Genomic DNA, 121,896 nt, shown 5'->3' on the forward strand with positions numbered 1-121,896 from the left:
AATATGCTTTGCTACCCTTCTTATTTCACACTCTTTCCAATTATTAGAAGGATCTAGTCTTCCTTTTCGTGATCTGTTAAAAAGTAATGGACTGTTTTTACATGAATTCTAATTTTTTATTGTGACCTCATTTTAAGTGACACTAGTTTTTCTCCACAGTGTCAGGTTTGTTGAAATGTACCTCTGGAGAAGTTTTAATTTTATTTCCACCACTTGTCACAGTAGAATATCTGTTCTGAATCTATTTTTTATGTTAATGTTTTATCCTGAGATTTTTCTCAACACTAAGGTATTTAAAATTCAGACTCAGAGCCTATAAGAACCAGGTTTTACTTCTCGAGGGAAACATTTTCCTCCACACTCATCTAGGCCTGAGATAAGTTTCCTTATTTCCTTTTCTTTTTCAGAGTTACTTTTTCCTTGGAATTGTGGCAGCATTATTCAGGGTCTGCAGTTTCAACGCCCAACTTTCACAGCCCGTGCCATGACCAGGTCCAGTAATGCCCATCAGGTGGCTCTGATTCTGTGACTATGAGCATTTTCTACGATTCTAGTTCATAGACATTTTCTTTTCTTTTTTCCCTTGTGAAATTAGCCATAGCAGTGCTTAGTTTTGTGTCAACTTGTCCCAGATATTTGGACAAATGCCAATGTAGCTGTTGCTGTGAATATATTTTTTAGATGAGATTAGAATTTCAATCAGTAGACATTGAATAAAGCAGATTAGCCTCCATTTGTGGTTGGGCCTCATCTGATCAGTTGAAGGTTTATTGAAAACCCGTTGACCTTCTTATGGCAAAGGGAAATCCACCAGCAGATATCTTCTGGTTCACATCAACTCTTCCCTGGTTCTCCAACATGCCTGGTCCACTTTGTACTTTTCAGGCTCTTTTTCTTTGTACTTTTCAGGCTACTTTTTCTTCTGGGTGAACTTCTTTGTTATATAAACTCACACAAGACATTTTATATAAAAAACACATTCTGTTGGTTCTACTTTTATGAGCAACTTTGACATAGAAAAATGGTTGAGAAAAAGTGTCTTTTTCTTGTTTATCTAAACACTTGAGATGTTTGCAGAAGTGTTTCTCTATTAATCTAGTGATTTGCTTAAATCAAGAGCCACCTGTTACCATTATTAATAGTTTAAAGAGAATTTGTTTTATTTACAAAAGTGTTGTGGTTTATTCTCCTTTTCTATTAAAAACTATTTTATGAAAGTTAAAATTTGTAAGCAATAATAATTTGCATTAAAGAGAATTTTCCTGAAGTCTTATCTATGACAAAATAAACAAATCAAGTTCAATCAACTGAGATTATTACATGTCACATTTGAATTATCAGAGGACCAAGTCTGGATGGAGAATTCCCAGCTTTACTTGTGAGATGACATGCTGCTTTAATTTCTAATTAATCCAAAAATTGTCACTTCAAAAGACCAACCAACCATTTAGCCATGTCAGAGTGGGATTTTTCAGATTTAATTGTCAATAGGCAGCAATTCAGAGCTAATACAAAGTGAAATAAGAAGGACATTCTATGGAGAATGCCTAGAATTTAAATAATTATGGCTGTTAGGAGATTGCTGTTTGATTAACTTCCATAGCTTCCTGCCTCTGGATATTAGTAGAAGGTTGACTTCCAAGCACCCCAGGTACTGACAACCTGCTGGCCAAGTATCTAATTAAGCTGACAGACCTGACTCTTTGGGCTATGCCACAGTTTATTTGCTTGTCCCCGCAGGCCAGTGTATAATATTCTGAGTGTCTTTTCCGGTCTGCACTGCTGTAACAAAGCACCACAGGATGGGTAGTTTATAAGCCATAGAAATTTATTTCTCACAGCTATGAAGGATGGGGTCCTAGATCCAGATGCCAGGATAGGCAGCCTCTAGTGAGGATCCTTTTCCTGTCAGACTGCCGACTCATTCTGTCTTCACCTGGTGGAAAGAGGACAAGAGAGCTCTCCTGGGGTCCCTTTATAAAAGCCTGATTTCTCTGTATGAAGGCACCATCCTCATGACCTAATCACCTCCAGAGGATCCACCTCCAACTTCCATCCCATATGGAATCAGATTTCATCTCTGAATTTTGGAGGGACATAAGCATTTGACTGAATCTAATCTTCCCATTCCCCCCCCGCCAGCATATTATGGATCAGCATCCTTAAATTAGAGTTGCTGTGGGGGGATTGGCTAATTTCACTTAGCATTATATTCTCCAGCTTCATTCATTTACCTGCAAAGCCATGATTTTATTCTCTTTTAGTGCTGAATAATATTCCATTGTGTATCTATACCACATTTTCTTTCTCCATTCATCTACTGATAAGGCTCACAGCACTGAGGTCTCTGGACAAGTACATGCATTCACATATATAAAATGTCATATTTTTATGATAGTGATAATTATATCAATAATAACCACAGACACATTGTGTTTCTTAGATGGCTGCCACTGTGCTAAGCATTTTATAGGTATGGCTTCATTCAACACTTATCTACATCTCTTCTGGTGATTACATTTGTTATCTCATGTCTGAGATTCAAAGGCTCCCCAAAGCCCAGAAACTTATCCAATGCTTCACAGTTAAAAAACATGGAATGGGATAACAAATCTTAGCCAAAGAACTCACTCACTAAGCCTGGATTTTCCAATGTAGAAAAGAAGCGGTGACAATGATGGTGATAATGTTGTCACTGGTGATGATGATTATGGTGGTGATGATGGTGGTGATGATGGTGATGGTGGTGATGATGGTGATGGTGGTGATGATGATGGTGGTGATGGTAATGGTGGTGATAATGGTGGTAATGGTGATGGTGATGGTGGTGATGATAAAGATGATGCTGATAGGTATTGCTGATAAAGTATTTACATTTTTATAGACTCTGTTTTATGTTTTTGTATATTTTAATAGATTTAATCTTTATTATTATAACCTCCACTTTACAGATAAATTGGCAAAAATGCAAAATGATTTTCCCAAGGTCACACACAGCAGGTAAATGGTGAAACTGGAACCCAAATACCCAGCTTGCTATCAGCCCTCTCACCCACTGCAGTAATTCATTAGAGAAATATAGGAGCCTTTTTGAAGTTCTGGAAGGTCAAAAGTACTTTAAACACAGTATTAAGATCTTATTTTTCCTTCCTCTCATTCTTTCACAAGTGCTACATTGGGAGGTTTCCAGATGTTACATGTTAGGAGATACCATCACAGATAAAATGTATCATAAGATATTGAGACTCCTGCAGTCATCAGTTAAGCAGGTCACTGCAAAAATGAAAAAAAAAAAAAAGCAACTCTTTGGGGAAAATATAGATAATTTATGGAAGGAAACAGAAGAGCAAAACCATAGGAAAAAGAACAAGGATTCAAAGTTAGATTTCCAAACCTATTCTAAATTACGGTAATCAAGACACTGGGGACCTGGCCTGAGAATAGACATCAGTGGATAGAATTAAGGGTCCAGAAATAAATACTTGCATTTATTTTCATTTGGTTTTGGCAAGAATGCCAACACAACTCAGTAGGAAAATAAGTGCCTTTTCAACAAATGATAGGGGGATAATTGGATCTACATTTTAAAAAGAATGAATTTGGACCCGTACCTCATACCATATAAAAACCTAATTTTAGATGGACCAGAGATTAAATGTTTGAGCTGTAAAACTCTTGGAAGGAAAGAGCACAATCTTTGTGAACTTGAGTTAAAAATGGTTTCTGAGATATGACACCTAATGCACACATGAAAAAGAAAATCATAGAAAAGCTTAATTTTGATTTTAACACAAATTAAAAGCTTTGTGCTTCAAAAATCACTATGAGGAAAGTGAAATGACAACCAAAATATTCTAAGAAAATATTTATAAATTATTTATCTGAGAAGAGTCTAGTATTCAAAGAATAAAAAGAAATCTTAAGAACTCAGCAGTGTGAAAACAAAGAGCTTACTTAAAAAAGGGCAAAGGACTTGAATACACATTTTTCCAGATAAGATATACACATGGTCAATACGCACATTAAAAATGTTGAACATCATTTGCCATTAGGGAAATGCAAATCAAAACCACGACGAAATTCTGCTTACACCCAGGATAGCTAAAATTAAAACAGACAGATAATAATGGGTTGCCAAGAAAACAGACAAAAAAAAAAAATGGAACTTCTACCGATGCTGGTGGAATTGTAAACCAGTGCAGTCACTTTGAAAAACAGTATGACGATTCTCAGAATGTTAAACAGTCACCACAGGACCCAGCAGATCCACCCCTAGACATACATCTAAGAGAAGGGAAAACATGCTCAAACAAAAACCCATATAAAAATATTCCCAGCAGTATCCCTCACAATAGACATGAAGTGAAAGCAACCCACACATCCATCATCAGATGAATGCATACATATGGTACATCCAGGCAATTAAACATTATTTGACAATAAAAAGGAATGAAGTTCCCATCCATGCTATAACAAAAACGAACCCTGAAGAGATTATGCTAAGTGAATGTAGCCAGACACGAGGGTCACAGATTATATGCCTCCCTTGAGATGAAAAGCTCAGAAATGACAAATTAATAAAGACAGAAAGTAGACTAGAGATTCCAGGGCTTGATGGAAGGAAAAAGGGGCAGTGACTGCTAAGCAGGAGAATTTCATTTTGGAGTGATGAAAGTATGCTAAAATTAGATGGTGGTAATGGTTGCACAACTCTGTGAATATATTAAAAACCACTGACGTGGTATGCAAATTATATCTCTGTAGAGTTGTTACAAAAATGTGCTGAAGTTTTTCAATGGAAAAACAACTTCAGAATGATAAAAGTCAACATTTAAAAAGTAAAATATGGGGCTGGGGATGTGGCTCAAGCGGTAGCGCGCTCGCCTGGCATGCGTGCGGCCCGGGTTTGATCCTCAGCACCACATACCAACAAAGATGTTGTGTCCGCCGAGAACTAAAAAATAAATATTAAAAAAATTCTCTCTCTCTCTCTCTCTCTCTCTCTCTCTCTCTCTCTCTCCTCTCTCTTAAAAAAAAAAAAAGTAAAATATAATTTGAATGGCAAAAAAAAACAAGTCGGGCAATTAAATGAAATAGTTTTAATATCTTTAATATATAAAATACATGAATAAGCCAATAAGAAAATCTGAAGAGGAAATGGGAAAAACATATGAAAATATAGCCTTTTAATCAACTCTTTAAAAGCCCCCCTGCTATGCCTCATGTACAACTAGAAGAATGAGCAGTTATATTCCATATATGTATAATATGTCAAAATACATTCTACTGTCATGGAAAACTAATAAGAACAAGTTAAAAAAAAAAAAAAAAGCTCCCTGCTCCTGCTGATGAGCAGAATCACAATCACTACCCCTAGGACAGGAGTCCCCTGTGTTTCTCCTTTGCTAGCAAAGCAATAAAACTTATTTTTTCTTTTTCTAAAAGGAAAATGAATATAAAGTTCGTAAAAGAAAAAACATAAATGATAAGCACTTTTAAGTGCTCATCTTGTGTTGAAAGTGCAAATTAAAGTGGTGTATTTTTTTGCTTACCCGATAGTCCAAGACTACAAAGTAGTGCCCCTATACACATGGCATGTGGGAATACGGGTCTTTTCATCCAATGCTATTGGGAGATTACATCACTATAGTTGTCTGCAAGCTAATTTAACAATATGTATGAAAATCATTTAAAATACTCACAAAGGCTGAGTGTTGGGGTACACACTTTTAATTCCAGTTAGTCGGGATGCTGATGCTGGAGAATCAAGTTCAAGGCCAGACTGAACAACTCACTGAGACTTTTATCACAAATTAAAAAAAAAAAAAAAGTGAAGTGTAGGGGTGGGGAGGTAGGTTCAGTGGTATCAGTAGTAGAGTACCCCTGGGTTCTACCTTATACCATATTTAACCTTAGAATTCCAATTCTATTTCCAATTCTATAATCTTTTAAAAAGGAAATAATTGGGTTTAGTAGTAAAGGTAAATATGTAAATGTATGTTGAAGTAATTTTATGATAGAAAAAAATACCAAAAGAACTTATATGTCAAATAATTGCAAGAGGGATAAGTAAGTTGTTTTACATCTACATTGCATTTCTTAGCATTCACTTAGCATACAGGTATACCTTACTGTACTTACTGATATGGAGACGTTATCACCAAGAAAAGTGGGAACAGAATTACGTAGAGAATCGGACACCAACCTTGTAATTCTCTCAGGTATTTTCTTAGGTATTTTGCCACAGCCATGAAAATCTGACTAACACAGTGCCTACGTATAATAAGAACTTGGTAGATGGTTTTTTTTTTAAGTAATATATCGTTTTACATAAATTAGAAATATAATTATAGCATAATCACATATTTATAAATATCTTTGTAAATTATTTTTATTATTATAGCTTTGTCATATTTTATATTATTTATGCTCTCATATTATTATTTATATTGTTCATTTTTATGTTTGTATATGTGGAGAAAGCTCTGAAAAGATATAAATGAAAATATTAACAGCAGTTTTCTTTAAATGGTAAAATTTTGAGTGTTATTTAATATTCTGATTTCACTTAGCATTTTTATACAAAATAAGTTACATGTCCTTACCCTCCCCAAGGCTCAGTTTCCTCAGTTTCCACAACCCCACTTCCTGGAGTTGTGATTAGTGACCCAAAGTCTGTTAAGGTCTTAACACAGTGCTGATACGTTTTGGAGCTGGAATGTCCCCCAAAGGCTTGTGAGTTGAGGGCTTGGTCCCCAGAGCAGCAATGCTTACAGAGGGGACTTTGGGAAGGCTCTAACTTCATCAACGGATTAAGTCCTTGATGCATTCATGACTTGATGGCATTTTGTTGGGAGGTGGTAGGAACAGTAGCAGGTGGAGTCTAGTTGGAGGAAGTAGGTCACTGGGGCATGCTCTGGAAGGCTGTATCTCATCTCTGGCCACTTTCTCTCTCTCCCTTTCTTTGCTTCCCAGCTGCCATGAAATGAATATTTCTGCTCCACAATGTGCTTCCTCCATGATGCTCTGCCTCACCTCAGGACACAGCAATGGAGCCAGCTGACCATGGACTGAAACCTCTGAAACCATGAACCAAAATACATTTTTCCTCCTTTCAGTGAATTTTCTCAGGTATTTTGTCACAGCCTTGAAAATCTGACTAACATAGTGCCTATGTATAATAAGAACTTGGTAGCTAGTTTTTTTTTAAATAATTATTTTGATAACTATTAAGACAGATTCTCCCTTGTTTATAAATATAAGAATTTTAAATACCCACACATACACATGTACTATGCCAGATGAGGGGGTCTCCCACAATCCAAAAAGTCAGACATCTGCCCATTCTCCTCTAGAGGGAGGTGTACCCACACCTAACATTGACTTGTCATTATAGGATTTTTTTTTCATTATAACCTCAAATGACTGTTAGTTAGTTGTTATCTTAGTGAAACTATCAAAGCATATGTAACTTGCAGCTTAAAACTGTGCTGCCATGTGGTAGAAATGAAAAATAACAGAAAAAGGTTGCCAAGTATAAACTATTTCAGAAACATAAAAGAAAAACCAAAACCCATAGCTATGTGAGCTAACCAAGGAGTTTACTACCATTCATAATATCGGGAAACAATAGTATAACAATGTGCTATAATTATATCATTATGTATGTGATAGATAATGTCACATATATTGTAATATAAGTTAATTTACATATTATATACAAGTATGCTATAATACAATTATAATATTGTCCTTATGAAGTATTTTTTTTAAAATGTCTATAGTGGTTTTTCAAATCCTCCCATGCTCCCACTTCCAACCCCACTATTAATCAGCCTCCTTATATCAGAGAAAACATTCAGCATTTCATTTTTTGGAATTGGCTAATTTCACTTAGCATTATATTCTACAACTCCATCCATTTACCTGCAAATGCCATGATTTTATTCTTTTTTATTGCTGAATTATATTCTATTGTGTATGTATACCATTTTCTTTATCTCTTCATCTATTGAAGGGCATCTAGGTTGGTTCCACAGTTTAGCTATTGTGAATTGTGCTGCTATAAACATTGATGTGGTTGTCTCCCTGTAGCATGCTGTTTTTAAGTCCTTTGGGTATAGATCAAGGAGTGGAATAGTTGGGTCATATAGTGTTTCCATTTCCAGTTTTCCAAGGATTCTCCATACTGCTTTCCATAGTGGCTGCATCAATATGAAATCCCACCAGCAATGTATGAGTGTGCCTTTTTCTCCACATCCTTGCGGACACTTTTTATCATTTGTGTTCTTAATAGCTGCCATTCTGACTGGAGTGAGATGAAATCTTAGAGTAGTTTTGATCTGCATTTCCCTAATTGCTAGAAATGTGGGACATTTTTGCATATATTTGTTGAGTGATTGTATATCACCTTCTGAGAGGTGTCTGTTCAGTTCCTTGGCTCATTTATTGATTGGGCTATTTGTTTTTTGTTTGTTTTTTTTTTTTTTTTTTTTTTTTTTTTTGGTGTTTAGCTTTTTGAGTTCTTTATATATCCTGGAGATTGGTGCTCTATCTGATGTCCAAGTGGTAAAAATTTGCTCCCAAGATGTAGGCTCTCTATTCACCTCACTGATTATTTCTTTTGCTGAGAAGAATCTTTTTAGTTTGAATCCATCCCATTTATTGATACTTGATTTTAATTCTTGAGCTATAGGAGTCTTATTAAGAAAGTTGGGGCCTAATCCAGCATGATGGAGATTTGGGCCTACTTTTTCTTCCAATGGGCACAGTGTCTCTGATTTAATTCCTAGGTCTTTGATACACTTTGATTGAGTTTTGTGTATGGTGAGAGATAGGGGTTTAATTTCATTTTGTTGCATATGAATTTCCAGTTTTCCCAGCACCATTTGTTGAAGAGGCTATCTTTTCTCCAATGTATGTTTTTGGTGCCTTTGTCCAATATACAATAACTGTAATTACATGGGTTTGTCTCTGTGTCCTCCCTTCTGTACCATTGGTCTACCAGTCTATTTTGGTGCCAGTATCATACTGTTTATGTTACTAGTGCTCTGTAGTATAGTTTAAGGTCTGGTATAGTCATGCCACCTGCTTCACTCTTATTGCTAAGGATTGCTTTAGCTATTCTGGGTCTCTTATTTTTCCAGATGAATTGCATGACTGCTTTTTCTATTTCTATGAGGAATGTCACTGGGATTGGATTGGAATTGCATTAAATCTGTATAGTGCTTTTGGTAGTAAGGTCATTTTGACAATATTAATTCTGCCTATCCAAAAACAAAGGAGATTTTTTTCTTCTTCTAAGGGCTTCTTTAACTTCTTTCTTTAGCATTCTTTAGTTTTCATTGTAGAGGTCTTTCACTTCTTTCATTAGATTGATTTCCAATTATTTTTTGAGCCTATTGAAAACAGGGTAGTTTTCCTTGTTTCCCTTTCAGGGATTTGTCATTGATATACAGAATGCCTTTGATTTATGGGTGTTGATTTTGTATCCTGATACTTTGCTGAATTCATTTACTAGTTCTAGAAGTTTTCTGGTGCAATTTTTTTAGTCTTCTGGGTATAGGATCATATCTTTGGCAAATAGTGCTAATTCAAGTTCTTCTTTTCCTAAACATATCCCTTAATTTCTTTTGACTGCCTAATTGCTCTGGCCAGTGTCTCAAGAACTATGTTAAATAGAAGTGGTGAAAGAGGGCATCTGTGTCTTATTCCAGTTTTTAGAGGGAGTGCTTTCAATTTTTCTTCATTTAGAATGATGTTAGCCTGGAGCTTAGCATAGATAGTTACTATGTTGAGATATATATATATATATATATATATACACACAAACACACACATATAATAAAATATATAATATTTTCCTTATAAAGTATTATTTCTATAAAATAAATTAATATAGTATTATCATTAAAAAGGCATTTTTCCAAGTTTCAAGTAACTGGCTTCCAAATAAGCCTGTAAACTAAAAGTTTCAATTTGAGGACAAGATAATACCATATAGCAAATCATGTTACTTTATGTGTTTATTACATACTAATATTTTGTATTTCATTATATACCATATTTGCAATATTATATATAAAATTTGGAGGTTTTACAATCACTGAATAATTTTGATGATGTAGACTTTCAAAGAATTTTAAAACATGCACATTAAGCCATGTCTTCAGAAAAGTGACTTACTGTCCTTATGGACTATTCCAGTTTTTGAGGAATCTCCCCTGATTTCAGGAGGGATTATGCATATCTCATCTCTCTAACATGGAAAAATATGAAAAAGCCAGAAACCAGATATTTTGCTAAGGAGTCTCAGATAAAAGGGCAAAGCTACATTGCTGGGCAGGCTGGTTCCACTTGTCTGAAGTCTTCCTCCGTTCATCATAGCCACCAAGTGAGGTTTGTGACTTTGGAATGAAAATCTCATCTCCCAAAGTTTCCCTTCATTAATCTATTTGGTCTGCTGTGCACAGAAATGTTATTATCTTTTTCAAATTCAAAGAACAGCTGTTAGGTCACCATGGGTTACGGCTGCTGGAAAAGCAAAATTAGGGATTGGGGGAATATGAATAAATAATCAAACAAACAAACATGCAAACAAACCATAACATTTGCTTTGATTAAAGAGAGTCTAGTTAGGAAGATGCAGAATTTAGCCCAAAACTTACAGGAAAACATCCCAAGACCCTAGAAGGGTATTATCTGCAACTATTTGGAAATCATTATGTTAGAAGGAAGTGTAAGCTGGACATGAAGGCTAACTTGGTGGCATAAAAAGAGACCCAGGGGGTAGATTAAAGTGAAGTTTCCCATGGTGGACCAGAGAATCTTCATGCTTTAAAAGTGTCTCATGGGTTTGATCTCCAGCACTGTCAAAAGGATAAATATTAAAAATATATGCATAAGTGCCCCAGGTCTTAAAAACCAATGAAAATACAATTTGGAAATGCTGATTCAGGAAATAAAAATGAAATTGAATTCATTTTTAGTTAACTAATCCACAACCATCTCGTGACATTTCTGCCAAAAATCAAAAGTATATGATCTTTAATTTTAAACAACCTCACCAAAGTGCTGAAACAGCCATCCTGAAATAAGACAGATTTAAATAATCCATCAGAGAGTTTTGCCTTCCAACCACTAGTTTAATGGGTTTTTTCAATCTCTACTCTACCTAATTGAGCAGTGGTTTTGAGTTATAAAGACACTACTTCAGTCTCAATCCCAGATGACAAATTAAATTGGGGGACAGAAGCAAACTGGCATTGTGGATCTTGTAATGATGTTTTAAAGGTTAACATTTATTCATTCCTACGGTAATTAAGCTAACTGCCTTTCCAGAAACGTAGATTTGAATGTGCTATAGATGGTGACAGTTCTCTCCCACATAGTTAATGCTACAGTTGGAGATTAATCAGCAGTTTCATGATGCTTTCAAATTCAGCCTTCAAGTTCAGGCACTCTCTCTGGGCAAGAGCATTAGTGGAGTTGCAGATTCAACCCTGCCCTCCCCAAGCGGTTTTCAACTGACAGCATGTCCTGTGACAACAGTCCCAGAAAGGAGTTCAAAACCTAGCTCAGTGATTCCCAAAGGGCCCTTATATTACAGCAGAACGAGAGAGACCCAGCCCCTTGGGAGGAGCTTTACAGTCTGCATTTCCACAAAGTGCCACTGAGAACCATCTCAAGATCCTATTTTCAACCTGGTCACCAAATGTGCTGGCAGGATATAGAGCTCGTCCTCTTTCATGCCTTGATGCCTTGGTTTGTCAGTCTCTGTGGTGGAGTAATGAAACGTATGTCTTCCTTTCCCCTGGGAATACATCATTAGTGAACATATACTTAAAAATGGAAATCTGAGAGCTTAAGAGAGCAGCATAACATGATAGTAAATTAACTGGTTTAGCATTGGAAAGACCTGGATCCAAAACCCTGTCATTCTACCACTTACTCACAGAAGTGAGTCTCTGTTCCCATGTCTGCAGAAGAGATAATAATATCTACCTCATAGAGTAAGACAAAGGTGTTATTACACACAGAGTTACTAGTTTTATGATCGCCCAACTATGCATGCTTAATAAAAAATAGATATCACTGAAGAGGAGAGGAGCTACAGATTTACTCTATTTGTGTGCCAAATGAGATAAGAAATGAAACCAGGTTGTAAGAGCTACTAATGTAGGGGAATGTTTGTTGCTACTGTATAAGCTGGCTTTTTGAGCTGATAGAAATTTCAACTGATGACAGAGGGCTTTGTTTTTAAATAAAGGGACTACTAGGCACAGCTTTCTCTGTGAACTTTGGTCACAAAGGACATCACACTCTTCAAACAATCAAGCCTCTGCAAGGATGCCAAGCATAGATTCTCCCACCATAAATATCACTCGCAGAGGCAAACATGAAGAGCCCCTGGCAGGAATGCACCCCTTGCCAGATGTCAGGCTTCACATTGAGCCAGATGCTCTGTTGTTTTTATTTTCTAACCATAATTTGTTACTACTGCTCATAAGGAGAATCTTGAAGAGCCATGAGGAAAGCCTCTGGTGGCAACTTTGAAAGACACTACAGTGAGTTTGGGATCCCAGCCTCTCTAGAGGACAGACGGTCTGTTCAGCTCAGATCCATCAATGCTGTGATTGTGTGAGGCACTGCAGCTCCCCCAGGCCAGCCCCACCTGTTGACCACAACAGCAGCTCTCAACTGGTCCTCTGGAGGATCCTCTTGAGTCTTGTCACCGTCTGTCATGGATGAGAAGTTTGCATGGGAAGACATTACAGTAAGATGTGTCAGGAGAGAAGAGCAATGATAAAAAACATCTAGAAGTGAAGCACAAAGTCTGTGATTGTTGCAGATCAGCACCACTTATGGAGACAGAATGGAGGTGAGAAAGAACATAAAACCAGGTGTGCTGGTGCACTCCTGTAATCTCAGGGGCTCCAGAGGCTGAGGCAGGAGGATCAAAAGTTCAAAGCCAGCCTCTACAATTTAGGGAGGGCCTAACCAAATTAGTGAGACCCTGACTCAAAATAAAAAATAAATAAAACAGGCTGGGGATGTGGCTCAGTGGTTAAGTGACCCTGAATTCAATTCCTTGCACCAAAAGAAGAAGAAGAAGAAGAAGAAGGAGAAGAAGAAGAAGAAGAAGAAGAAGAAGAAAGAACGAACAAACGAACGAACATGGAATTTGGATGAAAGAAAAGAGGGATTTGACTTGAATCTCAGCCCCATCAGCATTGCCAGTACTAATAATATCTAATATTTCCTGAGCACTCTCTACGCATGTGACCTGCATCATCTCATTTAATCTTCACAACCAACATGAAAAAGTGTGATGGTTAACTCCATGCATAAACTTGACCACGCCAAGGAGTGCCAAACTACACAATGCTGGGTTTGTCCATGAGGTTGCTTCCTGGTGAGATGAACATTTGAATCAGTGGACCAGTAGATCCATTAACCTCTGGGATGGGGGTTGGCATTATGCAATCTGTTGAGGGTCTGAACAGAGCAAAAAGACACAGGAAGAAGGAATTTGCTTCTAGCCCTGACCACTTGAGCTGGACATTGGTCTTCCTCTGCACTTGTCTTCTTGACTCTCAGGCTTTGGGATTTGGCCTGGAACTACCTCTGGGTCTCCTGGGTCTCCAGCTCACAGATGGCAGATCAGAGGACTTCTCAGCCTCCATCATCCCGGGAGCCAGTTCCTCAGAATAAATCTCTTGGCTCTGATTCTCTGGAGGACACTGACTAACACATCCACATCCTACTATATCATTACCCTGGTTTTATAAATCGGGGGAACTGACTACTGATGAGATATGCTAAATGTTCTTTTTGATCTTCCAAATGATTAATTCCTTTTAAACTCCTACAATGGCCAATTATGTACAATTACCAACTGTATTCAGGAAGTAGGGCATCTGAAGAGCTGCATGATTAGTTTCTGGTACAATCAAGGAACAGCAGGTCTGTTTGAGAATCCCTGTGGAGCAGCATGGTGACTTAAAAAAAGGTGGGATTGAGGACAACAGTGTCCCACAGGAAGGCACAGAGGTAAGGCACCCTCAGTTACAGGCAAAAGTGAGCTCATCAGTTCTTCACTCTGGGCTACAGGAACATTTCCTCAGGTATTTTCCTCCAAGAATATTTTTTTACACATAGAAATAATTATTATAGGTCTAAATATCTCACTCTCCATTGAAATCTGCCCATCCAAAAAAGGACCATAACTCTTCACAAAGAATCAAATGCTCCTCATAATTGTCCCCAAACATACCTTCTTAGCCACTCTACCTTCCCCTCACACACAAACATGGACCCTAAGCATAGCAATCTCATACCAGTTGCCAGAAAGGTACTCCTGTGTTCTTCCTGTGTCTGGGTCCCCAACCTCCCCCCTGCATAGAACACTGGTAAAACTGGATTCGGGGACCACTCTATTCCTCTTAACCAATTACATCGCCACCACCGCATTTCCAAAGAGGTCCACACTCTAAGGTACTGAGGGTTTGGCCTTCAACTTGAGTTGGGCCGGGGGGGGGGGGGGCGGGGGGGGCCACAATTCAACCCATAACCCCATGCTTCTGCTCTCGCATCCAAATCTGCTACTTTAGTTAAAATCAGCCCCAAATTCCAAGGCAAAATGGCCAATTCCTCTCCTCTGAATTTCCAAGAGCCCTTTGCACTGAACAACTTCCAAATGTCCTATGATTTATAAACCACCTTCATGTTTTCTAGTTATCTGCCCTGTGTGTTTGTCTCCTAAAGGTAGAATTGATTTCTTTTTCGTCTTCATGTTCTGTTCATGAGCATTGCCTTGCACCTAGTGGGTGTTTTGTTCATGTTTAATCTCTTCTTTTAGTTTCTCCCTGTGTCATCACTGTTTCATTCTTTGCTTTCCTGTGAGGAAACTGTAACTGACAACACCTAGTGAGTGTTCATGTCCTGGCAATGAGCATCACCCCAGAGCTGGCCCAGTAGCATGCAGGAGAAAACACTTTGCATGAGCAACATGCCTTTCACACTTTGGCCGACACTTTGGAAGCTTCAGTGTATGAGCATGGACATGACTTGTCATAAAGACATCTGTTCCAGGGTATCAGCCTGGTGTATTAAACATATTCTTAAAATTCTCTATCACCCAGCAGAATGCCACCAGAGTTACTGTTAAGAATTTGAGCTAGAGCTAGACATGGTGGCGCACTCTGTCACCCCAGCAACTTAAGAGGCTAAGACAAGAGGATTGTAAGTTCGAGACCAGCCTGGACAATTTAGTGAGACCCTGTCTCAAACTGAAAAATAGAAAGGGCTAAGGATGTAGCTTGATGATACAGGACCCTTGGGTTCAATCTCTAATACCACAAAAAAAAATTTGAAATGGTCATATTTAATCTGCTAAGCCTGCTATGAAGGCAAGGAGCTCTTCAGATCCCCAAGAGCCAGTGGCCAAAACAATATTTGTTTTGTGCAGAAAAATCCAGTCTAAACTAAGTGACAGTGCCATCTTTTAGGAAGTTTATCTCTGCAGATATGGACTGTGGAGGATTCCAAAGACTGACAGTTTTATTGACATTTCAATACTCCTGGGAAAAATAAGCAATTAATTACAACATATTCACAAATATTAACAAATGTGTGCTCTATGATAGAATACCTTGAGATCAGTGCTTCAATGGCATCTAAAATTAGTATTTAACCAGTATTTAAAGACATGAAAGGCTAAGCTACTCTGAGATGGTTTCCCTTTTCACTTGTTGTTCCCTACACACCATTTGCTATTTACTTTATTTCACTTTCCTCTCTTTGCTCTCTCTTCTCTATCCATTCCTCTCAAAGAGTTCTAAGACCCATCATCGAAAGTTTGGTACCTTATTTTTTGCCACCCCAGCTGTCCCTAGATATACTCTGAAGAATCTTTTAGTCAATGATTCTCATCCCTGACTGCACTTTAGAATTCCCTTTAGAAATTTCAAAGGATGCTGATCTCTCCATCCTAGGTTTTCTGAGTTAATTCTTGGGAAAATGGCCCATGCTTAATATTTGATATTTCTGAAAGCTCCCTGGTGATTCTAACATTCATCCAGTTTGAAAACCACTGAAATAACTTTCACTTTTTTCACAAAACCAGTATTTCTTAATATGTGAGCCATAGAACTTGTTTTAGTCAGCTTTCTGTTGCTGTGACAAAATACCAGAGAAAATCAACTGAAAGGAGGAAAGACTTATTTTGGTTCATGGTGTCAGAAGTTAAAGTTCATGGTCTGCTGTCGCTATTGCTATGGACCTGTGATGGGACAGAGCATCATGGTGGAGAAGGTGTAGTGGGATAAAGCTACTTGTCTCTTAACTCCTAGAAAACATACAGGGAGAGAGAAACTAAAGGACCAGGGTTCAAATATCTCCTTCAATGGCATACTCCAGTACCTATTACCACCAACTGGGTCTCATCTTCTAAATTTTCTACTACCCCCTAAATAGTGTGACCATCCAGAGACTAAGCCTTTGACCATAAGCCTTTAGGGACATTATAGATCCAAACTAGAACAGACCTCCTGCATCAGAGTCAGCTGAGAAGAGTATTAAAAGGGTCAATCTCCAGGTCTAACCCAGGCCTAGTGAGAGTGGAGACCACATCACCTCCGTGAACCTGAGGCCCAGACAACTGCTTTCAATAGGTTCTCAATGATCCTGGAAAGTTGGGAAGTTCTGTTCTAAAACAGGAGTTTGCCAATTTCCTGTCCCAAAGCTCACTTCTTGTCACTCAAGAGCAAGGCCCAGGAAGCTGCCACATACCACCTATCCCCTGGTAGCACATGCTCGTGTTTTGTTCACCCAGTGGCCAATTCTAGCCCCTTCTTCCTTTCCTACCTTCCACTATAGAAGACAGAAAAGCCCAGCACTCACTGCTGCAGGCCCCTCCATGCTAGTGATGGCGATATGATCCAGTTGGACCCGTGACTCACAAGGGAAAGCCTGCTAGTGGGACCTAGAAGTTCTTGCTTCTGATAGAAAAGACTGATGCAAGGCCTTAGACCCCCTCCTGCCCTGAAACTGGCAGTGCCACCCTCTTGTGACCATGAGAGGCAAACCTGAAGATAAGGGCCAACTTGCAAAGGCTGAGGGAGTAGAAACATGGAAAGACCCTGGGTCTTCCATGTCATAAGAAGCCCACAAACACTGTCAGCATTCCTGACTGACAAAGTGGCCCACCTCCCATCATTCACTCCTGGGAAGAATCACATTGAAAGAAATACAGGTCAATTAGAAGTCTCATTTTACCCCCTTTTCAGATATTTAATATTGTCCAAGAATTATTCTACAAAGCCTAACACATGCATGTTTGAATTTATCTCTACATCCTCATCCACTTCTACACTTTCCAGTTGGAAGTCTTTCTTGCTCTTCTCTCCAGTCTCACAACCCCCAAAAGAATCATCCTGCCTTACCCTTGAGGTCCCCTGAGTCCTTCTTTCCTGCCTACAGTGTCCTCTCTTCTCTCCAGACAGAATTCACAGTGAGAAACAAGAAGCTAAGCCATCAACAGGGGAGTGGGAAAGCTGTGTACCCCTTCAAATTTTAACCATTGCACAAGGAAACCCAATACGTGAAAACACACACTTAGGTGTCCTGGAACAGAAAGCAAATGGGAGCCACACACCTCTGCCTGCCTTTCTCTTCCCAGCAGCCTTCTGAGCAACCACAGGAGCTCACAGATTACAGAGGCCAGGCTCTTCCCTGAATTCAGATTCAGAAGATCTGGGTGGGGCTCAGACACCTGTGTCTAAAAGCTTCACAGATGTCCAATGAACAGCCAAGGCTGATAAATCCAAATAACCTCAAAACAACCCTCCACTAGGAACCTCAAAACAACCCTCCAGTGAATCAAAGAAATTTCAATCCCTCTAGATTTCAGTCATTCAAACAAGTAGTACCCAGTCCTCTGTTCACTGAGATTTAACTTCACCTAATCAATAAGAAAGATTTTTGAAAAAACAAATGTAGGTTCCTTCCTGAATTTCCCCAGAATCTTTCTATCTAGCATCAATGGCTTCTATCTAAAGTTCACACTGTAGCACAAGGCAAGAAGAGCCTCAACTTCCCCTGTTTCTATATCAAGACATTCGAGTTGATTCACAAATGGTTTCTGATAGGTGACTCTGGCTGACAGTCAGACAAAATGAATTTCTACCATGAACAAATACTTTCTAAAGGAAAATTTTTCAACACATTCAAATGTTTTCAGAGCCACTCAACATACAGACACCATAATTATGCAGAGGTGAATATTTTGGACCCAATTTTACTTGACATTGCTAAGTTTATCTGTTCTTCCTTTAAAAAGAGAAACAGATATCTTAGTCTTATAAATGGAATTCCTTTGCCTTTTGGAACTATCCTTAGAATCTCCAAATGCAAAATGAAATTATTGGTGAAGACAAACATGGGGCAATGGCAAGATGTCTAATAGAAGGAAAGTATTTTTTTTTTAAAGACTCTGAGAGGAAGGCTGGGGATGTGGCTCAGTGGTAAAAAGCACTTGCCTAGCTTGTGTAAGGCCATGAGTTCAATCCCCAGCACTGCCAAAAAAAAAGAAAAAAAGAAAAAATCATTAAAGGCTCTGAGAGGTTCAGTGAATTTTAATTAAAAATTCACAGGAGTGACATTATGCTGCCATTCATCTCAGATATCTCACCCCTTGATGACATTTTATAGCATTTCTTTCTCTCTTTCTCCCAGACTCTCAAATAAGGATGATCATCATCAGTCTGGCTGCCAACCGCACCAGTACTTTGAGACACTAAATACTTTTGAGAATGTAGCATGTTTCAAAAAAAAAATTACTAAATGAAAAGTCTAATCCCCACAGCTGCAAGATGCTTGTCATTAGACCAGTTATTATCTCATCTATTTAAGTGAAATTATTCTCCATAGAAACTGATCTCCTTTCATTGAATGTGCTAGCCCAAATGAGATTGAGGCCTAGTCATTACCGGAAGGAAAGATCAATTGAATTGATACTATTCCGCAGACTGTCCTTTTCATTTATTTCTCATGAATCCTATGAGCTACAGGGAGATCTTATACCCATCTTTTCATTAAGGAACAGGTAATGCATTTAACTTTTATTTTATGATCCAGTCTAGAGAACACCGTGATCTGACCTCTGGGGTTTAGAAATAAACAAACTATTTTCTCATCAATATCAGGATCACTTACGAGGAGCTGGGAGATTGGTTTTATTCATTTTAGGGCAGGAAAAAAACCTCGTCTTACAAAGGCAAAGAAAATATCCACAGCAAGCTCCTAGATTTGTCTTCCAAGATGTGTAGCACACCATGCACCTGGGACTAAAGACCAAGAAAAAAACAAAACTCCTTGACATAGAAGCTTCTAGAAGCAATTGAGAAAGGGAAGTTGAAGAATGTTTAACTGCCTACACTTGCAGCACAGAGTTCCACTGTTCTGATACTGACCACAGATGCCCTATGACTTTGGTACCTACATTGTCTTTAAAGCACAATCAGATTCACACTTCAGGAAAAGAGATACTTGGGACTGGGCTGGGGAAGGGAGTAGGGAACTGTGTCCTTGTTTGGGACATTTCCTTCAACTCATGACCACCTTCTATTTTAAGGTCCTGCTTTTTCTAGCATGCTCACAGCATGGTCTTGCCTCCTAACAATGACTCTGTATAAAAATGTTGCAAAGGAGCCACATTAGCAGAACATGCTCAAGGACAGCTCTTTATCCAGCTCCCCTGGAGATGCTTCTGATTGTCATTCAAGGATTTTAAAGGTTCTCTAAATGATGTCATCACTGTTCTAAAGAAGGAGAAACTATAGGATGTGCTCTTCAAAATTATCTTGTAGAGACTCTTGGAACAATCGAGGGTGGAAACAATCTTGAACCCAGTCTTAACTTTTCCCAGAGGTTATTTCTTACCTCCAGGTGACATTTGTTCTGATTAAAGAGACAGTTTTCTATTCCTTACAAACAAGGGCAAACACTGTTTTAGAAGATCTATCCCAATTTATTCTCTTCAGTTTCTGTTAAGCTCCCCCCATTCCATAAAATTCAGCACACATTGCTTCTCCTCTTTCCTGAGCATTCAACCAAATTTCCTCCACAATTACTTTCTCTCCCACAGAGGAAGTGGGCATTGACTCAGAGTGATAAAATATGTCTACTCATCAAGATGAGGCCTTGAAGGAAGTACAGAAGGGCTTAGGCAGCCCAGGAAGGATGGCAAGTGAGGTCAGGGCCAGGCCAGAATGAAGGAGCATGGGGAGGGTCTTCTGATGAGGTCAGCTTCCTGGTTGACAAAAATGCTCATAGACACAAGCCAGGGACCCAATCAGACAGACACTTCTATATTGTGCTCTTAAAGGGGGGATAGAAAAACTAAATCAGACATGTGGACACAGGGGCCACCAATCAATAATAGTGAGGTGCGAGTGGACAGGGGAGGAGATAAGGAAAGGAGGAAATTCCAGAGAACATAAAAACCTCAGGTCAAAATTCCCCCATTGGATTCCCAGCTCTGGGGCCCCTTCTCTTTGAAGATGTCTATCACTACATCTCTGTTGCTTTTACAATAAGCCTTACTTCTTGCTTGCTGTCTCGGGGGTCCTATCCTTCAATTCCTTACTGAATGGAGACAACAGACCCAGCACCCCAGACGGTAACAACCTCTGTGTCACCTGGTTATAGGGGTGAGTTAAAGTTGTCCACCTGGCAGACTTCTGCCTCTATGTTTTCTACTAATCCAGACACCATGTCCTCTTGGGAGGGATCCATAGTCCATCTCAACAACTTTCCCTCCTGGCTGGAAGAGGGGTGTTAGGGTATGACAAGGGAGAAAATTATTTTTTTCCGGCTCAGAAACTGAATCCAGGAAGTGACTGAGGTAACTGGAAGTTAACAAGAGGAAGGGAGCCTTTGAAAGGGAGTGGATTTTTGACTGAGTTTTGAAACCTGGTCTCAGGCATGGGAGAACTTCAATTGGTTCCAAGCAACAAAGTGAGTTTACTTAAGTCGTGTTGGAGGCAAAAAGGCTGATGTGAAGACCTAGAGAGAATTTGAAGGAAAAATGTGTATAAGAAAGGAAATGAGGAGACAGAGAAGTTGTATCACCCCAACCACCTGATGAGTATTCCAAGGTCTCACATTGCTGCCCACGGAACTCAATGTACATTTGAAAGACAATAGGAATGTGACCAGACACATCCCCACCTAGTTAACAAGACATAAGTTACTGCAGTGTTTATCTTAAGACCTTTTGCGTAGATCTGAATGAACAAGGATGCGTTATGACTCAGACTGAAGGAAATGAATCACAAGATGGTGCATTTAGCTATCCGAGATTCAGCATCACATCTAACCAATCTGACACACTTTGAAGTTGAAAGATGAAGTTAGTGAACTTATTTCTATTATGAAGATCTTTATTTTCCTACATAAAATATATTTCTCAATGCCACAACTGTGAATCCCATCTCAGAGTGAGATATACTCTCAAAATTCATAAGGTTTAGATGTTCTTCTTTATTTTCAAAAAAAAATCTGTATTGACTAAAAAACTTATTAAAATTACAGGAAACACATAAATACAATGAGATAATCTATGCTCTCTCTCTCTCCCTGAGGGGCATATAAATACATATGTATTAAAAAGAAACTAAGTTAACAATTTTAAAAAGCAATCATGGCAACTGTGCAGCAGCCAACATCATAAGATACAACCTCAGGGTCTAGAAAATTCTTAATAATTTTATCCAAAAAAATAGAAAGTATAAAGTTTTCATCTTAGAGGGGAGATGGTCCGTTACATTTGGTTCTCTTGCATTCATTTAAACAGTGAGATTCATATTTGTGATGAGTAAACATCTCTTTTGAAAGCAGGGTGTGACCATTCTTTCAGTCCATTTTCTGTGGCTGTAACAGAATACCAGAGACTGGCGATTATAAAGGAGAGGAATTTATTTCTTTCAGTTCTGGAGTCTGGGAAGTGCCAGGCTGATGATCTGCACCTGTAAGGGACTTCTTGCTAGTGGACATTCTCTGCAGAATCCCTAGACAGCAAGAGCATCAGGTGGTGAGAGACACATATGAGAGAAGACTTAAATTGGCCTTTAAGAAAGACCCACCTCAAAATAACCCAGGAGGACCTTGGTCTCAGACACAATGAGAATTTAACTGCAATATGAGTTTTGATAAGAGCATTAAAACCCTAATAACCATGAAGACAATGAGAACATATTTTCTCATCCTACTATTACATCCTTTTGTTTTGTTTGGTTCTCTTCATCTGTTTGTCCACATGACAAGCAAGTAAAATAAAAGCCAGTCAAATTTCTGAGTTCCTCTGGGATCCATTTAAAGTGAGATATTTCCTACTAATCTTGGTAGCTGGTCAAGCAGTGTTACCGCTGTTGACCCGTGAGGAGTCCTTGCTTCCCCAATGTTGAAGAATGACACCAGAGAAGCACGCAGAGGCAAGGTCAGAGTGGCAAGTAGAGGCTTTATTAAAGGACAGCAGAAAAGACTTCTCCTGGAGGAAGAAGGGGACCCAAGAGGTGGAATCCGTGGAAGTGCGGTTGTCTCCCAATTTTATAGTTCCTTCTGTGATGGAATATAGGTGGGAAGGCCCGAAGGGTGGGACACAGGTGGGCCAAAGAAGTCATCTGGTGAGGAAGGACTTCTGAGTCAGCATCTTCAAGTTTGCTGGGAGCTGTTCATTAACACTTCTTTGGGATGGGCTCTGGGCCTTGGGCTTTTCCCGGACTTCATTAACATTCCAAGAGTTGTTCAGCTTTTCCCAGAATTCATTCTCAACATGACCTCCATTTTGGATCTTACTCAATATTAGACCCAATTTACCTAACTACACTGACTACCTAACTTTAAATCTGGCTTCAGCAGTTTGTGGGACAACTTGTTTAGCCATCTCTGTTCATATCCTTCTTGTCACCATCAGAATGTGTTCAGTCTCTTCTTTTCTACTGGGTTTAACTTGGTTTTCATCCCACGTTTGTCCAACTGTTAGGTTGCCTGGATAAGACTGACAAACTTGTTCCTGGAGCCAGGCACACCTGCTGAGAATCTCAGCTGACCCAGAATCAGGCCCATAGGAATGTTCCCCCAAGGCTAGTATAGAGCTTAGTCGGCAAAATTTCCTGTTGAGATTTTCCAGAGTGGAGTGACTAAGAGTCCATGTGGAAGTGCTCAACTCCACGACATGGAAGCAACCCCCAGGAAGAAGAAGTATTGAATAAATGTGTCCACTTTTAGTAGCTGGTGCTTACAGAGCATTTGTTATGTGCCAGACATTACACTGAGTGCTCTGCATATATTGACTCATTTAATCTTCATTACAACCTCATAATGAAAGTATTGTTATTATCCTCTCATCAGGGAGGATGACATTAAGACACAGATTAAGTAGATTGCCAATATCACACAACTAGTAAGTGGCACTGCCAATATTAAAGTCGAGCTCAGAGTCTGTGCTCTTAGCCATGTGGAATACTGCCATTTATACATTACAAAAGAAAGTCTTATTTATTTATTTTGGCCACTGAAATTTAATCCAGGGATGCTTTACTAGTGAGCTACACCCCCAGCCACTTTTTTTTTTTTTAATTTAAGATTCAGTCTCACTAAGTTGCTTGGGGCCATGCTAAATTGCTGAGGCTGCCTTTGAACTTGTGATCCTCCTGCCTCAGCCTCCTGAGTCACTGCATTTATAAGTATACACTACTTTGCCCAGCAGAAAGTTTTGCTTATTGATGTAGTGTATTTCTAGAAACAGGGCCAGAAAGCTTTGTGGTTAATAGTACTTCATTATTGTATAATCTCTCCATTGTGGGAATTTACTCCAGGTGGTGATCTTAATTGAAAAGGAACAATACAGACTGAAATTCAAGCCAGAAGAAACAGAAAAATCAACTAACTATTTGAGCAGATGAATCTACAGCTACAGCCGCAGAATGCAACCCAATGGGCAATATTAGCCATATCAACTGGAGAAATTCAGGGCAGCAAGATTGGAGACTGCCCGTCACAGACTGGAAGACGTACTAGGGTTTCTTCTCTGGATTGCTATAGCAACAGTTATCTACACCAGATGATTTAGCAATCGGTATAAAATGTCTTACATCTGTTCCAAATATTTCCTCATCTCTCCCTCATGAGATGGTAACTTATCTAAAGCTTGAATCTGTTTTTTTCCTTGAGTATGTCTCACTATATCCATTGTTGGAATCAAAGCAGACATAGAGTACGTTTGTTGTTTATGAATTGAATTTTCCATAATATGTTTTGTGTAAAAATTAAAGCACACAATCACAAAACACTATATGTTCATAATAGCAATTTAACAAATAAAGAACACGCCAGAAAAATTACCTGTCATTTAGTCACCTTGCTTGTACTTTGATTTATGTAAGTTGTCCTTTCTCCCTTTCAGTACCTCTCTGGGTTGTCATGGGATTAGTAGATGACTTGATAATGCAAAGTGTGTGGGAGAGAGCCTGGTATAAAGTGTTTAATAAACAGAAGCTACTATAAAAAATAGTGATTACTATTTTCTTTTTTTAAATTTTTTTAATGTTATTTTAACGTGTTTATAGACCTTTATTTATTTATTTATTTATACGTGGTGCTGAGAATCGAACCCAGTGCCTCACACATGCCAGGCAAGTGTGCTACCACTGAGCCCCAGACCCAGCCCCAGCCCACTATTTTCATTTTATGTGTGTGTGTGTGTGTGTGTGTGTGTGTGTTTGTACCAAGGATTGAACCCAGTTGGGTTTAACCACCAAGCCATATCCCCAGCCCCCCCCACCTTTTTTTTTTTTTTTTTTTTTTAGAAACAGGGTCTCACTGAGTTGTTTAGGGCCTCACCAAGTTGCTAAGGCTGGTTTTGAACTCCTAATCCTTTTGCCTCAGACTCCCAAACCACTAAGATTATAGGAGTGCCCCACTACGCCCAGCTCATTTTGTGTATTTTTAAAGGGAAGCTTTTTAGAAGTAAAATTTCTCTTTAAAGAGTATGCACATTTTAAATTTTACCAGTAACTACCAAATTTCCTCCAAAAAAACTTCAAAATTATTTATATTCCCACACATTAAAAGAAATTCTTTCCCCACTCCCAGATACTTTCAACCCTTCAATTTTCACAAGTCTGGATGAAGTGGGATAATTCAGTTTATTCTGCATTTTTTATTTGTGAGCTAAGCATTTTTATGCTAAGCATATTTATGAGAATTATTGGACACTCAATTCAACAAATTCTCTGTTCATATCCTCTCCTCTTTTTTTGTATCAGGTTATTTTTTCTTTCCTCATTGGTTCATAATATCCCTTTATATTTCCTATATTAATTTTTCCTCCAGTTGCAAATATTTTCTCACAGTCTTTTAATTTTGATTATGGAACTTGTTATGGCTCTAACGTTTTAAAATTTTAAGTGGTCAAATCTGTCTGCCTTTCCCTTTATCGGTCCTGGATTTGGAGACTTTGCCAAGGAAGGATTTCCCCATTTCAATATTTATCAAAGCACTTCCCTCTTTTATGATTTTTGCAGAGAGTTATTTTAATACCTCTGTAGCTTATATGTATACATGGTATAAGACTAAGTTATGGGTTTAACCACCAAGCCATATCCCCAGCCCCCCCCCACCTTTTATTTTTAGAAACAGGGTCTCACTAAGTTGTTTAGGGCCTCACCAAGTTGCCAAGGCTGGTTTTGAACTCCTAATCCTTTTGCCTCAGCCTCTCAAGCCACTAAGATTATAAGATTCATTTTGTGGCTATCCACTTGTACCTATACAATGTGGTTAAATGTTAGACTTCTTCCTAATGTTACCATATGTTATGTTTTATTGTGATTCCAGAAATAATATTAGTAACCCAAATCTGTGTAACATTCTACAAGCGCATCATCTGGCATAGAGCCTCTTCGTAAGTACTGTGATTGGATGGTTTTTGTCTCAGTTTAAGTGATGAAGAAATTGAGGATCCACGAGTTTAAGCACCTTGGTCATTTGAACTTGGTGTGTTGCTCTCTTAACTCTTCTCTTGAACACTTTCTACCAGCAGCCATTGTTGCCTGAGGTCCAAAGTAGGACCAGAAAAGGAGAGAAGAATTAGTACAATACAAATGATCCAGAATTGAATATACTCATGTGTACCTCAATATTTGATCAACCATCATCTGGAGTTGTTAACAAGATGTACAAGACTCCTCCTTTTGAAGACTGAAAACAAATCAGTGCTCAAAATCTCCCCTTCCTGATCAGCATTCCCTGACATCCCTTGAGAAATGTAATCGCACTGGGTATAGAAAATACAAAGGGTGATAATGACCCCAGGGACTCACTACTTGTTTTTACACTAAAGGCTCACATCTTTAAAGCTTTACAGCATGTATTTAAATCATGAAGTGACAAATTGGCATTTTATGTGGAAGGCCAGATGGTAAATAATTTAGGCTTGGTGGGCCTCTGTCGCCATGAATCAACAATGCCCTGGTAACACAAAAGCCACCACAGACTGTCGGTAAAAGAATAGGCTTGTCTGTAGTGTTCCAGTAAGACATTACTTATAGCTGGGGTGTAGCTCAGTGGCTGCTTGCCCTGAATAAGGCCCTGGGTTTGATACCTCGTGCCTCTTTCGAAAACGTGTTCGTTCTCTTTCTCTCTCTCTCTCTCTCTCTCTCTCTCTCTCTCTCTCTCTCATACACAAATACATACAAAAAAAAAAGAATTAAAACTTTATTTGCTATTCTCGTGTTTTCTGACCTTGATCTACATTATCTAGCAGGGACTTTCCTCTGTCCTCTTCAGGAATGCAGGTAATAATGAGGAAGCAAAAAAAATAAATAAATAAAACAAGAAGTTTGAAGGTATAAGAGGAAGCCACAGATGTCAGTTTCTCAGAGAATAACATGACAAACATATTTTCTTTATATTTATAGCTTATATTGCTAAATTAGATGATTAGATGGGCCTGACATATAGCTAGGGGTAGAACCACAGCCCCGAGGCTCACTAACAGACGGGTGGTGTGGGGAGTCAGTGATGACCCCACTCCCAGCACGAGCAAGTGGGATGCCCTTTATTGAGATGAGAAGACAAGAGGGGAATTCATTAGAGGTGATGGGTAGAATGAACAGTTCTGGACTGAAATACTGCTTTTTAAAGTCTATAGAATGTAAAATGAGAACTTCAGGTAGGCTTAGAGATGAGGTTAAGGCTGAAATGATCCAAAAGGGAGGCAACAGCTCAAAGATACTATTTAAAGTCATGGAAATGGATGACGTTAACAAGAGCACAGAGAAAGAGAAAGCAGGACAAACAAGGACCTCAATGCCCTTTCTGAATCATTTGAGACGGAAAGCATGTGCAGAGTGCCAAGAAAATGTCACGGTGCGCATGACGTTGGTAAACCTACGATTTGTGTGAAGGAGTGCACAAGGCAGGGTCTCCAGGGAAACAGGGCAGATAGAATGTATAGATAATTAGCCGTGGACATTTGCTGGACTAGATGATGTGATCACAGGCCGGATAGCCAGTCCCACAATGGCCATCTGCAAGCTGGAGAGCCATGGAAACCAGTAGCTGTTCAGTCCAAGAAGCTGGAGTCCTGGAACCGAAGAGACCGATTTTGCAGCCCCAGTTTGAGCCTCATGGCCTGGAAGCCCTATGGAAAGCTGCTGGGCCGAGTCCAGTTCAAAGGCTGAAGAAGCTGAAGTCTAATATTCTCACTAACTCAAAAAGAATCAGGGCCTGGGGTGGAGCTTAGTGGTAGAGCTCTTGCCTAGCATGCGAGGCCCTGAGTTTGTTTCCCAGCATCAAAAAAAAAAAAAAAAAAAAAAAAGCTTTTGATTTTGTATGTGACATTAAGTTTCCTCCTTCCTTGACTTGTGTTCACCTGCCCTCACCTTCACATTCAGGGCGCTTTCGCCCCTCAGACTGCTGTCCACTGCTCACATGCCAATCATCTCTGGGAGCACCCTCCCAGAGACACCTACAAGTGAGCTTTAACAATCTTCTAGGCAGCTCTCAATCCAGTCAGGTTGACCACCACTATTAACCATCACAGATAATAACCTATATTCCTCTTCTCAAATAAGTTTTTTTTAATTTTATTGAGCCTTACAGTAAATACCTTGGGTATGTTTACCTAAACACAATCTGGGAAATGCTGTAAAAGAAAATAATTATTTGAATACTAAATTTAATTTTTTATAATCAATTTTCTTTTAAAAAATATTTTTAGTTGTAGATGGACACAATATCTTTCTTTCTTTCTTTCTTTCTTTCTTTCTTTCTTTCTTTCTTTCTTTCTTTCTTTTTATTTATTTTTATATGGTGCTGAGGATTGAACCCAGTGCCTCACACATGCCAGACGAGGGCGCTACCGCGGAGCCACAACCCCAGCAATAATGACTTTTCTTAGACTCATTGGCTTTGGTTGTCCAATAAAAGAGTTAATGTCCATCTTCCTGGCATGAAGGGCAGCAGCAGGTTTCAAACAACCTTTGCATTTCCCTTTTACCTGCCTGATAACCTCAGCGTGCTTCCTTCGATATGTCACCTCTCCAGGGACGCAGGAACACTCTCTACAGTTCAATAATGTGGACAGAACAAGGGCGAAAAGAGTGGAGACTTTCTTGTCATCTGTGGAAACATTTTCATCCTAAACTTACACAAAACCACTCTATTGCCCAGAAGGCAATGAAGAAAGGAAAAAGGAACCACAGGTGAGAGAAGATTGAGAGCACTCAAGAAGGTAGGTTTAGCGCAGAGTCATTCTAGGTTCTGGGTAGTGGGGAGAAGAGAGGTCATTCAACTGCCAGCAGGGTTGAGGACCTCCTATCAAACTAACCTTCCAGTCATTCACACTATAAACCCTGGACAAGGTTTAAACAGGAACCCACTGACACTGGACAGCAAACAGAAGCAGCCAGACATGAAGTGGAGTGGGCAATTGTTAGAGAACAGAGTGAAATTTTCACTGAGTAAAATTCCAGTTTATGTAACTTTCAGGTAAAAGGTAGTCTCTGGATAAAAGACTAAAATGTGGACCAAAATCTGAACTGCCCTATCTACTGCATGGGAGACAAAAATTTTCTATTTGAATTCAGCCACATTGATAACCTGTTTTCTTTTAAAAACATCTTTCCGTTGTTAATGGACCTTTATTTTATTTTTATTTATTTATATGCAGTGCTGAGAATCGAACCCAGTGCCTCACACATGCTCAGCAAGTGCTCTGCCACTGAGCCACCACCCCAGACCATGACAACCTGTTTTCTTTTAAAAATAAAACCAATAGTCTCTGAAAGAGCAAAATAGAATCAGGAGATTCTACAACATATCATTCACAATGCCTGGGATATAATACAAAATTACTGAACATTAAGATAGACAGGAAAAGATGACCCATTCTTAAGAGAAAAAACAATGTAGACCAATCCTGAGGTGACCCAGTTGTTGAAGTTGTCAGAGTAGGATTTAAAGAAGGTATGATAATTATACCCAAATATGTGAGGAAATATCTCCTTATAGTATGTGAAATCTTACCAGAGAAAAATAGGAACTATAAAAAATAAAGCAAATGTAAATTCTACAACCAGAAAATGCTGTATCTGAAATATATACTTTTTCAATGCTGAGAATTGAAGCCAGCCCCTCTGCATGCTAAGGCATGCTGTACCACTGAGCTAAATTGCCAGCCTTCTGTATCTGAAGTAAAAATGTTTCTAAGTAAGCTTAGCATCAGAGTGGAGATGATAGAAAAGATCAGCCAACTTGAAAATAGATCAATGGAAATTATTCAATCTGAAGAAAGGTAGAAAAGAAGATTGGAAAAAATATAATAATACAGCCCTGGAGACCTGTGGGACAATATCAAAGGTCTACCAAATTATACCTGGAGTCCAAGAATGAGAGGAAAAAGTGTGGGGTAGAAAAAAAAATTGAAGGAATAATGGCTGAAATGCTTCTAAATTTGGTGAATGACATAAATTTGTAGTGAACAGCAAGTAGAATGAATACAGTAAGAGCTATAGCTAGGTACATCATAGTCAATGGGGTGGAAACCAAAAAGAAAGATAAAATCTTAAGAGCAAAGAAAAGGAACAATTGCACACAAAGGCACAAGAATCAAAAGATCACTGACTTTTCAGTAACCAGAAAGGCCAGAGGATAGTGTGTGTTTAAAGTGTTGAAATAATTTTTTAAAGTCAATGCAAAATTTTTACCTCCAGCAAAAATAACCTTCAAAACTCAAGGTTAAATAAAGATATTTTCAGATAAAACTGAAAGATTTCATCTTCTGCTGACCTATGCTACAAAAATGTTAAAAGAAGTCCTTTGGGTTGAAGAAAAACGAAAACTAATTCTTCAAGAAATAATACATCAGAATAGGTAAAGATATATAAGAGTATAAGATTATTTTTCCTCTTAATTTTAAATAACATATATGATGACTATTTAAAGAATCACATTGAGGGGCTGGGATTGTGGCTCAGCTGTAGAGGGATCGCCTCGCACAGGTAGGACCCAGGTTCGATCCTCAGCACCACATAAAAATAAAGGCATTGTTTGTGTCCATCTACACCTAACATATAATAAATACTTAAATAAAATAAAATAAAATTTTAAAAATGAATCACATTGATTCCAATATTTGAGGGTAGACTGGAATTTTCATTTGTCATGTAAATGTTATCAGGCTTGGATCTTAAAAGGTCATCAAATTTTTCCTGGCATGAAACTAATAGTTGAATGTAATGTGATTATTACTCTCCAAAGTTAAATATACATTTTTCTATCAGTGTTAACTTGTCATTCATTCTATCTTTATTTTTTCCCCTTTGTAGAAAAATGTGTCTAGAGTTGATAAGCCTGTTTAGCAGGCTTCTAGCCTAATAGGATTATTCTCGGTGTATCTTTTCAAAGAGAGATTTTCCTAATGGGCATTCCATTTTGAGAGATTTCTGAATTGCTAATCGATGAAGTAATAAATAATAAGCATACACTGCATAGTTTCAGGAAATGTAGTTTGTTTATTAACTTTGCCAAAATTTAAGTTAAAATAAAGACCAGCACATGTTCAGATTAATGGTAAAATTCTTAGGGGAAAACAACAGCATTGACGACCCTCCCAAAGTTTTAATGTAAATATCTTCCAAGAAGAAATATATAAATTTAAAAGTTTTAAAAGCCTTCAAGTGTTGGTGGACAAAAATAATGATATTGTATACTATCAACAATCAAAAGAAACATCCAATCTAAAAACATCAAAGTTAAATTATATATGGATTGCTTTTATAATTTCTAGAAGTAAATAAGGAATTATTTTCCCAATACCTGCTTTTGCCTACTGGAATCTAACAAGCCATCCCATGGATGCCCCGTTGTGTACACATGAGCAATTATGCTTCTGTCTTTTTTCCTCAAAATGTTTTCTTCTCCTGACTACAAGTTGCCTAGCAATACCATCTTCTTTGTCTCTGAGCTTCCAAACCTAAATAAAAATTATCTGATTTCATTCTCACCTGTCTTAAAAGGAGTTACCTCGTCCTGACTTTTCTTCTCTGTTTCTGTAAGCTAAGCCTTTTCTTTCTCTTCTTTCCCTCCTTCTAATCTAATTCAGGCGATAAAACATTTAACTTGGAGCCAAGAAGCCCAGATTCCAGGATAAGGAGCGCAGAGGTATTTAGAGGATATTGTCCGTAACTTCATGGCTGGTATGTATCGAATATTTGAATTACTTCAGCTATCCCTCACTACAGCTCTATGAGATAGGTACTACTATTACCCTTGTTTTAGAGAAGAGAAGGCATGGAGCAGTTATGCACCTCTCCCAGATAACACACAGAAGTAGGGCCTAAGTGGAAGCCAAGTGTGATTGAGTCTAAAGCTTGCCTCTTAACCAGTTGGAGTACTGCCTCCCCAGGCCAGGCACTGAGGCCAGTTCTGACTTCATAACATTAGGCCTCACCTCCAGGGCAAGACAGTTTCAAATCAATTAAATTCAGTGTTCAAAAACATGGCAGCCACAGAAATGTGTTCCATGGATCAATACCTGGTCTGTTCTGGGGTGTTCTCCTTCACCCGCAACTTCAGAGAAAAGATAAAAATGGAATCTACCTAGCTAACTAGCTAACAATACTTTGTGATAGAAAGGGGGAAATCTATTTGGAGTTCCAGTGGGTTTCACTTCTGGGTTAGCCCTAATTATTTGTAGCCTCCCTGCCCTCAGTCCCCAAAGCCATCCCTTTCCAGAGGAAGAAGTATAAAACACAACCTTGGTAAAGTTGCTGGAATTTGAAAAGAAATGGCCCTGTAGGCACTGGAGAAAGATGAAGGAGCACTTTCTGTTGAGAAAGCTGGAGTCATCCACAGAGAGCTTTTGCCCTTGAGCCTAAAGTTGCAGAAAGGGGAGGGTCAGAAAGGGACAGGGGAAATCACAGGGCTGCCAAGCTGCAGTTGCAGCCACAGCCACGCTAGAAAGCTTTTGCTTTGTCTCTTTGAATTAGCCTTAATCTAAAATTCATCATCTGTAAGTTCTGGAGTAGCCCTTGCCCCACATCTGATTGCCTTTTACTACAGATTGGGAAAAGGGTCCCAGAGTCAGGTCTGTACCAGTCTGGGATGCAAAAGGATCTGAGCCATCTGGGAACCCGAGAATATCTGATTGAACCATCTACTTTTCATCTCAGCAACCAGTGTCCGTGAGCAACTTTTCAAAGCCACAGCTTTCCTGAGTGAAATTGGCAGGACCTGAGCTTTTCTGCCTGTCAAAATTCATGCCAGTTGGCACAAGCACAGAAATTCCTTTTAAAATTGAACGTGTCAGCCAAATTAATCCCATTAAACTCTATGTGACCTTCCACTGAGGAAAGCTCATTAAAAAGGATATTGCAGTATTACTGTTCCTACTCTAACACAGAAATCTCCTTAGGAAAAGAGAAATTTTTAAAATGTCATAGAATATCAAAGGTAGAGGTAATCTTGAAGATTACAGTTGACTTTGGAAATTATTCAATCCAATGCCTTATTTTACAAATGCTTGGCATAAGAAAGAAACAAAACTCATTGGCATCTGTGGGTGACCTAAGGTTTCCGCCCCCACCCCTGCCCTTAATTGAAACATAAAATGCATACACTATGCAATATCTGTAATTTGGCTTAGAAAGTAAAATAAAATCATCAATAAAACTTGATTTTTTGGTTTCTTAAAATAAATTTCAATATATTCTAATTCAATGGTTCTTGTAAGGATAGCTTGAAAGAGATTTTTTACATGAAGTTCTAATCTATACTATTCCTGACTGGACTTATGGTCTCTCCACCATTAGACTAAGTTTTATTCTTATTCTTCACTTTCTTTATAAGCTCAACCCATTCTTGGCATTTTTTCACAGGTGTGTCTTCCTCCACATCACTATTCATACCTTGAATTCCCATGTACTGATCTTTAGGTTAAAGTTTAACATGGTAATAAGTTATTAAACTTCAGTTTGGAGGCTTCCAACATCAATTACAGTTTAGGTGGGAAAAAGCAAAGTCCTATATGAGACACTGATATGGTTTAGGTATGAGGTGTCTACCCAAAGCCCATGTGTGAGACAATGCAAGAAAGTTTAGAGGTGAATTGATTAGTCTATGAGATCTTTAACCTAATCAGTCCATTAATCCACTTGAATGGATTAACTGGGTGGTTAGTGTAGACAGGTAGGGTGTGACTACAGGAGGTACATCATGGGGGCATGTTTGGGGGGTTTGTATTTTGTCCCTGGTGAACAAGAGCTGTCTCCTGGGGACCATGTCCTGAGCTGCTTTCCTCCACCACCCTTTTCTGCCATGATGTTCTACTTCACCTTGGGCCCAGAGCAATGGAATCAGTCATCTATGGACTAAAACCTCTGAGACCTTGAGCCAAATAAGCTTTTTCTCCTCTAAAATTGTTCTTGTCAGGTCCTTTGGTCCCAGAGATGAAAACATTGACAATGATGCCTACTATGTGGACAGTGCCTACTAAGTGTAGGACAATTTGCTAAGTGGATTACATTATGTCATCATGGCACTTGATTTTATGAAATGGTTGATGACATCTGAGTCATCAACTCTTTTCTGAGGAAAGAGGTGCAGAGTTAGGTAATTAATTCCCCACAGTCACACAATTAGAAATAGCAGAACCAGGATTTTGGTCTCTGCAATCTGATATCAAGTTCTCTTTCTTAACTATAAAGCCATTTTACCTATAAACTTGTGGTGGAATGTAGTGAAAAATTAGGCTAGAAAACAATCTGTGACCAGATTTCTTGGAAAGATGTGAATGTCATGTCAAAAGATGGTTCAGGTTCCTTCATAAAGGTTGACTAGTCCCACGTATCTCCTGATGTCCCAGATGGTGGATCAGTAGCAATACTTCCATGATGCTCACTTCATGCCAGCTACTCAGAGGTTGCAATTATCCCTATTTGACAAATGGGGAAATTGAAATTAGGTGGTTTGCCAAATGTAAAGCAGCTAATAAATGAGGGAGCCAGGATTTGAACCCAGGCAGTCTGGCACCAGAGTCTGTGATCTCTGCTATGACACTAAACAGCTCTCACTGCAGAATGAATGTAGGTTTGGGTCCTTTCTGATCTAGAATTTATATCCCAGCATGGTCACTTTTCAGGTGTGTGAATTTGACACATAACATTCCTGAGCTTTAATTTATTCATCATAAAATACATTGAATAACACACAGGAAGAGGGTTATGTGAATGACTATGAAAATAAAGCACCTGTCCAATAAAAGGAAGAGATCTAGTATTTAACAAGTATCTAGGGCCAGTTTAACTGAAGTCAAATATTCATCTAGACTTTCTTGCCTTCTTGGAGGGCATGTATATGGAATAAAAATGGTTCTTACCAGCACCCTTTATCTCTAGTTGACAGCTACTTAGGCACCCAAACATGTGTACCACTTTCAGAGAAAGTGTGCATGAGAGATTTTACATTCAGCCATGCTGTCTTTCATGTATCAAGACTCTGAAAAACATTTCCAGTGTGGAAGAACTCAGGGTCTACTACATGCATGTGCTCTTCCTAAGGATCTGTTGAAGGATGAACTTATGGAAGAATGATATTTAGATGTTTCATGTTCTGACAAAATAGAATTAATGCACTCAAAACATGAAAGGACAAGGAAGTGGTATGAAGGAAAGACAAATCAGTTCACTGATTATTGAATAAGCAGTAGGTATTACTCTATGGGTATTAAACAATATGATTTAAAATTCACAAACCAGAGAGTAAGAGATTAATTAACAAATGACAGGACTGGAAACATTTTTTAAAGGGAACAGTACAGAGTAACTACTAGAAAAAATTATAAATGTTCCTAAATATCAAAAGAAAAAGAATTAAGAGCAAAGCAAACATACAAAGAAACACAGAAAATATGACATAATATACATAGCTCTTACGCAATAAATTAAAAATGTTAAGATCAAACACTGAAGTTTTATCAGTGAATGTGAATGGGCTTAGCTCACTTATTAAAAGAAAAGCATTTCAATTAATCTCAAAAAGTAAGGCTTAACTTTATGCTATATACAAACACACCAAAATTGAAGTGATGCAAAGAGGTTTAAAATAATGGGCAAATGTGTAGCAGAAAAATGGCAAGTATAAAAAGCCAAGATCTGAGATTCCATTGTCAGACTAAGAAAGAATTCAAAGTCATTAAATGTGTCAAAAGACATTTTTAAATGTTAAGTGCTAACAATTCAAAGTGAAGATCATATGGTCTTGAATATCAATGCACCAAAGCAAGTAGAAACTATCTTTATATAACAGAAGCCAGGGAGATGCACAGAGAACTATAGAGAAGAATACTCACATTAGAAAACTTTTCCACACCACTCTCCACAAGATAGATCAAGTGGAGGATGAAGACACAGAAACCCAAATAACAGGACCAATAGGAGAGATCTTGTGAATTTGTACTGAGCTTCACTCCCTGATTGCCGCAGTCTTGGCTGGGCACAGAATCACGAGCCAATCAAGCAGGAACAAAACTTTATTTTGAAAAAGCCGCTAACACTCTCAGCGCCAGCAAGTCAAAAACCGGTCCTCCCACGAGGGTGTCCGACCGGAACCGCGCGTCCCGGAACCCCCCGTCTCCTCCGACCTCCTCCGGAATTCCCTCCTACTATCCTTCCCCAACCAATGGGAACTCTCCAGCAGTCCCGTAAAGTCCCGTAACTTGAGTCCGGTAGCAGGCCAAGGTGAACAGCGGGAGTCCAGTTTGCATATGAATGTAAATTTTAACATAATCATCTCAGTGGCTAGCTGGCGTCACTTTACAACCAAAGGTGCCATACATCGTATATATGCTTGTGGCTCCTAGCACCTGATAATAGACAACACATTTTCTTCTCAAGCACACATAGACTATTTACAAAAGTGATCCTGTATTGGGTCACAAAGAAGTTGTGCATAAAATAACACCCTCTGATGACAATAAAACCAATAATTATCAATAAAAATGTTGATAAAACTAAAAGGCTCTTCCTCTGGAAATTAAAACACATTTACTTAGTTGTCTGTCACAGACCAAAGGAGACTAAGGAGACCTGACAGTTAAATGCAACGACCCTGGGTTGGAGTCTAGAACAGAAAGAGGACAATATGGGAAGATTGAAGAGATCTAAATACAACCTGAAGTGTAGTTCACAGTAACATGCTCACATTGGTTCTTTTTTGCTTTTTGACAGACACACCACAATAACATATTAACAACACAGGAAACTGGTTGAAAGGTCTGTTGGAATTATCTGTACTATCTTGTAACTTTTCTATAAATATGAAATTATTCCAAAGTAAATGGGGACATGCTGGCCAAAAGGTACAAACTTTTGGTTATAAGATAAAGTTATAGAGACCTACTATACAGCAAGGTAACTTCATAGTAAAGTACTTTATACTTGAAATTTACTAAGAGAGATGTTAAGTGTTCTTATCAAACACACATAAAAAATGTTTACTACATCAGGTGGTGGTGTCAATAACCTGATTGTGTAAACCATTATACATAAAGTGTACTCATCAAAACACATGTTGTAAACCTTAACTATATATAATTTTTATTTTAAAATTATAACTTTACAAAATCATAAATATTAAAATAATTTTAAACTGAAAAACTCTTCTATCAAAAACAACTATTAAGAAAGAAATATGCACCTTGAAATAGTAGAACTTCTATACATTAATGATAATGAAAACTACATTTCAGAACATATGGAATATACTTAAAGTTGCTATTAGAGGAGAATTCATAGCCTTATGTTCTTTATCAACACAAAGGAAAAAAATGAAGAAAATAAGCTAAATTTCCAAATCATAAAAGCTAAATAACAACCAAATAAACCAAAATATAACCCAAGGTAAGAAATAGTAAACATGAAAGCAGAAAACAATGAGGAATACAAGAGAAAAACAGTAGATCTAACAAGTAAAACAAAATATTGATTTTTTTTAAACATCAACAAAATGGACAAAACACTAGCTAACTTAATTGCAGTGAGTGAGGAAGTACCAATATAAAAATAATAATCTGGGATAAATAATCATTCAAATAGAAGATTTTTTAAGTGAGATCACTTTGCAGGTCTTTATAAAAAAAATACATATTAAAAATTAGATGAAGTGAAAATTTTTCTAGAAAAATATATTTTGATAAAACCAACCTCAATAGACATGGAGTTCAAAGAGATCAATTTCTGTGGTAGAAATGAAATTTCTGAACTATTTGTATAAGTAAAAAATTTTAAAAAATAAAAAGAAGAAGAAACTTTATAACAATAAAAAAAAAGAAGCAGGTGGTGAATGTCAGACTCCCTATTCAAAAGTTTTCCATTTTTATATTCATTTTTTTAATTGGTTGTTCACAACATTACAAAGCTCTTGACATATCATATTTCATACATTAGAATCCTTATATTCATTTTTATTCTCATTGTTTTCTTCTTCTATTCCTGCTTTTCATATAAGCCATTTTTGGGACTGGACACTGGTTCAGAAGTGATTTCTTATGTAAACTTTCTTTTGGACTTCAATTCATATTAAGAGATCTTCTAGTAACTTCATTAATAATGTAATTTCAGTTTATTGTGCTGACATCTAATCCTAAATGGTAAGCATACATTTCGCATGCCCTTCTGAAAAACCTTATCCCTGATTGAAGTATTAATTTTTCAAAGACTACAAAAAAAGTCAAATTCCAGACAAGAGATTTAGCATTATAGTATGCTTGAACTAGGCTTGACAAATGTCTTCTGATTTGTGTTCAAATTCAAATCTGTCATGTTTTCTTTTCTGAACTTCTGGAGCTACAATTACAGGGCTCTTATCACTACCCTTGATGCACGTCTGCATTTCACAAGCTATCAACGGACCAAACTAGAGCTTCTTTTGATCATTTCTCAACTTTTGCCATCTCTGCAGATGTTATCATCAGCATGGACTGGTTTTTATTTATTTTTGCTCTGAATTCCGTCAGGCTTCCAGCTGGTTTCCTAATGAGCCCCAGTGGAAAACATGGGCATAAATAATCAAAAGTTGTCAATCATTAGTGTGGCTCACAATGAATTAAAGTCTTATAATAATGAGAAAAATAAAGTGTGGCATGAACTTTCTCATCAAGTGATCGTTAAAATACTAACACTTAATGTGTCTTCTATTTTAAATTTCCCTGTTTTAGTTGTTGATGTTGTTGAGCCAGATTCTTCAGAAATAATGCTCCTATCAGACAGGCCCTATTTTGTTCATCTGTAGGTTTGGTAGCATCCACTGAATTTCTCTGTACATTTTTGAAAAACAGTTCCAGTTTTTCTTCTAGCAGGGCTCATGAGCCTACAGGTAACTGCACAGGAGCTCATGAGAATATGTCTGCTTAGTGTCATAGAAGAAAAGATTACTTATGTGTTTTTTGTTGTTGTTGTTACATGTTCTTGATACAATAAAGTTCAAACCTTCTAGAGTGTCTTGGTTTTATCTCTCGCTTACCAGGGCTGCCTTCTTCCATTTCCTTTTGTGTGTTAACTTCTCCTTCTGTTTAGAGCTTATGGAGACTTTTGTGTAGCCTCATTACCTGGGGTTAAATTCAGCTGGGAAGGAAGTGAAGCGCCTGGGTGGTGGTAAGCACAGACTTTCAATTCAAATAAAACTTGCCTTTTCATTTTTCCATTTCCAAAGAGCTACAGTTAGGCTTGGGGGAGTTGTATTCTGCTGAGTACTGACGCCCACCTACTCAACAAGTATTTCCTGCTTGCCGATCACTGGCCAGGGGTGTGCTGGACTCGGGGGGCCACAATAGGATGAGAAAATCAAAGTCCTGGCTCCACCCACTATCCCTCTAATTAGGAAGACAGATTAATGGAACCATCCTATAAATTAATGTGTGATGCCTGCTAGAAAGAAGGATCAGTGGCACAGCAGGCACATAAGCCAGGGAGGTCTGGAACATTCTGTCAGGGCCAGATGAGGCTCCTGTAAGGAAATGGCATCTCTATTGGGAGCTGAAGATGGGTGGATACCAAGGAGACCTGGGAACAGAAGGTAAGGAGTATGCAGGATGACCTCCCAGGCTTCTGTGGTCTGAGGAAGGGTGGTGGAAGGAGTGACCGTGGAACACGTTCCTAGATGTAACTTCACATGAAATGTCTCAATCATTTTGAGAGGAAAAATGGGTTGTAGTACTTAGGACCAAGTAAGCACAAAATAAACCCTGGCTTCTACTAGTATTGCTTTCTGTGTCAATGGACCTTTCCTCTCTCTCCAGCCAGCCTCCACACAGGGACCCCCTAGGCAGGAGCCCCTTTCCATGTGTCCTCGAAAAGTGCTCCCCAGAAGACACCTCCCTTAAGTAAATAGGATTAATGTGTTGGTCAGTTGGACAAAGGTGTGCTAAGCAGGGGCTAAGTGGTTAGGACAGAGGGAGCTAGGGGTTAAGGAGGTCTGCCTTAGGGCCAGAGATGTCCCACAGGGAGTGATGGTTACACAAAGCATAAAGAGGCAGGAACTCTTACTGCCATCAGCTTACCAAAGAGAATATAGACAATGGAGAGGTTAAAGGATTTCCCCCAGGATCACACACCTAGAAAGTGGCAGAGCTGGGCTTTGTATACAGGAAATCTCTCTCTAGAGTGAAGAGCTTAACCACTCTGCCATACTTTAAGACAGACAAGGCCCTGGGTCACGTAAAGCTCACAACTTACTAGGAAAGGGGCCGGGAGATGGAAATAGTATACACAAGTAAATAAATGAGCTGGATAATTTCAGTGTGTGATTGATTTTACGAAGGAATCCGTGATGTGATACACAGGTATGGCGGCAGTGGGGTGCAGGAGGGAGTCCAGGAGTGACCTTCCAGCTGGGGCTGAGGAGAAAAAGAAACACTCTGTGAAGAGGTAGGGGAAGGACTTCCAGGAGAGGAAAACAGCAAGGCAGAGCCGGGTGAGGGGGGGTGAGATGGGCATTTTGGAGGGACTGAGAAAGAAGGGGAAAGAGGAATTGGATAGCCACACCACGTAAGCTCCTGCTGTCAAGATGGCCATTCCAAATGCCATCCCAAGGACAGTGGGAATCCAGGGGACATTTTAAAGCAAGAAACAAAGTTAACATGTCTGATTGAATTTTTTTAGAATTTCACCCGAACTTGTGTGTGGTGATGAGCATCACAGCAGTTAAGAGTGAAGGAGAGAGAGGTCATGCGCTGCTTCTGGGAGACCCAAGAGAAATAACCACGGTTTCTACTGGGGTGTTGGCAGTGGATGTGCAGAGAAGGGAAATGATAGAGAATTTTAAATCTTCATAATGAATTTGAAGGAGTGAGAAGAACAGAGGAATCAAAAATGGAAGGATGGCTCCTAGACTCTTTGGCTTAGGTAACTACAAATAGGGGCTCCTTTTGAGGGACACCAGAGGAGTGTGTAGGCAAAGTCAGGACTTTCAGTTTGCATATGAAATGTGAAAAACCTACCTGGCTTTCTTTTTGGGGGAGGGGAGTACTAGGGATTGAACTCAAGAGTGCTTAACCACTGGGCCCCACCTCCAGCTCTTTTTATTTTTTTTTATTTTGAAACGGGCTCTCACTAAGTTTATTAGGGTCTCATTAAGTGGCTGAGGCTGTCTTTGAACTTGTAATCCTCCTGCCTCAGCCTCTCAAGTGTCTGGGATTATAGGGGTGCATCTGCTCAACCCTACTTGGTTTTCAAGCAAGGGTTTAAGGTACAGACCATATATATGTATGTGGTTGAAGTTAAGGACGAAGAAATACAAGAGTTATCCCCTTATAGATGGGATGTAAATACGTGGAGATCTGCTAAGGGGAACAACGAGAAGAAAGCTTGGACCACAGCCCCCAGATTCCATGGTCTTAATTAATTCACGGGTCTCTCTGGGGCTCAGATCACTTATCTATCCATCAATTGAGGGCAAAAAATAATGACATATCCTATCTCAGGTTTGAGCTTCTAGAACTAATGCTCTTTCTTCCCCTTTGCTCTTGATTGGTCCCCTACATTTCTGACAGGCGAGGAGATATGTTTATTCTTTTCCCCAACAGGTTTTCAAAAGAAATTGAATGATTGCTGAGGACTTCCTTGAGCAAAACAGAGAATCACAGCTAGATCACAGCTCGACTTCCCCTCCCTCGATTCCCCCATGGGTCCCTGCAGATGAAACTCCAAAAAAGCCTCCTTCATTTCCTTTCAGAATGTTCCTGAGAGTGGGGACAGCAAAGTCACTAACCTCTTTATGTAAATCGGATCAATCCGAGTTGACATTCCACAGTGCAGAGGGCTAAATAGGCACAAAGCCATACATACCAGCCACGTAATCACATCTGAAAATTCAGTTTCGACCCTGAGATTGACAAGGACCCAGCAGATCCTTTTATCAATCAGTCCCCAGTATTTACCTGGGTGCCCTGAGGGGGCCTGGTGATGAATGAGGTGCGTCTGTGAGCAAGCCCGCAGATTCTCAGGCGTGAAAATAGAAATTTAATCACTTGTTCATCCAAGCATTTCCCTTCAGCTTTTCCAATATGTTTTTTGTGAATGACTAACAGAATAGCTGCTGCAAAGAGCCTGCAGATCCCAGCCAGCCCTGGGAGCAAGGATGACTCACCCTCGGCTGACGTCAGAGCTGGAGGAAGAGAATGGCAACGGCCTGGGAAGAGTGACCCAGATGCCCTCCGGAGCCCCATGCGGGTCATAACTGCTTCCTCTTCCCCCGCCTGGCAGTGATGATTAAAGACCAAGAAAGTTTAAACTGTGAAAACTCCAATTTCGCTGTCAAATTAACCAGAAAACTAAGAACAGAAGTCTTTCTTCCTGTCAAGTAGTACCACATCCTTGTTGTGAGTTCTTCTGGAAAACGCTGAGGATATTCAGTCCTTTGCATAGGAGTGTTGTACTGATGTGGGTGAGTCTTAGTCCATTCAAGCTGCTGTAACAAATACCACAGACGGGGTGACTGGAGCAACACACACTGATTTCTCACAGTTCTGGAGGGTGGTGCTGGCAGATTCAATGACTGATGATGACCCTGTTTCTGGTTGGCAGATGTTTGTCTTCATGCCATGTCCTCACTTGGGGCAGAGAGAGAAAGAGAGAGAGAGAGAGAGAGAGAGAGAGAGAGAGAGAGAGAAAGGATAGTAGTCTCTCGATCTCTTTCTCTTCTCATAAGGACAAAGATCTCATCATTGAGACTCCAACCTCATGACCTCATCTACACTTCATCCCCTCCCAGAGGCCCTATTTCCAAATATCAACCTGTTGGGGGTTAGAGTTTCAGTATATGCATTTTGCGGGGACACAACATGTATTTCATAACTACTTGCTTACAACCTTTCAATCATGACCTTTTCCAATATGTCTGTCATATCAGGATTGCCAAGGACTTTACCAGACTTTGCACTCTAAGGATTCATTAGAGGTTCAAGGGTCTCAAGGAACCTGCCAGACAGTTCAACCCAGCTCTGACATCCTGTGCAAAAAGTTTAACAAATTTGTCTGTGGAAAATGTTTGGCTCTATCACAGTTCAGCACCTTAGTTATTTGTCCCAGGGCCTCTTGTCTAGGTAACACCCTGTTTAGTTCCCTGAGCAGTGCCAACAGATCCATCCTAAAACTTTCTCTTCTTTCCAAGGAGACTGGTTATCTAATGAAGAGATCAAATCTAGCTTGCTGAGGGCTATAATGGATCCGTTACCTGGTCTACCTCTCTCTGATGTTTAAGTTATGTGTCTGGTGGTCTTAGCACCCACTTATCACTTAGCTCTTTGAATTTTTATTGGATAAGGGTCTTTACCCCTCCTTTGGCATATTTTGACATATTATTTTTCATTGCAATTCACAATTTGTTTTGTGGTTCTTGACAGCAGTAAACTTTACCATCATTAGTTTTTGCTTTCATTCTGTTACTCAGGGGACCATCCCAGTGCCTTGCACTAAAGGTCCCTCAACAAGGGTCTGTTGGGTTGAGTTGCATTTTCATTATGGTAACTTCATAAGTCAAAATCACCTTTGGTACACCTTGTTTTGTAACATCATAGCCTAGTGGCACAATTGGTTATTTACCCTCTTGGCCACTTGGTCCACTGGGAGCTGCTGCTTGCTTCCTCTGCCCAGCATCACAAGTGAGTATCATACATCACATGTCACTAGTCTGGGAAGAGATCCAAATCTGAAGTATGGTTTCCACTGAATGTATGTTGCTTTTGCATCATCATAAAGCCAAAAAAATCCCACAAATTAAACCTCAAAGTCAAGGACTGCCTGCACAGTCTATGTGCATAAATCTAATGGCAGAACTTCAGGCACTGCGATGGGAGAGAAAGACAATAGGTTTGAAGGACTTTCGGAACAATGTAAGGTATGCACATATATACTATTGATGTGAAAAGCTCCTTCTAATTAGTTTGATGCTGATCCTGACCCAGTTCAGGCCTCAGTGTAACACTGTCAGCCAAACGCACAGGACTGATGAGTAACAGGAAATAAATTACAATTTTCCAAATTATAATGAGAGAGAGACCTGCCCTGTGAACTATCACACTAGCAGAGGGCACTTTCCTAGCACACAGGTCTGCCAAGGAGAGCAAATTGATGAGAAGATTCCTGACAAATACTAAATAAGAGTTGAGCTGATATTTTCAATGAACTCTGAGAAGCTAGTGAGTAGCCTTTTTCTTCTCTAAACAGATAAAACTTTGGTCACTGAGAATGAGAATCCCAGTTCTTTGGGAAATACCTAGTTATCATAGATAAACTGTAATTCTCTGACTTTCTTTTGTGAAGTTGATGTAAATTTACATCTTCTGAATTCCTTATCTTTATTTGACTCCAAAATTTCTTGCTCTGCCCCCTTTTCCTTAGGGGGCATCCCTATACTGGATGTTTTATCAGTCTGCCTGAGATTCTGCCTGCTTTAATCCTGGAGAGAATTTTAATCAAACATCTGCCCGATAGTTCTCCAAGCTATTCTAATATTTAGTCTGGAATCTCCCAAAGTTGGATGTACATCAAGAAAGTAAGACTGTTTCTGGGGCTCACACTAAGTCAATCCAAGCTCCTAGCATCTGTTGGACATGCACAAACACATACAAAGTAGAAGGGGGCTCATAAGTCAATTTTCCAGATAAGAAATAGGCAGGCACTTCCTCATTATTAAAATATAGACTTACAGTTTTGGAGGTGGAGTCTCCAAATGAAGCGAAGGTTAAGTGTTGGGCATATTTTGATTTTCACTCTGTAGAAAACTGCGTGTGTTGATAGTAACAATAACCCCAATTACAAAGAATTGAAGTACAAAGAGGTTAAATGACTGCGGTACTGTCACCGCTCGTGATAAAGCTGAGATCTGAACCAAATTCTGTTTCAGAAGGTTCTCTGCACTCCTTACTGTGTGTCAGGGTTCAAATGCTGCTGCCTCTTGGCTCTAGGAATCAGCAACTATATTGCTACTGACTTGCTCTGACTTCCTTTTCTAAAGTTTATGTAAACCATAGGTTTGCATCTTTGTCAAGAAAAGTGAGAATTAGTTGCATGAAGGACAACCTACCCGTTCCTTAATATCACATTCTCTTGTACATTTATTTCCTTTTATGATTCCAAAAATAAGTCAAATGAATTTCCCAACATGCCAGATATAACTGAATGCTCCTACAGCCCTCAATGAACCTTCATTTTCTAGCCCCACCATCTACTTTCTCCTAGGCTTTCTCTCTTCTTCTCAGAGATCTGAATCTCCTCAGAGCCCCAGGCCCAGCTCTGAACTATCCCTACTCCAAGCTTCTAGATTCCAACGATCCCAAACGTTTTCCTTAGTTCCCTAATTCCTATAGTTTTCATCTCTGTAATAAGATGCTTCTGGATTCCTTTGCACCCTAATAAACCATTTTTTTAACATTAAATTCTCTGCTAAAATAACTGATACCTGTGTGTTCATGACCATATCTTGATGGATTCAGTAGCCTTTACCAGGAATTGGAATTCTCTCCAACCTCACACATACTGTGTTAAGACAACTGAAGTACTTGGTATTTTCTGCTCATGGAAGTCCAACCGACACAATGGCATTACATTTGTGGACCAGTGTGTCATTGTTTGGAATGTCAAAATCATCAAGTATCTCTGAAGATACATTGTGGGGTATAATAAGAAAGATGAAAAAGCCCTGACCCTATACTAAGAAGATATACACTCTTGGCCCTGTCAGGTCAACACAAATTACAAACTGGTATAGAGAAAATTAGGTCAATCACTGAAAAACAAGTGTCAAGGGCTGCAAGATTTGCATCAGTAAAAAGATACCTCTGGACAGATGCTACCATCAGAGTCCTCAGCCGATTCAGTTTCTGATAATCCACAGGTTTTCCTGGCATCTGCTTTCCTTCTGCACAAGTGGAAAAGGCAATAACATAATTGTGAATGTGACAAATTTAACCACCCCTACGTCTTACGTCTACGTCTCTGAGGTCCTTTGGGGAGATGACGTAGAGGAAGATATACTTGTGACTTCCTGGTATGCGTGGGTTTAGAAGTGTGTGAATGCTTAAATCAACCAGTAATTATATTTTCTGGGAACTTATCATCTATTGGGCATTGAGTGAAAGATGCAAAGATGATGACACAAAGGGTCTGCCTTCAAGGAGTGATTTTTTTTTTTCTGAAAGAGGACAACAAGTAGAAGTAAATATACACAGATAAATTGTAATGTGATCAGTAACTACCATAATGGAGACATTAGATGACACAGGAGTACTCATTCAGGAAGAAATCTATCATTTTTGAAAAGGCCCCTGGTAAGACACTAACAGTCTTCCTTCAGATTGGCTGGAAGCCAACATTAGCATTACAATCCAAGTCTTGTTACAGTGGGATGGTGGGTGGGTTCTTTCTCTCTTCTATGCTTTCTTGCATTTTCCGGACTCTCTGTAATATGCTTACACATATGATTTGAACAAATCTTATTTTAAAATCCTTTAAAATAAAATCCCATTCCATTTGCTAGCTACTCAATAATCCTCCTTCTCCTCTATTTCCCAAAGTCTGATCCAAGTGAGGATGGTGATGGTGATGGTGATGGATGGTGACCTAGCTCTAGCACTGACCAGCTATGTGATCTGAGCTCTCTCTCTGCATTAGCTTCTTCAAAAGTAAAGTGAAAATGATAAGAATATTTCCTGGGTGAGGCTGAAATGAAATGCGTGAAGAGATTCAAAGCCTCTAGACTGTTAGAATTCAACAAATAGTAGCAATAATAAAAACTAACAAATAAAAATCAAGCTCAACTGGTATTTATTGAGGCCTCACTGTGCCAGGCGCTACGCTAAGCATTACAGTGGTTTTTGTCGTCTACCCTCCACAACCGGACGCATGTTACAAGGATATGATTTTAATTTCAACAACTTCAGCTACACACAGTCATGCCTCAGAAAAATGGCAAGTATAGAGGTTTGAGTAGTTCACACCTTCATCAGCTGCTCATTCTACAGTTCCTTGGGATCCTTCCACCTAGAAAACAATGGCACAGATTATATCTTAACACCGCAAGCTTGGGCCTTTCCTCAGCATGAGGCAGAAGCTTTGAACTCCTCCAAGACAACCCAGTCTTGCTTCCACTATTTCACCCATTGGAGTAGAAGCTGACTCCAGTTTTGACTCAATGGCAACTCGCTGTCACATGATCTAAGTACTGCCACAGCTCTGTGACTAACTTTCAATGAGGCTTTGTTCTTTAATTAAAAAGAAGGAGAAGAAAGAAAAGGGGAAGTGGGAGGGCTAGAGAAGAAGAAAGTAAAAGGTGCAAAAATAACTACTTTGAATATGCTCCTCTCTGGAAGTAACAGGTAGGGGTGCTTTTAACTGTAAGTATAGATGTTTCTAATAAAATATTCCTTGCTTCTGGTTCATCCAGATAAAACTAGATCAAAAAATAAAAAGCCAATACAAGAAGGACAGGCTGAAATGGGAGCTTGAGAGAAAGCATGAGACAAACTTTTGGTCATGGTTTATACAAATTGCCTGGAGCTCTTGACCCTGTATTTAGCCTTCTGAATTGAAGCCCACACACAATCACAGTCACGGAGGAGCTGGGCATAACTAATGGGCGGGCTGCTGAGTGTCTTTGAAGGCATAAGTCACACATCAACATCAGTCTTGTTCATTTCTTTGAGTCATTCCCTCTCCAGGGACCATTTCAAGTCATCTGTGAATAGACAGTTTAGCTAACTAAAAATTTTATTGTCTTAAAATTGATCCTGTAAAAATAAAGCAACTGAGCCTAGGGAAATTGTATTCTCTTTTTTAGGTGTTTTTCTTTCTTGTTGCCTTGTCCATCAGCACCATAGCAAGTCCTTCACTTCAGGATGGGCTGACTATCGTGAACATATACTTGTACCTTCAGAAAGGACACCAAGCACACCACTGCTGTGCACCAAGCCTTGTCATCAAGCTCTGGAGATAAAATGGTGATCCACACAGAGCCTCTGGTTTCAGGGAATGCATGGTCTGGAGGGGAACAGACAGATTCACACTCTGGCCACAGAGGATGCTGAGACAGGAAGCACCAGATGGTGGGAAGCACCCAGTCTGACGGTATACTCAGGAAGTGTGGAGGCCATGATCAGAAAAGGCCCCCTGGGGGACACATGGGCTGAGATAAAAAGAATTTAACATCAGCCCTTTCTCCAACAGTTGTTTACTGAGCATCAACTCTGCACATTATAGACCCTGTGGGACAGGACCGAATAAGAAAAAAACCCTGCCCTCAGGTAGCTTATACAGAGAGATGAAAAAGGAATGACAAATATATACTACAGCATTAGGTAGTGAGGATGGCTCAAGGAAATGAAAGCAAAGCAAGTAAAGAAATAGCAATAAAGCAATTAAACAATGATATAGTTTCAATAATAAATCAATAGAAAACAATGGAAGAATCTGGAACTGCCACTTTGAGTAGTAGCATCGAAGCACACACTCCAATATGGTAGGGAAGCCAGCCACCAGTCTTTACTGACAAATGGCAGCTGTAACAAACCACAGGGGAACCTCTGTGGTATACAACCCTGAGCTTGTCCTCCGGCACAGCCAGGGGATTTAGCCAGTGGCTCTGCTGATCATAGGGTGACTTACAGATCAGGGGTGAAACCAACATGAGCAGAGAAAAAGGGCAAGCAACTTGAGTCTAGAGGAGATAGCAGGAGCTACATTCCTATAGGTAACAATTTAAAAAAATGGGAATTTGAATTAAGGTGTAATGGGAAGCTTTTGGAGGCTTTTGAGAAAGGAAGTGCCATGGTTGAGATTATTGTTTGAAAAAGATCCCAGAATAGACCATAGTGAGTCAAGCAGGGCAGTGACCAGCTGGGGGGCCATTATGATATCCTGGCCACAAGTTGGGGTAGTTTGAAGTAAAGTAGAAAAGGCAAAGGAGATGAAAAGAGTCAGAGTTTCAAAAATATCTTAAAGATGCATCTGGCAAGCCTTAGAGGTGAGTCAGTGGAGGTGGAGGTGGAGGTGGGTCAGTGAGGGACAGAAGTAATTAAGTCCTAAAAGTGGATCCTCCAGGAAGCCTGTGTTAGTCAGCTTCTCATCACAGTCCCACAGCACCATGTGATCAAAACACCTGATAAGAGCAACACAGAGGAGGAAGCTTTGTTCTGTTACAGAGGTTCAGTGCATGGTTGGCCTGCTCTAAGGCAGAAATATCATGGCAGAAGAGCATGGTGGAGGAAGGCTGCTCTGCTCATGGCAGTAGGGAAGGAGAGAGAGAGGAGAGAGAGAGAGGGGGGGGGGAAGGGGCCAGGAGATATAGTCCAGGCCACACCCCCAGTGACCTACTTTCTCATCAATTCCCACCTACCTACAGTTACCATCCAGTAGACCATTCAAATTATTAATCCACCAAGTGGATTAATCCACTAATGAGGTTATAGCTTTCCATATTGTAATCATTTCACCTCTGAACATTCCTGCAATGCTTAACTCCCCAGCTTTGCAGGGGACACTATGGTTCTAAACCACAACACAGCCCCACAGCAACACACATGCATTCTCTTGGCTATCCTAGACACTTGCTTAGAGAAATGACATTGCCCCTGTCTTGCCACTCTGACAGGTGCCACCAGCAGATTCAATATAAAATGGCCCAGTCATAAAGTTCGGCTGTGAGTGAGATCACTAAGGGCATAACCAAAGGGATGAGAACAAGATTGGGGACAGCTGTCTCTGGCTTGAACCCAGGCTCTCCTGGCTGCTGGTGAGGAAGACATGTTTCATCATGGCTCAAGGTAACTCACAACTGTTGTGGGTTTGTGTCCTCCTCTGTCACTGGTGTGCTCTGTCAGTGCTAGGGAAAGGGCCTGAGAGGTCATAACTGATTGAAAGATTTGGGCTGTTTATGTGGACTTGCTACCTAGAAGTGAGCTGCTTTGCACCAAGGCAGGAGAACCCCCAGAGGTCACCAGGAGAGCCTGGGGTGGGGCTCCATAGGAGCCTTCAGAGAGGGGCCACTGAACGACCCTAAAGGTAAGTGGCTTGTTTCTCAGTGTTGCACAGATTAGCTCTGCTGGACTGGAAGCTCTAACCCACCACAATTTCTCTTCTAGGTCACAAATTCAGAGTGGCCCTGTGCAGAACCCTCTGAATCAACAAGAACATCAGGACTTTGAAGTTTCTGAAAGACACAGCCACATTCCTCTATTGCCCTCCTCCTCGTGTTTCAACTCCCATGCCTCCATTTTGAACCCATTCTTAACCAGTATGGGAACATGCAAAAGTTCATCTTTAAAAATTTGGCCTCTTGTTGAGCTATTTCATTGGCAAAATTTCTCAACACATGCATCATCCATCCACTCATCAATGTCTTGGACTATTTTTTTCTGATAAGGTGTGTATTTCAGAAGAATATTGGTTGTCAATGAGGCAACCCAGTTCCATTCACTTACATATCCATAACTGGGTTTAGCTGTCATTGATTGACTACTTCCTAAATGTCAGACATGAACCTCTTTTTCACATACTTTTCTTCATTGAATTCCTATGACAAACTTAAAAGAAAAGGGAATTTCCTTTTTTTCAGTTTTACTGATGAGTAAACACAAGAAATTGGACAAAACCCAAAGTCCCACAGAAAATAACTGCAGAGCTAGGATTCCAACTTAGAGCCAACTCCACAACTTTACATATGACATTATGCAAATAATCCTACTGTATTTCTAGCACTGAACTGGGCGTCTGGATGTGTGTCACAGGTCCATGTGTATAATTTTATGTTCAACGGTAAACTCACACCCTAGTCTCTTTTTACCCTTTAAAATAAATACATTGAATCATAACTTGATCTTATTTTAAGCCCTTTCATCTAAAACTATCAGTATTTTTTGTGCTTATTTTTCAAAACTCAATATACATAGGAAGGGGCATGCATTCCTTTTTTTTTCCCCCAGAAACACTTGTAAGCAAAGTTTGGGGTCCCCTCACCCCATTCAGACCTTTGAGGTAGCAGTGTTGGGCATTTCTCTGGATTCTTTTTGCTCTTTTTTTATGCCCAGAATCCTTCTTCTCCAAACACTCTAATTTCCATGTGGGCAATTTCCACACTGCCACATTGGATACAGGCATAATCTTGGCAATGGTATGATTCTGACAACCTAACTATCTCTGTAGACACTGAAAGGTGCTTTTGTCTACCCTCTCCCTGGCATAGCCAGGGGTGGTTATGTGATCACACTGGAACCATTTATACTGAAACTCGGGGGCCTGCAGGACACAAGACACCAGAATGATCTCAGATCAAATCTGGTGGTGCTTTGGGCAACATGGCGGCAAGAGTTCTGGGGCACCAGTAGCTGCATAGCATGGTGTCTGTGCAGGCAGCAGCTCCTCAGCTGTTTTTGCAGAGCAGTGTCCACTGTGGTCCTGCTGCTGAGCTCTCTGGAGCTACCCTGGGTCTTGCCCTTTCCCCAGCCTAGCTTTCTTGACTTTGGCTTCTTGACTGTCATCAAAGTGATATGATTTCTGACATCCTTGCAATGATTTTTTTTTCTTTTCCTCCTCTTTCCTTCCCTTTCTTTTCAACTCTTCTCTCCTCCCCTCTTCTTCTGTCCCCTCCCCTCCCCTCTTGTCTTCTCTCACTCCTTCTTTCTTATATTAAAGCCATTGCTTGCAATCAAGAAGTCCATGCTTATATGCCAAGTATTCCTAGTGTCTGAAATATTTTTTCCATTTGTTCGTCTAAAACTAATCTTTAAAAATCACCTTCAAATGTTGTCTGCAAATCCCACAAGAAGGCTGGTCTTATTAAATCATCATCATTCTTACCTGAAAGATTTTTACCTAAGTCAGTCATCTACCACATTCACCAAGCTTGACTTCAAAAAATTTCCAAGTATGGAGGTGCCAAAAAATGATTTGGGGAGAATGGTGGGTTGTCTATTAACATCTACATGAACTTGGTTGAATCAACACTTCCTATGCCTCCATTCCCTTATCTGTAAAATGACACTTTTTAGAGTCGTGAGGTCCCCTCACACAGTAGCTGTACCATAAGTCATGGCTAACAGGCATCATCCCTGAGGTGAGTTCCAAAAGAGGAATTCTGACTTGTGTGTGAGCAAGACCAGCAACAAGACCAGACTCAGCAGAGATCCTTCCAAAGTGAAACCAGCATTCAACTGCATATTTGCTCTGGCACTTTGGTTTTAGAATCAGTTATAAATAAACCAAAGCTGCATAAAATGGCTACTGAGTCCATCTCTGTTTGGCTTCACCCAAGACTGGTGTTGTCCTTCTCCTACCCCTGAACCACCAACCAGTGAACAAGGAAGGAGATACACAAAGCACTTGTGGATGTTCCTGGAGGCCCAGGTTTGGCCTGACACTGTGCCCCAATGGGTCTCTCCATCTCAAGCTGATTGTTCTATTCCAAGCTCATTCATTGATTCTTGTCCTAGTGTAATTCACCCCAAGTCCTCTTTTCTCATTCATTGATTCTTGTCCTAGTGTAATTCACCCCAAGTCCTCTTTTCTCATTCATTGATTCTTGTCCTAGTATAATTCACCCCAAGTCCTCTTTTTACTTAAGTGGGGTATTCCTAAAGAATGGGTGTCTGAACAGACGCATGGGTGAAGAAGGAATGAGCGAACAAATCTCCCTTTTCCCTGGATCTTATCCTCTGACCATCTGAACAAATCTGCCACCTGACTCTTGGCTTGTGTCAACCACCATCCAGCTATGATTCTAATCACCTCTGGTGAGCGGCATCTGGTCTTAGAAGTGCACTCTCTGAAGCTGTTCAGAACTCATTTTCTGTGGCACTGTGTTACTCCCCATGGTAGGAAAGACATAGACACAGCACTGTCACAGCCACAGCCTTGCTCCATGTGATTCCTAGAGCTTTTGTTTTTCTCTCAAGAGAGAAGAAGGAGGAGGAGGAAGAGGGGGAGACTAAACCACATAAACAAAGCTCGCCTGCTCCATACACGCATGTATTGTAACTTGAGGAAAAATAATACACTTTGTGGAGACATCTTTATTTCCAAAGAAATGTAGACTCAAATCAGTTCAACATATTGACAAATATTAATTGGGAATCACTACAGATTCATTCATTTACTCATTTGCACATTAAAAATCTGCTTATGGGGATGGAGATGTGGCTTAGTGGTATGAAGCTTGCCTTGTGCAAGGCCCCAGGTTCAATCCCCAGAACCTCAAAAAAAATCTACACAAAGAAATAAAAATCTGCTTTCAGAGAGGAAAAGGGCCAGGGATTAGGAAGAGGGGAAGGAGGGGAGAAGTACTGGGGAGTTATATTGGCTAAACTGTATCATAGTGTGTGCATGTATGAATATATAACACCAAATCCCTCCTTTATGTACAACTATAATGCACCAATAAAAAAAAAGTAGAAAGAAAAAAGTCTGCATTCACAACATGCCAGTTATGAGTTATGGATACCAAGAGGCCACTCCTTGCCTTCTGAGGCCCCTCACAGTGCTGTGTGGTATGCAATACACCTACCAAGAGCAAAAGGCAATTAACAAAAGGAGGGGTGCCTTATCTACCTGGGGAGGTCCAAGAGGGTGACCCTTAGGTCCTGAAGACGAGAAGGTGTCCTCCTACAGATAATGGAAAAAGGACAACTCAGGAAGCTACTGCAGGCCAGGCTCTCTGCTAAGCAGTGTTCTAGGACCTGTCCTCAAAGAATGTATTCTGGTGAAGGAGAAGAGGCAGACAGGATAGAAAATCAGTGCATAAATAACACACACATAGGTAGATAAATAGGTAAACAAACAAACCAGTAGGGTAATTGCAGATAATGTGTTATAGAGAAAAAGAAACAAGGTTGTGGAAAAGAAAGTAACTGTGGGGAGATCCCGCTGCTACTCAACTTCTGGGATCCAGTAAGGGCTCTCTGAGGAGGTGACATGCAAGCTTGAGGTTCCCCCAAATGCATAAGAAAGCATATCACATATTGGTGCACAGGGGAATGTGAGGAACCAAGAACAGTGAGGCTGGATAGATCATGAGAAGACCTGACTCCACACCAAGGAGCAGAGACATTTTCCATCTTATAGGAATAGGGAACCACTGCAGGGTTCAGAGCCCCAGAGAGCTAGATCTGATCTGGATTGTAACTCTCCTGGGAAGTCACTGGCCTTAGGCCTGGGTTCAGAAATCCTTCTCAAATTCTCCCTCATCAGAAAGACTGAAACATTATTGAGTTAACAATGTAAATTATATCTGATGCTTTTCAACAAAACGTATTATGTCCCTGATTATATTTCTGGCCACGGCTCTGAGGCCAAACTTACAGAAACAACCAATGATACCATGGATCTCCATAGATGCAGGAACTCTGTGGAGAACACCTGGTGGTGTCCAGATTCAGAGAGACCCATGATGCAATTACAGTAACGAATTCCACACATCCACAACGTTCTCTGCAGAATGTGGTAGTCGGGCTCCTATGGGAGGCCAGGAATGGAGATGCTTCCTTAGACAGGAAACAGAGTGTCCTGGGATAGAACAAGCCCCCAGGTAGACTGGTATGCAATACACCTACCAAGAGCAATAGGCAATTAACAAAAGGAGGGGTGCCTTATCTACCTGGGGAGGTCCAAGAGGGTGACCCTTAGGTCCTGAAGATGAGAAGGTGGCCCTGAGTGTCACCTCCCTACTACAATTGTCTTAAAATTCAGAGAGCACAGGTACCAGGAGGTGTCTGGGTCCATCCTTTTAAGTAAAGTTCATCTTCTTCAAAGCAGGATTTCATCATGTTTTAAATGTGTAGCTTCATCAGCAGCTGCATCAGGCACAGGAGTTTTAAAATGTTGGTATCTGGGAAGCCCATAATGGCTTCTGAGCACAAGCAAAATACAGAAGAGCAGGCCCAGGAGCCTTTCTCCACTTCAGCCCCACTTTATTGGGGGAGAAATATCCTCTCACATGAATTAATAGCACATAGCGATTTGTTTATTCTGGGCATTTAGATGGCTTTCAGTCTTTTAATCTACCATATAACTAGTGCAAAGCTCATCCAGATTTTCTGCCTTATGGGTTTTTCTCTAAGGTAAGACCAGGAGTAAGCAAGTTTGTTGTAGAAGGAGCCAGAGAGTAGAAACTTTAGGTTTTGTGGACCTCAAAGTCTGTCTACTCCTCCTCCTTTCCAACTCCTTCTCCTTTTTTATTCTTCTAACAACCCTTTAAAAATATAAAGACCATTCTTATCTTTGTGGCTAGTCAACAGTCCACAGATTGGATTTGGTCTGTAGAAAATTGTTTGCTAATGGTGTTGGCAGTAATGTGGAGAGACAGGCTTGCTGGCCTCCAGGTCACATGAGATCTTAGCCTGCTGGGGCTATTAGGTTCCAGGGATCACAAATGGCCTGTGGCCTGTTGAATCTGGATAATCCTATCATTTTAGGATTATCCTTATTATATCAAGGGAAGAAACTATTTTGAACCTAAAATTTGTCTAAGTTTCTATTTTGTTAGGTTTGTCCTTTTGGTGCCCAGGGTATTATTAGCTCCATGCTTACTCTGTCTGGCAAAGCAAGAAAGTTGTCCTGGCCAACTGCATGCCTGTGGCTCCCAGGGAAGGCTTTGAGAGAGATGTCAAGGGAGAAGCTATGTGAACACAGGGACAAAGATGTCCACCCCAGGAACCCATGGAAATCCATAAGGAAATTCTCTTCTTTCAATATAATGTGTAAGAAATGGTATTAAAGTGCAACTTCTGTCATCTGCTCACAAAATGTTGCCCAGTTGCAGGCTATTTTCTTTGTTTTAGCTCCATGAAGCTATTTTGAGTCATGAGTCCTCTTCCCTACTAAAAGCCAGGCCAGCACTCCTGATGCTCATGAGACGGATCCAGAAGAGAAATCCAGAGCCGCAGCCAGCATTTGTGCAGAATTCACCAGGCTCCAGTTCCTCCCTCGAGTCCAGAGGAGGAAAACAAGGCAGGGAAAAGCAGTTTCCGAAGCTGGCAAGTGGCAGAGTCTAGTTATAGACCTTGATATTCCAGGTCCAAATCCCAAGTCTTCAATCAGTTAAGAAACTCTACATGCTAATTCCTGGCCTTGGTGGAGTGAAATGGTGAAACATTTCCCCAGGCCTTGGAGGACTCAGATAACTTCCTCACCTTCCCCCCAGAAGGGACGGATGGATCTAGCAAGACTTTCAGACTTGCTGCCTTGGCAGAGTTAGAAACCCCCAAATCTAAACAATTCCCAGTGATATATAGTGGCATAAACAATCATATATGTGTGTGTGTGTGTGTGTGTGTGTGTGTGTGTGTGTCCCCTTCCCTTGGGAACATGAAGATACCTTTTAAATCAGAAAAAAACAAAGCCTTACTTACACTGATTCCAATGTTGGAGGAGAGTCTGTCTTTGCCTCAGCCATGTCAATTCTGATTCTCCCTGCATAATCCCAGTAGAGCATGAGGAAGGTCTGGCCTTCTCTCAGAACCCTCAAACATCTTCTCAAATGCTCCCTCCAGTTGTCTCTGCCTGGTCTCCCTAGATCTCTGTAGAAACATACCATGCTACCAAAAACAGCATTTGAATCGGGTGGGGTATGGGTGTTTCTATTCACTCTAAATTCAGGCTCAATAATTCACTAGCAGGACTCACAGAAACCCAAAGTTACTCTAGTTGCAATTATAGAAAAAGTAGAGATTAGAATCTCCAAAAGGAAAAGGAACAGGAGGCAAGAAGCCAGGTGCAATGTTATAGATGTCCCCTCTCAGTGATGTCCCATGAAATGTATTTAATCTACCAACAACAGTGTTTGACAATGTGTGGCCAACCACTGAGCCTGGTGTCCAGGGGTTTTACCGAGAGTCCCTTGCAACAGATTCCAGGCCATAACTCAGAGCAAATGTGGGGTTCACAATAAATCTCACCATTAGGACAAACATAACTGGTCACACTGGTGGCACAAGTCATGGTCCAAGGCCTGCAGCATGTAAAAAAAAAAAAAATACTCTTATCAGAACATCCAAGCGCCCAGAGGTTACCTCCCCAAAGCCAGCCAATTCTGAAAGCAGGTTTTCATTTGGAATGTGCAGGATTTGAGCAACACACACCCAAGTTAACACTTTCATGAACGGGTATCTTCAGAGAAAAATTATGTCACCTCAAGTGGCTCCATTCAAGGACTAAAAAGAGACAGTGAGACCCTGATCCATAGTGAATGTGTCCAGGGTGATGTGGTGGGTGGGAACTTCACAACCACTGTCTAAACACACTTCCTTGAAGCATTTTTATTTACGTAAGTAATGAACAAGTAATGCCTCTGCATAGCAGTAGGAAGCTCACCGCCTCGGCCTTGTAGAGGTTCATGGCTCTGAGGAGGTACCCATTGCTACTGCCTGGTCATGTTTTTTGACCCATGGTGCTCTTTATTCCTGTGGCACCCCATAACATCCACCTGTGCTGGGGAAGAAAGTGGTTTCGCAGGAGTCGAGGTTGAGCTGAGCCCTGAGTAGTGATCCAGTTCCAGGCCAGCAGTGAAGGGAGCAATCCCAAGGCAGTCAGCATGTGGTAGGGCCACGAGAGCTCGGTGCACTGGGCTTGGAGACTGCCAGACTAAGGAGGCTGCTTTCCCGTGTCCTCTCTACTGCCCCACGTTTGTCAGGCTGGCTGTTACAAGGTCGCTGTGGTAAGGCAGATCCCTCCTCCAACCTTTTTATATCAGCAGAGAAAACAATCCTATTTGTGGCACATTTCCTTGGAAGGAGGCTCCCCTGGGGACAAAGGACCCCTGAGGACACCTGTAGTCAATGTACATCACCTCCACCTGCCACAACACACTGGCTGGGAAGCCCAGGTGGAAGGCAGGCTGTCTATGGGGAGGCAATGGTGAAGGAGTCCTGGTATGAATGATCTGCTTTCCCTAAGGACAATTAAGCAAGAAAGAGCCTAATATGCTTTCCCAATCAATTTATTTCCCATTTAGTTTTATTTCTCTAAATATTAATATTTGCATTATGATTTCTAATGAAGCCATTGAGAGTAAAGAAGTCAGTCCCATTGGATATGTTTTAAAAAGAAATTCTCCGTTGTCACATGAACACTTTATCATGAAGTCTGATTTTCTACTGCCTATAATTAATTTGCCTTTCTCACTCAAATGTAACTATCAAGAAGGACGGGAAGAAGTCAGAATCAAGGTTTGACTTTGGCTCTCAGGCCTCCTTCGCAATTGCTGTTCACTCTAAATTCTTGTTTCCATTATATTTCCCACTATATAAATAACAAAAAAAAAAGAGACAATCAAATAAATGGGAATCTTTACATTTATCCAACATGAAATGCCACATTCTTTCTTTCACTATTGCCTGCCTTTCCTTATCTACTCATCTGTTTAAAAATTTTTTTTAAAGAAAGAAACTGCTTTCCTGTCCCTTATGAGTAATATCTTAGCAAGGTCTGGTATACCAGGTAATTGGCAGTCGATCATTCCCATGGCAACTACCACTTTCGGCTGCAGTCCAGCTTCCTTTAAAGGTATTTTTCCTTTCTGTTTACAAGTGTGCCTTCGAGGCTTTGTTTTCATATCACTTGCATTTGCACCGATTTCATATGGTGCCTATGAGAGAAAGTCAACGTGTTTTTGTAGCAGAAGATAAAAGGAAGACTGCTCCTACCCTGTGCATGAGGAAAAAACTAAGAATTGAAAAGGACGCTTGTGTTCTTAAAAAGCTGTCCTTTGAAATAACCAAGTGCTACAGTCATAATCTATGTGACATAATTAAAAATACAGAAAGAGCTCATCATTGGGTAGTCACATTAAAAAAAAACCAAAACACTGTTCTTCTCTGTACAACCCCATCAACAAAACATGGCTTCTCTTCCATCATGTTGGTGAGAGAGGGCTGTGCCACCCAGATGAATGGCTTCTCATAGATGGTATGGAATGAAGGCGGCCCTGGAAAGGTGGTAGATTAGCTTTTGGTCCCACCCACTTGTTTCTTTCACAAGGACACAAAACTCATCCTTAAGATCACCAATGAGTCCTCAGTTTTAATTTTGATCACTTTACCACAAGGACAACTGTCGCCAAGGAATCATTATGTGGAACTTAGTCTTTTGGATTCATTTTTCCCCATTTTTTATTGATGCATTATAATTATACATAATGGTGAGATTCATTGTTACATACTGCATATCAGCATTCAACTTTCATTATAACTCTTATTGGTGTCTTACTGTGTGAAAGGCACTGATATGAATGGTTGGGACCCAGCTATAGACAAAATAGAAAAAAATCTTGAACAATAGAGTATCATCTGTCACCTGAACTTTTGAAATTTTATCATGCTTCAGAAGTGCAATGCTTTAATGTTCTTTATGAACTCAAGACAATATAAGAGATAATACAGTCCTTCTTGGCCCAAAATAAACTTTCTGGTGATGTTCCCTGGAAACGAACAGACTGCTTGCTGGCTTCGTGAACTTCTTGTGGTTCTAGCCCAGGAGTATTAAGAAAACCACATGGTTTAAAGGAGAGGTTTTCAATCTGATACCTATTAGGAATGGTGTGTGTTTAGGACATCAATAGGCCACTTAGGAAATCTGAAAAGACTCCCTCTCTGTCTCACACACACCCCGAATTTTTTATGTCAGCAAGAGGTAAGACACATATTTAAATATCTATCATTTCATATCTGGAGCCACAGTTACCCTGGGAGACACCAATATTATGCAAAGAGAGTAGAAAGAAAGGATGAGACAAGAGGGGATTCCTGAAGAAAGTGACACTTGAGTATTTAAGAAACTGGCTCTACAAGATGGAGCTAATGGCATTTGAGGTAAAAGGAATAAATTGAACAAGAAAGAGCCAAGGAGAAAGTAACATATCAAACTGGAAGAAGTGTGAAGGAGGGTGGATTAGGTGACTTACAAGTTCAGAAGTAGTCAGATCAAAGTATTCCCCAAAGCAGACACAGCCAAGCATGGTAGCACAGGCCTGTAAACTCAGCGACCTGGGAGGCTGAGGCAGGAGGAGCTCTAATCAAGTCAGCCTGGGCAACTTGGCAAGATTCTGTAATCTCCCCACCCCCACCCCCACCCCCCAAAAATTAAGGGATAGGGATGTGGCTTAGTGGTAAGACATCCCTGGGTTTCATCCCCAGTGAGATAGATAGATAGATGATAGATAGATAGATTGATTGATTTTTTTTAAAAGGCAGAGTAAAGGGCTGCAAAAGCAGCTACAGAAGCAGGATATCAAATGCAAATGTTCCAGGGTTAGGCTAGAGTGATGGGTAGGTAGGTAGAGTAATAGGAGCAGACTCTGCAACTCCATGCAGAAAAGCAGGCCCAACGCTGCCAGCTCTTACAAGTTTCAGAAGAAACTAGATCTAATTTTTATAAGATCACATAATTTTTTACACAGTGAGAAAGTAAAATTGTATGCAATATTAGGGTGGCCTGTGGGACCCACGTTCTATTTATGAAAACTTATGTGACATATGAATGACAACATCATACTTCCGCTTCTCTGTTTGGGTGTGTCTTCTTAGTAGCCGTCTCTGTTTATTATCCACTTGCTTCATGCATTAGGTGGGGGTGGGCTCAAGACTGTGGCCAACACCCAGGAGTTCAGTGGCTTCACACAACACAAGTCCGTTTCTACCACACACATCATGCCACCTGGCTGGCCTAGATGGCTGCCTTTCCTGACAGCTTCGATTTGGGTTTCCTCCATCTCACGGCTCTGCCTTTCTGGATCCTGGAGTCTTTTCCTTGAGCTGTGTACAGGGAAAGTCAGAGAATGGAGGGCCACATTCATGAGCCAGACCTGCAATGGGGCTCATATTACTTTGACCCACATTCCACGGGTCATAATTCTGTCATTTATAAACTCAACTTCAAAAGAGGCTGAGAAATAAAGCATAGGTCTATGCCCAGGGGGAAACAGAAAGTGACTTGGTAAATAACCCTCCAGTCTCTGCCTATTTTTCAGTGTTATTTTCATCCAGTGCTTGCTGTTTCTTCCTCAGCCCATAGCCAAACGTGAAGCTCTTTTCTCATGGTTAGATACAACCAAGGGTGACATGATAAGCTTTAGCTAAATGTTGGAAGTAGTCACAGAGCTCAGTAGTTTTTCCAGACTATTATTCAACACTAGCAGAATATGTATTCTTTCTCTGATTTCTCCTCCCTCTAAAAGGTGACACAAATCCCACCTGCACAAGTCAGCAACACAAACTTGGTCATTCACCTTTTGCCTGTATTCCAGGAGCAACTCTTTTCTTTACCCCTATAATATAATCAATCATCTCAAGTGTTCCCAACACACTTCACCTGCATCATTTAAAAGGGCGAAAAACATGCCTCAAATATTATTAGCTTGTACTTTATACCAAGAAAACAGACTCATCAAATACTTTCATGGGTAATACCTTTGAACAGTCAAAGTTTTATTAAACAAATGTTTAGCACTGGGACCTGATCAAAGAATAAATGTTAAAGTCCTGATTTCCTTTCCTCTTCTGTACAATGAGAGGTGTGAACTAGCTTACCTCACAATCCCACCTGACTCTGATGTTCCACCCATTCTAAAGAGCAAGCCCATGAGGTTTATCAGGGGCAGCCAGGACCAGCATGCAGACCCCAGGTCCTAGTGATCCCCATTGTGATGCTCTAGCTGAATACAAATAGGATGCTTAGCATTATGGCTCAAAGCATCCTTGCAAGTATACTAAGGTCCACCTGTTTCCCTTGAGAAACAGCAGAAAAGCATATAGAGAGAGATTAAGAAAAGTTAGGCTCTAAATTTAAACAATGACTGCACCATTAAATGTAGGTTTAAAAAATCAGATTATCGAAATGCACAGGAATAGTGACCAAGAAGTCAGTAGGAACAAGTTGCTGTCCCTACTTGGGAAGTTTCTTCTTCATGGAAAGTAGCAAGAAAATGATAGGGACTTGGGGCCAAAAATTAGGGGTGGCAATTTCAAGCATTAAAAATCTGGTCAAAAAATATATTCATAACAACACATTCAAGTTTCTCATTAAAATTTTTTAAAATATTTTATTTGGAAGCATTATACAAGCTGAATATTTATTGTCATTCCTTGCACTTGGTACCCTTGTTATAATTATACAATATAAAGAAAACGTAATGGCTATTTTCACCAAAACCCATAAAAGATGCCCCCCAAATTCCTCAAACTTACCCCAGTGTGCCACCAAGACATAATCATTTTCTGTATGTGACAGGAAGTCTGAGAATATCTATGCATAGCTAGACAGTCTCTAATATGGAATTATCCAGAACATATTTAGTACATTTAATGAGGTTCAAAAAATACCTTCATCCAAAAATAATGGAAAGGAACCAGAAAAACTGTGATATATTTACATGAAAGTACAAAATCTTTTATAAAATTGTCTTGAAAAACAGAGTTTTACCATATTTACCAAAAAAAAGAAAGTTAAAGAACTAAAGAAACAGTAAACACGGTGATAAAAAATGATAAACTTCAGTCTGGTGCCATAATTGCAATCATATTATTAATTTGAGGAAATAGTTAAAAACCCAGTGATTATTCCATATACTCATCTGAATTATTTCCTTTAAATAATGGTTATATTGGGGAATTGGTCAAGTTAGCCCTCTGTTCTTGTACTCCCATCTTGCCTTTTTCCCTGAAGCACTCTCCTGAGATGACCCACAGAGGACGTATTTCCATCATGTTCTATGAGGGGGTACCATATGGAATCTGCTGGCTTGCCTTAAGAAAAGCACTAGGAGGCACTGACAGCTCCACTATGAGCGATACCAGCCCTCAAGACTCCCATTGAAAATGTACAGGTAAGATTTCAAAGAAAGGCGCCAAGACAGAACAGTGCAAGCTATTTCCCCATATGTGTCGGATCACATTTTTGTGTTTTGTTTTGTTTTGTTTGGAAACGAGGACTAAACCCAGGGGCACTTAACCACTGAGCCATATCCCCAGCCCTTTTTTATGTTTTATTTAGAGATAGGGTCTCGATGCATTACTTAGGTCCTTTCTAAATTGCTGAGGCTGGCTTTGAACTCACAATCCTCCTGCCTCAACTTAATTGAGCCACTGGGATTAAGGCATGTGCCACCAGGCCCAGCTCAGATCATATTTAGTACCTAGTCATGTAGAATTTTCATTCCAGGAAGCATTAAGGTAACATATTTACAGTAATGACAAGCAGAAAATTTGGGGAGGGGAGGAGGAAAATCATCCACCATTTAGACTGCAATGATAGCTAATAAATGCCCTTAGTAAGCTTAGTAAGCAATGACTTAAAATATATTAAATTTACATTAAAAATATTTGAAATAAAACCTCTCAAGCAACTAAGAGTGCTTTTAACATAAGAGATTTTTAAGATAGTAGTAGCAATAATTATTGCATTGTTATTAATCCCTAATATACTATTTTTATAATAAAGAATGTCATAGACACTAGATCTCTGGATCTCTACAAATCTTAATAAATATATAGAGTTTGTAGAAAACATAACCTTACTGGAATGTCCCTTATATTCAATTAAAAGGTAAAATTAAAACCTCAGCCTAGGTAGCAGCTCCTAAAGCCTCAAAAACACTTGTTAAGTTCTATACTTTCTTTGGTTATCGTCTCTAATTCCAATGCTCAAAAAATAAATGAATTCAGAACATTAAAATAAGATACATTGTATCTGGTCTGAAATTACAGTATTATTAAGTATTTGAAAAATATCCAGCATTAGGTATGAACTCAACTATTAACATAAGTTTGAATTAATATATACTTTTAAAAATTAAATATTTAGGAAAGACATTAATAATATATACTTTACTTTCAGAATCACAGGTTATCAACAATACAGTTTTCAACCTGTCAGTAGGAGGTCAAATGCAATGCAAATATATTGCAATCATTTCTTTCAAAATTAGCTTTAAAATATCACATGGATTTAAAACATTGCAAACAACTATTCATCCGTTGGGTTATTCAACAGTCGTTTCAAGAAACCAGGCACACAAAAAGTACTCATGTATAGTATAATACAGATGTGTAGCAATTATAAATATATCATGTTAAATGACTTCAATTCGTGCTAGTTAACAAAGAATCCCTTTAAGTTATTTTTGGCATGGTGCCAGAGGCTTTGTCAAGACTGACTGTAAGGCATTACTTGTTTGTAAATTTATAATTCATAGCACTCGGAGTCTTCAAGTAGATGTACAGTTAAAATGTAGGTTTGTTCATGTATTCTTCCATTGTCTGAAAGAGAACAATGAATTAGAACAATTTTCCCTTTAAGCTGCATTCTGTAGCAAACAATAAAATCTTTTTCATTCTTTTGGATATTTTTTGCCATTATTGAACAAAGTTTTCAAAAGCATTTATGGACATAAATCTTTGCATTCTGATAGAGAAAGGTGGTTTGAAGTTTAAGCATCACTTGTACACATGACCATATGGCTGGAAAAGCTAAGCTTGATCATCCGATGAGTGTCTGCTAAGAGAAAAGCAGAAACCACACCTGCCAAGAAGCACTGTTGACTCAAGGTGAATGTGTCTGCTAAAGAATCATGAGGACCGCATCCAGGAATGTGTCTAGGGAGGCCTGAAGGGCACTTGCAGAGCACATGTCCTGCTCCCTACACTGTGCAGAACATCCTTGGCACACTTACTGCCAAGACATAAATGATACATACATCATGATTCTGCAGAACGGTGGCCATGGGTTTTGAAAGACTTTCCTCCTAAGTATACATATCATGGTTTTTCATCCTACTCATCAGTTACCAAGTTTGCCAATAAGAGACAGCTCCATATTTCTTTTCCAGCATTTTTTTTATAAAAAAGTGTTTAAAGAGATTCACAATCATAGGTACAGTAATGTTGCAAGTACTATACTGTACAAGATGGGTTGACTTTCCATCGCCCTCCCTCCTACCACAAATACCATATGTTGTTTGAGAAACACCATAGCCCCTGGTTGAATCAATAAGAGAGCTCAGAAGGACAGCAAGTCTTTCCTGGGCAATACCCTGCCTCTTCTGTGCTGAGTTGCCAGCAGTTCTATGAGCAACCCCTTCCTCACTTGTTCTTAAGTTCAGACCTCAGCGTCTGTGACTCATTCGAACCTGCCAGGAGAGACACTGACAGCATGAGCCAAATAGACCAAGGTCATAGCCAACCAAGATCACCAGGGGGAGACCGTAGTTAGAAATCAGCTTTTCTAACTGCTTCTATCTGCCTTCTAGAATTCAGTGCTCTTCTGCTGAAAATACTGCTACTAAATCACCCACACTTTCTTCAAAAGCTCTTAGGCCTCCTAAAAAGCATTGGCCAATAGAGGCCCATATCCTTAAGGCTTCTGTCCTGTATCTCCTCCTAAAGATGTCACCCATGTCTTTTAACTTAGCTGGGGTATCATGCCAGCTAACAGACCATGACAGTTTTATGAAACATGGAATTCATACCCTTTGAAAGGAACACAAAATTACAAATATAAAATTAAGTATAAAGTTTACTTGAAATGATGAGAGGTTATTAATATTTAAAAGATGGCAAATATAACAAAATCCAGAATAGCATGCTATTCTCATTGATTAATGGCCAATGCTCTTCTAACATATCTTAGATTCACTGTAGGGCTATATAAAATACCTTCCTTTTGCAAATTTGACTAAAATGCATGACAATATGAGTACATAGTTCCTTTCTGCAGTCTTGAAGAAGCCTGAGTCAGTCAAAGGCCCTGAAGTAGACACCTCACTGGCTTCGGGGCTCACTGGCCTCTAGCTATCAGCACTGCTCACACTACCAGATGACACAGGCTGCTGACTGCTGTGCTGACTGCCTTGCCTGAGCCCAGCTGTCACTCAATCTACATGAACCAGTAACCTCAGAGGTGGTATTTTCTTGAGTTTGCCACTTGAAAGGTTTGGAACAGACTTTTAAGACAGACACATCCCTAAAGAGGTGTGCCCTTACCTTTGCAAGAAGAGGGCTGGAGTGTTACCTTGGGACATCTTCTGGCTCTGTCTAGCACTGTGGTGTGCATCTTGTGCATTCTGTACTGTACATGCTATGCCTACTGCACTCTGGTTTGGCTTAGCTGTTAATGTGCTAAGAATGGTGACAGTGTAGGGGCACAGGGCACACTGAGCAGGTTGCTCCTACATCCACACATGCACATGAGGCATCCTGTGGCTTGAGCTTTCAGGTACCATTTGACTTTCCCTTCTTTATGTTATCTCTTTGTGTAAGACATCTGCTGATGACTGCCCCTACTGGTAATCCTAGGAATTGCAATCCCTGTGGGTAGTTATCTCTTAGTTGGAATTTCCTTTGTTTCTAACAACTTTATGTCATCCCCTATCCACCTTGTTACTCCCTCCCAAATAAATCATCCTCAACCAATTGAATTTTGACTTTCCTTATTGTCAACATCTAGCCCTGGTACACTCAGAATAAGCCTGGAGCATCCAGAGTTTTGAGACTCTGAGACCATGAGGTCTTATTAAATGAGTAAAGACAGCTTTTATTTATTTATTTTTATCCTAAAAAACTTTTATTAAGTAGATTGGGGAAAAGACTCCAGACCTACTTGGAGAAGGTACTGTGTTCTTAAAGTAAAATCAATGTCATGAAGACCTTTCCTAGCCTACAGTAACAACAAACATTTGCTTAGGTCCAAAGGACAGGGAATCAAGAAAGCACTTTTTTTTTTTCTTTTTTGCCTTTATGCAATTATTTTCTCCTACTCATTCTAAACTTTGTGAATCAGGAAAGATAGATAAAGTTAATTTTCAGCAAGCTCACCAAAGTGCCCATGAACTTCACTGAAGGGAGTACCAGAGCCCAAAAAGACACTAGTGACACTTTCTCTATTGGTGGGTGCTATTTATTCAATCAGAGCTATTTAAGGGCAGCATGACATTGCTACTTGCTGGGGAACATAGGGTTAAATGCAGGTCCCTGAGACCCACCCATCAAGTTTGTCCACTCAATCACCAGGGACTTGAACTATCATGTCCCTTAAAGTGAAAGAATTTACTCGTAAAATACCTGCTTTTCATATTTAGATGAAACTAGAAACACCACATTCACTACAATCTCTAATACTCTCTTTCCTACAGAAAGGGGAAATTTCAAAATAATCCAGGTATGTCTTGGCCCCAATTCAGGAAGCTTTAATTACTGAAGCACCAAAGACCCTGTGAGGAGTCTTTTCCTCCTGTATAGAGATTCCACGTTAGGTACCCTAAGGACAGCATTTTAAATAACCTCTCCCTCTCACCCTCTCTACTCCTCCTCCAGCATATTTTACAAAATATGGGATTCCATGGGATTTCCAAACCACAGATTTCTCTAGTACCTTGTAAAAATCCCCTTCCAGTGGAATTTTGGAGAGAGCCAAGTAAACCTCAGAGAATTGAAATGCATTTTTAAGGTGAGAACACCTCTAGTAATAAACGCATGGCCTCACATGGAGGCACACGGAGCTGCTTTTGGGTGCTCACTCAAATAGGTCTCCTTTTTCAGGTCCACTCCCCTAGAGACCGATGCTCTCCATGAGCAGGAGCAAGAAATCAACTCAAAGGAGTACCAAACATGCAGGGAAATCATTCCTAATGTTGTTAACTTAATCAGCCTCTTATTTCCAAAGAGCAGAAAGAATGGCTTTAATGCCAATTTTAAGAAGGTACTTAAGGATGCTCTGGATCCTCTTGACCGGCTGTTATGAAAACAAAGATGCAAAGACCCGACTGACACTCTGGGAGAAGGACCTAGCCTTGGCCAAGCTGGGATGGAACCCAACCCCCCCAGGCACATGCCTGAGCCGGGCTGATCAAATCATCTGGTTTTGGAGAGCAGAGGTCAGTGGATCTAACTGCTCTTTATCACAGTGTCCATGGGAGGACTGAAGGAGGTAGCATAGGCTAAGTTCCCCATTAGATATGATGCAAATCTGGGCTGCTACTAAAAGAAAAATCCCACAATATAAGAATCACAGAGAGTCAGGAGCAGTACCAAATGGATTCTTCAGAGCCCATTTATATCTCAGCAAGCATCCACAGTGCTTCCAATTTATTTATGCAAACAGGAGCACACGTTTGGCCTTTCCAGGAGGTGTAAGAAATTTTAATTAAAATGATAAATGCCATGTTCAATAACAAAGCCCTAATATTCCTGGCAAATGAAATAACTATGTACTGCTATTCTCCTTTCTCAGGCAGCACAGATATTTCAGTGAAAGTCTTTTTATGCATCTCATAACATTATTTTTTCAAAGGATAACACCAAGAACTTGATACCTTTTTGATAGTGAGATATCCTAACACTAAAATGTTCATCCAAACAGGACCCATCTGCTTGGGTTCAAATCTGTATTGCCCATTTATTAACTGTGTAAACCTGAGCAGGTCATTAATCTTCTGATGCCTCTATTTACTCATCTGTAAAATGGAGTAACAATAATAGCTACTTCTTAGAGTTACTGAAAGAAATAAGCTAGTACATGTGAATTGCTTAGAAACTATCCTCAGCACAAAGTACCAACAGAATGGTGGTTAATATAATATTTTTTTGAACCTGGGGTCATGTTTGACCACATTCCCATTTTATTTTTTGAGATGGGGTGTCACTAAATTGCCCAGGCTGGCCTTGAACTTGCAATTCTCTTGTTTTAGTCTCCTGAGTAGCTGGGATTACAGGGCTACCCTGTGATCTTATTAACGGTATCGTCACCACCACCATCATCATCATCTTTTCCTATGGCACGGAAAATTGTACTGACCTCTTGTAACATATCAGAGTCTTCAATAGCTTTTACAGCAGTTTTCTTGGATGTTTCCTGAATTTCTCCACCTATTATAAATTCATCAAGGATAAAATATGCCTTTTCAAAATTAAAGATAATATCCAGCTCGCAGACCTGGTAGGACAAAAACAAATGTTTTGATAAAGTGGCGGCAGCAGCAGTGGAGACCCTCCCCAGCATCCCCAGCTTTCCCACAGCTGCACCCATGCACACCCCAAAGACAGAAGGATCAGATGGTATTTTAAGCAGAAAAATAGAACTAAGGAATCCCAGGCCCTTAATAAAAGTAAAACCACATTCTATTAAAGCAGACCTTGTCCTTAGAAAATAATATTTTATGCTGCAACAAGAAATTTGAGACTCAGTGGAAGAAGGAGGCTACTCAGCTCCTCTACCCACCTGCAGCAAATAATTGAACCCTGGCTGCGTTTCAGGCACAAGGGCAGAATTTCATTTCTCCTACCCTTTGGTCTGAAAATCTTGGCTTTAGGACTTTCTCCTAGCTTTAAAAGCTCACTCTGCAAATTAGCTCAAAAATGCTAATTTTTCTCAAAATTAGCCCACAAAACAATGTTTTTTTAAAATTTAGAGTGTATCAACCTCTCCCAGAAGCCCCATCCCCAGGGTTTCTGGGTCAGGGCCAGAGTGCCACCCTAACAGATTCCTAGAGAATGCTTCTGGCCAGCCGGACTTCACATTAAGAACCACTGTCACAGACTAATGCAGAGTCTGATAGATCTCAGGGTGTAAGTATAGAAAGTGTCAAGGCTACTGTCATAATCCAAATAGGGCTCATTTCCTAGGCTTCCACCAGACAGCAGCTCAAGCACTATCCTTGTGGGTTTTCCGCCTTATTCCAAAGACTTTGACACCTGACCTTCTCTTTGTACCCATAGTACACCCACCCACCTGGAGCTGCCCTCTTTTGTTGGCTCATTCAAAGTCTCCAGTCCTCCACCACACTGACCTCACTCAGGAGCATCTGATATATTTCACCAATCTGCCTCCTGAACCTCCTCTCCTTTGCTCCCCTGACCTTGGCACGCTCATTAATGCCTGTCCACCTCTATCTCTGATGATTCTTTCTCAGGTTCCTCAGATGATTTGTCTCCTCCTCCCCAATTAAGAAATATTTATGAGTACTTGGGACCTATCAATCATCAGAACAGATGACATCTCTGCCACACACTGCCTAGATTCTGGCCATCTATCTTCTCCTTAAATATTCTGTTCCTCAACACAGCTCTTCTCTTTGCAATATTCACATTCGCCCAAACGATCTCATGGGCTCTCAGAGCTCTGTCCAGCATCCAGGTGGCTCAACACACTCTGATGTCCAGCCTGATCTCCATCTGGGGCATCAGGGTAGACATTTCTACCTGGATATTCCTCCATCCAGATCGCCATGCCACACATCGATCTGAACTCTTCCTAATTGCTCAATCTAACCCCTTCTAGAGTTCAGTTCATTTTACCCTCCCCTCATTCCTTTCCATCCCTTGGGCTTGCCCTCCCCTTTAGTAACCAATTCCTATTGACTCTACCATCTAAATAATCCCTATCCTTCCCTCTCTCCTCCCACAATCCCCCCCACACCCTGCTCCACTTCACAGCTGCTCAGACCTACAACACCCCTCACTGGGCCCATTGCGATGAGCTTCCAGGTGGTGTCTGTGCCTGCTCAGAACCATCCATCACTCACACTGCTAAAACACTGATCTTGTACCTCTCTGGCATGAGGTCATGTTCAGGACCAAGTTCAGTTCCTTACGAGCACACAGGGATCTGACTATCCATCCAGGCCCTGCTCTCTGCTCTCCTGTGCCGATGCTTCTCCTGAGCTACAGCCACAGGTACCACAAACTTGCCATGTTCTTTCATGCCTTCGCCCTGGCACATTCCAGCAATTCCTAGAATGTTCCACCAAATGCCCTTTCTTTTTTTTTAAATATTTATTTTTTGGTTGTAGGTGAACACAACATCTTTATTTTATTTTTATGTGGGTGCTGAGGATCGAACCCGGTACCTCAAGCATGGTAGGTGAGCTCTCTGCCTCTGAGCCACAACCCCAGCCCCCAAATGCCCTTTCTTTTATCTTGCTGCTGGCAAAACCAAGCTCATATTTCAAAGCCAAACTGAAAAGTCTCAGATGCAATGATTTCCCCATATCCTCTTCCCATTCAGATTCCACATGGCTTCCCCTCCGTTCTCACATCTGGGCACTGGTGTGTTCTAACCTACTGTCCGTAAGGCAGAGACCCTGTTTCAGTCACCTTTATGTCCCTAGAATCTGGCACATAGTGGAGCACAATAATTTTGGAATGCAATGAATCTAGAGTAAGTGAATGAGTTGGCTATCATACAGCCTTGTTTTTATCACACCAGGGATTAATGACTCCCCAGATAAACAATTCTCTGATTCCACCAAATGCTATAACTTTATATAAAATGGGTGTCAATATTTTAGCAAATTGCTCCATATATTTAGAATTCAGGTCAATAAACTTACAACACAGAACTGGTTTATGTTGACAGAATTGAATCTAGAAGCATATGAACAAATGGATAGAATGCCACTGTAATGGATGGCCAGCTCAGAAAAACTCATCTAACTCATCAGCAAAGGTTACAATCTCCTCATTCATTAGAAAACAGCATTCATCAACAATAAGCAAATAGAGAGGAAAATAGATTATCTGTATTTATCCCTTCCTCCCTCAAGAGTCTCTCTTTATGTGTGTATATGTGTGCCCACATAAACATTCCAAAATTAAAATCTGTCCACTAAAACATCACCCTATCACTTCCCAGACCAATAGGTTTCCCTCTTGAGATCCCCCATCAGGGAGAAAATGGCATGATAAAAGGGTATGTCCACAGTTTATGAACTCTTTGTTTTACTTCTCATTGTAAGAATTTGAATGAGAGTGGAATGAAGTTTTTCAAGTGAAAATCTAGACAGATCAGAAAATAGTGTGCACCATGCACCACTATAAACAAGGGAGAATTGCAGCACACACCAGGGAGGAGATCTGCAACATAAATGATGATGGGGAAGGGGAAGGAGATAGTGTCCATGATACAAAAAGAATCCTTGCAAATATCTAAGATTAGTATCACAATTGGAAAAAAAAAATTTAAAAAGTAAAGACTGTTTAAGAAACAGTTCAGACAAAGCAAGAAAGGGAAAATACCAGCACACATTTAATGCGGCCTGTAGCTCACTAACAATCAGAGAAATGCAAATGTAAATTAAAATAACATTCACTGCTGCTAATGTATGGATATATAGGTTTTTGCATCCACTGTGAGTAGAATTTATAGATTTTATAGACTATTTCAGAGGGTCAAATTGTAGTATCTATCAATCGTAAACATTGTAAAACTTCCACAAAGAATTTCTCATATTATACTCAAACCAGTGTACCAAATATAATGAACAACAAAGATTATGGTAGTATCATTTTTTTTATTATTAGTTGTTCAAAACTTTACATAGTTCTTGACATATCATATTTCACACATTTGATTCAAGTGGGTTATGAACTCCTATTTTTACCCTGTATACAGATTGCAGAATCACATCGGTTACACATCCACTTTTTTACATATTGCCATACTAGTGTCTGATGTGTTCTGCTGCCTTTCCTATAGTATCATTTTTAATGATAATTTGAAACAACTTAAATTCTATCCATAGGAAGTTGTTAAAATAAAATATGTATATACCCACAGGGGCATGAGAATTCTATATAGGTATTGGGAAGAAGGAGATTTCTAGGGATAGATATGAAAAGAGCTTCAAGATAGACTTGTAAGGAACAACAACAAAAAAAAGTTGCAGAGTCACATGCATAATGCAATCCCATTTATCTAAGAATAAAAATTATATATGTCTTGAAGGATATGAAAAATGTGTATTACTTTGTAATTTTCAGCAATATAACTAAACAAAAAGAAATCACAGTAGATTAGACATCCACACATAGGAAAGAGGGTACGAGAAGTAAGCAGTTACCAGAGGTCAGAAGAGGCAGAAGTCGGGAGTTACAGGAGCGATAGCAGAGGAGCCTTAGGGTGCAAGGTGGATGTACATCAGGAATCCAAGATAGACAGGAGCCTCATCAGGACAAACCAGCAATCAGAGTCTAGCAAGTGTACCCAACAGATACTAATGCAAGTTCTCTAGGAATTTGTGACACCCCACTCTGAGAGCAGCACCTATCCCCAGGCCTGTGGGGTCTCCTCCAGTAGCCATGGGGCAACAAATTTACTGCACCTAGTTTTAAGGGATAAGAATAAGGTAAGGTGGTATGCAGATCCAGTTACATAAAAACATACATACTTTGATATACAGTTACTACCTCTAGATCATTAAGAGAAATGAATAAACAAGTTCATTGTCATTATGGAGAATTCTGATAATGAGCAAATATTTCATATACAGCAACTTCAAAATGCTATTCTCTGGTTAATCTTTGAGAATAACTCCAACTGAGAATAAGAGATAACATCCTTGGAGAACCTTATGCAAAATTCAAGTTTCTTCAGTTATTGCTTCATTACTCAAATACTTCTAAATTCCTCAAGATTCTGCCTCAATGCTTACAAGACTCCACTCTACCTAATTATGTGAACACCTGTGGCTTCCTGCACCATGTTAATATAACATGAACCTCTTTACTCATTTTTTCCTTATGTTATCTATAGCATCAAGAATAAAGTTGACAACAGCAGAATCTTGACTTCCTTCTTGTGTTTTACTATAACACGGCTTGTGGGTCTTTTCTTTTGGCAGAAGCCCTGCTGCAGTGAAGTTATTTCTGGCATTTCACCAACTAAATTCTTTTGAGTAGAGTCTAAAAGCACCTGCCCTTAACTGAATTTTGTTCCAACATCAATACAAAAAAATTCAAACTGCATGCAGAAAATGCTTCAGACAATAAGAAACTACATAAATACTATAAAGCTATCTATAAAATAAAAAGTTATAATACAACATATGACTATACGGCAATTTAGAGTTTATAAAGTTTTGCTCTTTACTTTCTCTTTGACCCTCATAGCGAGCAGCTCCATGAGGCTAGCAAAGCAAATACTTCTATTAACCTTTCTGAATGCCATTTTTCTCATCTGTAAAATGGAGATAGATGATGGGTCTTAAATCATGGGTGAGTTAGTACAAGCTGACAACAGGACTCGGCAGGATGCATAGTGGTCCCTACATGAAGTTCAAAAACTTGCTGGGATGGCCACATCTGGGTACTCTGAGTGCATCAGTAAAACTTCACACCACAATCTGTAATGGAAAGTTTGGTAGGTATCTAAATCCTCAGACGCTTATCTACTGTGAGACTCTAAGGCATTTCTTCTTAGCCTCTATAAATTGGGGTTAATGCTACTTACTGAAGATCGAAAGATTAACTAGTTAATCCTTGTAAATCTCCTTGGAATTGAAAAGTGCTAAAAAATACATAACTTAAATTAGTAACCAGAGATTTTGATTTCTCTGTCTTTGGGAGATAATATTTGCCTGAGTTATAAGAGATGCTGAGGACAAGGCTTTGCCTTGGATAATAAAAGGGCATGGTTAAAGGGAACACAAGAGGAAAAGACAAATATATTATTTCTGAGATGATGTCAATGAAAATCGGCACTTTGCTCATCACTGTTAATTAATAAGAATTGAACACCTACTAGGCACAGAGCCTTGAAGGGCTCTTAGCTGCTCTTAGCTTAATCAAAGATTCATTGAATTTTTTAGTGAATTACATTTTGGCTCATGACAAAGATCAAGCTTCTAAAGGATACCAGAATAGGCTGGAAAATTAATGTTAGAGAGCTGGGAATTCACTCTGACTTTCCTTCTACTTTGACTGGACAAAACATTGGTGAAGGTCATTCAAATTCTCTCGAGATGTGACATGCTCTGAAATACTTGGTTGAATTTTGGTTAGATACACCGAGATCAAAACTCAGCCTCAGTTCACATTATCACACTTGGTTTAATCTAAGAAAACAGAACAGGTCAAATCAGAGTTCAGAAACAAGGGAGAGAAGACAGGTGATGGGAAATTTTGGACTTCAGAAAACTCTTCCAGACCCTTGCAAAGGGCCACGTCTGTAGTTTATTTCAAAGGAAAAATAGCAAAATGCTAGAATTCATAGAAATAAAAGAAAGTGTTAAATTAAATTATCTCACATTTGAAACGCTACTTTACATCTGCAAATCACTCTTTAAAAAAATGAAAACTCGGTGAAGCAGGAGAAGGAAAAAGAAAAAATGGCATAGCTGTCTTATTACTTCCATATTGTCCCACAATTAAAATCCTTGAAGCAGCATTTTAGGACTAAAACATCATTTACAAGGGAGGAAAAGGTGGGGGAAGGGAAGGAGAGAAAATTCTTTCAGAACCTCTCCCAGGACTCATTCTTAAGAAAACTATTGCAACAAATCTGATAAAGCCCTGATCAACTCTGCAAAAACTGCTTTTTCCATTACAGGGAACACAGAAGACTCTTCTGGGAACAAATTCTCCTAACTTTTCTTGATTAAAAAAAAAAAAGTCTTTAGTGAGCAAGAGGATAGGGCAGAGAATATTACGAGAGAAAGACATTTTCCAAATCCAATGATATGTTTCTTGAAATGGTGAACTAGATTAAATGATTGCCTAAAATCTGGCTCAGAGCTGGTTACAATGGATGGAAGAAAACAAACAAGTCAAAGTCAGGACTTCAGTGACTTGCAACTTGGTGGTGAGGCAGCTCTTGTGTTAGGAGTGCTCTGACCTGTGCCATGTCCTGAAGGACTGGCGATGGCAGGTATGCGCAGTAGGAACATCACAAGGTTGGAGGAACGGTCAGGGACTGAGTTCTGAAAGCTGAAATGCCAACCTAGGAGGTTTGAATTCTATTCACGACAGATAATGAAAAATGACTGCAAAGGGATGCCATGCCTAAGAAAGACGGCCAAGAAAGAAACAGAACAACCCAGAAACAGAAAGGACCCAATGGGAAGTTTAGAAAGGAAGGCAAAACTGAAATCCCAAGTGAACCTCTGCTAGTGAGAGTGGAAGGGAAGAGATGGATGGTAGTCTAATTTGAATAGACAGAGGTAGATTCTACAAAAGGGTAGAAAAAAAAAAAAAAAAAGAACCCTGTCCTTGGGCACCGGAGAATTCTGGAACATAATAAATTTCAACCTCAAGATAGAACAGGTAGGTTCTAGACTGTGAGATGCCCAGTGAAGCCCATCACCAGATGTGCAAAGAAGAGCCAGCTGGTGAAGGATTTCAGGAGAGAGAGTCAGTAGATACACCAGGAGAGTAGGAAGGAAAGCAAGGCATTTAGAGGGCAAGATACAAAGGACAAGAGCCAGCAGAAATCATTGTCATGGCAAAATAAAGAGGAGGGAACTTAAAGAACACATTGCAATGAGGAAGGATCCAGGGCTGCAGAGAGGGGAGGGAAGGTGGGGACTCAGGAAATGTCACTGGTGTTGACCAGCAGGGAGAGCTCAATGGTGACTTTGTGATCTCTCTGGAGCAAAAAAGACAGAACCCCTGCTGTATGCTAATGTTGAATGAATGGGTTGAAGGTTCAGGCAGATCGGGTATGATATGAAATAAGGATAATATTGGTATAGTATGTTACTTGGCAGCACATGCAAAAGGATTCTGGAACAGCAACGTGAACAGAAAGGATTTGGGCTTTTTTCTGTTTGGTGTTTTATTTTTCCTTACATATTAACAACATTAAAGAATATTTGTAGCATGGGATGAAAAGCCAGAAAAGGGCTAAAAAGTCAAAAGGAAGAGAGATATCAAAGCCAGTAAGGAATGAGGAAGAGAGCATCAAGGACCCTCCATGACTAAGTTCTGGTTCAGTGAAACAGGTAAAGACCCACCCCCTCCAGAAAGGTTTGTCTTTCATTTACTAAGAATAACAGGTAGGGAGCAAAGCTGTGTTCCGATCCAAGGTGGACTCGTACTATCCTGGGAACAAATGCAATTCATATTTCAGACTTGGGAGAGAGAAGGAGTGTAATAAGAGAGAGAACTGAAGCAGGAGACTGAGATGGAGACCGAGTCTAACAGAGCAGAGCAACACTTACATTTCCAAAGTATTTGTCCAGCAACTCCACATAACGGTGAACGATCTCTAGTGTCAAAAGCTCATTGTCTTGATTTTCTACTGCACAGCAAAAATACAAACTAGCATACCTTGAAAAAAAAAAAGAAAGCAAAACAGGATGAGACGTTAAACAACCAAAAGATGGTTTTTCCCAATAAATACACAGTCCCCTCCACTTCTCCAGAGAGTCTCCCCTTCCAAGAATGAAATTATTATTCATCACATCCAATATGCTCCCTAAATATGAAACAGAATATATACAAACATTGTGGTGATTACATCACTTCTGTTAATTACATGAAAGGCTCTCAACACAATTTTACCTTGAAGAGCTATTATCAGGGGGACAGAATTCTTTGGTCCCTGGTAATCCAAAGCCCTGACCCATGCTCTCAGGGGCCCTTGCTTCACACCCTGGTACTTCATAAGGCACTTCAGTCTTTCGGTAGACATCCATCAATTTGTCAGCTCTGAGTGTGGACCCAGCAGAAGGATCAGCACCTGATGCTAACTTACTCCATTAAATATCAGTCTGCAGAGGTCACCTCCATTTTTCCTTCTAGGTTTCATAAGCACCCTCTGCAAGGACACTTCTAATGTTTGCTTTCCTCCTGGAAACCACGGTGTGATGCTGGATGCAGGTTCAGTCAGGTTGGCCATGTTCTGGTCCTACTCAGGCATCAAGCTTCTGGTCTCCATGGGCAAAATCACTCCCTCCCAGGGCTCAGTTTTCTCATTTATAGAGATTCCTTTCTAGGATAGTCTTACCATTTCAAACAGATGCAGTAAAAAGTATTGGCTTTAAAGCCAGAAAAATCCGGATTTGAGTTCTGGCTCTACCAATTACCAGTCAGTTACTGTGACTGGGAATTAATTCCTTGAACTGTGTCTTCCGTTTATCCAAGTACAAATATGAATAATATGTATATAAAAAGCTGCTCCAGTAAACAGAAGTCCCCATGTCTGTAGCACATGAACCTGAATTGTCTCCATAGCATGTTACTCACTAAAATATCTTACCTAAACCAAGGAGTACACTCTGTGACGGCAGGAGAGTTACTTGTCTGTATCTGTGGCCATAAGTCAGAATGCCAGGAATATGACAGGAGCTCATCCAATATTTCCTGAATTCATCTATGCACAATCAACATACGGTACTAGTCTTTAGAATCCATCCTAGCCCATGGAAGTCATTTTAATAATAAGAGTTCTTGGCTAGTTGGCTTAAAGGTACAAATATCTGAGCCTCAGCCTTCAAAGACTTCAGGAAATGACGTCATTGGTGTTGTAACCTAATATGTTCACGATTAGAACAAACCAAAGCGACAATGAGAAATCCAGTTCTTATAAAATTACTCACACCTTTTATAAACAAGTTTTAGCTCCTTCCAGTCAATAAAACTGCTTGTCCTGTGACCACGAGAGAGAATAATCTGAACAATTTCCCGAGTGACCTTTTTCCTTTCTTTGTCGGGGAGGGTGGTGTACCATTTCTGCAGCCGCAATTTCCCTTGTCGACTGAAGAGCAATATGAAATGTATCTAGAACAAATAAAAAACAGGGAAAACCAGAACTTGGTCAACCGAGTCATTCTGCAGAGACATAGAAATTCAGTGGGGTTCACATGGGAATATAAATCAGAACAGATGAGAAACATTATCATGAAAAACATCTCATTTGACAAATGACATGCAACCCATCAGAGAAAAAAAGTGATGTGCACATCACAAACATAGCTTACTTCTATTATAGGGGATGGATTCTGTTTTAAACTTCAATTCCTTTTTAAGATTTCTAGAATCATTTAATAACAAATATATCAAGGGAGTAGTAGTAGTCCTTGAAGAAAATAAGCAGGGCTGGGGATGTGGCTCAAGCGGTAGCACGCTCGCCTGGCATGCATGCGGCCCAGGTTCGATCCTCAGCACCACATACAAACAAAGATGTTGTGTCCGCCAAATACTAAAAAATAAATATTAAAATTCTCTCTCTCTCTCTCTCTCTCTCTCTCTCTCTCTCTCTCTTTCTCTCTCTTTAAAAAAAAAAAGAAAAAGAAAATAAGCAGGGCAGGGAGAATGTTAAAAATCAGTGGAAGGATTTACTTTAAAAGTTACATCCTAGTTACAGATCACAATTATAGAAACATAATGATGATATAGAAATAAAGGAGAGAAGGAGAGAAAATAAGGATGAGGTAGGGGAAAGAGAAACCGAGAAGGGGACCATATTTAGGTCTTAAATCTGAGCTCTGCACTCTACTTTGTGGGCTCCTTGGCTGAGAGCTTTGGATCAGCCATCTCAAGTTGAAACTGTCCTTGGCATCTCGGTAGATTTTTTAACAATTTAGATAGCATGATGGCTATACTAGGAAGCAGCCTGATTTTATTTTCAAATGTTTCAAAATGTGTATTTGCAATGAAAGTTTATATTTAAATAAATTCTAAAAGCTTTCAATGAGGGGAAGACATTGTAACATCTAGAAATATACTTTTAGTACTTGGATGGATGGTAGATTTTATTTTCAGAAATTGTCAGATGGCTGATGCTTATCTTAGGAGAGATTGAATTTCCTCAACCCACAGTATTAGAAGGTCAGGCTTAAAAATCATTATTTTGGTTTTAAAAAAATAAAATGCATTGTTTTGGTTAAATGTGTCATAGAGGAGAAAATATATGCTGGAAACCAAAAGTAATTACATTTAAAATTTTTTAACAAATATTCAACTCTTCTTTTATTGAAGGGTTTGGCTCTAAATGTTATAACTTAGGCCTAACATCTCCCAAGGTGGGATAGCTGGGGCCCAGACTAAAACAATTCTTCCTTCAAAGCTTCCCAAAACCCCAACCTACAGAATGTGAGGACTGAATAGCTGATTTTCTGTCTTAGAAATAAAATATCTATGATAGCAAGATCCTGAGGACTAAGACATCCATTGGTGATGAGAAACCAAATTAAAAAGCCCTCCTGATTCCGCAGCTTTAAGAAAAACCATCTTCAGACTGAAATTTTAAATACCTGCTTTGCACAGAGCACTTTCTTAAATACCCATTTCACCATCAGCACAGGTATAAATAACTCAGTAATGGAACACAGTAGATATTTCCTAGGAATCATATTGAGAAGGTATTTTTGGTTCGCAGAGATATCATGAAAGTGACTGCCATTTTATAAGTATAAAATTGAATGACTGAGAGATCAGAAACCTCAAGTTCTTGAGGTTATAAAAATGTGCACCAAGTTCAAAAGAAGCAACAGATCAACTCAAGTTTATCCATGAATTGCATTGCCTAATACATGGTTAGAAGATCTAGTCCTCAAGTTCTGTTCTAGTGAAGAACCAGGCTTGTGCTGTGGAACCCGGTACCTCTCCAATCTCAAAAACACAGCTTAAGCCAAGGGGAAGAATGAATTGTAGTGATTCGCCTCCAGCAATTAATTTTATCCTATCTATCAGTTTAGTCCTTCAGGGCACACTTGACTAACTTGTTTCAAGAGGTTAACTAAATACTGTTTTTGATTAGCATTAGCTTGAGAGTAGGAAAAAAAAAAAAAGGCAAACGGGAGGGTTTTTTCCAGTATTTGCAGAGATAGTCAACTTCAAGTTGATGTCAAAAACAAACTTCACCAGTTTTAGAAAACAACACCCCAACGTCCCTTTTTAGCAATATTTCTGGGAAGAACAGAATAATAGGCTGGTGATACTCTCCCATGAAATCAACGCTCCACAAAGACCTCCCATCCTCACCTTAAAAGGGGATACTTCTGCCAGTCACCATTTTGAGGGGTCTAGTTCACAGATGATCCCACAAATCCAAAGATATCAGAAGAATCAAGACTTCCTTGCCCCCAGAGTATCCACTGGAGCAATTCCTCACCTCAAAGGGCAGAACCTCAAATTCTCAGTAAGATCCAGGAGTTGAACTATTCTGGGTGTTTTCTTATTATATACTTTTTAATGCCTACAGTTGCCACTCAGTAAGAAGGGTGGCCTGATCAGGTTACAGCCCTCACCATCGAATTATGTCGCCACTAATGTTCCTGCATCAGCACAGGAGCTTTTGGGGACTCCCTCAGATCCAAACTGTAACAGGCATTATAGCAAAAATGCATTGTACTTGCAGACAAAGGATATGAAGGCAATATATTATTAATAGTTATTATATATTAATAGTTACTATGATTAATATTAAAATTATTAATAATCATTAATTAGAACAGTGGAATTATAAATGTTATTTTCTTCTTTGTACTTGACTGGATTTTCCAAAATTCATATGTATGATTCTATGACTAGAAAAAAATGCTTAATAAAAAGAATCTCAGTGATTTCAATAAAAATCAGTCAGCAAGGCCTAATACTAAGTAAATGTCAAAGTTCTTTCAACAAATAAAATTATACCTCAAAGAGATGGCATTCAATTCAGGGGAACCTGCAGGGTGGAACGAGCAATCGGGTCTGTGTGGCTGCCAGGGATCAGACGGGGAGAGGAGCATGGAGGGGCTGAGCAGGCTGTTGGCGCAGGGAAGGTACCCATGTGAGCTGTGACGGTGGGGGTGTGGCTTTACCAAGGTTTCCAGTTGCTAGAATGTCCAAGACGAAAACAGGACCTTAAAGGGCTTTGGGTGGACTTACTACTGAGTGGACTTTGAGTGATAATGATGAGTCAGTATAGGTTCATCAGACATCACAGAGGTGCCCCCAGGTTCAGGGTGGAGACTGTGGGGGAGGCTACAGGTGTGGGGGAGGGGTGTATGGAACATCTGTCTGCCTTCTACTTAATTTTGCTATGAAAACACCTCTAAAAATAAAAACTAAAAAGGGCAAACTAACTAGAACAAATGTCTTCCCGCCACAGGACTAAGATGCCAGGCGTGCGTAAGGATAGAGATGGCAGTTAAGGAGGACATCAAAATGAGCATCGCTGCCTTGTTAGGACCCTCTAATCTTTATTTCTGATTTCAAAGCAATGTTATATAATTCTGGCAACAAAATGAAGGGAGGGAGGGAGGGAGGGAGGGAGGAAGCATGAACGTGTGGTTTAGGGTCGGTCTCTTCACGCTACCTGGAGCACTGTTTTGCAACATCAGGCTGTGACCTCCTGTGTTGTAAAATAAACAGCAGATCCCAGTCGCCTGTTTTGAGTGAAACAGAGCCTGACAGAAGAAATGCCTCAGAGCAGTCACACCTGTTAAGGGTTAAGGATCCTGACCAGAAACTTTTGTTCCAAGGGCATATGCTTGTACTAAGTAGAGGTTCAAAACCCATTTCCTCCTATCATTGGTGGCTAAAAGAAGGAAGAGAAGAAAGAGGAGGAGTGAGGGGAAAGGACAAGGAGAAAGATGACAAGCATATGAACACAGCAACAAGGTCACTGACAACAAAGTGAAAAGTAAAAGAAATGTTTAATATAGAAAAGCAACTTTTTATTGAGTGTTAATATTTCAACTCAGAAGAATATTGGGTACCAGGAAGAAGAAAAAAAGTGTATATATGTGTGTATACATGTATATAAATACACACATTTATATTTAAAAAGTGTATACACACACACACACACACACGCACACACTTTTTTTTCCAACTACGGGAAACAATTATTTGGATAGGACTCTGTATGTGCCAAACCATTACATTTTAAACAGTTAGAAAGCCAACCTTCAAGAAGGGCAGTAAAGATTAAATAGCTAAAGTCCTTATGAAAAATAGAAAGATACCACCTTTGAAGCAGAAATGGATTGAAACTTCTTTTTTGTCATGCTGACACACTAAATAATCAAGTGAAATGGAGAAAAATACCTCCTTCGGTTACAGGTGTCAGTTTGAAAGCCCTTCATGGGGCAATCAGCACCCTCACCTCGTTTCAAGATTTACCCAAGATAATCTCAGGAGAAATAATCACATGAGCAGCTAAAATAATTGGATTTCAGAGAGATCTGTTGGCATAAATAATTTATTCATTTGACCACTATTTGTGGTGTGCCTAGGAGGTGCACTACAAAACAGACACATATAAGAGAATTGGTTTTCCCCCTGGGAAGCTTATAATTGTGATACGAAATCAAAAGAAATTTCAAGGTAAACATATGGAATTAAGCACAGGCTTTTATCTCGTCTCCTACCCCAAATACCACTAATAGGGGCAATAGTGGAATTGAAAATAAATGTATCAAGCCCCTGAGACTAAGAATGGCAGGGGAGGTGAGGGCAGCCTTTGGATGATGGAAAGGAGACAGAGTGTGATGGATGACTTAGTAAAGCAGGGGCAGCTATGACTGAACAAGGTGATCTCCAGAGAGAAGCAGCTAGTTCTTGTCAGCGAATGCCTGAGAGCAACACTTGGAGGCACAAATCCTTAGAAAACGGGGGCTGAGGAAAAGTCCTGGAAACAGGAGGCTGACCCAGAAATCTTCCTGTAGAAAACTGGTATTTGCTATTTGCAGAATTTTCAGGGATAAGAGCCAAGTGAGAACACAAGTGCATCTACCAACACCTACACACACACACACACACACACACACACACACACACACAGCAATACATTCCCAATGGCTTTGTTAAAGGACACAGAAATTTAAGGAAGGTCATGCATTGGAAAACCTAGGCACAGCTTCAGCACAGACATGTGAAAAGCGTGTTGCCCTATGATCTTGCGTGTCAAGATATCACACTAGGCAACAGGAATTTCTCAGCTCCATTAAAATCCTGTGGGGCCACTGCCATATATTGCTGTCCATTCTTAACAAAAATCTCACTATGTGCATGACTATGCACTTCAGAGTTGTATCAACACTCTGAGGACTGGCACAAACCATCTAGGTCCTTAAGTCATTATAGACACCCGCAACCCTCCTGGATCTTACACCAAATCCAGAGCCAGCAACGCCCTGCATCTTCATTTAAGAAAAGAAAGTGTTTCTGAGCCTCCACCTCCAGCTTTTTTTCTAAGATAAAATTTCTTCATTCAAGAAACTGATTCCTGTACATAATGGTGGGATTTGTTGATATGCAAACAGCATAACATTATAAGTTGGGCAATATCATTACCTAATATTTCCCCTTTCCCTCCCCTAGGCAAGGTCCCTCTCCTCTCCTCTACTGGTCTCCTTTCAGTTTTCATGAGATCCCTACCATCTCTGCACAACCTCTCTTTTCTTTTCCTTTTTCCTCTCTAGCTTCCACGAATAAGAGAAAACAAAGACACTTGACATTCTGAGCTTGACTTATTTCACTTAACATAATGTTCCCAAGTTCCATCTATTTTCCTACAATTGCTTAATTTCATTTTTCTTTATGGCTGCATGAAATTTAATTGTATATACATACCACATTTTCTTTATCTATTTATCCCTTGATGGACACCTAGCCTTGTTCCATAGTTTGGCTATTGTGAATAGTGCTGATATAAACATGGGTATGTACATATCTCTGTAACATGATGACTTTAATTTGGGGGAGTGGTGTAGCTAGGTCATATGGTGCTGCCTCCAATATTTCTTAAGAAACAATTGGAGGATGTCCCCCAGAAAAGGAAGGAGTAAATGCAAGAGTGTCTATTCTCTTGGGCAAAATCCAAAGTGAAATCCAAATTGAAATCCAAAGTGAAAGTGTGGTGCAAGGGAAGGTGAGAATGATGTGATGTGGTGCTTGGCCAAGAAAGCAACCCCTGTAGAGGGAAGGGGAGGGTGGGGGAGGAAGCATCCAGAGTGAAGGCAAAAAAGGAAGAGGATGTTCTGTATAGTTGAAAAGTATTGATAGGCTTCTGAAAGATCTGCCAGTGCATTGGAGAAAAAATAGTGACAGATAAACAGAAAACTAGGCAAGTGGAAAAAACGAGATTATCAATCTAGGAAAAAATGATACAAGAAAGAAATCATGATCATGGTTCTTAAGACTATGTTGAAGAGAGAAAGTGTGGGGTGGTGTGTGTGTGTGTGTGTGTGTGTGTGTGTGTGTGTGTGTGTGTTGGGTGAGGGAGGGGTGAATGGAAGAGAAGGAATGCTCAGTTACCCTAACGGGAAGAAGTCAGGAGATAGTGTAAACAACCAGCACAGCACATTACTTAGAAATATAGAGATAAACAGCAAAAGAAAAGGTTGTAATTAATTTAAATTATTTGCCTCTGAGAGAAAAGCCTAGAAACCAACAGGGGGTGCTATTTTTATCACAAATTATTTGACTGACTTTGGAAACTATGTGCATGTACATGTGCTGGATTACAAAATAAAAGGTAATTTTAAAAAGAATAAATTAGGGGGATGGAATATCTATTGATAAACCTTATTCTGGATGTTGTCATCCCCTCTCCTTCCCCAGAGAAAATGCACAAGTTTAGAAGGCAAACACTTAAATACATTAATTGTTCTAAACTATTCGGTCTACACTAACATTTGATTTTTTCCGATGTAGTTTTATTTTTCAACCTGTACCAGCTCGTGGAATAAGGAGATTCCAGGTGGAGTAGTACATTTTAGTATATGTCTTGATTTTACTTCAAGGCAAATAACATTTGGCCTGAATTCTTGTATTCCTAATACAGTTTTTTTTTCTCTGCATGGTTGAGGTATAAGTGATGAATAAAAATTGTATACATGTGGCATAAAATGTGATGTTTTGATATATGTATACTTTGTGAAATGATTTCCACCAGCTAACTAACATCACCCCCTAGTTATCCTGTGTGTGTGTGTGTGTGTGTGTGTGTGTGTGTGTGTGTGTGCTGAGAACACTTCATATCTACTGTCTTAAGAATAAAAGCACATGCTACCTTATTCCTAACTACAGGGCCATGCTGTCTATGTTATTGGCAGAAACCATTTATCCTCACTGAAACTTTGGACCCTTTGGCCAAAGCGCCCCATTTCACTTTCCCACCTAACACAATTTTTAAAGAGAGGACTGTTAGAAGTTTTTGCTGATTCTGTGACTCTCCTTCATGTTTTAATAAGTCACTTTGTGTGCCCCTCATCCTTTGCCTTTGGATTAAAGAAGTCTCACCTCTTAAGCTTCTTTTCCTATCCTGGGTTTCTTAATTCCCTTATCATTTTGTGTTTCTTCCTGAATAACTTCATTCCTTGCTCATAACAGGGACTCAAATATTGGAGGAACTATTGAATTTTGAGAAATGTCAACTAGTCTTGGATAAATATTCAGGGTAAAAAAAAATCACCTTGAGTTTTTGATAAGGGTTATAGAACACTACACTTTTCTTAAAATAGCTTTCCTTATAAAGCTTAGGATTTTATTGGGCATCATAAACTCACCACTGGGGTTACTATCTGTTATGGTTTGAATCTAAGATATTCCCCAAAAGATCGAGACAATCAGCAATGTTCAGAAGCGGGATGATTAAATTATAAGAACTATAACCTAATCAGTGGAATAATCCATTTTGGTGGATTAGTGGATTAATCCATTTGATGAATTCATAATTTGAAAGGACAGTGTGGGTGGTAACTGTAGGTAGATAGGACATGACTAGAGGAAGTGGGTCACCAGGGGAGGGTATCCTTGAGGACTATACCTTGTCCCTGGCTGCTCCCTCTCTTTCTTCTTTTCTGCCTCCCAGCTACCATGAGCTGAGCAGCTTTCCCCAGCCATGCCCTTGTGCCAAGATGTCATGCCTTATTTCAGGTCCAGAACAATAGAGTGTGCCAATGATGAGATGAGACTACTAAAATCATGAGCCCAAAATAAATTTTTCCTTCTCAAGGTGTTCTTGTCAACAGTTATTTTGGTCATAGTGATAAAAATCTGACTAAGAGAGTGACCCTCTGAAACCCACTTGCCTTATGCTACAAATTAATATTTTAGTTCTTTCAGATTTATTACATGTCAGTCCAACCAACATGTGTTTCTGGTTTGGTCCAAGGTGTGCTACACTGTAGTTATCCCTAGGTCATCTAGGTATGGCTCAGGACATGCTGAGCATTTATTAATAGACAAAGCCACATCCTCGGCCAGGGGTAGGTGAGCAGTAGAGTAGTTGGGATGTTAGATGGGAAGATTTTGGCAATCAGAGGATGAAATGACATTATACACACTAAGCTCTTGTGCAGAATCTGGCGTGAAGCACTCTAGTAAATCACTAGTCACTAGTGTATCATCCAGGAGTTGGCCCTCCCACTCACTATCATTGAGGTCAACAAAAACCACTCTCCCTTCCCCCTCTGGAATCATACTGTTATCATCCCCTCACTGTTTTCACTAACAGTTCCCATATCCTGATGGGAAGAGTCTGTGACTGCATCTCACAGGTCTCCATGAAGGCCTTCTGAGATTCCCTGACAGCAAACCACCCAACTTCTGGCTGACTGCTACCTTATTCAGTCACCTCATCTCATTAATCACCTCTCCCAGAAACAGCCCAAGCTTGCAGATGAAGCACTCACGGTTCTTTTCTTCCTTATGCCTGTTGAACAATGGCCTTCTGATCATGTATTTAATCATCCTGTGCAAGGTGCTTACTTTTAGGTTCCCCATTTTTTAACTTATGTTTGTACATTTTTTTTACTGTCTTTTCTATAATTAACAGCAGCTATTTTTTAAATTTTATTTTTAGTGTTTACCTTCCCTGCTGATTGTCGACTTGAACTGCATCACTCCTTCATGGTGAATTACTGCTCTGTCCCTTCAGTTCCCATGCACAGGAAGCAGCCCAGGGGAGGGGGAGTTAGAAGACAGGTGAGGCACTGAATAAATGGTCAGCACCCCTCTCCTGGCCTCATGTCATCAGCTATGAAAGGAGAAGAGGTCACATGTTCAAATACCTTTCCTGGGTTGGGCAGAGGCAGGTAACATATTAAATGTGAGTAAAGATTCAAGTAATAAAATAGAGGGTGGAAGAGACAACAGCCACTGCAAAGCACACGTTCCAGAGAAAGTGGCAGCCACAACTCAGCCATAGGTGTTGCTAAGAAAAAAACAACAAGATACTGTTGCCTGGTGTCTAGGAAACCTGAAATCTGGATGATCATGTGAAGTGTTGGGACTGTTCTAATGTCAGCAGTTAATTATTATAATAACCAAGAATGCATCATTCAAGCTCAACGAAGCACTGTGAGTGAGCTTGTCCACAGGCTGCTTTGGGCTGCAGGCCTCACTGCAGCTGCTGAACCAGATGACCAGGGAGACTCACTGCACCAGCATTCAACAGCTCTACTAGGAGCAAAAGATTTCTCTCTTTTGTGGTTTTGAAAACGACCCATATGAGGAGGCAATCCTCTGACCCCAGAATCTTACTTCCCCATCTCCTCCTAATACTATTATAAAATCTGTTCTGGGACAAGTTTCTTCTGTTAATGTTTATTCACCAAATTTTACAAGTTTTGCCCCCCTCAAGATTTCTAGCCTAGGTTTCTGTTGCAAAAGAAAATATATGTGAATAATTAAAATCTGCACAACCTCAGACCTTTGTCACAAAACAAAATATAGGAAAGAGACCACATTGATGGGTGTATTTCAGTTCTTTTCCCAGTCCTTGCACACCATCTGGTGGCAGAACTCTCTGCTTGTAACAGGTGAAGTGCTCTGTGAAGGAGGCAAGTTGAGGAAGTTGGTTGCAGGGGGGAACAAATGGAATGATGCAAAACAACACATTGAAGTATGCTGATTATGTGCCAGCTCAGAGTAATCCACACATTAAACGGTAACTACTGAGAACTAGCCAGAGGCCACCTAGATGTAAAACTTAATTACCTCTATGAAGAAAATTCCTCATAAAATTGTCTGTTATCCATCAGCCTCTATTGTACGATAAAATTTACCAGAAAAGAAGAAAAAAGGACAAATATACTGTTAGAGTGGATATACCGAAAGGACAAGACAATTTTATGTCTTCTTTTTTTCATTCCTAAAAACCATCATCATTGTTTTCTCCATCATTACAATTCAACTTCACAAAACCAAATCATCTACATTCCTTAGATAAAGTCAGTAGATTCCATTCAACTTAGCAAATATTTATTCAGTATCTACCACAGTGAGGTATTTCAAAATGAAATAATCACTCATTCCTAGACTCACGAAATAAAAGGACATTTATTAGGACAACAGAGCTGGCATGAAGCAAGCCATCTCGGCTTAAAACTACAAAAATTTCCTTATGAATGTAGATGTAAAAATACTCAACAAAATATTAGCAAATCATATGTAATAATATACAAGAGAATTATACACCATGACCAGTGGGATTTATTCCAGGTATGCAAGGCTAGTTCAAATTTTAAAATCAATTAATGCATCCTATTATATCAAAGGGCTAAAGAATAAAAATTGCATGGTCATATCAATAGATGTGGAAAGAGCATTTGGCAAAATCCAACACCCATGCACATTAACCCTCTTAGCACATTGGGAATAGGAGGAAATGTCCTCGATGTGATAAAGAATCTGTACAAAATCTAGAGCTAACATTATAGTTAGAGGTGAGGAACTAGCAGGAACGAGAATATTCAGTACCTTAGAACACTTTTGCTTGTCCCCCCCCCAAAAAAAAAGCTAAAACTCTGACTTCTCTTTATTTTTCCCATTTATGCAAGCAATTATAACTAGATCAATCCTTTGCTAATATCAGAGAGATACTATAATAGTTGACAGTTGAAAGGTTCTGAGCATATGGATGCCAGCCACCATGCCAAGCATTTCACATGTAATACTTTATTTAATCTTCTCCCAAGCTGAAAGTGGTCAATATTATTATTACCACCTTTGATTAATAAGGAAACTGGAGCTCAAAAAATGTAAGCACTTTACTTCAAGTTGATCAGCTAGAAGTTTCCAGAGTTAGGCATTTAACTCCAAAGCTCACACTCTCAATAGCTGTGCAATGTGGCCTTTTGGGGGAAATTTTTTAAAATTAATAAATAAGTAAAGTGGCTCCAATTAGGCTGGTCTCGACCACTTTTAAATAAAATATGATATTGAATCATCTTTACAATAATGACAGATCTTAAAGCTCCTTTGCCCCATCCAATACAAAAGGTTTCTGCGCCAATCATAAAAACAACTAGGAGACACCAAAATGTCCTATGCTTACAGAGATTAAGATAAAAGAACTAAATTCAACTCAAAACAATAATGACTTTAGCACTGAATCACTCCAAGTCATGACTATTACATATATCACAGAAGAGACAATCAGATGGTTGGGGAAAGTTCTGAGCAAAGTTGGTTGAATAGGCAACTTTTTGCTAGCAGAAAAACATATCTGAAGTCATCATCTGAGTAGTTTAACTAGATCAAACATGGGCCCTTATCTCTTCTTGTACAAATGAGAACGAGGAAAGAACGAGGAACCTGAACTTGGAAAAAATTACCCTACCAAGGAGCCACTACTTCCTGTGAGATGATTAGATAACTAAATAGGCTTTACATTGGTAGAAAAATCTTTTCTCTAACAGAAATAGAGTGAGAAGATGGCAAGGAGGAGAGAAAGAAGGTACAGCTGTCACCTTTGTGCTTCCTAAAGCCTCCTTGTGGTGCGAAACCATATCTAACTTCTTGTGCTTTGTAAAAAGTGCAATTTGAAAATCAATGCCGTTCTCGAAGGTGGACTCTCAATTGTTTTGCTTTGAAATCTCAATGAGTTGGGTTTTCTTTTTCCTATTATACTTTTTAACCATTGTATTATACGTAATTTGGCTATTTTTTTCAGAACTTTTGCAAATAATGATTCTGAGATTAAATCTCAATATGTTTGGTGCCTTCACCAGTCTGAGTATACCAGAAACTTCCACTTCTAATGCTGATTGGACAAGGACAGAATCAAAATGGTGCAAGAGAGTTCACTCTCTGTTAAGTAGAGATTATACCAAATCACACAGAGAGCCAAAAAGAATGTCAAACCTCTGGCCTCTAGAAAAAAGAAAAGAAAGCTAGACTTGATTCAAGCACTAGAGAAACCGCATAGCTCTCTAGCAGGCATGGCTGCCAAGTTAAAAAGAAACTAGACCGGTTCCAACTGAGTAAGTAACCACATGCCTTCATTATTGACAGTGCTAAGCCCAAAGAACACCTCCCAGTGCCCGCCAGCAAATGCAAATTCATGCCACCAGAGAGTGATGGTCACAGTTCAGGTTTTGATATAAACAAAGGATTATCTTTATATCATTTTTATTTAAAATTTTTATATATTTTATATCATTTTACCTATATATAAAAAAACCAGATTCTCTCCTTTCCTTACTGCCAGAGTTGCCTTTATGCCTTCAGTATTTACAATATGTATTTATCATGTATATATATGAATATGAATATACACACGTGTATGTAGGGAGATGTGATTAAGACTTTACTTTCTTTTGGGGGCTCCAAAAACTTGAAATATCATTCATGTTTATTTTTACATTTCAAGAAAAAAAAAAAACAATAGCATAGAACATTGCCATGGTTCTCTCATATTTTTTGCTGTTTTTTTTTTTTTTTTTGGGGGGGGGGTGTTGCGGCGGGGTACCAGGAATTGAACTCAAGGACCACTGAGCCACACCCGCAGCCCTATTTTGTATTTTATTTAGAGACAGGGTCTCACTGAGTTGCATAGTGCCTTGCTTTTGCTGGCTTTGAACTCGCCATCCTCCTGCCTCAGTCTCCCCAGCAGCTGGGATTACAGGGGTCTGGCTAGGTTGTTTTTTTTTTTTTAACCTCCCTTTTTATGTGTGTGTTTTTCCCACATTTTCCATAGTAATTTAGGTTTGCTGACATAATTTTTTAAAAAATGTAAGCTAAGATTGCTGCATGAACAAAGAATACAGTATCTACTCCAGGAATACAGTATCTACTTCTTCCAGGAATGGAAGAACTGGGCTTCCTCGCAGGCCAGCAGTCAGAGGCAGCGGCCTCACCCAGCACACTGCACTTACCGCTCCACCCAGGAACTGCGGCTTTGCCCAGAACCTGCGAGCGAGCACCCCCTTAATCCGAGTGAATGGATAGTTTACATAAATTCTTCCCCACAGTGGTTCATAAGTAAGACCCCAGAGCACAGGAAACCGGCATGGCTAAGATGGGGCTCCCAGGGTTCAGACAGCCCAGTCTTGCTATTAGGATTGTTGGCAGCTGCCAGCCAACACGACCCTGAGGGCCCAAGGCAGCTGGGCAGAGCAGCTTTTCTGGGTCCTCTCCCTGCGCAGGCCGCCCCGCTGAGTCCTCCAGGTCCTCCCTGCGCAGACCCCGCCCCTGTCCTCTCAATGAAGACCCCACCATTGTCCTCCCTGTTCAGACCCCCACCCTCACCCCCTGACCCCAACCCACCTCCTCCCTTTGCAATCCCTCTCCAGGTCCTCCCTGTTGAGACCCCGCCCCCTCACACCTGACCCCACCCACCCCTCCTCCCTGTACGACCCCTCCCCCTGTCTGCCCTCTGTCCTCTCTGTGCGGTCCCCTCCCTCTGGACAAATTTTTAAATCGTAGCCTAAGTAATAGAAATTTGATCTGCAGAGGGGGAAGAGGGTCACTTTCGTCAGTCAATAGGTCACCTGAAACACTGCAGAAGAGCTCTTTTTAATAACCTTTTCATTAGAAATTTGTAGGATGTCTAATTCCTAATTTTCAATATCTCATCTTTTCTTATGGCAGACCTAAATGATGCCTAATTTCTGACACTCTATGGCACACTAGACTATGCGCTAGAAAAACAATTCAGGCAGCTAAATTTCATTAGAAATACTTAATTTCCTTCAAGATACTCAATTTATTTTTTTAAAAACTGTGGTAGACTAGTGGAATTTTAAGTGGATCACATTTAGTAAAATGGTAACAACTATTTCCAACCACTGCTTCTTATAATCTGCTATTAATGAAAGAGCTAGATATATTTTGGTCATAGAAAGGACCCTTTCCTGTTCAAAATACTCTCTCCAGGGACAGCCAGACCCTTACAATGGCCTAAAAGCCCTACTCAGCATGCCTCTCAGGGCCTCCAATGTCCTAATCCATTCTTCCTCTGGCTGACCCTACTGCAGCCACACAGGCATGCCCTACCTCAGGGACCTGTCTTCTGTTCAAAGTACTTTCCCCAAATATTTCATGGGTCACTCTTTCGCCACCATCAAATCTGTTCAAATTCTTCTTCTGGGTAAAGCCTACCCCACACTCTACATAAATGCATCACCACCAGAGTGCACCACTCTTATTATCCAACCCCACACTGTTGGTATTCATAGTACTTATGATCTGTCATTTTATGTATTTATTATGTTACTGTCATTATTTCACACTTGACGTGTGAAGTCTACAGGACTGTGATTTTTGTCTCTCAGTTCTAGAGAGAAGCCACTGGCCAAAGTCCCATTTCTCAGTAAACTGTTGAGGCAGAACAAGAATCTAGAGACCCTGACCTCAAACCAAAGCAAAAAGCAGCTGCACCAGTGAAAGTCTATAGACTAAGTGGCTTAATACATGACAGAGGGCAAATAAGTGGCACCTGACCCCACCCCACTCTCTTGTAGTTTCCTAAACACACTGTGCCTAAGATTGCTCCTGGACCCCTAAAGCAGTATTATTTCCTTTCTTGAAACAACACACAAAATAATGGCTACCTAAATGAAAACACGCACTATCTCATTAGAAAGAAAAGAAAAACCTAATCAACAAATAATTTGCAATGCACTGAAAACTCCTACTAACTCAGCATTCATTAGCTACCTTAGAATAGGCCACTTTGGCATTAGACTGCACCCTGGTGGACTCACTCACAGCAAGGCAATACTCATTCAAGAAGACACTCACTTTTTACTATGCTTTCATTTTGACTCCATTTTTGAAACTGTTCAGATGTTTACGTTTTTATTGTGACAAAATAGACATAATACAAAATTTGCCCTTCTAGTCATCTTTACACGTAGAGGTTAGTGGCACTGGTGCAGCTACAGTGGTGCAGCCACCCCATTCATAGAGCCCAGTGTTGAGGTTCATCTCCACTCTTATAGGGGTCGGGATTTCCTCCTTTCTATGGCTCAGTAGTACTCCATTGCACACATTACACGTGCCTCAGTGTGCTCATCCACTCCTCCTTCAGTGGACACCTAGACTCCTCCTCTTGTCTACTGTGAATGACGCTGGCTGCCATGGGTACGGATGTACAAGTACCTCTCAGAGCCCCTGCTGTCAAGTCCTGCTGATGCTATGGCAGTGCTCTGTCTGATTTTTCGAGGCTGCCATGCTGTTTCTCACAGTGCTTCCCACTTCGCATCTCACCAGCAGAGCACAGGCTCCAGTTTCCTGTCCTCAACAAATCTAGATTCTCTGCATTTGTGTCAGTAGCCATCCTAATGAGTATGAGATGCTATCTCATTGTGTTTTTGATTTGCGTTTCCCTAGTGATTTGTGATTCTGAGCATCTTTTTATGATCAACTCAGTCCTTTGTACTTCTTCTTTGGAAACATACCTGCTCCAGCCCTTTGCCCTTGTGCATTGGCTCTTTGGGGCCCATCTCCAATACTTCCATCTACAAACTTGGGGGAGCTTTGGGTCAATAGTTACTCAGGGGTTGGGTTTATGCCTTGAGGCCTCTTGGACATAAGGGGTAGAAAATCAGAATACGTGACTTGGTATTTTGGGGGGCTAAGTGGTTTAAGGCCTGCTTGTTTTCTGCCTATTTACCACTGAGCCAGTAAAATAATCGCCTTAGAAAGCAACAGGGCATGCTGGTACAAGAAATGCTCAACAGCTTGGATTCTGCCAAGACCCATTTCTGTGTGATTACACAAGGTGACTGGCATCTTGGGGGGATGAACTTGACACAATGTCCAAGGTTCCTTTCAACTCTAACTACCTGACACTAGACATCTACCCACAGGCAGCGGTAACCCTGCATTCTTGAGAATAGAATATGGAGAGGGGTTCTTGGTCATAAATCATTTTTTCCATATTTCTTAGAAACCAAATGCCACAGATTACAAAATATCACATTTATTGGCCAAAGTCTTCCCCATCTGCATACATGCGTGTGAGTCTTTGTAAGGAAGGAACAGCGGATGTGGCTCCTTCCTATCCACTGCCCTTAGAGAAGTGGTTTTCAAGTTTGGGGTATTTTTTTTAATCATAAAAATTTTAGAAACAAATAAAAGTTAATTACAAAGAGACAAAAGTAAAATCTGAGCAGCTCCATTAGAGTCTGGGGAGCTTCGTGGGTTTCCATGGAGCTTGTGTATTATAAAACCTCAATGAGCAATTTTTTCTATGACTTCCAAAGTCTGTCTATTAAAATTTTTGCCTAGAGATGTAAACATGCAGTCTTCTCATGGGTCTGCATTTTCTGTATAAGCCAAAGAATAAGAAAGGAAGTAGATATTGGGAAAGGAAGAATAGTACAGCAAACAAAAATAACATATTGCTATTGTGCATTATCTGGAACATTATTTATTACATGTCAGTGATGTGCTAAGGGTTTTGATACCTGTATCCAAAAAAACACATGAACAATGATTATAATTATGATATAATTGTTATTTTTCATCTTTTAAGACAAGGTAATGGGGCTGGGGGTGTAGCTCAGTGGTAGAGCACTTGCCTAGCATGCACAAAGCCCTGGGTTAAATCCCCAGCACCACCAAAAAAAAAAAAAAAAAGGTATCAGAGGCTCTGAGAAGTGAAGTAACTCACTATACAGCTATATAAATGGGAAAACAGCTTAGATGCCAGGCAGGCTAGCAAAATATCCCCAACTCAAAATGTTCTTACCAACTGTAGTCCTGCTTTGAGGATACAAGAAAACTAAATCCACTTTGACACAGCCCTGCATCCCTTCCCTAAAACACTTTCCAAAAGATGGACCTCAGAGCCACAAAGGGTCTCATATTTAGAACTATGGTCTTATACAGGCTGTCCTAGAGAAAGCCCAAGGAAGCCCAAAGACAGAGACATTCTCCACGTGTCTATAAACATGTGTCCCATAACTAAGCCAAGCTCCTAGCATGCACAGTGGGCCTACAACATTTTTGTAAATCCTTAAAACTTTTTGCAAAAGGCAAAATGAAGTACCTGGTTTTTTATGCATGATACATGCCTCAACTTGCTAAGCAACAGACTTTAAAATGTGCCACCATATTTATTTGGACTCCTCTTTATTTTTTCACATGCCTAAGACTTCAAGAAATGAAGTTGGCCTGGGGTTTCCAAGCCTGAGAAGCCCAGACCTTCTGTGACTGAGAGGAAGACGGTACTAGCAAGTTAGAGAAAAACCACTAGGGAGAAGCTGTGGTGACAAGGGCATCACTAGGTGACTCTCATTCTGAGCCTTATTTTCTGTTAACAGTGGGAAGTGGTCATCACTGCCTTTCCTTTTCTGTCCCACCACATTAGTTCACAGATGCCCTTGTCTCTCTGCACGATAGATGCCACTTAATTCTGAATCCAAATATACTTGAAAGGTACTATTTAAACCATCCCTGGCCCTCCCGGCCAAAATGATCTGAAGCATATCCCTGAGACTCATTTTCCAAGGACCCTACCCAGCTTCACAAACCAAACTCTTGCTGATCATGTAAACATGCACTATTTGCAAAACATTCTCCTGTTTCAAATATAGAAACTATTAGTTATACTTCAATCAAAAGGAGGCTTGTACATTAAACTACAAAATATCACATGATCTCTAAGATGGTACAGGAGATTGTAGGCTACTAATAAGAACAAAGACCCAATTTTTATTTTAAATGAATGTGATTTAGTATTTGACCTCTATTTAATTCATTTCACCAATAGGGTTGATAGAGTTAGTAAAATAATACCACTGACTCTGAAAATAAATATTAGTGTTTCATAAACCAAGTGGAAACCCTTTGAGTATTTTTTACTATGGCACTAAGGATGTGGCCATCAATTCCCCTTGCTTGTAAAGTCTTGTTCCTCCGCCCCATGACATATTTTCTTTGGGAGGAAGGGTCCGGAGGAGCTAATTCCAGAAGAAGCCAACCGTGGTTGATTATGGATCCAGTCCAAGGAAATCTGAGAGACTGAGTTAATTAATTCCAGGCAGACCCAAGTAATGATTCTTTAGGGTCTGACCCAACTCTCAAGGTAGAAATCACCTTCCCTCCTAAGTTTACAAACCATCTTCTGGTTCCTGAGGACTGTGGTACTAACTGATAAAATGAGTTTGTGCATACAAACTAATATGAAAAATCAAGTCGATGGGTCCTTGTCACCTAAGAATTCTAAATATATTTTTAATTCCACAGCAAATATTCAAGCATACAGACCATTCTTAGGCAAACATTATTATGCATTCCACAAAACACAATATTATCAGAAAGAACTTTATCACCAGTTGGATTAATTAGTTAAAATGAGGAATGCAGAGTATTTGATGATAAACTCTATGATAGGAGATGATTATTCCTTCCAACTCTATGCATTCAGGAAAAAAAAAGTTACTTCAATTGATTACTTGTCAAAAACTAATCAAGGCCTGGGTACATTGCTCAGTTGTTGGAGTGCCTGCCTTACATGCATAAAGCCCTGGGTTTGATCCCTAGGACAAAAGAGGGGGGGGGGAGGGAAAGGAAGAAAGAAAAGAGAAAAAAAATGAAGAGTTCAGAGTCTTTGGATGGGTGTCCCTCAGTTCCTGTGCCGATGACTGAACTCATAGGCAAAGAAGTGGCAGAGGGGCTCCATCTCTGCCCTGCCTGACTCTAAAGCCTGAGGTCTACCTACCATCCATGCACTATCCCTCCCACCAACCAGGTAAAGCCTGAGGCATGTGCAGTGGGACTGGAACTGCTAGTTACCAACTTATGTCTCCGAGTCTGCTTATATAGGAACCTAACATCAGTGTGGACATGCTACAGCTTATTTACAAATGGCTAGGCTCAGCGCCACAGCTGGCAATTAAATTAAGTACTCCCCAGGGAGTGAGATCAGCCCTCTGTAGCAGAAATGGTGCACTCAACATCACTATGGCATAGTCTTAGTACACGCAGCTGGAGTGACACCCAGAAAGTGGTTACAGACAAATAACTGAAGGAATGTGTGTTGGCAGCAGTGGTCTATTTAGAGTGCTGGGAAAAGAAGACCATTGGAAGGATTTGTGAACATGGGTGTGGGTGTGTGTGTGTGTGTGTGTTCCTGGAGCGTGAACCCAGGGCCTTGTGCATGCTATGCAAGGACTCTACCAATGAGCTCCACCCCCAGCGCTTTTCACTTTGAGACAGGATCTTGCTAATTGCCCAGGCTGGCCCCAAACTTGCAATCCTCCTGCCTTGGCCTCCCAAAGACCTGATAGTAGGAATGTGCCATTACATTCGACTACAACATTAATGCTATATATTTTTAATTTAGAATTATACTCTGTACTAGAATTTTGGCTATGGAAGCTAAAAATTTAGAACCTTGAGTGAAAGTGACCAAAAAAAGAAAAAAAAAAGACATAAAATTATCTTTTAACTGTAAAATTATCTTTTAACAGTTAAAATTTATTTAACTGTGAAATAATAGATAATCACAGAGTAGGACTTCCTTTTCTTTACAAGGCATCTTGAAATGGTATTTTTGTAGCATCCTTAAAAGATTTATAATTAAATGTCAGTTTTTCTGCCAACTGCTATAATTATTTATGGGTGCCAATGACTGTGATTGATTCTGTAGCTACACATTGCTAAAATTAGGTTAGATTTCTGAATTTTAAAATAACTATTTAAAACTATTTGGCAAGGGAAAGAAGTGAGAAAATAGTGTGCTTTTCTGTACTGAGTGACGTAAAAAATGATTATTTCTAGCAAAAGGGACCTGAAAACATCTGTTACATTGTCCCTTAAAAAAAAGAAAAGTTCATGCAATTTGACTATTTAGCAGGTGTGATTTCCAAAAAGAATCAAACAAACAAGTGTTCACAATCAAAGGGGTAGAGTCTATCTGCACGTGGCCGAGGGCTGTGACCCCCAAATGGGCCAGCACTGGGTGTGCTTTCACGCTGGCTTTGCTACATGTGTGTAGGGAGCTGGAATGCTCCAGGTAGACAGCGCTGCCCACTTTCCATGGCATCATGTCAGAGGGTAGAAAGGAATCTTGTTTGGGGATTTGAGCATGAGGCCTGGCTTGCCATCAAATACTTAGCCCTGGAGCCACGTCAGTGCGACTTAAAATGTGTCAAGCTGTTTGGCCGTGAACAAGGCTTAACTGTACTACCATTAAATAATGTCATCTTCAAAGTAGCCAGGGGTTCTTAAAGACTTCTAAGAGAAAAACAACTTTGAAAATCTGCTGAAATTTTTGGGCCTTTTCATCTTTCAGGAAATCTACAGATACCCATTTTTCCTTCCAGATGGTCCTCGGGCCTTGGGTATTTTTAATAAAGCTATAATGTGCAACCTGTATTCAATACCAAGCCAGCTGTATTTTGATTATTTCAAGAAATTCTTTTAAGTGTCAACAACATTATTTGGGGGGGGGGGAAGCTTCAATATGATATATTGCCTAGGTATGCAGATTAAACAACTTAATACATCTTAAAGTGCCCTGCACCAGGGCTGCATGCAGTAGGTCATTTTTACTGTTGAACATAATTGTCATGTTGGTACATGTGTTTGAATCTCCCTGGAGGACCATGTTCTTGAGAAGCTAGATGACAATCAGATTTCTTGGAACAGCTCAAAATCAGAATAGCAAAACTTAGTGGGGGAAAAAAAAGAATTAGAGGACCAACTAGTTGGTCCAACTCATGGCTGTTGCATCTGTCTTCACTCCAGGTAAACAAGGTACCTGTTTATCTTCTTATTTATTCTACTTAATGTAACTCTTGTTGGAAAGATTTAGTGTGGCCTTTAAAATATCAAGGTTTTGACCCTTAAACTGATACATATGCATAAGATTACTCTAATGCAAATCCTATTGGCATGTTTGCTGAGCTAGTTTCTTCAAAAATTATTATCACGATTTAAAAGACACTTTTGATATCAATTTACTAATAAGTTAGACAAGCCCAGTATGCAAGGTCTAAAAAGTTTTTCTCTTAAGCCAGGCACAGTGGAACACTCCTGTGATCCCAGTGATTCCAGAGGCTGAGGCAGGGGAAGATCACAAGTTGAAAGTCAGCCTAAGCAACTTAGCAAGACCCTCATCAGCTCAGCATGTCCCTGTCTTAAAATAAAAAATAAAAAAGGCTCAGGATATAATTCACTGGTAAGGTGCCCCTGGGTTCAATTCCCTGTACATCCCCAAATTTTTTTCTGACTTAAAAGTTATTTATCTTGCAGAGGATAAAGGTCTTTTCTCAAATGCTTTATATAGGCACCAGAGTTGAAGTCTTCACTTTCAGTCCGTTATGTTTTAAAACATAAATTCTTGGGCTGGGGAGATAGCTCATTTGGTAAAGTGCTTGCCCTACATGCAGAAGGCTCTAGGTTCAATCCCCAGCCCCACATAATAATAATAACAATAATAATGATAACAATAATAATTATTATTATTTAATTCTTAAATAGGCATGGACTAACACACTGCTGTGTACCATGTGTTATTTACTGCCTTAATTTTCTTTTAAAATGGCCTCCATGCACAGCTAGGTGCACTCTGTGTTGGCACAGAAACTAGGCAAAGATAGCTTCAGTTCTTCTGAGGTATGGGTGGCATTGCTTATCTAATGTAACAGAAAAGGAACATAAAATCTTTTTTTTTTAGAGAGAGAGAGAATTTTTTTTTAATATTTATTTTTTAGTTTTCAGCAGACACAACATCTTTGTTGGTATGTGGTGCTGAGGATCGAACCCGGGCCGCTCGCATGCCAGGTGAGCGGGCTACCGCTTGAGCCACATCCCCAGCCCCGGAACATAAAATCTTAAACTCCACTTGGAACTTCAAGTCAGTAACATCTATTCACGAATATGTGATCCCTACCATCCAGAAAAACCACAGAAGGGCAGAGATTTATTTCAGGTTTTTGTCCCAAGCAGTACCTATGTTCCAGACCTATGAAATGGAGATTCTGAAATAGAAAAAAAAAAAACAAAAAAACAAACACACACACACAAAAAAAACATGTCAAGCTATCTGGACCTCCCTTCAGACAAATGACAAGAAAGTTTCCTCTGTCAATCTACATCCACAAAATGATTTTGCTTCATCCTGAGTCTAGATTTCCAGGGTGTGTTTGTGTGTGTGTGTGTTTGTGTGTGTGTGTGTGTGTGTGTTTGTCTCTCTCTCTCTCTCTCTCTCTGGTAGTGGTGGTGGGGTTGGGGAGTGTCTTGTAAACTCATTCCCACACAGGCCAGGCCACCCTTTTGGCAGCCCTCAGAAACATCTTGCCAGAACCTATGTCACTGCCCCAGCTCTGGCTTCTCCCACTGTCCCCCAGCCCCACCCCATCCCTGCAATCTGAAACATGATCCTTACTAATCCAAAGCTGCAAATCTGTAACATCTTTTCAGGACCCCCTCAAAATTTACCCTTGACCACATCTTCATTTTCCATATTCCAGAGGCCCACTGTTGAGTACTGCATAGGAGCTACTCTATTCACAGATGCTTTCCCTCCCACAGGCCCAGAAGCATGATCAAATTTGTTAACTTTGTTCTAATAATCTCCAGTTCTGATAGTCAATAAGTGTGTACCTAAAGCAAAATGGTAGAGCTATGCTTTGACACTTCACCTCCTGAAGCCAAAACTGTGCTTACTGTGGCACCTAGACACATGCAAATGTTTGTGAATGAGGCACAGCCTCCATACACAGCTAGGTGCACTCTGTGTTGGCACAGAAATTTCATGCCCGCTTCAGACATGGAAACCCCACAGTAAGCTGCATTGGACCAGCCAAGCCCCTGAGCAGCAGCAACACAAGGATACAGAAATGATCATTTTTATGTGGTGCCAGCCTTGCTTCTGATACGGAAGCATTTGGAAAATCACATACATTAGGTTTGGGAGGCATGTTATTCTTTTCTTGTAACAGATTGTAAGAGCCAGAAAGGATTTTTAAGATTATATCACAGGCACAAGTTCTCCTCACTTGATAGTCAAGGACAGGTCCGGGGTTGGCTGAGTGACCTGGTGAGGAGTACAGAACCTGGGTCCTTCTCTTCAGCCCAGCCATATTGCCCAGCCAATGCTCTTCTTCCTGCTATTGATGGTCTCTTAGGCTGCTGGCAAAATCAGCTCCCCTATTCCATCCAACTAAAAAGCTTCTGCACAGCAAAATAAACAATCAAGAGAATAAAGACATGACCCATGAAATGGGAGAAAATACTTTCAAACCATACACATGAGAAGGGGTTAAAATCTAACACATATAAGAAACCCAAGCAACTCAACAGCAGGAAAACAAATATCCAAATTGAAAAATGGGCAAAGTACTTGGACAGACATTTATCAAAAGAAGACATATAAATAGAAAGCAAGTATATGGGAAAAAAATGCTCAATATCATTTGTCACCATGGAAACACAAGTTAAAATCACAGGGAGAAATCACTTTACACCTGTTATAAAGACCTACTATCAAAAAGACAAAAAGTAAGAAATGTTTTTAGGAAAGATTTGAAGAAAAGGATCCCTTATACACTATTGGTAGGAATATAAATAATCACAACCATTATGGAAAAAAAAATATTCAAAATACAACCACTGTATGACCCAGCAATCCCACCACTGGGTATATATCCTTTCCCAAGGAAAAGAAATTGATGTGGTGAAGAGATTGCTGCACTCCCATGACCACTACAATGTTCTTCACAATGCCCATTTTTTCCTGTGGAAAAAGATGAAGTCATAGAATAAGAAAGGTGGAATAGTGTTTATCAGAGGCTAAGAGGAAGAGGAGAGAATTGAGGAAATATTGGTCAACTGATTAAAAAAACTTTAGTTACAAAGAGTAAGATTAAGAAATCTCATACTAGACAAAGGTGCCAAAAACATACAGTGGAAAAAAAGATAGCTTCTTCAACAAATGGTGCTGGGAGAACTGGATATCCATCTGCAGCAAAATGAAAATAAATCCCTTTATCTCACCAACCACAAAACCCAAAGTGGATCAAAGACCTAGGAATTAGTCCAGAGACCCTGCAACTAATAGAGGAAAAAGTAGGCCCAAATCTTCATCATGTCAGATTAGGCCCCAACTTCCTTAACCAAGACTCCTAAAGTGCAAGATATAAAATCAAGAATGAATAAATGGGATGGATTCAAACTAAAAAGCTTCTTCTCAGTAAAACAAACAATCAATGAGGTGAACAGACAGCCTACATTTGGGGAGCAAATTTTTGCTACACACACGTCAGGTACAGCACCAATCTCCAGGATATATAAAGAACTCAAAAAACTTAACACCAAAAAAAAAAAAAAAAATGCCTAATCAACAAATGGGCTAAGGAGCTGAAAAGACACTTCTACGAAGAAGATGTACATTTGATTAACAAATACATTAAAAAATGTTCAACATCTCTAGTAATTAGAGAAAATCAAAACTACTTTAAGATTTCATCTCATGCCAGTCATAATGGCAGTCATCAAGAATATAGACAATAATAAATGTTGGTGAGGATGCGGGGGAAAAGGCACACTTGGGACTGCAAATTGGTACAACCAATCTGGAAAGCAGTATGGAGATTCCTTAGAAAATTTGGAAGGGAACCACCATTTGACCCAGCTCTCCCACTCCTCAGTCTATAAAAATCAGCATACTATAGTAACGCAACCACATCAATGTTCATAGCACCTCAATTCACAATAGCTAAACTGTGGAAGCAAATTAGATGCCCTTCAATAGATGAATAGATAAATAAATTGTGACATATATACACAATGAAATATTAGTCAGCATTAAAAGAGAATAAACTTATGGCATTTGTGGGTAAATGGATGGAGTTGAAGAATATCATGCTAAACGAAATAAGCCAAACACCAAAGGCTGAATGTTCTCTCTGATAAGTGGATGCTGATCCATAACAGGGAGGGGGGAGGCATGGGAAAAATGGAGAAACTTTGATTGGACAAAGGGGAGGGAGGGAGGGGAGGGAGGGGGTATGAGGGCAGGAAAAATGGTGTAATGAGATGGACATAATTACCCTAGGTACATGTATGACTGCACATACGGTGTGATGCGCTACATCATGTATAACCAGAAATGTAAAGTTGTGCTGCAGTTATGTAAAATGTATTCTGCTGTCATATATACCTAATTAAAATAAATAAATTATTTTTAAAAAAAAGAAATCTATTGTACAGCAGGGTGACTACAATTAATAACAACATATGCTTGAAAACTGCTAGAAGAGTAGATTAAAATGTTTTTACCACACACACAAAGATAAATATGTGAGGTAATGCATAGGTTACTGAGTTTAATTCAGCCACTCTGCAATGCGTACTTATATTAAAACAACATGTGGTACTTTGTAAATAAAAACCATTTTTATTTGTCAATGTAAATAATAGGTAAATTAAAAATATGTATTTTCCCCTTCTCAGAGACCATAGTGAAGTGGTGGAGGAAGAGAACAGGGGGCCAGCACATCAGGTGCTGGAGGGAGATGCCTTAGGAATCAATGCATAGGAGCACGGGTACACACAGACACGCCAACACCTAAATACACCTGCTGTGTCGGCAGCATCAGACCCAGTCTGCCCAGAAGGCAATGCCAGCCCCAAACCCCTGTAGTGGAGTGAAGTCAGCCCCCATATGAACATGGGCAAGCTTCAAGCTACTTTTAACCCATTTTCCCAAATGCTGAATATTTATTTTTTTAATTCTAGAAAATTTTAAAGATATTATTTTTAGTTATCTGGAAAATCCATTTTACAAATAGATTTTCCAGGTAACTAAATACTAATAACTCCCTGATAAAACTGGATAGAGAATTTCATGGCGGGCTGGAAGGTGGGTTAGAGGAAGAGGAAAGAAGCAGAGATGGGCAAATCCATTAGAAAACAGTTTAGTGGGGCTGACCTTCACCCAGCTCTCCTCCAGGACTTAATAGCTACTCCATTTCTCTACATTCTCCCCACTAGCCCCTCCCCACTCACACACATATCTGACATTCATGCACACACACTTAGCCAAAGGCAGGGCCACCTCACCCTTTAGGCTCAGCCCAAGATCTCTCCCTTGAGTGCCTCCCTTGTCCGCTGAATCCCTTCAATTACATATTTTTAACAACACACCTCAAACTTAATTTCCACTCCCATACTAGTCTATCTTTGCAATGCACGTGAGAAATTTCTCCTCAATATTACAAGGAATCTCTGTAATCGAGAGACAGATCTTACACTGTGGGCATTTCTTTCCTAATAACCACCCCAGTTAAGAACACAGAGATGGACAGATGTAGTATTTCTCCATTTATCATTTCCTCTAGATAGAAATAATCAGCTTTGAACATATCAATAATACCTATTAGTTGTTTCATTTTTTCTCTATAGTCAATGTGCCCTGCTTGGATTTTCTCCCAGAGAGGCAGACTAGTCTTGTTTGATTTCAAATCGTTTATGGAGAAAAAAGATGCTGGAAATAGAAGGCAGACGTTCCAGGCAATTTTCAGTATGACTTTGAAACTGAATAAAATATTAAGATCTTGGGACCCTACTCCTATTACATAGCAATGCGTATTTGATGTTTCTTAATGTAAATTTTTTGAACTCTATTCAAGATGCTCTGCTTACTATGCTCAACATTGCATGGTAATGACCACTTCAGGGTTTATTAAGAACTTTCATTTTCTTCCTACTTCAGCCTACTCAGCACTCATTAAAAACTTTCCCCCTGGGATATTCCACCTTGACAAAGAGGCCTTCAGTTGTAAACATGATGTGTTATGGGGTGGCAATGGTGTATCCACATGCCCTTTCCAAGTTTACCACCAACAAAGCTCAGGGATCAGAGAGGCACGGTGGTCTCATTATGTTTCCAAGCCTCCTAGGACCCCCCCCCACCATGCCCTCTTTTTGCAAAGATTGTTGATGCAGACTAGATTATCTGCACTCTTAAGCATTGAAATAATGAGACCGAATGGATTTTGAAAGACAGGACTCAAACACAGTGAACTTGGACTTGAGGATGTGACTTCTTAGTAAAGAAACTGAAGGTAAATGTTTGTGTTACACAAAAAAGAAGAGGAGGTCTACACACAGAGTTTTGAATCACACTGTTTTTTCAAAAATGTGATATTTTTGTAACCCTTTACATTTTCCCACCACTCTAATATTTGCAATTTATATCTAGGTTTTTCATCTACTCAAATACATTTCTCAGAGGGTAAGGTGTGCCTATGGACCATCTTGAAGATTGCTCCTAGCCAGGCTTGGTGGCATACTCCTGTAATCCTAGTGACTCAGGAGGCTAAAGCAAGAGGCTCTCAAGTTCACAGCCAGCCTCAGAAACTTAGCAAGGCCCTAAGCAACTTAATGAGACCCTATTTCTCAGGGGTAGGGTTGCCTACCTCACTGCGTTCCCCTTTCCACAACATGGCACCCACACCCTCCTTTACAGGTGAACAGGTACAGGTGTCATGAAAAGCTATGCACCTGTTACTTTTCTGGAAATGCTTAACAAAACATCTACATAGGGAAATTCCTCTTCAGACAGCATGTTCTGCTATCACGTGAAATTCTGATATTATCTTAGAAGAAATACTAATTTCATTCAAGTCCCCTAATAAAAATTGGCTCTACTGATTTTCTGGGAGGGGTAGAGAGAAGGGCAGTGGGTAAGCAGCAAACACTGAAATTGGAAGCAGATTAACTCCGTGATCATCTGAATCTACTACCAGGCCTGACAGGTCCTTCCTGACTTTTTAAGGGCATGACTTCTTAATTTTGCAGGCACAGTCATTGTCTACCAAGCACCCCAGTGATCTGACAAGTATCTCTCTCTGCATTTTAATGCATCAGTCCTGTGAAACAAAAAGAAATATCATTTTATCTCATTTACCCAAAGTCTCTTTTCAGAGCGAAGTAGGAAGATGGGTCATGTTTATATTTTTTCTCCCCCTATATTCTTCATTCTTATGTAGATGGCAAAGGAGAAGTCTGGCCAAGAGCCCAAGGTACACAGGTAGCTAGCTAGATGGTACATGTGTGTATAGTTGTGTGTGTGTGTGTGTTTTAGTCAGATTTTGTGTTTCTATGATCAAAATACACAACAAGAGGGGCTAGGGATGTGGCTCAAGCGGTAGCGCGCTCGCCTGGCATACGTGCGGCCCGGGTTCGATCCTCAGCACCACATACCAACAAAGATGTTGTGTCCACCGAGAACTAAAAAATAAATATTAAAAATTCTCCCTCTCTCTCTCTCTCTCTCTGTCCTCTCTCACTCTCTCTTAAAAAAATACACAACAAGAACAATTTAGAGGATAAAAAGTTTTATCTGGGGCTCATGGTTTCAGAGATCTCAGCCCACAGACAGCTGACTCCATTACTCTGGGCCCAAGGTAAGACAGAACATCATGGTGGAAGGGTGTGGTGGAGGGAAGCCGCTCACCTTATGGCAGTCAGGAAGCAGATGGGGGTAGGGCTGCAGGGAAGGTACACCCTCCTGAGGGGCACTGGGGTGCTAAGTACTTCCAGTGACCCACCTCCTCCAGCTATACTCCACCTGCCTGCTGTTACCACCCAGTTAGTCCATTCAAAGTAGGATGGCTTATTAGGTTATGGCTCTCACAATCCAATCATTTCACCTCTGAACAGTCCTGCATTGACACAGGTGCTCTAGGGGACACCTCATATCCAAACCATAATATTCTGCCCCGACTGCCCAAAAGCTCATGTCCATCTCACAATGCAAAAATGCATTGAGTTCATCTCCAATTGTCCCATGTCTTAACAGTTTCAGCACTGCCCAAAAGTCCAAGTCCAAAGTCTCCTTGGAGGCTCAAGGCAAATTCCTGGGTGTTAGCCCCTGTAGAAATCATAAGCAGGTTACATATATCCAATATACAGTGGCACAGAGTAAACACTCCCATTCTAAAAGGGAGGAATGGGGCACAGAAAGAAGAGATGAGACCAAACAAGTTGAAATCCAGTTTGGCAAACAGCTCCCATAACTCCCCCACAACTACTCCTCATACAGCATCTGGGACGCATGGCCACACAATGTGCTTTCCAAAGGGTTTGAGCAGCCCAATCCCTTTTGCCTCCTGGTGGCAGCCCACATGACCTCTCCTTTAGCCTGGCTCTTCCACAGCCAGCAGCTTTTCTCAGCAGACAGTCCAGTCCACGTTATGTCATCTCTTAATTCCTTGGGTCTCCATTCCAGCTTTGGCTTCCCCCCTCAAAGCTTCATGAACTGCCCCTTCAGGGGCCGCCCACAGGCATTCTGACCCTGCTATCCCATACCTGGCCTCCGATGCTTTCCTTTAAAATCTCAGTGAAAACCTCCTTGACCCGCTAACTCCAGCATCCTGCAGAGCCCTCACCACATGGATGAAGCCAAGGTCTGCTGCCAGTTCATACACTAGTTGGGCCCCTGGAATCCTGGCTCCGTGGTCTCTGAGCAGCTGGGGTGCTCAACTTCCTAGATCCCCTTGTGCAAGCAAAGTGCTCCCGTGATCTCTTCTCTGAGGAATTTTCTCTTTTAGACCCCTGGAACCTATAGTGGGTCTGATTTTGCAAATTCCTGAGATGCCCTCAGCCATCTTTCCCATGTCACTTGGTGGAAGTACTCAGCATCTCTGTCAAGAGTACACCTTCCTTGGCCCCAGTTCTACAAGCACTTTTCTGGTCAAACTAATTCTTTATTATTCTTTAGCTGTTGTCTGCATCCAATTTTCATAGTAAATATGATAAAAAGCTGCAGCAATATACATGCCACTGACTGAATGCTGTGCTGCTTTGGAATTTCCTCTGCCAGATAAACTAGCCGACCACATTTAAATTCAGCCTCACACAAAGTCTCAAAACTGGGCAAAATGTGGCCAAGTTCTTTCCAGAATATAACATGAGTGGCCTCTATTGGTCAAATCCCAATAGAATCCTTGTTTCCCTCTGAAACCTCACTAGTATCATCTTCTCTGCCACATTCTGGTCTTCTGAGCTCCCACCATAATTGCCCGTTAAGCTCTGTTTGCAACCTTTCAAAGACTTTTCCAGCTTGCATCTCTAAACTTTTCCAAAGTCCTCCCCCAAACCATTTCCAAAGGCTTCTGAACAACATGTTTCGGTTAGTCACAGCAATAACCCCACTTCTCAGTATAAATTTCTGTTTTAGTCAGCCTTTGCATCACTGTGGCCAAAATACCTGACAAGAATAACTTAGAAGAGGAACAGTTTATTTTGGCTCATGGTACCAGAGATCTCAGTCAATAGATGGCCAACCCCATTGCTCTAGGTCTAGGATGAGATAGCATATCGTGTGTTTCTGTTTTCAAAGGGCCACTTCTGTTTCCATCTCAATTCCAGACACACCAAGGCCTCAGAAGTTACAAGGCACAGGAGAAAATGAAACTGTTTTGCTGGAGAAATAAAATAAATGACACTACTTTAAAAGTTATTTTTTTTTTTTTAGGCTGAGGTGTAGTTCAGTGATAGGGTGGTTGCCTATCATGCACAAAGCCCTGGGTTCCAACTCTCTCTCTCTGTCTCTCTCTCTCTAACACACACACACACACACACACACACACACACACACACACACCATTTTTCGTGTACTTTTTAGTGTATCATATTTACACAGAAAAAAGTGAAGTACTGAAAAGAATACACAATTTAAAAATGAATCTTTTTACACATCAGATACCTAGACCTCTTCCCAGAAAGAATTGCCTTCTTGAATATCATTCTGGAAGTTTTCATCTCTTTATTTTATACCAGTAGAGAAATAATGTATAGAATCTTAAGTGACAAATGGTATCACACCTGGATGAGGGGCTGGAGAGGCCTTGATACCCTCACCCAGGGTGCACCCCACAGGGTCCTGATGTGGCAAGGCCTCCAGCAGAGCTGCCAATCTGAAACCAGGACAGAGGTATAGCCTCTGAGTACTTCCCAGTCACAGCTCGCTCAGGAAGTGGACAAGGGCCAGGTGAGCCAGCGGGAAGAATGGCCTCACTTCTTTGGGCCAGAAGGGGGACAGGGACCTTAAGTAACCACCAAAGCCACCCCATTCTCCACCCCATCTGCCTCAGAAACATCTGCCATTTCCACGGAGTGAGAGCAAGACAACGCTCTGACCAAACAATGCTCGAGAGTAAATTCTTCGGTGTGAGTGATCTAAAATTTTCACAGAGCTCACAGGACCTCCCACCAAGAATGTGAGCTCCAGGAGGGTGGGGTGCTTTGGCTTCTTCAGTGCCATCTCTGAGGCCTCGACCCTGGTTGGGTTCTGTGGACACAGGAGCATTGCCCAGAACCCTGCATTCAGAAGGACCTGCTCCAGTGCCATTGTCTTGAAATTCCTATAAACTTTTTTTCCCTCATAAACTTTATGTTTTCATTTTATACTGGGCACTGCAAATAATGAAGCCAGTCCTGCCTGTCATGGGACAGGAACCCCATTTGTGCAATATACAAATAAATAAATTAGTAAAAGTTGCCTAGAATATGGACCAACCTAGAGGCCAAATCTGGCCCTCCACGTGTTGTACATAAAGTTTGGTTAAAACCCAGCCTTCCCCATTGCATCTTGTCTGTGACTGCTTCATTCTGCAGTAGAAGAGTTGAGTAGTGGTGAGAGTGTGTAAGACCTACAAAGCCTAAAAAATTACCAACTGGCCGTTTCCTGGGAAGGTTGCTTTCCCTTGCCTTAGAACTGTCTTATAAATGTTTCTATCCAAATAACAGCAGAAAAGGCAGGTAGGCTCAAGAGACCTGTAAGGTGACTTGAGAAGCCACCTGTAAGCAAACTGCATCTTAGGTCTTTAAAGCATGTGTGTGAATTTTGCATCATGAACCCAAATATACTTGTGTTTTAACATAAAGATATTTTCTTTTAAATGTAGCCAAAGTTCCAAGGATAACTCCCGTTTATCCCTTGACATCCCCCTTCTATGAGGATGAGTACATAAAGGGAACAGGCACTCCAGTTTTCACATCATGATCTTAGTTCCTCCTCTTTGATATACCCAGGGTAGGAGGAAGACTCTTTCAGCATGTAAGTGGCTACTGAATTTCCATGTGTACAATCATCTTACCAGTGCAGAAATCCAGGTGGAGAAGATGCAACAAGGTCAGTAAACTATAGAACACTAATGTCCTTATTCTTGACTGAATGTACTTCAGGTCCATGCCTCATCACACTGGAAGAATAATGAGTGATCATTTTATTTTCCCCCACGCTATTTTCAGAAACTATTTAGAGAGAGCAGGGTCAGACCCCAGCTCCACCTGTCAGCAAGTTCACAAACTTTGACGGAGATTTTTCAAAGGCCAGCTTCTTCGTAGGGGTCAAGGGTATTCATTCAATTTCTAACTTGAATAATCAGTGGTACTCCGTGACTGTTGACACTGAATTCTAGCAGCCTCCCAAGACATACATTTCTCTAGAGAGTTGGGGTGCTGGCTAGAGAGAATTTTAGAGACATTATCTGTGTACATTCTTTGACATCATGGGATCAGGGGCTTCAAAGGAAGATTTTCTGGGTCAGTGGCTAGTATACTTAAGGAAAAACTGAGAACTCCACCAGGAAAAGGTATCCAGAGAACAAGATATTCCAGAAAGAAAGATTCTATGAGAGAGGTAAGAACTGGCCCCGGGGAAGATGTACTGAAATCTCTGGCCTCTGGAAGGAATTCTGGTTGTAATAATAGGAAAATAAAATTGAAGAAATGATTCATGCCAAGAAGTGCTTACCTTGGGGGATTCTTAAAGGAGTTTTGTGTGGGGGCAGGGGGATTACCAATTATGTTTTAAACCATAATGAAAAACTTCATGGGACCCCCCAAAACAGGCCTTGATGATTCAGTGCACTAGCACTAACTGTCTCCTGCCAGCTGTTGTGGGGAGGCCACGGCCCAGGAATGGAAGTAGTCGACAATATTCCCCCCCCCCACACACACACACACACCAAAGAATGGGCACCATGGCAACTCAGAAGTAACAGTCCTGACCAGGAATCCATTCAAGTCTGATGGGGCTGGGAGACCTGTGGGTAGGGCCTGGTGTGGGAAACCCCCAGCACAACCAAACTCACAAAGGTCATTTCTCTCCCCGACTCCCAGGCCCTCTACCCCACCCTAACTGTTGGCCAGCAGCCCAGTCCAAGTCTCCCACGAGGACACCATGCATGACTCTAATGGATTCCTTCACCCTCAAACTGGAATTTAAACTGCCAAAATAACTACATACTTAATACAATTCATTTAAGCATCAAAGAAGTTGATTTACTGGGGAGGGGGTTGGAGGGTGGCAGGGTCTCCTCCCTCACCCTCTGCAACTCCCTTGAACCTTTCCTAGTTGTGTATACAACTAGATTACAACTAGCAGGGCAAAAGTTTTTTAAATCTGATTTGGAAGAAGTGTGTGTTATATCCATTGTAATTTACTGTACTAGAAATATAAACTCTGGTAAAGAGATGGCTGCACAGTTCAGTTGGAAAGTTCTCTTTCTTTCAAGTCAAATTTAAAATCTAAAAATACTCAAATATTTTATTACAAGTCTATCTCACACATTCTGAGAACTGGATTTGCAACACACAAAAAAAGACGATTTTGTGTATTTCCAAAGGGGTCACCTTTGGGGTTTCTTTCAGTGGGTGAATCCCCTGCTATGCTCATCAGGAAGCTGAAAAAGTCACCTCAACTTTTCAGAAGTATGTGCACAGCATAAATCAAAGTCCACTTGCATTTTTACTAAAGGTGTCTCCAAAGCCTTTCAATCACCACTCTATCATTCTCCATAGCTATCTTCTTAAAGGAAAATCCTCCTTCATCCATCAACATTGTTGACCATTCAATAGTAAAATTCTTATCAGTAAGATTTAAGCACACTTGGCTGAGAGCCCGAGGGATTCCTGAAGCCCAAGAGGCCTAACATCCTTTTCCAAGGTAGAGATTTCTAAAACAAAAGCAAGATAAAGTCCACAGTTGATTTAAACTCTATGATCCAGATGCAAACAGTACTATGTCCCAACTACAGGAGATATGAAACCAGGGTTGCTGGTACATGGAATCAAGAACTGCTTTGTGTACAAGTACAAGGTGGCCTGCTATAACCATCTTCCAGCTTCCTAGCAAAACAGCCAGAAAGTAGGACCCAAGCAGGGAGACAGAGAGGGTCACAAACTGGCCGTCAATAAAGAGGGCTGAGCACTAGGGAAGGATTCTTTCCCACCCATGACAGTAATGACATGAGAGTTAGTGGCTCCAAGCACTTAGAATGGGCAAAACTGCTCCAAGTCCTTTCACCAGCATCTACTCATAGTTCCTGTACCAGATCCATCACAATAATTATGAAATGTCTTGGATACTCTTAAAAACTGAGAACCTCAAAGATGGTTCTGTGTGTGTAGGTTATATCCATTGCTATTTACTATATCAGAAATTAAGATAGAAAAAAATAGGTATTTATTAATTCATTTAAAAATAATAATAGGGGCTGGGGTTGTGGCTCAGTGTCAGAGCGCTCATCTAGCATGTGTGAGGCTCTGGGTTCGATCCTCAGCACCACATAAAAATAAATAAAATAAAGGTATTGTGTCCAAGTACACCTAAAAAATATTTTAAAAAAATAAAAATAAACATATTATATGTTAAATAAATAACATTTATATAGCCAATAAAAATATTTTCCAGGAGCTGGGGTTGTGGCGCAGTGGCAGAGCACTTGCTGAGCACGTGTGAGGCACTGGGTTCAATTCTCAGCACTAAAAATAAGTAAAATAAAGGTCCACTGACAACTAAAATATATATATATATATATATATATATATATATAATATATATATATTTTATATATATATATATTTTATATATATATATATATATATATATATATTTTAGAGAGAGAGAGACAGAGAGAGGTTTATTTATTTATTTATTTTTTAGTTCTCGGCGGACACAACATCTTTGTTTGTATGTGGTGCTGAGGATCGAACCCGGGCCGCACGCATGCCAGGCGAGGGCGCTACCGCTTGAGCCACATCCCCAGCCCTAAAAAATATTTTTTAAAAAATTTATTAAAAAATTCCAAAGTAAAAAAATAAAAATAAAAAAAGAAACTTGTGAAAAGAATGGCATTTTTGTTTCATTTCTGTAAGGCTCCCTAATGCCTGCCCTAAGAAAGACAGTAGGACTCTCCTATCTGCCTCTGTTTTTAATTTTTTGTACTATTTCAGGTCACATAGGCTCGAAACTTCACTGCAGTCTTGGAAGAATGAAAATAAAAAGTCAAATTAACATCTTAATATTATTATAAAATGGCTTTGAGTTTGCAGACCTCCAGAAAAAGTCTTGGGCACTTCTAGGGGTTCCCAGGCCACATTTTAGTACCCCTACCTTATCAGTTAGAAGCAACTGTTATCCCCATTGCACAAAGGAACAAACACAGAGAGAGAGAGAGAGAGAGAGAGAGAGAGAGAGAGAGAGAGATATCAAAGAATTGTGTAAGGTCACACTGCAAGAACAGCTCAGAGCAGGTAACTGCAGAGCCTCATTTGGTCACTACCAGGATGCAATGAGACCCTATATGTAAGGGGCTGGACATTCCGCTTGGTGCTCAATAACAGTGTTTTCCATTGGGAAGGCCTGGTAGAAAAGATGGAGAAACTTCCCATATTTTTGATCAACTCATCATATGACACCAGATAGAAAAAGTAAAACTCACACCAAGTGTTGTCTAGAATTTAGGGTCCTTTCCTCACAGACCTGTTCCAACCATATTTAACTACTCAGAAACTCAGGGCCTGATTCCACCCTCCATTAGGCAAATGAGCTGGGCTCACAGTCACCTTGTTCCTTGGAAACTTGAGCAAGCCAAGACAGCTGTTTCATTATTTACAGTCTCCTTTTTATATCATGTTGTACTTACAAGGAACCCCCAACATGCAAAACTGGTGCCTTCAGTGTGTGCTACCAAGCCTCTCCTAGGAACAAGCATCTGATCTTTCCGTGGATGCTCAGCACTCCATGGCTCTCCCTATCAATCAACTTGCTTAACACCATGGCCATCTACTTCTACCTATAATGGGACAGTTGAGTCCACAGCGGGCCTGCAGGTCAATTCTCTTCCACAGATTTGGGAAGTGAGTTCACTTGGGGAAGTGGGACTTCTCAGTTCAGACCCCTGCACTCTCAACATGCTGTCCCTAACAGAAGGCAGGAGCAAGAGAAGCTCTAGTTACTTCTCCATAAAGTGCAGGACACCGTAACCCTCATAGCACTGTACCAAGTTTCCTGGCTTCCACGTTGCCTCTCCCCAACACACACACACACACACACACACACACACACACACACACGTCCTTTCTTCACCAATGGCCCCAAAGATACAAGCATAAAGTGAATAAGATCACTTTTCTTGCTAAAATGCTCCCAAAGTTTCCCTACTCAGTTGGAACAAAAGCCAAAACTTAACTTTGGTTTATAAAGACACGCCTCTTCTGGCCCTGCCCACTTCTGCAATAAGGGAGGATTGAGGTCGCGAATCATTCTACCTGCAGCGTCCCTCCAGGACCTCAGAGGCCCAAATGTCACCACCTCCTCCAAGACGACTTTGCCGAATCAAAAGTTGCGTCTCCACCCGGTAGTGCTCGCGACTTCTGGGCACTCCTTAGTTTCGGAAGCTATCTTTATTTTGCTTGTTTATTACACGGCTCCTTCCCTTCGTATCCTCCTCCTAGAAAATAAACTCCCTGAAAGCTGGAGATCCACCTGGTCCCCCGAGACATCCCCAGCGCTTGGCACGGTGCCGGCTTACACTAAGCGCTCAGCAAAAGTGAATCCAATGAATGAAGCTGCGGAGCGCGGCTGCAGCGGAGATCATGGGCAGGGGTCCCTGGCGCGTCCTCATTGCCCGGGACAGTAGTGCCGAGGCCCGCGCTGCTAGGAGACCCGGACTCTACTGGGCCCCCACCCCCTTTCGGAAGACGCTCGCCGGGCCCTGGAGCCGCAGGTGCCTCCCGGGAGCGCGCACGCCCCGGGTCAGCGCCGCGGCGCGGCGCACTGGCACTCACCATGGTGACCCGGCCGCCACCGTCCCTGTCCCGAAAGCACCGAGCGCGCGGGACCCAAGGGCCGGAGCCGAGCGCAGGAGCCCGCGCGGCTGACAGGTGAGGCGCCCTCCTCAGACCATGGCTGCTTCCCACAATGCCCTTGAACAGAAAGTTTGCAGACTCCTCCCCGCGCGGCCGTCCTCCTCCCCTCCCGCTCCTCCCATTCTTCTTCCTCGTCGTCTCCTCCCCCATCCCTCTCTCGTCTTCCTCTTCCCCTTCCTTCTCTTCGTGCTCCTCCTTTTACTCTCCTTCCTTTCAGCCTCTCCCTCCTCTCCACTTTCCCTTTCTCTTGCCCCGCCCCCGTCACAACTTTCCCCGCGCCGCGCTGCACCGCGCCGACCGCAGCAGGTGCAGATGCACCTGCGCGCGCGCCAGTTACCGCCGAGAGTCCTCAGTCCCGGGACGCCAGGGCCGCGAGTGCGCATAAGCCCACCTGTAGCTCCCTGTGCCGGGAGCTCGAGGCTGGGGGATCTGCTTTCTTGACTGCCGGGCAAAAGTGCCCTCAGTTCACTGGGCAGGTGTTTGTCCGACCCGGCAGAACTGTTTTCCAATACACCTGCGGAAGGTGTGCGAGATCGTCTTGTTCTACTACGTGTAGGAAGGGAACGGTTGGCAGATCCAGGAGCAGAAGCGATTGTTACCTCCCCCCCATTCCCATGTTATTTTTTAGCATAAACTTGCAGTCCAAGAACTTGTTCCTTGGAACAAGACCATTTCAAGCAGGTCCCCTTTAAAAAGTTCTCTGTTGTGGTGTTGAAGGTTGGTTTTCTAATTTCTTTCCACTTCTTTATTTTTCTTAACTCTATGATTTTTATCTGGGACCTCAGGAATCTCCTCGCCCACGGGTTGTAAACAGAGCTAAGGGTGCCTATTTATGTTCTTTGGGGGAAAGAGAGGGGTGTGTGTGTGTGTTTTACTCAAATTCCTAAAGAAATATGCGACCCTAAAAAGGTTAAGAACCATGTGTGATCTCTGGACTTCCAAACCTGTGGAAGCCCTTCTCAGTTATCTATCAAGTACTTTCCACAGCTGTGGACCCAGCTCAGGTGGCCTGGAGGCAAGAGAGAGGTCCTTCTGCTTACGCATTGGTGAGGAGCCCTGTATTCATGCGCATGTACTAGGTGCAGGTGGCAGGCCTAGGAGGAGCACCCCGGGGATTCAGCTGGGAGCGCACAGCAGATAGTACTCCTCCTGGAGGAGCTTGGTCTCTTGTGGGACAACACATAATAAATACATGAATAAAGTATGACAAAGTAAAATGAGTGTTAAGATACTGTTGCTGGGCTAGGCACAAGGAAGTCACATTAATTTAGCTGGGCAGTTGGGGAAGGCAAAGGCTGCCCACTTGAGGAGGTGATACAAGACCAGGACACAGAAGCCAGTTCTCTGAGGAAGAAGAAAACGACCAAAAAAAAAAAAAAAAAAAAAAAAAAAAAAAACACGGGGCTGTCCTTCTGGGGGTGGGGGCAGGTGGGGGTACTCAAATAAATCATTTGTGGCCAGAGTTAATGGCAGAAGATGTGATTAGTGGGCAGCAGCCTTGAGCAATGGATTTCCTCTACAGAAGATGAAACAACTGTGTTAAACACACCCAGGAGAGAAACAGGCCCCCCCCCCCAAAGAGCCTACTCCAGATGCCTGATTGGCACTTTCTGTACACCCTGACAACCCTTTCCAGCCTAGGGTGGTGGCACCTGTAAGGGCATTGGAAGAGGATTGTTTAACAGCAATTAAATCCCAGGCTATGGGATGGTTTTACCTGGTAAAAGAGGAGGAAACTTCTTCTCAGAGGTACTTTACAATTCCTCATGCTCCCCAGGCCTTTACCTAGCTAGTCTAACTTCTGTGCCTCTCTGCTTTCCCTGACCTTCAGCACAGGGCCCAGCTCTGCCACTCACCTTGAAGAGCCTGTGAAAAACATCAGAGCCTTCTTTTTGGAGAGTTCTACTGCTCATGGGAAAGAGATGGGATTATAAAAGATGAGTTTTAAAGCTCAAGAGAGCTCAGTGTTCTTGCCATGACTGTTCAGCCTAAACTTAAACCTATCAGGCATGGTAGCACACACTGTAATCCCAGCATCCCAGCGACTTGGGAAGCTGAAGCAGGAGGATCGCAAGTTCAAAGTCAGTCTCAGCAACTTAGTGAGACCCTGTGTCAAAATGAAAAAAAAAAGGGGGGGGGGGCTGGGCATGTGGCTCATTGATTAAGAATCCTGGGTTCAACAATCCCTGGTACCAAAAAAACGAACAAAACACAAACTTAAAGCAGGAGAAATTTCTTTGCCATTTGGCCCATGTTGGAGAGGGTGAGATTAGAGAAGGAGCTATTAGCATCCTTTGTCTTCCCTCTTGACCTTGCTAAAATGGGTAGAAGACACTCCCCTGGTTTAGCATTCTTCTCTCCACATTCTCACACCACACCCAAAGCCATTCTAAGAGAGAGACCTACAGTGGGCTGGACACTTCACATAAGTTATCTTATCTGCCATCAAGAAAAGCCCTAAGAAAAGAGGTACTGTACTCCTTGTACAGATGACAGCCTGAGGCTCAGAGGTGGAGAGGCCAGAGCTAGCTCAGACAGCTGATAAGAGGCAGAGATAGGCCTGAAATCAAAGAACTTCTACCCAAGCTGGTTCCCCCAGGAGCCCGCCCCTTTAGACCCACTCAGGACACAGCAGGGGGAGTTAAGTAGTGTGCATTTGGATGCCTGCATTCTCAGCAGAATTACTTGCATATTTTAGTTTGCCCTCCCTATCCCATCTTCTCTCCTTTTGGAGCTCTTGCCTCCATATCAGGTCCACTAACATGCAGACCAACCTCAGGGATGGCCCAAAGGAGGCCCGGTAGCTCAGGATGTTCCAGTGCAGAGAGGAGTGCCCTGTCAGATCCCTAAGGAGCTTTGAGATTCAGAACCTACTGGACTACCAGAAGCCAGTACACATCATGGTGTGTCTCAACTGCTGTTGTTTCTGAGCAGGGTCCTGTGATTAGGTGGGTATGATGTACTCACAGTGCAGTGCCCTGGCATTTGGTCAGCTTCATTTAGGAGTTTCCCTGCTCAGATCATTCCATAAACACATTAACAGAAGGTACAGAGACAAGGTAGCAAAGACCACCCCTGAGTCCACAGTAGAGGAGAACAGCAAATTACAGACATGGTAATAAAGGAAAAGGCTAATAGTGTTCTAACCAAAATACTAACTCTTTAGAAACAGAGGGAGATCAAGCTATTAGTTTAAAACAATAAAAGACAAAGAAAGACCATTTTGAAAGTCAGCTTCATGGCAACACACATATTTGATTGACACCTGCTCTGCTCTTCTTCAGGACCCTCCTGTTAATGTCTCAAGTCCTGACATCTCCAGGAATGCCTTCTGATGTGACCAGGAATTCACTGGTCCCGGTGAAACCTGTAGCAGGAGGCCTTCTGTTCTTTAGAAACTCCTTTACCTTTCAAAACGGGGCATTTTTACTCCAGATGGAAGGACCCTACCCAATATATTTCTAGAGATTATTTCAAAGAACTTTTCAACTAAAAAATAATATAGGTCCATTGTGGATCTGGAAAATACAGAAAAACATCAGTTTAAACCTCACTCTTAACTTCACTGTCTAAATATAACCACTATTGTATTTGGTATATTTCCTTTTGGATTCATGTTCTCTAGAGAGAGAATAAAAGAGAGAAAGATTTCATTTTTAAAAGAAAAATTGGAATTTGAATGGATTTAAATGTGTCCCCTCCCCCAAAATTTATATTGAAACTTAACTGCCCTTTGGGAGTTTTCAGAGGTGGGGTCTTTGAGGCTGTAATTCATACATGAGGGTTCTGTTCTCTGGATGAATTAGTGCCTTGTAAAAAGGCTAGAGGGGGCTGGGGCTGTAGCTCAGTGGTAAAGCGCATGCCTAGCATGTGTGAAGCACTAGGTTCACATGAAAATAAATAAAGATATTGTATGTCCATCTACAACTAAAAAAAATATTTTAAAAATAAATAAATAAAAAATAAAAGGGCTAGAGGGAACCAGTTTAGTCCTGTCTGCTATTTGAGGACATAATGTCTGTTCCCTCCAGAGACAGTCAAAGCCCCACCTTGGAACAAAGGATGGGCTTTTCCCAGCCACCAAAATTCCTGGTGCCATGATCAATGGTGGACTTCCAGCTTCCAGAACTATAAGAAATAAACTTCCATTCTTTATAAAGTACCTGATCTCAGGTAGTTTGTTATAGCAGCACAAATAGACTGAGACCGCTACCATATGAAATGTTTTGCATCCAAGTGTTTTATTTATTTTTTTAGTAACATAGTTATCAAACAGATATTTATTGTGTCCACTCTGTGCTGAGATCCATTCTGGGCATTGCCATAGAACAGTAAAGAAAGGAGATATAGTGCCTCTCAAAGTGGGTGTCAGTGTCATGAGGAAGACAAATTTTAAACAAATAATAATATACAAAAAAATGTGTAATGATCACAAATGCTAAAAAGGAAAAGATTCGATGCCGTGCAAACATATAATAAATCATTCCTAGCAGACATTTGTCATTTGCTTCTTCAAGGTCCCTTTCCCCAGTTTCCTGTAACTCTTGGCTTGGAGTTCAGGACCTAACCACACATGAACTTATAAATTTCCAGGTGGCACATGACTCAGTGTTGGCCAATCAATATTTTGCTTTCCAATAACAAGAATGATGGGTTCTAAAATAGGTGTATGCCCAGAATCAAGTAACTCAAACCAGGAAGAACAAGTCTGGGTATATTTTTAGAACTGTCTTGGAGAAGTACCTCCATTCTTCCTAGTAGGTTTGAATGTGAAAAAAGAAACTGGAGCTTCTTCAGGTATTTTAGCACCATGGAGGACGAACTTTTCTCTGGAGCCAACATCAAGGATACTGGGCCTTGGGCAGAGAAATAAACAAGTCCTTCACAATAAGTCTTGAGGCCTGCATCATGCCTGAAGCTGACACTGAACTTTTTTTGGTTACCTGAAGCAGTTTGGCTTGTCCCTTGTGACCAACATGATTCTGGACATAAGTCAGGGAAGGTTTCCCTGAGGCAGGGACAGTGAACTGAGGCTGGAAGGATGAGTGAGAGGGGAGGAGTGGACAGCCAGAGGAGCAGGAGGAGCAGGGTGTGCATGGGCTCAGGCAGGAGACCAGGAACATTGGATCAAGGAAGTCAAGAGTTGGGGAGGGGAGGGTCACGCAGAATAGGAGATCAAGACACGGGAGACCACGTGAGGCTTACACAGCTGAGAAGCGACGAGGTCACATTTTAGAGATGTTTCATAAACATCCCATTGGTACAGATGTGAACAGAACAGGATGGCTCAGGGGCAGAGGAGACAGGATGCAGGGAGCCTTGGTAAGAAGCCCAAGATATTTCCAGTGGGAGATGAGCCAGTGGCGTCTGCTGGGATGGTTGCAATGGATTTTCCCCTTAATGTTATACTGTGAAAAATTCTCAATATCAAATTCTAGTTTAAAAAATGATATTTAAAGGACATATAATATTCCATTCTTGGAGTATTCATGTTCTCTGTTTCCCTGTAACTGAATAAGTAATATAATTCCTGGCGTCTCTGTCCTTATAACTCAATACAGAGACTGTGGCCAGTCTTGCAAATACTACAGCTGAAGGAATAATATGATTCCCAGAGTCTAAGTTCTTATAATAAATACAGAATCCATTTCAGTTTTACAAATACCACAACAAGAATTCATGTGCATATAATTCAATCTTCTGGTTACATCAGGTGGCTTCAAGAAATTCAAATTACTGGTTTAAAAATTAAACCA

The 121,896-nt window shown here is 40.5% G+C and overlaps 1 protein-coding gene across 1 annotated transcript; it reads right to left on the reverse strand.

Moving 5' to 3' along the window:
* Positions 1-62,167: 62,167 nt before the first annotated feature.
* Positions 62,168-116,180, reverse strand: AP1S3 (adaptor related protein complex 1 subunit sigma 3). The gene is made up of 5 exons (XM_081262026.1): positions 116,060-116,180; positions 78,399-78,577; positions 77,017-77,125; positions 68,880-69,017; positions 62,168-64,348 (listed from the first exon to the last, which is right to left on the reverse strand). Exons 1-5 carry the CDS (start codon positions 116,060-116,062, stop codon positions 64,313-64,315), a joined length of 465 nt encoding a protein of 154 aa, XP_081118152.1. The 5' UTR covers positions 116,063-116,180; the 3' UTR covers positions 62,168-64,312.
* Between the last annotated feature and the right edge of the window lie 5,716 nt (positions 116,181-121,896).

This window comes from Spermophilus citellus (assembly GCF_964194105.1).
Source record: "Spermophilus citellus genome assembly, chromosome: 11".
Lineage (NCBI taxonomy): Eukaryota > Metazoa > Chordata > Mammalia > Rodentia > Sciuridae > Spermophilus > Spermophilus citellus.

Excerpts from the sequence above, each read along its gene's own strand:
- AP1S3 (XM_081262026.1), bottom strand. Across the intron at positions 69,018-77,016 it reads TGGACAAATACTTTGGAAAT|GTCTGCGAGCTGGATATTAT; the intron begins GTAAGTGTTGCT and ends TTGTCCTACCAG. Across the intron at positions 64,349-68,879 it reads ACTCTGATATGTTACAAGAG|ACAATGGAAGAATACATGAA; the intron begins GTCAGTACAATT and ends GTTCTCTTTCAG.